General features: G+C 40.1%; 5 protein-coding genes across 7 annotated transcripts in view; 2 read left to right on the forward strand and 3 right to left on the reverse strand.

Annotated features, from left to right (window-relative positions):
* Positions 1-50,841: 50,841 nt before the first annotated feature.
* e2f3 (E2F transcription factor 3) lies at positions 50,842-55,440 on the reverse strand. Its single transcript, XM_072448400.1, has 8 exons — positions 55,099-55,440; positions 54,917-55,027; positions 54,722-54,842; positions 54,425-54,635; positions 54,183-54,342; positions 53,750-53,869; positions 53,506-53,662; positions 50,842-51,424 (listed from the first exon to the last, which is right to left on the reverse strand). The coding sequence occupies exons 1-8, from the start codon at positions 55,438-55,440 to the stop codon at positions 51,144-51,146; spliced, it is 1,503 nt and encodes a 500-aa protein (XP_072304501.1). The 3' UTR covers positions 50,842-51,143.
* A 1,790-nt stretch (positions 55,441-57,230) lies between these two features.
* On the reverse strand, positions 57,231-60,230 carry srfbp1 (serum response factor binding protein 1). Of its 2 annotated transcripts, none has more exons than XM_072447712.1 (3): positions 60,106-60,230; positions 58,761-59,405; positions 57,231-58,640 (listed from the first exon to the last, which is right to left on the reverse strand). In XM_072447712.1, the coding sequence occupies exons 2-3, from the start codon at positions 59,403-59,405 to the stop codon at positions 57,270-57,272; spliced, it is 2,016 nt and encodes a 671-aa protein (XP_072303813.1). In that variant the 5' UTR covers positions 60,106-60,230; the 3' UTR covers positions 57,231-57,269. The 2 variants fall into 2 exon arrangements, with proteins under 2 accessions (XP_072303813.1, XP_072303812.1); XM_072447711.1 differs by having other exon boundaries at positions 60,149-60,227.
* A 56-nt stretch (positions 60,231-60,286) lies between these two features.
* On the forward strand, positions 60,287-70,065 carry maco1a (macoilin 1a). The gene is made up of 11 exons (XM_072447710.1): positions 60,287-60,528; positions 61,789-61,930; positions 62,023-62,149; positions 62,236-62,359; positions 62,498-62,676; positions 63,239-63,782; positions 63,857-64,015; positions 64,877-65,059; positions 65,244-65,364; positions 66,162-66,336; positions 67,915-70,065. The coding sequence occupies exons 1-11, from the start codon at positions 60,449-60,451 to the stop codon at positions 68,115-68,117; spliced, it is 2,037 nt and encodes a 678-aa protein (XP_072303811.1). The 5' UTR covers positions 60,287-60,448; the 3' UTR covers positions 68,118-70,065.
* Positions 70,066-71,961: 1,896 nt separating this feature from the next.
* Positions 71,962-93,439, forward strand: ldlrap1a (low density lipoprotein receptor adaptor protein 1a). Of its 2 annotated transcripts, XM_072447714.1 has the most exons (10): positions 71,962-72,167; positions 83,676-83,818; positions 85,802-85,914; positions 86,040-86,154; positions 86,938-87,010; positions 89,213-89,308; positions 89,378-89,502; positions 90,816-90,850; positions 91,072-91,103; positions 92,692-93,439. In XM_072447714.1, the coding sequence occupies exons 1-10, from the start codon at positions 72,083-72,085 to the stop codon at positions 92,736-92,738; spliced, it is 864 nt and encodes a 287-aa protein (XP_072303815.1). In that variant the 5' UTR covers positions 71,962-72,082; the 3' UTR covers positions 92,739-93,439. The 2 variants fall into 2 exon arrangements, with proteins under 2 accessions (XP_072303815.1, XP_072303814.1); XM_072447713.1 differs by lacking the exon at positions 91,072-91,103.
* A 25,490-nt stretch (positions 93,440-118,929) lies between these two features.
* The window catches only part of fndc5b (fibronectin type III domain containing 5b), a 29,554-nt gene continuing 4,304 nt past the window's right edge, over positions 118,930-144,179 (reverse strand). Inside the window, exons 2-6 of the mRNA XM_072447131.1 lie at positions 138,421-138,539; positions 134,328-134,526; positions 127,646-127,726; positions 121,692-121,884; positions 118,930-119,024 (exon numbers count right to left, since the gene is read on the reverse strand). Of these exons, the coding sequence (XP_072303232.1) occupies positions 121,745-121,884; positions 127,646-127,726; positions 134,328-134,526; positions 138,421-138,539 (539 nt within the window). The 3' untranslated portion in view covers positions 118,930-119,024; positions 121,692-121,744. The remainder of the gene's footprint in view (positions 119,025-121,691; positions 121,885-127,645; positions 127,727-134,327; positions 134,527-138,420; positions 138,540-144,179) is intronic.

Here is a 144,179-nt window from a genome sequence, read left to right on the forward strand (position 1 = left end):
GCATGTGGGTGGGGATATGGGCATGTGGGGGGATACGGGCATGTGGGGGGGATATGGGCATGGGGGGGGATATGGGCATGTGGGGGGATATGGCATGTGGGGGGGATATGGGCATGTGGGGGGGATATGGGCATGTGGGGGGATATGGCATGTGGGGGGGATATGGGCATGTGGGGGGATATGGGCATGTGGGGGGATATGGGCATGTGGGGGGGATATGGGCATGTGGGGGGATATGGGCATGTGTGGGGGGGTATGGGCATGTGGGTGGGATATGGGCATGTGGGGGGGGGTATGGGCATGTGGGTGGGGATATGGGCATGTGGGGGGATATGGGCATGTGGGGGGATACGGGCATGTGGGGGGATACGGGCATGTGGGGGGGGATATGGGCATGTGGGGGGGTATGGCATGAGGGGGGGATATGGGCATGTGGGGGGGATATGGGCATGTGGGGGGGATATGGGCATGTGGGGGGGATATGGCATGTGGGGGGGATTGGGCATGTGGGGGGGATTGGGCATGTGGGGGGGATATGGGCATGTGGGGGGGATATGGCATGTGGGGGGATATGGGCATGTGGGGGGATATGGGCATGTGGGTGGGGATATGGGCATGTGGGGGGGATATGGGCACGTGGGGGGATATGGGCACGTGGGGGGGATATGGGCATGTGGGTGGGATATGGGCATGTGGGTGGGATATGGGCATGTGGGGGGGGATATGGGCATGTGGGTGGGGATATGGGCATGTGGGGGGATATGGGCATGTGGGGGGATACGGGCATGTGGGGGGGGATATGGGCATGTGGGGGGGTATGGGCATGTGGGGGGGTATGGCATGAGGGGGGGATATGGGCATGTGGGGGGATATGGGTATGTGGGGGGGGATATGGCATGTGGGGGGGATATGGGCATGTGGGGGGGATATGGGCATGTGGGGGGGATATGGGCATGTGGGGGGGATATGGCATGTGGGGGGGATTGGGCATGTGGGGGGGATTGGGCATGTGTGGGGGATATGGGCATGTGGGGGGGATATGGGCATGTGGGGGGGATATGGCATGTGGGGGGATATGGGCATGTGGGGGGATATGGGCATGTGGGTGGGGATATGGGCATGTGGGGGGGATATGGGCATGTGGGGTGATATGGCATGTGGGGGGGATATGGGCATGTGGGGGGATTGGGCATGTGGGGGGGATATGGGCATGTGGGGGGGATATGGCATGTGGGGGGGATATGGGCATGTGGGGGGGATATGGGCATGTGGGGGGATATGGCATGTGGGGGGATATGGGCATGTGGGGGGATATGGGCATGTGGGGGGGGGTATGGGCATGTGGGGGGATATGGGCATGTGGGGGGGATATGGGCATGTGGGGGGATATGGGCATGTGGGGGGATATGGGTATGTGGGGGGGTATGGCATGTGGGGGGGATATGGGTATGTGGGGGGGATATGGCATGTGGGGGGGATATGGGCATGTGGGGGGGATATGGGCATGTGGGGGGGATATGGGCATGTGGGGGGATATGGGCATGTGGGGGGGGATATGGGCATGTGGGGGGATATGGGCATGTGGGGGGGGATATGGGCATGTGGGGGGATATGGGCATGTGGGGGGGGGAATATGGGCATGTGGGGGGATATGGGCATGTGGGGGGGGATATGGGCATGTGGGGGGATATGGGCATGTGGGGGGGGATATGGGCATGTGGGGGGATATGGGCATGTGGGGGGGGATATGGGCATGTGGGGGGGATATGGGCATGTGGGGGGGAATATGGGCATGTGGGGGGATATGGGCATGTGGGGGGGGATATGGGCATGTGGGGGGATATGGGCATGTGGGGGGGGATATGGGCATGTGGGGGGGATATGGGCATGTGGGGGGGAATATGGGCATGTGGGGGGATATGGGCATGTGGGGGGGGGGATATGGGCATGTGGGGGGGGGGATATGGGCATGTGGGGGGGATATGGGCATGTGGGGGGGATATGGGCATGTGGGGGGGATATGGGCATGTGGGGGGGGGATATGGCATGTGGGGGGGATACGGGCATGTGGGGCGGGATACATGCACATAATGGGGGGGATTTGTATGCACGGTTTGTGTTGATTTTGTTTTAATTTTCTAATATTGGTAGAGTTTGACTAACAAAGGCATGAATATGTTTGTTTAATACAACTTAAATTATTGTGTCATTAAAATATCACAAGAATATCCATGTCACAGTACTTTAGAGTCACAATAATGTCTACAAATGTGCAGTCCTTGTTATTATTCACTTTTATTCAGGTTGTATTTGTATTATTATTCAATTATTTATTATTATTATTAGGGCCAACGTTTGTTCCCCGGGCCATAGTTTGGACACCCCTGGTCTGATTATTCCTCTATGTGACCTGCTTTATGAAATCTAACTTTCTGAATGATGCTGAATTAAGATGAAGCAACATAAAAAAAAAAACTATGACGTTTACGTATTTGACTAGAAATTAATAGAAATATTGAATTCTTAGCTTATTATCGTTTATGTCTTATATTGAGGCACTAAATAATCACAAAAATCTTGACATCTCCTCTGGAAATATTGTAAAATGAGTGTTCTCCCTCACATTCTGTTATAACGATCAATTATCCTATAGAAATGAGCCATGCAAAACATCAATATGCACTAATATTGATAGAAAAACATAAAAGCCATAATTTGCAATCACAAGGAAAACTCTGAAAATGACCAGCACTCTTTTCATTACATAGTATATAATAATCTGTGTGCAGTATACATTTTCTATCTTAAATTATACACCAACTATGATTTACTTTAAAAATGCATCTTCCATAACTCCTTATCACATTATATACTTTGTACCCCACTACGCATAATGATAGTTTTTATTAGATGTATGTGCATACTACAGGCATAACATATTCATGATCAAGCGTGCATAATGTATGTATATATATTATATATATGCGTGCCAGTGAGTATTATATACAGAAATGCATTTACATATGGCATGTGTATGTAAATTCAAGAATGTTTTTTTCTCCAAGGAAAAACTGCTATTTATTTATTATAGACAAAGAGATGTTTGCTCATACTGTATTTTTGATGCATGATTTAAATGCTATTTTGCAATTATTTTTATAGACTATAGGCCGCTTTGCGATTAGAGTAAATATCACTATATGCTGTTTGTGTTTTATCTCGGAAACATCTCTTAGTGCTTATGTTATGTTAAAATACAGCAATTCAAAGAAGGTTATGACTGTGTTGTTAGAATATATTATGCAGAAATACATTTACTTCAATAACTTCTGGATAAGATAAAATACAAATAAATCAAAAGTAACCAAAAAAAAAGACTTCTTGGGGTAGTTTTTAAATCATAATTTAGTTTATATTTTATGGAGTAACAAGCAAATGTGGTGCAGTCTTAAGTCTCAAATGAATAGCCCATAAGTGAAGTCCAAGTCTTGTGCTTCTAATCTTAAAAATCAACCAAATTAAAAAATCTTGTTTAGATTTTATTTTAATTTTAGGATTTTTATTCTTAATAAATGGTTTGTCTTAAAACAAAAGGAAAAAGGGCTCCAAGTCCAAATCCAAGAGTCCTAAATCTTAATCCATTTTATCAAGTCAAGTGACTCAAAACAGACATGAGTTCATTTCATGACGTCAAGTCCAAAACTCTGTGTAACATTGCTCTTGAGTAAAAGTGTTGTTCCTGATCCACTCTACTGTGAGTAATGAGAGACAAAAGCTTTATGTTAACAACATTAATCAGTTTGAACATTTGTGTTTCTTGCCTGGCTCGCTCAAATGTCTCTCTTTTTTGTGGTCTGTCCGGTCCTGAAAACACCATATTCGTCATTTCTTTACATAAACCTGATGTTATGTCCAGACGGTTACTCTCAGTTACTCTTACTTGCCTGGTAAAACTACTACTTTGTACTTCTACTTGAGTAATATTATTTTCGAAGTAACAATCCTTTTACTTAAGTACAACCCTTTGTTCCTCATGCTGCCGTTCTGGAAGAGCTCGCCATCCTCCACATTACATCCTCTCACCGTGTGGGACTGAGCAGAGGAGAGCAACATATTAAAGATGCAGACATGTAAATAATGCACCTGGAAGCTAATGGCCTTTTTACACAGCAGAGTAAACAAAGTATGGATATTCACAAGGAGTCAAGGTGGTCAGTGAGATGGAACGTTCATCTATTCATCGTCTAGGCTTTTTTCCACGCTTATCTAAAAGTATTGATGCAGCTTAGTGCCTGGGCTGAGCTAAAAGCTTGGACATGCCCATGAGTTAAATGATATGTCAGCGCTCAGTAAAAACGTTCAGTAAATAACCATTCTGCCACAGGTGAGGTCCGCTATCACACTACTTAAAAAAAAAACGGTTTTATTCTGTGTTACAGTATGATGATGGATGGATTCTTAATGTACTGTCGTAAATGGAAATGTGTCCTCTGCATTTGACCCATCCTTCAAACAAACAACAGATATGACCGCAGCGTCCAGGAACTAACAGGCTCGTGTTTACTTTACCAAGATGGAGGCTTAAAAGGCCCGTACCTGACTCTGACCTCAGCAATTGTGTTGTATAAGCAGCGATTTGTGGAATAAAATGAGACTTTTAAAATTAGCATTCTGCAAAGGCTTTTTGTTGGATGAGAACCATATGGATGCAACAGTTAGGCTCGGTTTATGCTTGAAGCGTCCGCGAGATCTGCCATTTTCCACATTGGCATCAGGGTAAATTGTCCGCACGGAAATGAGCAGGATTTCCTTGCAGTTGGCTCCGATTTCTACCGTCTACATCCGCATGACCCGCACAGACCATACTGCCAACATCTTCTCTGCTGCACTCTGTGAGTCTCAGTTACGTGCGGAATTGACATGCGGGAAGTATGATGGAAGCTTCCGGAAGACTCGACTTATTCACCTTATTCCGCCCACTTTTGCTTCTTTTTCTCCCTTCCTCTGATCCGAAGGTCAGCGGTTCGAATCCTGCAACACAAACAGCATTGGTAAAGATCAGATCCACTGGCCTCAGGCTGGCAGTTCGATCGCAGCTCCAGCAGATGAATACTGCAGTTGTGTCCTTGGACAAGACACTTAACCTGCCTCGCCCAAGTGTCTGAAGGTCCTTGAAGGTAGAAAAGCTTTACAAATACAAACCATTTACTATTGAATTGGCAATTTTTTAAAAACATAATAGTCACATAATTTTTTTGAGAAGAAACAATAAAATGTATTCAATAAACCTGTGGCAGAAACTGTATTATTTTTTATTTTATCTGTATTTAATTAAAAAAAAATCACCAGTATCATCCAACGCTATTCCTCACTCAAGGGATAAAATCAGGTACGACGCCTCTAATACAGGTTTTGAGTTAATGATGACACAAATGAATACTATTCCCTACCAGTCCACAAAACTCCCTGCAATTTAAATCCATAAACTCTCTAACATCCCCTCGCATCTTTGCTCACATACACAGGTGGCCAATCAAAAGTAGACTGCAAGCTTTTTGGATCCGTGCGCGTCTCTCGCTCTTGCTGGCGCGCACCGGTTTTTACAGCCAGCCTGCGATATCTCGGCCCACACCAGATGACCAACTGTTCCGCTGCCTCTCGTCGGGCCAGGGATCACAACAAGGCTCCCAGACATTAAAATGAGTCAGCCCTCTCTGTCTCGCCTGCATGCGCGTGTTACTGTAGAGACCAACACGTGTACTTTATCATTGCGAAGGGGATGGGGGGATGAAGTCATGCACGGCTCAAGTGGGAGATAGAGGAGCGCATAAAGCCGATATCGTTTGAAGATGATGAAAGGCGTAAAGGTTGCGTCTGGGTCCCGCTGACCTCAAAGCCCGGGGTTCATTTGCATATCAGAAGCTACAACCGCACTAATGGCTTTTCTATTTTAAACCAATGGGAAATATGTGCCACACTATATTCGTTGTACTATTGAGAGGAGAGGATCTATACAGTATTCTTTGTCTGGCATAATGATACTTGAATCTATATAAAGATTAAAGTAGTGTGCACATCTGTATATAAGTTTGTAATGGAATAGTGGATATTAGTAACAAATATTAAAATAAAAGGTTTTGAGTTATTGTTTTATGGCAGACTTTGTAGTAAATACAATTTTTTATGTATTTTTATTTTATTCATATACTATATTTATTTGTATTTGTTTTTTAGAATGGATGCAGCCTCACAACTACTGAATGACTGAACAATTCATTGCACAATATATTTTAAAAATACTGTTATTGTAATTGTGGGGCGTCCAATATCTGTTCATAATAATAAAGTATTAATTGGTCGTTTGTTGTATGCTTGGGAATGTTTTTACTTTTGACCCATCAGACGCGACCTTAAATGCCCGCCCCCAAATGCTATTGGCTAGAGCGAGCACATAGACTCTTAGCAGTAGAGAAAGCACAACACTTATAGCTTGAGGCAAAGAGTTGGAAAGACGGGCGACTCCAAATCAACACGGATCTTACAAAGCATTGCACATCTGAAACATAATTTTAGACAAGAGCGTGTTGTACAAAGGAGACAAAAAAAGACAAAAGAGGAAGAGTGCTACGTTGCGGTGAACAATGGAGAGGGATACAATCAGACACTCGCTATAATGTTAATGCAAGAAAGGCCAGAGAGCCCAGTCTAATCAAAGGGACAAACGTTTTGGATATAAAATAATATGCTTTTTCCTTTGCTTGTGTATGTGCAGCAGAGGGATAAAAGGAGAGCTCACACGGCAATGCTTTGAATTCAGCGTTATCAAATTAAACTGTGCAAATCACGTGACTGCACCACATCCGCGCATCGCCATCCTTTCCACTGATGTGAGCGCACGTGTGTACATGCGGACTGTTCACTGGGCTTTACAGATATCAGAGGGAGCTCTTTCCGTAAGTGTGTGAAGACCGTGTTTTTGGTCTCTCGGTCTTTGTGTTTTCAGTCGCGGTGCTGAATCAAAGAGTAGCGTGTAGTTGAGCATTGCAGTATTCGCGCCGGGTTGACGTTCATACATAATAATGGTAGTGTTTGGTGTCTACTGACCACTGCTAGTAAACTCGGACTGACTACCGTATTTTCCGGACTATAAGTCGCATCGGAGTATAAGTCCAACCAGCCAAAATATGCATAATAGAGAAGAAAAAACACATATAAGTCGCACTGGAGTATAAGTGGCATTTTTGGTGGAAATGTATTTGATAAAATCCAAGACCAAGAACAGACATTTCATCTTGAAATGCAATTTAAAATAATGGCATATTAAAGAACATGATGAATAGGTGTACGTATGCTAACGCTAACAACTTCAGCTACATGACGTATGCTAACGCTAACACCTTCAGCTACATGAGGCACAGACAGAACTGTGGTAAGTGTCTGGTATGTTAACGTAACATATGAACAGTTATTCAGATAACTATAGCATAAAGAACATGCTAACACGTTTACCAAAGCATCAGTATTGCACCAAATCACTAAATCCATTGAATTCTTCTTCCTCTGTGTCACTTCTAAACAACTCCACAAACTCCAGAGGAAGAGGAAGTGCAGATTCTTCTTCTTCTTCGCTTAGAGCCTAGAGCGCCCTCTTCTGGTTGTCAGTGTGAAAATAATGAATAATATCACATATAAGTCGCTCTGGAGTATAAGTCGCACCCGGCCAAAAATATGAAAAAACTTTTAGTCCGGAAAATACGGTATATGTACGGGACAACTTGGGACATGATACTGACAATACGTTCTGCCGTTGTGTCCTTGGGCAAGGGACTAAAACAGCCTTGCAAAACTGAATGTGCCATTTGTCATCATTCTGCATTCATATATTTGAAGACATAACTAACTTCCTTTAAAACAGCGACCGAATTCATGACATAACTACAACGCTGCCTCCACCACGCCAAACTTCCTTGAAATTTGTTAAAAAAAAATTACCTTTCGTAGCAAGCGCAACACATTTGCATAGATCTGACTTGGCCGCTAACAAAACTGATGAAATGTTTCCCCATTGTTATTTCAATACATTACACTATTCTTTGGCATCTGTTAATTAAAAAAATAAAACGCTTGCACACAAATGCGATTAATTGTATGGTTTTTTTTTGAATAAATGAAGTGTTACTTTTCTCAATTATAGATCCCAGATGCCATAAAAGTTTACAGTTTTTTTTCCCCTGTTACTTTAAATTGGCAGATGCAGTGATAATAAATGTGTAATATTGGCTGAAAGATTTACTACAGGGGAAAGAGAAAGTTGTACAAGAACTCGCAGTGAACCGTAAAGTTGAGCTGCGAAAACAGGTGCACATCTTGTCTCTTCTCCCGGCTTGAAAAGTTCGATAAAAATAAAATAAAATACAGGAGCGATGTTTACACTGAGCATATATTCCACTAATAAGCAGCTCAAAGAGAAGGCAGGTCGGATCAGAAGGAATCTCTGATCAGGTTCAAAGGGTGGCCAAAACGCCATTCGATACTTCGCAAAGGCGTAAACACTTGAGTTTCTCCACGCCATAATGAATCCATACAAAACACGAAAGGCAAAACTGAAAGTTAACTTAAAGGTTCAGTTAATGGATTAATGGTTGGGATGTGGTTGGAAATCATTTGAGAGCCGTTAGAAAGAAGAAAACATTTTTGAATCGTAGCGTAAAGTCGTTCTCGATTGTCCAAACTCGAGATCTGGAGGAGGATCGGTGGTTGCACACAAATACTAGAGAGCAAATTTTACTACAGGGATAGTAAAAGCTGCGTTTGAATGTCCTCCCTAGTTCCTAACCCCTCATTTACTACATAGCCCTGCACTATTTAGCACACAGGAAAAAAGTCTGCAAAACAATAAATATAATAGATAAAAATGGATTTCTGTAATAAATGTGTACCGTATTTTCCGGACTACAAGTCGCACCTTTTTTCATAGTTTTGGCCAGGGAGCGACTTGTACTTATATTTATACTTATATACTTATACTCCAGAGTGACTTATATGTGATATTATTTGTTATTTTCACACTTGCAACCGCATTTCATACTATGTTTTTTTCTTCTCTATTATGCATTTTTTGGCTGGTGCGACTTATACTCCAGTGCGACTTATAGTCCGGAACAAACTAAGTTACTTTCCACCACTGGTATTAAGCTTCCGGGCATTATCTTTGTATGTTAATCTAAAAGGTAAAACGCTGTATATTCTTTTGACTATAGTGTGAAGTATTGGTGTGGAACCTCATAAGATTTTCAGATGGATAAGTGAGTTTGGTAATGGGTCTGGTGTGGGCTGTGTCTGTCTTAAATAGAAGAGAAGAGAAGCCTGAAGTTACAGCATGATTATATATCTACAACAACAAGCTCTCTGTAGCTAATGCGTTAGTTATGCAAGGTGTGTTCTAATTGTCTAAACCTGTTATAAGACATGTTCATTCAAATACCAGGCCAGTTCACTCTCTGTCCTGGACCGACACCAGTAAGTGCATGAAAACAAGTCGATCTTAAAAAGAATTAGGAGAATTCATTAAGAGCATTAGCCCCATATCCACCGTTCCGCCAAAATGACAATAAATTCTTAAGTCGTCTAGGAGCTGATGTGCTCGGACATTTGTGAAATTATCCCTCCGCACCACTTTGAGCTTGAAACGTCCTGTCCCTGCTGCGTGCTTTCACTCGATTAGGCATCCTCAATGTCAGATCACACCCTTGCCAAGACTTTGCAGAACATTTGAATAAGAAGCACTCTAAAAATTGAGATTAAAGCCTTAAATCCATTACATACTGACAAAAATTTGCCGAAAATGTCAACCGAACGCCCGCCTTTGTAGTTTATAAAGCCGGGGCGAAATGCGGCGTGAATTGATTAGATGTAAATTTTAGCAGACAGTGAGATAGAAGGACTAGTAAAAAACAAAATGTCGTCCGAACTAGCAAGTTAAATTGAAGCTGATTGTATTCTCGGCGCGCTCGTCCCTAAGCTCTGTCTAAATATTGAAGGAGAGCGCGGTGAAAGGAGTCGGCTATCCAGAGAATTCAACCCAATCTGCATATTCATCACAATTAATTAGAATTCCTCTCTCTGTCTCTCTTGCTCTCCGCCATTTTTAAATTTTTTTTTTTTTTTTTTAATCTTTCCTGCTTTATTTCTCAAGAGGTAACTATAAGACAATGCACGAAGTGATCGGAATCAGAAATCAGGTATGGCACAACCACACACACAACCACACACACAACAACCACACACACACACACACAACCACACACACACACTAGCACGCACAAGCACACTAACACACACAAGCACACTTACACACACACGCACACTAACGCACACACGCACACTAACACACACACGCACACTAACACACACACGCACACTAACACACACAAGCACACTAACACACACAAGCACACTAACACACACACGCACACTAACACACACACACACACACAACCACACACAACCACACACACACACACTAGCACGCACAAGCACACTAACACACACAAGCACACTTACACACACACGCACACTAACGCACACACGCACACTAACACACACACGCACACTAACACACACACGCACACTAACACACACAAGCACACTAACACACACAAGCACACTAACACACACACGCACACTAACACACACACACGCACACTAACACACACACGCACACTAACACACACAAGCACACTAACACACACACACGCACACTAACACACACACGCACACTAACACACACACACGCACACTAACACACACACACACTAGCACGCACAAGCACACTAACACACACACGCACACTAACACACGCACACTAACACACACAAGCACACTAACACACACACACACTAGCACACACAAGCACACTAACACACACACGCACACTAACACACGCACACTAACACACACAAGCACACTAACACACACACACACTAGCACGCACAAGCACACTAACACACACAAGCACACTAACACACACACGCACACTAACACAAGCACACTAACACACACAAGCACACTAACACACACAAGCACACTAACACACACAAGCACACTAACACACACAAGCACGCTAACACACACACACACACACACACACACACACACACGTACACACACAAAAACCCACAGAGCTTAACTTTTGAATCTTTGACTAGTGAATGCAAGTGTCTGCATCAGATAGCATTAAAAGGGGACTTCGATGCTAACGTGTGCTTACTTTTGTCTTGGTGCCATTGTCTGAACTCAACTAAAGCGCCTCAATATTGTATGGATGCAAAATAACTGGGATACGAAAGAAGCTATAGAAGACTTGGACAGTTAATGACGTTTTTTCTCACACACATTTTAGAGGATAAAGAGTGAACACATTTTGTCACTCATCTAAATCGCTTCTTCAGTTCATCTGGCAGGGTTCTGGTGACTGGCTCAAATATCTGTCAGAAGGGAAGAGCTAACTACGATGAAACTAAGACGCCCTATAGTTGTTTACAGTACGTCATATCCATTGTTGGTTGGGTTAATTGAATTGATTGAAGGCGTTCTTGGGGACTGTACCTCACATGAAGCGGGTGCTGAGCGGTGTTCACAGGCTTTGATGAGACCACGTGCTCATGTGATAACCGATCATCCAATGTAAAGGATCCGGAGCACAGCAGCGCCTCCGCAGTCGCCGACACTGCGCGGCGTGCAGTCCAAGCTCCTCTAATTACCTTTAATTATACGAAATGCCCGTGGCCACTGCACCGACGCTGCAGTGCAAGGCGTGAACTGTCATCCGAGTCATATTTGGTATAATCATTCATGCTCCTAATGTGTCATCCTACTCCTATTAGCATACTCTGATTAGCCCTGCTGTTTTGTTTGTTTTGGTTTATTTCTGAGGATGAGTTTAGAATATGGAATTAAAAAAAAATAATCACACCATGACATTTGCTAAACAAAATCAAAACTGGACAGCTAATTAAGGTATGAAAATGTGAAAACATACTTTATTTTGAACAGTGTGCAGCAGTGTGCAGCAGCAACGAGTTTATCAGAACATTTCACAACTTTCAGAGACCAGACCTGCTTCGTGGAGGATAAAAGACTGTATATTTAAAAGCAGTCAGCACACAGCAGTCTAATTCTGACCCAAAAAGCTGCTTTTATGTTAAGTCTGTACTGGGGCAAAACCATTTTTACTTTATTACATGAATATGTCGGTGTAATCCGTCATTGAACACAGACTAAAACCAGTTTCTGCTCAGGACATACACTGCACCCAAAAAAGTAAAAAAAAAAAACACTCAACATATGATTTTCTTTAAACATTAATTCAATGGTAAATTTTCACCACAAAAAATGATAAGTTATTTAAAAAACGATTTAATGTCTCAATTTCTCCCCTAAAGACATTAGCAGTGACATTACTTAATACTCCATTCAGGTAAAATGGGAAACGTGCTGTTGTGAAACTAATGCGTCCCACAAAAGACTTATGCCTAAATAAGCACGCTAATTAAATCAACATACAAACCCAAACAGCCTATTAACTACAAAATGAGCAAAAAAGACAGACGAGTTCTCCGTGTGCGTCCCTAAAAAGCACAGCAAGATACAAAGACGCACGACTCGTCAACAAAGGAGGAGGCAGAACCATTTCCCACTTTCATCTTGGAAAAAAGCAAAATTGAAGAGATGAATAGAAGTTAGAGTGATGGGTACATGGCAAAAATACAATAAAAACATGGTTATTCAAAGGTTTTGCACAAAGAACTCCCTAGCAGATTACTCATTCTGCATTTGTCATTTTCACGATTTGAATAACGTTTTTACCATGCTGATTAAATATTGTTAATCTTAACCAATCTGTCTAAAAATTAAAGTTGGCGCGGTTTCACATGCCCTTAAGTGTATTGTTGTTGCTTTTTAGTACTGGATTAAACGATGAGTGCCCAAAATCCAAAATTAATCAGATTGTAACATGTATGCAAACCATGTGGCGTGACAAGATTATGTAAAAAAAAAAGCAATTTTTAAGTGGTTGTTCTCATGGGCCAAGAGCCAATGTGACTGAGAATGTGTTAAAACATAACCCGGGATGACCTCCTTATCTAAGAATGATTCTGTTTTGTACACTCAAATTAAATACATATCTGACCCAGTTTCTGATCACATAACATTGAATTATACCAGTACGCCTGTTACTGGTGCACAGAGGACTGAAGTTAAAATTAGGCTAAATAAAATACAGTGAATAAGATGAGTGAAGGTGAATGCCCAGTAAAAAAAAACTGTGCTTCCATAGCAACCCTAATCGAAATGAGGTCAAAGTTGGTCATTTTTAGAGCTGGGTTGAAATAATACATTTTCCGTTTTTTAATCGATTCGCATATTAATGACCGATTATCGATTCGTACGTCCAAAGATCGTTTTTTTTTTTTTTTTTTTTTAAATTATTATTTTTTTCTAATTAAAATTATTTTCTACATTTCCCTCAGTGAACTTCAATCTACCTTCAAGAAAGATAATTCAGGACTCCTGGATTATCTTTCTTGAAGGTAGATTGACCCTTAACCTTTTCATCAGTCTTCCATCAGTAACTACCAATACTTGTAAGATTTGCTGTTTAATATTGATATAATACTAGTTTTAATATGTTGCTTCTCTACACAGTCATGAAGTGAAGGAAACGGTTCAAATACATTTTTCATTTTTAATAACATTAACCCCCCGGATCGAATCAAAATCGGATCGAATCCGAAATCAGATCGAAATCGGAGCGAATCGGATGGGATCTGAGAAATCGGAAAAAAACGATTTTGAAACGAAAAAATCGGAATTGAATCAATTCTTGAAATTTGAATCAAAACCCAGCTCTAGTCATTTTGAACTGTTTGATTTGTAAAAAAGTTACATTTACACACCGGTTGGTTAAGCCTTTACCCCTGCATATACTCTTCATATATTTACCAAAGAAAATCTAGGGTAATATTTGAAATCCGATTCTCTTCTTTGCAGAGCTCGTTTGTACAGATCTCTTTTGGTTAATTAATTGATGCTGAGGGCGTGTTTTTAGTCGACTACACCCCTACTACACATTCTACCAAGAAAGTGTGTGCTTCTGCTGGTGGAAATAGACTCAATACATCCCAAACACATCTCCATTCCTTGTTCAGTTCATTTATATGTAAAATACCCTATTGTACCAGCACTAATGCTTTGAACATCTTATTGTCATCTCGTCAAACCTCCTTTCTTTCCCTCACAATTATTTCCCAATATAATTCCAACGTCTTCCGTCCGTCCACTTCCCCTTATCTCAAATTAGCCTGTTGTCTTTCTATCACGGAAAAAAAAAAAAGACCTGGTGAAAACGGGTCCATTTTGGCACCCTACCGTGACCAGTCCTTAAAAGATCACGCCCAAACGGAGCGGCGTGCCAGACGGGTGACAGGAGTTGTCCATTAAGCGACGCCGTGCAAGTCCTGGTGTGAATATTGCATTTCCGTGTTTACCGCAATTACAGGCCTGTTGAGCGGCGCACCTCCTGCAGCGGCTCAAAGATGGAGAGAGGGAGAGTGCCCTGTGGGATGATGGGTGAAAAGAAAAAAAGAAGCAAAAAGTGCACCCAGATTCTCCTCCAACCGCATTCGAATCTGACACCGTCACATTCCGCTGCCCTACCTCTTGATCCAAGCACACGGCAAAGTATTTTAAGTTCAGCGGTTCATGTCCCGGGTTTGATGCTGTTGTTTAATTTATGTGCGCTGAGGCTGGGTTTGAGAGAGTGGAACTGACGCCGCTGACAAAACACTGCAGCTCGTGGGGCAGGGGATTTGTTTCAGTCACCAGTGGGAATGTCAAAACTCTGATGCTAAAATATTACAGAAGACATGTATCAATTCTAATACAACATCTCTAGTCTTTTGGGTAGAGTTAAATATTACGAGATTTTGGGAGTTACAGGAATCTTCAAGTTCAGGAGTAAATGTGACAAGAGAGAGTTTAAAAATGGAGCTGAATCTGGAATGTAACCGTCTGATCTGTTAACCTGGTTTATGATTCATATCTCTGTAATGACTCAGTCTTTACATGTGAAACAAAAACTGGCACAAAGTTCAATGTCCTCACTGTCTGCACAATACCGGTCGATGCAATAGATGATAAAAGTCAATGTTTATTCCAGATTCAAGGTCAGTTTTTACACCCGCCAAACACAAGTACAATCTATCCATCTGCATTTTATATTCGTGAGTGACAATCATTTTTTGAACATATTCTGCCTACAAATGTATCAAGGGTGATTTGTCTTGGGTACGAAGTCATAAGACAAACTGCACCCTTTGCACTACGGCCCTGGTCACTAGCCGTGCAGCACCCAGGAACCGTAAATAAAACTGTACATATGAGTTTGCAGTAGAGCTTGTAGAGGTTTTCTCTATAGCACACAACAAGCATCTATGCAGACTGGCTTTAGACAAAAAAGGAAATTACAGCTTCAGACAGTGGTGCATTATTTTACCCCAACAACATTTTTATTGTCTGTGGAAAGGATTTAAAGCCATAAGATTAATATGGTACATTTGTGGAGCCAATACACCACAAATAATAATAACGTTCAACATTTGTGGATTTTCAGTTGAATCATTTATATCAAAAAACAGTAAATCGCCATTAGAGTTTCCCGATTAAGCCATCCCTGATTGTTTTAGACCCCAAACAAAACACTTCACAGCCTATTATGTGTTTAACATGAATTAGGCTGGGCGACATGATGATATCGCCTGATCATGACTCATTTATTTTCTGTTTAACGCCGCTCTTCATACTCTGAGTGAGTGACAGGTGGATTTAACCAATCCCAGTGAAGTCTGAACCCTCAGATGCCGCAGATGAAGATAGAAAAGGTACATTTCAAGTGTTTGCAATACAATAATAAAGTGAAATGTATCCCTACAATATGCACACTGATAACGAAGCTAATACAATCTACAGAATCCTTTAAATTGACTTCAATGCCAGATAAGTAAGGCCCTTCTTCCTGGACTCAAGTGTGGCTCTGTAGATACATAATGACATTTAAAAACATAATGATGATGATAATGAGAGTGATAAAGCACTACTCAAGTGTTGTTCTCGTTTGAGTCGGACTTTTAAGAGTGCTGTTTCTTAAAAGCCTCTTTAAACTAAGAGTTCAAGCTAGGTTTCAGGTGCCATGGAAATGTATGTCACAGTACTCGATGTGAACACGCAGGTACTCACCAAATCAGAGTTAAACTGCAGATAAACGTCATCGTCATAGAAGATGGTTGGCATTTGAAACGACATAAATATTATCCCTAACTATAATGTATCGTCTGTGGATAAGGTGGGATTTACTTTACGCAAAGAAAACAAGCATTCTTATCCACTTGCCAACTTGAATTTCCATAAAAGTTACAAGCGTGATCAATCAATTACCCCAACCCTGGAAAAATGTGCATCTCTGAGTCAATACAGATGTTTTTTTCCGATTGATTACATTGTATTTTGTCATAAAATATCCAAAAGGTAAATTCACAAGCGTTGAACCGGATCATTTACCGGTATATCAGTGACCAAGCCCTAGAACTCAATATATATTAACAAAAACATAACAATATTTATTCTAACTGCCAATAAACATTGTGATGTCATGAAACCCAGCAATACCCAAAACAACATTGATCTGTGAGACCTTTCCTCTGGATTTTCACCATGTCTAAATGGCTGTTGATGCCTCAGGTAGAATTCACGATTGTTGACCTGGTTTTATGGTTCATATCTGTGTAATTACTTGATGTGTCCAAATGAAACAAAAACTGGCAACAAGTTCAATGTCTTTTCTTTCTTTTCAAAGATCGTCTGGCCCGTAGGCTATTAGGCAGGAGAGGGCAGTTTGAAATGGGGGATGAGAGAGAGGTGAGGACGTGCAGTAAATTGTCAGAATCGGGAATCAAACTCAGCACACTGCGGCTGGCTGCACTTGGAGCTTAACCACTGGACCACCGGGCAGCACATGTCTTCTCTGTCATCTTTTTTTTTGTCACGGTAGCTTCAGAAAGTAGTGCAAAGACGTGATTGTTGTCAGCTGAAAGATCTAACCACACGATGAATGTGACACATTTGTAGAACCAATGCCAAGGTTCATCATTTGTAGATTTCTATTTTGTATATTTCCTTCAGTAAATCTACAGGCCCTTTGCCCACCATCTGAGATCATGACATCATCCAGTTCTACAACGTTAAGGCGATCTATTGATTACATGATTCCACATCAAATGTTGAACCTGATCATTTGTATTACTGTCTAGACCCTAGAACTTTCCATCTTAGCAAAAATGCTGTGATCTGAAACTCTGCATTTGTAAGTGAGTAAGTTTTGCTAAATGTATAAATGTATTAGTCAACGATTACACTGTCTTTGCAAGCTCTTGTTTACAGCTGGGAATCTCATCGATTCATTTTGTTGCAACTTTCCCACCCTGAAGGGCAGATACCTCAGCTGAACCGAAAGCTTTGCACTTCATGAGACATTTTATTCCCAATGCCTTTTACTTGCTCTTTTGGAGTCTGGACTTAATTACTCAAAAGCCTAAATGACAAATAGCCTGTATGAAAACAGATATTTTAAGGTGTCCCCATTTGGACTGTTGAAACTGGATCGCCCTTACCGTCTGCGATCTGAAATTGTACACATGGCTCGCCCGAGTAGGAATGAGTTGGTGATTACATTAGCAAACATCTGGTACATACAGTCTCGCTTGTTATGTTGTTAAGCTCGACAATGAGAGGTCCTCTGCAAAACCCACACATTACATCAAGAACAAAAGTCACATTCAGCACAATTGATTCCATTTCGGTGCAGCTGGTCAGTTAATGACAAGTGCGCGGCATCTGTTAGCAATCAGAAATGGAAAAAAATATATATTTGTGCATTGTAAATAGAGCATTAGTTAAATTACGACGTTCGAGTGGAGACAAAATAGTCAGCTGGTCGAGGAGTCATTGAGATTTATGACTTCCACTCGGAGGCACACGGTCTGTTTGTTGCACCCAAAGGCGCGTTGTGGTCAGAGAGCTCATCATGGCGGCCTCACACAACTTCGTACAGGAAGAACTTCTCAAAGTTAGCCACATCCGCCATGATGCTGCGTTCTAGCCATTAACACCCTGTTGGATCTGCTTCCTTTCACTGTAAAAGCTAGAAAAGAGGGTGATAAAGTTCCTAAACTGTTGAAATGAATGGGATGATTTGAGAAAGTGACGTTTTACAAATGCAAAAAAACGAAATAAATCTGTTTATTTCAATGGTTTACTTTTCAGATTTTAAATGGTGTATGCATCCTGGTGGAAGGTCTGCCACCGGGTTGTCTCCGTGGGGATGTTACTGTTGTGACGCGTCAACACGCACTAAACGCTGCGCATCACAGCTCTTAAAAAGGCATCAAAATCAACTATTTAAATTACAGTTTCATCAGCAGATTACAAAATGGAGATTACAAAATGAGAGCCATAAAGCGAGGCTGTGTGAGGAGTGGAAATGCATTGATTTCAGCAGGTTGTAGTGAGCAACATCCCAATTAAACAAGTTACAATTTGTGGTGCAAACCCATGACGAGAGGGTGGGTTCCATACACACCAAACCAGTACACCACCAGTGATCACACAACAGCATCTTCATGGTCTCTTCAGTCTCCACCACAATCAAATGACATCGACAAGTACATGAAGGGTGTAATGGAATAAAAATGACATTTCAATGCACTGGGCTCATTGATTTTCCTAATTTGTTGCATTCACTTGTTGGGCTCTGCATGGGGTTAATTACACAAGTCGCAACAACATTTCAAACTACTTTTTCTGGTTATAAATCTTTCCGTTCGAATAGCGTCCGGTTGACAGGCATTTGCAAATTGAAAAGAAAACCTAAAAAAATGTTTGTTCACAAATGCGGACTGAACATTTCTATGAGCATGAAAAACGAATAGTTTGTACTGGCCTTGAACATCAGGAGATTAATCCCAATCAATGTGGCAGCTCCAAACAGAAGAGAAGTCTCTCAAAGGAAGGCAGGAATTATAAAAAGTGAAGAAACACAAGCAAGGTTACAGTCGGTAGAAAATGCCATTGAAAAGGAAAATATATTTAAAAGGTTTAAAAGAGTGCCACAAATATTGTACCCACTTCACGGGGAAACTTGGAACTGTCCTTCAATTTTCCATTTCGTGTGACTTCAAAAGGTTAACAAATGCTTTCAGTATGAATAAACCAATGGTATTAAGACGTGCGAGTCACAGAAAGGACAGTGTGATGACCAGGGGGGGGCCATAAGAAACACAGCTCAGAGCGACAACAAACTGGATGAGATACTGACAGCTGGAGGGAGTCGGAATGCTCCGAACTGAGGCTTTAAAGGGTCATCTGACTGAGCCAAGCAGTCCCCACCGGCAAGGAAATGTAGACGACGTCCACTTGCCTGCATAAGTTTAATGAATTACTACTATCACAGTGTAAGGGCTTGTGTAAATGGTCATAGAAAGTGTGTTGCTTTGTTTAGCGTGGCGATGGCGGGAGCTAAGACGTGACCAGATGCCCTTCCTCGATGATCCACCTCTGTAGATCATTCATATTTCAAGATCCACACTGATTAACTCATCTATTTTTGTCTTCTATAAGATTTGTTTTGAGATTTTCTGTGCCAAAGGCTCTATTTGACAGGATTTATTTAACTGTTTATAGCGAGAAATAGGAAGAGAGTTGGCAAATGACTAGGCCGGGAAGAGACCCCATGACGCCATAGTAACCACATATGCTACATTCTAAACCACTACTCTACCGGTGAGCTTGGTCAAGGCTTAAAAGGTGATGTACCCGATTTTGACATGTAGAAAACAGTAAAAACAGAAGTAGTTCATTTTAAACACTTTGCAGTCTCCACCTGTATCGCTCATTCGTCTAATGCATTCCCAGCATTCTAAACATTCACCACAATAAGTTTGAAAGTGCTTTTACTCTGAGACCAAAGCACGTTTTGCCGTGACAGTAAAGCTAACAAATATTAGCATGCCAACGGCGCACTTCCTGCTTTGGAGAGAACAAAGCGTTCTATAACTGGATGCAGAGAAAGAGCCGTGGTCTCATTTTCCCCAAATAGAATCTTATGTAATACATCTATATTGGAGCAAAACATTAGGTAGAGACTATTTAACGCTTTAGCATGCTATACTGCTATTGTCATCCATCTTCAATTAAACCCAAACATATTCAGACCCTGGAAGACTCAAAAAAAATGTCTCAAAGCAATAACTACTATTGATAATAAAGCTGCGCTATGTAACTTTTCTGCTCATCTTCATTGAGACGTTATTGCTTTGCCTGTAATGTTCCACAGCGTGGGATATTTTTTTACTTACCAATCTAGAATTTCTACAGGTCTATTTTATTGCCTCAAAAATGTGAGTGCAGCGCAAATGACAACTTGACGTGGAAATGAGCAGTTTGGTCCTAAGATTACAAAACGTTCTGCATCAGGGCTTTCAGAGATGAGGAAGGATATCCGCGCAGTGAGCAAGTTAGAAGAAGTTTTTGGAAGTTTTGTCCATAACTAAGCCTGATCATTTAATATCTATAGTATTTATTATAGATATTATAGATTTATGACCTGGAATAGACCCGACATGAACCGTAGTATCAAATCAGAACTGGTTAATTAGCATTGGAACATGCCAGCGCCCATGTACTTTGCATCAGTTAGCCACCAAATCACCAGCTAGCTTGCCTAACCGACACAGAATAAACATCATTCATTTTCAGTCCACCCCATACAATATTTGAACTTCCTTATTCGTGGGTCATGTTGGATGTTGTTCTCTTACCACCGCTGAACACCAAATGCCCCTTTGGCACGACTTCAGCCTTGGCATTTTCCTGCGCTCATCTGTGCCATTATTCCAGTCAAACGGGAACTGATGGTGGTGGCATACACGCTGCTTTCCAGTTCACACAAGCCTAGTCACAGCGTTAAAACCACAACCCGCCAACTCTGCCAGGAAGAGGTCAAATTAACGGCCGACTCAACAAGACCAACACGATTTCCATTGACTCTGCCCCGTCTTTCCGTTGCTAGCCCCTACTATCCGACCTTATTTGCATAATAAACTCTTCCCTTATGAAACCAATGACAGATGGCACCACTGGCTTCAGCTGCAGCGCGGAGCCGGAATGTGAGGCGAATGGAGAGGAAGTGTGCTGGTAATATAAACACATACACACAGGAACGCAATAATACCGTAATTATCCTGGGCACTGGCCTTGGCACTAACCTGGGGAAAACCCTGATGTGCCAACTTTACTGCACCCGCTGACCTGTGCAAGCAACGGCTTGGGAGAGGCACCATCATACATACATAAATATATGGACTTACAAGCAGGATTTATGCACAGGCACGCTTGCATACAGAACGCAAATGGAGAAGTAGAATGTTAAAAGTTTGTTTAATCTTACTCCTGATTAGTTTGCCCACCTTTTAGTCAAGGTTGACCAAAGGTTTTAAGATGGATTTAATGTAATGTTCTCCTCAAATTTTGTAAAATTGGCAAATTGATTTTAGTTACAATAATGGAAAGTTAATGTTCATGGCTGTAGTTGCCCAAGTTTTAGAATACAAATGTGATCTAATTGGAGTGGATGGTTGGGTCTAGCTCCTACACACAATAAAGGCCTTTACTTCTGGGTGACAATAGCGTGCTTCTAGAACTTAGCCTATGACTTGTTTGGCTGTGTGCTCATTCAGGCGTGTTTTTTGTTGAAAGCCACGTGGACTATCCAAGATATGGTGCTACATTGGAGAGAAAGGAAGAAGAAACAGTTCAACATTCTTCATCTATGGTTCAAAATTAGGTGCAGGGCCTTTAACGCTGCACCCAGAAAGTGTCAAATTGGACTGCTACATGATTACATCCGCTACCAAAATATTGTCCATTTTCTACCGCCAAAATATTGTATCCACTAAAAATTGTAAGAAAGAACCATGAAGTTTTGGGGTAAGACATGATTGGCTGTTCAAAGTTGGTGCTTCACTTCTAGGCTAGGAACAAATTAGAATATAATAAGAATAAATAAATAAAATCAAAGCGCTCTGAGTGCCATGAAGGTGAAAGAGCGCTATATAAATACACTAATAATAATAATAATGCCTACTTCCTGCTTGGTTGTATGGTCGAAACATACACCGGACTCTGGGGTCGGTGTCTGATTACCAGTTCTGAAGATTTGCTGAGTGTCCTACCTGCTCTCGATCCCATTTCACGCTACTCTGCCCTGTCTAATAAAGCCCACCAGCCAAAAAAAAAAAAAAAAAAAAATGGATTCACTCGTCTAAGTCCTTGCTCAGACTGCACTCGCACAGCTGTGGTGGTCGAAAGCTTTGAGCGCGGCACTCGTGAGACCACAAGCTCACAAGATAAATAATCATCAATGCAGGGAAATAGAGACCTGAACTTTACCGTAGATGGTCGGGTAAAAGACAGAGGAGGCCATCTTAAATATTTGGTTAAATCCTCACTACCACAAGAGGCACACACTATACCATCTAAAATGCACCTCCTAACACAAAGTATAATAGGGGAAATTTGTACCTGATTTTTACCTATAAACAACTGAATAGTAAAGAAACAGAAGTAGTTAATTTTAAACCTAAATATTTACGACAATGAGTTTGAACTCTTTTTACAATCCACCAAGACCAAAGCGAGTTTTGCGGTCACAGTAAAGCTAACAAATATTAGCATGCTAATATATATATATATATATATATATATATATATATATATATATATATATATATAGATTGTTCAAACTACTAGATACAAACAAAACTGTGCTACAATTAATGGTCTATTTCAGTTTTGTTACTTTCACCTCAAACTTGGAACAAACTAAGAAATAAATATTTTCACGGTGCGTTTCAATATCAGAATTGAGCCAATGAAGCTAATTAAGAGGAGGATTGGGTGGTTTTCTGAACTCTATCCATGCTTGTTATAGCACATTTGCTATGGACTGAAACATAATTATTCTTTAGTTCTAGTAAAACTTTAAACAATACAGCTATAATTTCAGCAATACACTTATTAAAATGTCCCATAAATCTACTCCATACTTTCAAATATGACTAATATTCTGATCATAATTAAACTCATCATATCATTACTGCATATGATAGGGATTAGCGTCTTACAGTTCACTGCTTATGACTTAGCTACAGCTTTAGAAATACTTTGAAGAGGGAGAATAATTTTATTGCTTCTTAACTTCATAATCCAATCCATTTTAGGAAACGCCAACCCAGTATTTAAGACAATTTAAGCCTTAGAAAATAGATGCATATTTCAGTGACCCGCGGCAACTCCATATCAATCCTCTCTCTCGGTTTCCCTCTTTCTTTCTCTCTTTCTCGCTCTCTCTCGCTCCCTGGTTGTGTGAAGGGGTGGTGATGGTGGTTAGAGCGTGTCTGTATGTTGAGCTTGAGTTATCCTCGTAAAGCTCTGGGCCTGATTATCCAGCAGTGACTCATCCAGGCAGAGCGAGAGAGGAAGGGAAGGGGGGGAGAGAGGTGAACTCAGTGCACAAGAACCCAACAACCAGGCCAGTGGTAACACGGCTATAAACAGCATGAAGCTAAACTGAACTAGGCCTCTGGAAAAAAAAAAAAAAAAAAACAGGCAAGGCACAGACCTGGGCATGAGACTGGAATGGCATCAGGGTAGTGACAGTGCGAGGTTAAAGTGCTTATGACAGGTTGGATGACTAAAAGGTAGTTCAATTTGATGTAAAAAAATGAAAACATTATTTAAAATGTTATCCCAGAATAGCTAATCTTTTAGGTTTATAATTTCACTTCCTGTTCGTATTGATGACATCACAGCAACCACAGTTGTTTTATTTGACAAATAAAAATATATGAGAGCACCTTTAGTTTAGAATGTCAAAAATGTAGTTTATTTTATGTAATTTATGCATAAACACAACATAAACTGTCTGGAACGATTGTACCTAGTGTGATGTCACATCCTGTAATTTTCTACAGATATTTCAACCTGTCTCCACAAATCGCTACTTGACTGATGTAAAACTATCATGTATATGTATAACTGGTATAAATACACCAAATAAAAGCAAAAATGAGAAAATCGGGTACGCACTTTAAATACAGGTAAGTTGAAATAGGGATATGTGAAATTGAATACCTCAGAATTAAAATAATGTATATACTATATAATGGTATGAGTACTTAATTGTTGGCCATTCAAATTATCAAAAGTACAAAAATGATGCATTTTTTTGTATTTTTTTTGTTTTTTGTATTTCCAAAAACAACAATCAGTAAAAATACCAAAGCGATCCTGCACATTAGACTATCCACAAGCACTGGTGTCCACTCCACACTGTCCCCAGAAGTCTAACTACACTGAAAATATTAAATCCATAAAACAACCAAGTTTGTGCAACAGAGTCACTTCATCACAACATCAGCTGATGGATACAAGCACATGAAGCACATGTCCAGACTGATCTAGCATCTTTAATTAAGGACAAAGACAACAGGAGGAGACACATCAGCTTGTTGTTTTGTATTTCAGTGTTATTAATCAGTGTTATTGTGCAGTGTTATTAGTTTAACACTGCACAGAGCCTGTATTATAACGCACATCACACTGACATCACACTTGGGTCACACTCACCACAGTTGTCTTCACCAGATGAGATGTGTATTCTCTAGTTGTACATGTCAGTATCGTGTGTAATCCAGAGTTCATTCATCCTGTGCTCCGTCAGATCCGGGTGTCATAAATCCTTAGCCTTGTTGATTTTAAGTGCACTTGTGCATGTTTCAGGGTGATTTACATAGCGAACACAAACTGCTCCGCTTTGAAAATGAATGCCATTATTAGTGCAAATGAACGCCACAAATTAATATTCTCTTTATTTCTCTTAAACTCTGCCAGAAGTTAAAAAAAAAATCACAAGCTAGCTGTCAACTAAGTTTCAATGCAAACACGCTGGTGCGCTCTCTAAAGGCCCCTCCAGTCATTACAACAGAGAAGTCGTGGGCGGGACTAGCACTAGAGCTGATTTTAGACTGTCAATCACTCTGAAGGGAGAATCTGATTGGTCAATGCTAACACAGCTTTCTGTCTGAAGGCCAAGCAAATGAGCGGTCAGTTCTGAACACGTGACCTCCAAAATAACACCAAATCTGACAAGACACACTCCAAATTATATGTCTTCTTATTTCCAACATATTTACTATTATTGCCATCATTTTTATTGACATAATTAATCCAATAATTATAATATTAAAGATAAAGGCGCAATGGACGATCTTTCGGCGAATTGAGAACTCAGACGGAAGTGCTCATGCGCACTCCCCCGTGCGGACTGATACAACACACACAAGCGTTGGTTTTTTGACACGACGGATCGCATCGCTCACCTCCTGTAGATTTCCGTCTCTTCTGAGACAGCTCGAACTGTCTTTCTCCGTCTTAATTTTGTCCCGTACACTGAGGGAACTATATTATGATAGATCAATGCGCTTAGACACGCAGAAACGTGCTGCTATCATGGGGACGAGCCGGACGCGGCTGCAGATGAGCGGTAGGTGCGTTTTATGATTGATACGTGGCAGGACTAATCGACAGTCCACGCCACGAGGAAATAAGACTCAGATTTGGGCAAAAAAAAAATCCTCCATTCAACCTTTCAATACTAAAATGTTTCATGACGGTTCCCCTCTGATGCATTATTGGTATTGTTCTTTTTTTTTTTTTCCAAACATGCTCTTGAGTACCTTTACTTTGACATCTCATGTTTTAGGGAGGGAGGGGAATTTTTTTTTTTACAAAAAAACAATTTATTGAGTTTAAACGCCATCTACTGGCAGTAGAGGGAATTACATAGGTGAGTCTTCCTTCGACACGCTAATGTAAGCACACCGTTGTAATGATTGTAATCGCAGAAATGCTCAGAACGAGTCCGGTGATGATTCATGGACAGCATAGAATATTTCAAGTGTTGTAAGGCTCAGAGGGAGAAGACTTTCTAAGCAGGATTCATCAAACAAGCATGAATGAAGCAAAACACAACTCCAAGTATGTTTTGATGAGGAAACAAAGAAATGATGGATACACATAAATGAGTTTTTAAGATGGTAAAAATCAGGAACATCACATTTAATTATTCTTTGTACCAACCAATATCGGAGGGATATAGATCATAGTGGTCATAATATAATGGCTTAATATCCTGATCTATTATAGCCACCTACTTGTTTGCATACAGTGACTTTGAAAACGTATTTGTCATTTATTTTCCATTCAATTTCCATCGCTGACACAATCATTAACTCAATTTGCAGTGGTACAAAAATACCAATGCAGTACATGACAAAGAAAAAATAATATATTCTATTAAATAACAGTTTTTATTGGCTTTTTTTAACTCATCGTTGTTGTTCATAACATGCTTGTCAACACTGTGCCGCTATCCCACATTCTCTCACCAAGCAGTACATGTCAGGTCATATAATTAACTTGCTAATGTAGTCGGTAATCACAGGGGGACGAGGGGCAGAAGAGCAAATAACAAAAACAACATGCTGCCGTGGACAGACCCACAGCCAGCAGGCTTTGTTGACACCAGAGAGCGGCGAGCGGACGCGATAAAGTTGTGTAACATTTCCAGCACAGTGCACATGGGGGGTGACATTTAAGATCGTCCAGACAGGGGGTCCGAAGTGAAGACAAAACACATGTTGACATGATCACACATACACTGTCATGTGCATTAGACAATCCCTCGGCAAGAATTTACATAACATCAACACTCTAAGGGAAGCTACAGTTTAGTTCTAGAGTTAATAATTAAAAATATAAAAGCTATAAGTTAATTTTAAACTAATGCACTTTTTTCCTTGTACTAGGCTTATTTGGTTGGGTGATTAGTCTGTTAGCAGGTAACAGTAAAGTTATAATAAAAAACTGTCATTTTAAGAGCGAATCGAGGACATTGTACAATTGTTTTATTTATTTTTTATTTTATTTTACTCAAATCAGTCAAAATAAATTTATAGAAGGACTAATTATTATTATTTTACCATTTTGTCAGTTTTTCTTTTTCTAATTCAAAAGCATGTACCCTTGAAGTTCAGAGAGGGTGTAATATGAGTTTTTGAGGCATAACCTTGATGTTTCCTTTAGAATAATTTATGTGTAGAAAATCATGACATGTACTTATGAAAAGCACCAGTAGATGGCACTAAACTTGTATCTGGTGACACACTGAAAAGTAAAGCTACAAAACAAAGTCTGAACACCACATTTTCCACAAATGCTTAACAAAAGCACAACAAAATCAGTACATGTTTGGTGAAGATTACAAAAAGACAACGCATCATGTTACATAATCACAGGGAGGCTTTTGAGTAAAAATTCAAGATTACAAAAACCTGAGAAAATACAAGTTTAAAGTAACAGACTTAAGACTTAATAGACAAAACATTCATTTCTATGATTTGAGGTTCCTTTGAGCTTGACCTACAACAGGGGTGGCGAACCCACGGCTCGCGAGCCGCATGCGGCTCTTCGCCTGGTTTCATGCGGCTCTTTTATGTTCATATCAACATTTGTGTTTGTGTTGTACCAGACGGCGCTCTGCGTTTGCGGCAAAACAGCGCGCAGCATGCAAATTTTCACTTGTAAACTGTCATGGCGTGGGCCGAGGCGGACTTTAATCAAACGTTTCCCGGCCCGATTTAATGATAATATTCCCTTTTCTCTGGGATTTATTAATAAAAATGACCCCGTCCTTGCACTCGAAAATGCCTGTCCACATTTCAAAATACCCCGTCCAAAATACGGCCCTCATCTAAAAGAAAACCAGCAATATTGAACTTCAACATGGTATGTAAATGATTTTTGGTTTTGGACTTTGTTGAACTGAGAGTTTGTGTGTGTGAGACACAATGTTCGTTGTTGAAAATGACTGGCTTGTGGTCTTAGTACTGTAGGAGTCAATTTCTGTTATTATCATGGTTGTGTGTGACATGATATTGTTAATAATAATAATGATTTGGCTGAGCAGAGGTGTGTGTGTAAGAGGAAGGGATGGGGTGATGTTCATGTGTGCCACGTGTATGATGTGGCTCTTTGCTGACCTACAATGATCCAAAATTACTAAAAATGCAGTCATATTTCCTGCAATGCATTTAAACCTATTCGAGACATGTAAAAAGACCAAATGCAAAGGGTAAATTCCATAGCAGTCTTCCTTCAAAGAACTTCACTGAAATACAGCATGTGTAGAGAGATTTACCGCGGCTGTAAAACTCTCCATAGGCTGTCAGGTATGAGAATTGAAAACCACTGCAGCAGATTGAGTCATTTACATATTAATTCCTCTATTCAACTAGACCTTTGCCCTATGGATGGAAATAAAGAGGTCCTTCAAACTTTTAAGTCCCCTTAGGTTTTTCTACCATTTATCAATTTGCCAACTTTCTGCATTCTTTATGATTTTTCATGGTAACTAAGATGTGATTCCAGGACATCATTTTAAGTCATGCGAGATACTAACTCTGAGGTGACAGTGACCGAACCTGAGGGGAAAATGGGTATAGTGCCATCTCACAACAACATTTAGTACAGCATTACTTCTTTACTGTCTTCTCAGGGATAGTATTCAGTGTCAACCTACAAAAATACAGCACCAGATTATGCGTCCCACAGATTTCTCTCAAGATTGTTAAAATAGAATAATTAAAATGATAAAAAAGTCAAGTTTGACCAATTTGACGCCAAAAGAAGACACATTAACAATACATAACGTAAGAAAAGAGCTGTTTTTGAACGTATAGTCTTATATAATCACGTCAGAACTTGATTCAGAAACAAAAAATAACTTTCAGATTATTATTCGAAACTGAACTGAATAAAATCCGCTATAAGCCTCATTTACGTAAAGGTGTGAACCATGTAAACCACCCCTGCTAATGCCCAAAATAGTTTGACTTAGAGATCTTATACTCTGCATAATTCTTTTCAAAGTGTATCAAACGCTTCTTTAACGCTTTCTTTTCTAGACTTAGGGCATTTTTCGAAAGTTGCATGCCGCTCCCAACTACTTTTTATTTTAATTGACATGCTCTTGTGTTTCTCTTAAAACCTCATTCCTTCCCCTGCAGCTGTGGGCCTTTCAACCAAAAGTTTTTTAGTCATGTTTGCTCCGCTTGAGTACTCTAGCAGGCTTTTCACTTCTATATGCTACACATACACACACACACACGGACACTTTTCTTTCTTTGAGACTGATTAAACAGGACCGGGCGGCGTTCTCACAGCACAAACTGTCACCATAGCAAGAGGTCACAGAGAAACAGTAACACAGCTTATATAATCAGAATCCGAAACACAGGAAAACATAGGAACTTGTCTCTGCGTTAAGGTGAAACATGAATAAAATGAATAAAGTAATAATAATAGCAATGTCTATAGAGTCAAATATGGCATGCATAAATTAAGAATTGAGTAATAAAATAAGGAAAAAAATAAGCTTGTCTCGGTATGTACACGAATATTTACACACAAATGTACGGATAGTCGGAAATAATGCAGAAAGTGAAGAGTAATGGTTGAATATTTGTTAAAGTGGCAGGTGTTAAGTGTCCGAGAGTCCAACAGGGAAAGAAAACTGACAGAGGGGAAAAAAAAACTGACAGAGGGAAAGAAAGTGTCATAATAACAGAGACAGGGGTGAGTGAGGGCGGCTGTGTGAGGCTGAGGACACGTGGGCAGAGTTGGCAAAAGAAACCGATGGACTTTGGGGGCGCGTTTTTCAATTATGTTCCGTTTTACGACAACGGAGGATTCATGTTTTATGCTTTATGTGTAATTTAGATGTGAATATGGGAGGGAGACAAGATTTTCATTTTCTCTTTGATGGCGCACTGTGCATATACAGCATGTTGATCCTCTTATTACCCGGAGTTTAGATCGTATGAAGAGCGGGTCAATGGGTTTGCCCTGCTTAACCTCTCTGTGTGTCTGGTTTTGTCTGTTTTGTGTGTGTCTCATTTTTTGCAGTAATAAAGTGAAAATGAAAATGAGCAATATTTTGTGTCTTAAATATTGTTGTTGCTTTACATCAAGGAAACATCCAGACTCATACATTGAAACACATGCATTTTAAGATGAAGTTAATGCTAGCTGACTTGGATAATGCAGTTTTTGCAGCACAGACTCAGGGGGGAGTTGACCTTTTGAAGCCAATACCCAATCCGCATGACTAAAATATTATACGGTCTTAAAGTGTAACAGCAACCTGATGTGTATACATGTGCTTATAAAGATATAAGATAAGATAAGATAAGATAATCCTTTATTGTCCACACATGGGGAAATTTCATTGATACAACGCAGGTAGATACAGAGGAAAAGGACAGATCACAGAATATAGGAAGTTTAAAAAAACACTCTCAATAGAAGAACTCTTATAAACAAAAACTCCTATAGACAAAACCTCCCATTTCCCAACAAGGGATGGAGGGGAAAAATTAGGATGTCCGCCGGGATAACGTGACGATCTCCGGGTAAGACGATGGTTTTCCGCAGTTTCATGAGTTCCTCCTTTGTATACACGCACCGGCGCCGATCCATACGGCGGCTGTGGCCGAGGAGCGCGGTGGGGCCGGGGGGGCTAGCTCAGAGCTAGCGCACATCACGACGACACAACGAAAAACACTCAATAATCCAGCCGAACAAAGTCTAAACAAGTTGAATTAAGCGATTCCAGCGCGTGTCCCGATCGTACAACTAAAGTAGAAAAAATATTTACAAAAAGATAAAGCACATAAGTGTGACAAAAGTGTGAAAAAAGAGCGAAGCGTTGCACCGGGCTGCCAGCTGGACCGGCGCCTTTGATGCTGATAAAGATATTCTTCCTCTGTAGCCTCTGTAATGCTCTGAGAGAGTGACAGGTGGATTCAACCAATCACAGTGAAGTGTGAACTTTCTGAAAAAGAGATAAGATAAGATAAGCTATTCCTTTATTGTCCCACATGGGGAAATTTCATTGGTGCAACGCAGGTAGATACAGAGGTAGATACAGAAGAAAAGAACAGATCACTTATAGGAAGTCTGAAAAACACTTTCAGTAGAAGATCTCCTATAAATAAATAAAAACTCTCATAGACAAATAAATAAATAAATACATAAATACCATTGCATGTGATCACGACAGTAATTGCACATGAATATGTGTCACGACAGCACATAGATTGCACATGAATTTCACAGTAATTGCACAGTAATTGCACATGAATTCCAACAGCAATTGCACATATGACAGAATTGCACATCAGTATTAGGTTAGGTCAGTATTGCGGGTGTTCAGTACTAACAGTTTTTGTTATAAAGTCTGACAGCAGCAGGAAGGAAAGACCTACGGAACCTCTCCTTCACACATCGAGGGTGGATCAGTCTCTCACTGAAGCTGCTCTCCAGAGCGGACAGAGTGTCCTGCAGGGGGTGACACTCATGGTCCAGCATAGATGTGAATCTAGCCAGGACCCTCCTGTCCCCCACCTCCTGCACCGAGTCCAGAGCACAGCCCAGGACGGAGCTGGACTTCTTGATGACTCTGTCCAGCCTCTTCCTCTCCCTCTCTGTGATGCTGCTGCTCCAGCAGGCCACACCGTACAGGAGGGCTGATGCCACCACAGAGTCATAGAAGGTCTTCAGGAGTGGCCCTGTCACTCCAAAAGACCTGAGTCTCCTCAGGAGGTAGAGCCGACTCTGGCTCTTCCTCTACAGTGCGTCTGTGTTATGAGTCCAGTCCAGTTTGTGGTTCAGATGAACACCCAGGTACTTGTATGAGTCCACTCTCTCAATGTCCCGTCCCTGGATGTTCACTGGTGAGGGGGCAGTGGGGTGGCGTCTGCGGAAATCCATCACCATCTCCTTGGTCTTCCCCGTGTTGATGAGGAGTTGGTTCCGCTGACACCAGTCCACAAAGTCCTGCTCCAGTCCTCTGTACTCCGCGTCATCGTCGTCCGTGATGAGTCCGATGATGGCAGAGTCGTCAGAGAACTTCTGCAGGACACAGCTGTCCGTGTCATGTCTGAAGTCTGCAGTGTAAAGGGTGAAGAGAAAGGGCGCGAGGACAGTGCCCTGAGAGCGTTTACACCGGGCTGCCAGCTGTACCAGCGCCTTATGACGCCTTATGACGTAAAAAGAAGATGACTTCATGGCAACATAAAGATACAGGACATGAATCAGGATCGAATCTGAATTGTGAGCTGGCTCTAAAGAAATTGTGATATTAACATTTTGCCATATCTCCCAACCCATTTTACTTTTCTTTGATTACTTTATTGAATATAAAATGGTTATTAAACAAATATCTTGGTTTTATAATCATTGGAAAACCGTCTATGTCTAATTTATTAACAAACACATCAATAAATACAATAAAACAGAAGCAAGATTTATAAAGTGTGAATGCAACAACTACTCAGACTTGAACTTTAACAGCCACGTCAAATCAAAACATCAGCAGCTTTTTACCATCGCAAAACATTGCCAAAATCAAAGGTATAGAGTCTAAACCAGACTTGGAGAGACTTATCCATGCGTTTGTCTCCAGTAGATTAGACTACTGTAACGGCCTGCTCACTGGCCTCTCCAAACGGGTTGTAAAACAGCTGCAGTACATCCAGAACGCTGCTGCTCGGTCCTGACTAGAACCAGGAAGTACCATCACATTAATCCTGTTCTCAGGTCTCTGCACTGGCTCCTGCGGCTCAGAGAAGAGACTTTAAAGCAGCTCTGCTTGTGTACAAGTCTCTCCATGGCCTAGCACCAAAGTACATCTCAGACATGTTAGTGCCATATGAACCATCACAGACTCTGAGGACCTCAGGGACCGGCCTCCTGCTGGTGCCCAGAGTCAGGACTAAACATGGACCGGCCTCCTGCTGGTGCCAGAGTCAGGACTAAACATGGACCGGCCTCCTGCTGGTGCCCAGAGTCAGGACTAAACATGGACCGGCCTCCTGCTGGTGCCAGAGTCAGGACTAAACATGGACCGGCCTCCTGCTGGTGCCAGAGTCAGGACTAAACATGGACCGGCCTCCTGCTGGTGCCAGAGTCAGGACTAAACATGGACCGGCCTCCTGCTGGTGCCCAGAGTCAGGACTAAACATGGACCGGCCTCCTGCTGGTGCCAGAGTCAGGACTAAACATGGACCGGCCTCCTGCTGGTGCCAGAGTCAGGACTAAACATGAACCGGCCTCCTGCTGGTGCCCAGAGTCAGGACTAAACATGGACCGGCCTCCTGCTGGTGCCAGAGTCAGGACTAAACATGGACCGGCCTCCTGCTGGAGCCAGAATCAGGACTAAACATGGGGAATCTACACTTTAGTTTTATTGCAGCTAAAATCTGGAACAGTCTTCCTGAAGATGTGAGACAGGCTTCTACTCTGACAATGTTCAAATCAAAGCTAAAAAGAGTTTTGTTTAGCTGTGCATATGACTGAAAGGATTTTCTTGTCACTCTTCTTTTTTGTGATTTATGTCATGTCTGTGTGATTTTAATGCATGTTTTTCCTGTTGGGTGAAGCACTTTGAATTGCCTCGTGTACAAATTGTGCTCTACAAATAAACTTGCCTTGCCTTGTCTACTGTGAAATAAATACAAATTAAAACTTGTAGCACAGGTGTTAAGATTGTGCACACTACAAGGATTTTTGGAGAACTGTGGACACTGTATTATCATGTCACGGCCTAAACAGAGATGACCACAGGAGCAGGTGAAGAGGTGCGGAAAGGAGAGAGGGGGGGCAATTCCTATAAGTAAAAGCTAAACAGGTCAGAGCGCACGTTTCTGGGTCAGAGCGCACTAAACAGGCAAGCGGCGGTAGAGCCGTCATCATCCTCCGAACCCCCATGGCGACGCGGCAACGTGGACAGGCTTCAACCAACTGTGACCACACATTAGGCACATACTGCGAGCCTTACAGACAGTGCTCAGGGCGTCAACACATACACTTGCCCTTTATTGTAATCCTCAGCATATATACGGACCGGCCAAGACCTACATCCAAAGAAGCCAGCGGTGCAGAGAGGGAGAAGAGTGCGTGTTGACTGGCACAAATGCCAACCTTAACTCTCATCTGTAATGGACTTAGGAACAGCGCTCAGGGCGTAAACACTGCTAGGTAACATGTACAGGACATGGTTTGGAATATATATGCGCGCGGTGAAATGATTTGCAAGTCATTGAGTTGTCACCAATGCATGCTCCGTTTTAACTGTTGGCATGATTTAACACGAGGCCGCTCGAAGAACTGGAACGTGGCCATTTAAGCTGATGGAAATGTGCTCATTCTATATATGTGCATGGTGGCATGACAGTCATGCAAGGAGTAGAAGGCAAGATGCATTTTGGGAAATAATTTGTGTTGGATGTGAGGTAAAGTGGTACTGACAGGTAAGTGGTGGCCCACCGGCGACAACTGGTGACTGAGGCCACTGACCATGAAATTACGTGCAATGTTCAATTCCTGGTGGTGCATCTATTACGTTATATTCAAGGGATTTTAAGGATTTATTTGTAAAAGGGAACAGGAGGAAACTGCCTAGAATACAGATATCAATATAGAATTCCAAAATAAAACCCATAAAATGTTACCAAACAAAAAAAGACAACAAACCATTTAAAATGATGGGTACGGCTATAGCTACGCAAAATGAGACGCGAACTTAGTTCGCGTTTCCTTGTGCCTATAAAACATCAATCTACTTATTCCATGCATACATGTTGAGTCATCACAAGCCAAGATGCATTTGCAAGATTAAGTTTGGACATAATGATGTAAAATCTGACAGAATCAATTTCAAAATCACAGAACACCGATCGCAAAACATAACCTCCGGAAGCAATTATAGCCTACTGAGGTCGTAAGGGTCAAAACCCGCTAAACATAAATATAAATAATACAATTGACAAAACATATTATTCAATTAGTTACTGTAGAGTTCTCCCAAGCTGCTGATCCCTGAGTGTACGATTTGTCACTGACAGTGGTTGCAAACAGATTGAGTGTGACTTCATTTCATTAGTCTTGACAAAGCTTCTGTGCAGCCCCAGGGGACGGAGAGCTGATTGATGGCTTACATAACACTAGTCAGGTTTTACTATTTAGCTCCCATTCTTTTCATTTAAGCCATTGTAAAGCCACTGTAAGCGTCGGGATCAGTGGCCAGCCCATGCGAATACCTCAGCACTAACGTTATGACTGGGGCCTTGGTCGAACTCTGACTATGCAAAGTAAACTATGTCTCGTTGGGGCAGAATGTTCAGTTGTATTCGATTTCTTGTTGGTTGATCGTATCCAGACATGCTTGTGAAAGTGTGGCCGTGTACAAAAAGATATAAAACTGCAGCTCAGTGAGTGAATTCTGGAGGTTCTTCTGGGTTCTTATGAGAGAAAACCTGTACAGTGTGTGTCTACGAGATACAGATTCCCAGGTTCAGATGTGATTGTAGTTCCTTTTTTAAACCAGTAAGAGAGCTACATACAAACATTTAAGCGGAATCTAGCTCAAATGCTAATGGTCAAACTGACTGATGTGCTCTTTTACTATTTAATGATAAGATTATTGTATAACGTGATGAAAGTTTGAGCCACGAGAATCTATTGTTAACTCATTTACAGTATTTATTAATATTTGTTCGACCAGGAGAACCTCAAAGTTTAAAAATCTCTTATTTTTTTTAAAGAGTGTCCAAACCAAGAAGCAGCCAAATTCAACATTCAACAAACAGCGAAGCCTTGAGACACTCTGGGCCCCACAGTACACAGTATCTGCACGTATAACATATCTCCGTAGTCTAAAATGGGCCAAAAAGTAGAAGTTACAAGCTTGTTTTTTTGTCGCGAAAGAAAGACTAAGGTTTAATCCTAAAATAAAAACCTAATTTCAGCTGCCGAAAGGAAGATATTAATCAATTAAGAAAACCAGGTTAATTTGAGCCCTGTTTAAGTTGAACCTTGTAAGGTATGTGAGGTTTGAGAATAACATCATTCTTGTCTTCTCTGCGTTTAAAACAAGTTTCAAATGATAAAAGTACTTCTGAAGCGCATTAAAAGCTTGTTGCCAGTATGACCTTCTCTCCTTATAAAAAAAATAGAAAATCAATATTAATTAAATCATGTTCACTTTTCACACCTCTCAAAAGCAGTTGTAATTAACGGAAATGACTTTTTTCAATAATGTCCTTCATGTACCCTTTTTTGGAACACAAATCACATGCAACGTCTTGTGAAAACTTGCCTATCCACCTCCTCGGCTTGTGAAACTTCCCATCAGGAATGACACGTTCATCCGTGAGTATCTCGCTCACTATGTGTCATCCTAACAGCTTTGCACATCAGCACACTGCCCTGGCAAACATGGCCTCCTCAACATTTGTGAATAACTCGCATGACTCAAATCTCTCTCATCTGACATCACATCGTGTTCATTCTGCCGTGATGGAAGCGACAATCCCCATGACTAATAGTGATAGTCAGGTATTTGAGATCAGTTAACTAGGAAGAAACACAAATTGGTGCGAAAATGCCTTTTACTGGATGGAATTAGGGTATTTCAAAGGAGTATTTTTTTTTTTTATTTTGAAAGCAACAAAAAGCAAGCTACAACCCAGTTATTGGACATCAAATCATTCTTCTCAGCTGACATCATAATGTGGTCATTCCGCCACGTTGCATGCTCTAATCCTGATGACTAACTCTGACAGCATTGCAGATCTTTCAACAAACTCATTATGGATAATTGACTACCTCTGACATATTTGTTGACATGGGTTTGTTTGCTGTTTGGTAGCATGCTAGCAAGAAAGGAAAACTTAATTTATGTGGATTACTTTTACTTAATACTATTAGAGGCATTGGAGGCTGATTAAAAAGAGCATTTACTCCTGAATTTGAACACGATATCCTGTACAATGCCCGGTCATATGATGCTATAATTGACATTTCAAGTGACATTGCCTTTAATATTGACCAAAGGGGCAGCAGAAGTTGGTGGTTTATATATTATATAAAAGTACTTTTTGCGAGCGCCCGCACAGTTTGTCCCACCGCCATACTTCAACCTCAGCCCAGCGAGAACACTGTATTCTTTGGCGGAACACTTCATTAACATTAATACAAACCAAACTTGGCTGTCTGAATGTGAAATATGACCGGGGTGGGATGAAAAGCGCTCACAGGTCAAAAAAGTTGCTGATTGTTGTATAAAAGGGGACATTCTACTTTTCTACTTTTTTAGGTATTTATGTTTTTTTTTTCATTGTAAACTGTAATATTGATCTAAAACAGCTTAGTAATAGAAACAGGTCCATTCACTTCCTGTTTCAAACTTCAACACTGGTCAGCCCCACCTCATAGGGACATTTCACCTTAACAAGCAGCGGATTGTCGTTTAAATGGTTTTATGTGACATTTTATAGTCTTTCATGTATCACTCAGAGTCTAGAAATTAAGTGTCTCACAATATGGCATAAAACATGCCAAGTAACATGTAAGATCTGTGGAGAGGCGGCCCCGGTCACAGTAAGAATCTTCTTCAAGGTAACCAATGTCGAATAGATATGTTTAATACCATACAGTGGAACATTGTAGAAACAAAATTACACCTACAATGGGATGATAAAGTGAAAATCCCCTACCAGATAAGTTACAAAGCGCACCTTTAAATATCTTACATAATTTCTTATTCAAATGCTTGGGGAATTGCTTTTGCATTTCCCGGTTACAAGTCCATGTAAGAGCCAATAATCAAATCCTATTCCAACATCATCTCCTTAATAAATAAGTTGCATTCAAATGAGTGCAAAATGAAGATGAAACTACTTTTCTGAAGCATCACAAGATGTTTACGGAGATTCTGCTTTTAATGCAAGGTAATTAAAGCAATATTCAATGCCATTTTGACTCCTCGACGAGCTTCATTCATTAGCCTTTTACGACAAGGCCAAAAGCGCCACATGTTGGGAAGGCATCCGTCTATTGAACCAAACATTCTGCTTTCACCTGCTCAGCCGTGTAAAGTAAGAGCCAATACACAAATTGAGGATGAGAAATAAAAGGAAAGAAGCATAATCACCCAAGGACGAATAATAGACCCTGGTGAACTGAAAACACAGCCGCCATTACGACAAGAGAGAGCAGGAGAAAGAAGCAAATATATTTCCAATTATCAGTCGGCGCGCATGTTCTTAAGAGCTAGCTGAAAGGACAGGTTATTAGGCTTTAATGCATGGCGGCATCAGACCCATCCAAGGCCTTCTCCCTCATTAGACCTAACAAGGGGCTCACGCATGCAGGCTAAGCACCTCACCCAGCACTAAACACTTAAACACTGGTAATGAGAGTGTGAGGGCCCGGCTAGTCCGCTTACATAGGGAATAATTGCAGATTTAGCCAACAAGGGCATTTTTGTTCCTCTGCCATGGATGGGACAAGAAAGAAAGCCACAGTTCCTTGATAAAAGCCATTCAACAGGAAATAGAAATGCTTAGGAGTGAAGTGTGCACGTGAACGCAGTGTAAAATGTTGATGAAATGGAAAAATTGCAATGGATATCCAATGTTCTGGTGGGTTTGAAAGTTATATTTGGAGATTGTCATGTAAATGTATTGAAGCTGTTCTTTGAAGCACTTCCAGCGATGGCACATAGACGTGGGCAATATATCAAAAATGTGTTTTCTTGGTGCCAGATCTGAATCATACGTGAAGATCGCTGGGGGACGGGGGACACAAATGCCCTCCTCCTATTACAGCGCTCAGTTCTCACATCTCTGCTTTTGAAACTGCTTCAACACCACCTGACAATTCAAAAGCAAAATAAGAGGTTAAGTAAAGAGGCAACGAGTTTGAGCCCCACACTGAGAGTGTGCTCTCTGGCTCCTGATCTCTACTCTAAAGTTTACAAAGGGCCCGTTCTGTCTGTGGCCCAAAGGCTGAAGGTTTTTCCCAGCACAAGGAGCAGATTTAACAAAAAGGCATAACGGGTCCGAATAGTGGCGATTGGTCCAGTTTGTGTGCGTCAGTTAGCTCCATGTGCTCTGATCCCGGTCCGTCTCAAAACTCCCAAAGAGCAGTGAGCGGAGGAGTTTGTGGTGAGCAGGGAAAATGGACCCTGCTGTGGTTCAGAACTTTGAACCAAAGTCATGCTGTGGATGTGTGATGGGGGACAGAAGACACACAGTAGGGCTGCACTGTAAAGGAAACAATAGCCTACTTGGAAATGAGAGGCTTATTGGCTAAGCATTCATAACTCTTAACCCAAGTGACTCATTTTAATCCTTGGTGGTAAAGTCAGATGATAAAAAACAAAAACATAAAAGGAAATACTCAAGCAGGTTTGATTGAAAGTGAAAACTGCTCATGTTTTATTTCTAAAGTAAGAACTGTTTTATGGTACTGATAAAAGTTCAAATTCCAGAACGAAATGACCATGCAGTTCAACTGTTGTTGGAGCATTTTGGAAATACATTTTTAGAATACTGACTAAACATAATCATGTGAAAAATTCATGGGGAAAAAACAGGTATTCTTAGTATGAGAAATTCATTTCAAATAAAAGTGGAGAGGTAGAAGTGAAAACTCATAGAGAAACAGAGCTAAGCAACAATTCCTGGTGGAATATAGACCTGATTTCTTCCACTCCAAGCTTTATCTTTTCTCGCCAAACAAACATGAAATGAAATTTCCGTGGATGATATATTGCTTGGGATGATGCCTGTGTATTTTTGTCGAGTGTAGGCTGATACCACAAACAAACCCCGAATTGATTCTCTTTATTGAAATCCACCACATAATAACTGAGGGAATCCATCAGGCCATAAAGCTCCCTGGCCCTCCATAAATAAAAGGATCAGGAGACAGGATAGAGGATGGAAGTGGATGGGAAAAAGCAAAGGTCAACAGCCTCAACTCAAATCCGGGCTGATGTGGCAGGGCATTACCACCACAGGCTCCAGAAGTATGATTATGAAAATCGCCAATCCAATTGACTGAAGATCTGCATTATAAGAAGTGTTTTATAACAAACAGATGTCAATGCTGTATAATATTGTATCCTCTTAAAAAACAAAACAGAAAACTGAAAACACCAGAATTGCTTTTAACATCTTCCCTTTTTAGTTGATGTAAATGAAGCTTTGAAAACAATATATATATTACGTCGTGTGGCTTTTCATTTCTCAGCATTGTTTGAAGTGTAGAAGTGATTTCATAAATCTGTGTTTTAAGTTCCGTGAATGTGACAACGTCTTCTCCCACTTGCTGGTTTTACCGTTTGCAAGATCAATGGGCAGATGCCTTAAAGAAACCTACCGTATTTTCCGGACTATAAGTCGCACCAATCAGAAAAGGCATAATAGAGAAAAAAAAACATATATAAGTCACACTGGAGAATGAAGTATGAAAATAACAAAGACTATCACATATAAGTTGCTCCAGAGTGTAAGTATAAGTATGAAAAAGCTCAATTTGATCTGAAACATTGTAAAATAGAGCAATAGAGATTTAACGTAATTTAACTAGACGTATAAGAGTTGCTATGACATTAAAAAGTACTGACTTCCTGTAGTACTTCCATTGCAGTCAGAATCATTGCAAATTCGTCATAGCGCATCTGGAATCCCGCCACTTCCGAAACTGCTGCACTAATCAACCTGAGAGGAAGCAGAGCAGGGAACCACTTTTCCCCACCCAAATACTTTGTCACTGCTGAGACATTCTACTCAGCCAAGCATCGCCATATGAACACATTAACACGACAACCGCACTGTCAAGCGCCGGGCTTTTGAGTCTGCGGGATCAATGAAGGACTATTGGCTGTGGCACTTCTGCTCACTCAGCCACTAACTCCCCTTCTGTCCTCTCCTTGCTACCATGTGTGCGCAGTGCGGCCCGGGCTCCTGATGAGGACCCATTTCGGCGTAGATGGGATGATTAATGCGCCCGCTCGGAGATGTTGAGTGAGATTGATGCTGCCCACTATCCCCTCCACGCCTAATCTTTCATCCTTACAGTAAATATGACACAATGTCCATATGCACGCAGAAAAAGCGACTGATTACAAACAGCTTGCCAGAAACCTCGTCCGTTTTAATGATTACATCCAACGGCAAAAGGCTCTCTCCCAGTCAAGCGGCTGCTCGCCCTCTCTCGCCGACGTTAATGAAATTAGCCAATCACGCTATGTGCATCGTCTAATACAGGCGAGGGGATGGGGGGGGCTTGCGCAAGGGGTCACTCGGCTAAGTAACCCTCGTTAAGCGACTACAATGCAAATGAGATGCAAATCTGGCTAAAACGGAACACTGGTTAATTTGGCCTCCTGACATTGCAAACAGTCACGGGGGAGGAGGGGGAGAAGAGCGGATGCAAATGACATGTAAATGACAGTTGACGGGTTTTGTCTCGATTGGCCAAAGGGTTAGGAACTGGAGGGGTTGGGGATGGGGGGGCCGCGCTCTGGCAAATATTGATGTAGCCGAGTGGAACTAAAGTAAGTAAATAGCCACTGGAGACAGAAGGGTGGAGTGGTGCGAGCGGGGTTCATGACAGGTCGTGAGGCAAGGAAACAGCTGAGATGTTAAAGCACCAAGGAGCTGGTTCACAGGCGTGGAATGTCTCAAGAAAGAAAGTTCAAGTGTGAAGAGTTCTTTTGCATAAGTGTCATTTTCAAAAGTCATCCGTGGCTCGCAGTTTACGCTTCGTACAGCAGTGTTTTAAGAAGCCAAATGTATTTTACTGCTATAAAAGTAGTATTCCATCCCTCCTTGACATTAAGACAATATCTTCCGTTGATATTATCTGTAGATGACAACAAAATAAAAAATAGCCTAGTTTTTGGAGACAATTCTTATTTTTCATTTTTGTTTTCACAATTAACCTCTTTGTATGTTGGTTAGATGTACAACACATGTTTATACAAGATACCTTTTTACACAGAGCATTTTAAAAGGTGTAGTTTGACCTTTTTATTTACTACATCGGACAAATTTGTCGATCAATTTCATTAATTTGAATTGCCATGGTGTACAATTTCTTTTTTTAAGCTGGATGTCCTGTTACAGTCACCTAACTAACAGTGACTCGACTAAGCAATGTAAAGTATGAGAAGAAATTAGCATATAGAGATAACTACGTTTTTTAGTTGAAAGCACCAATTTGGCGGCTCATTTGAATTTAAAAGAAGCAGTTCCCGTTTTTTTTTCATGCAACAGAAAAAGGTCTGTTTATCCCCAGTACACATGTATTCATGTATTGTTAAACCAGGTCTTTGCGGGTCAAAATGAGACCACCGTGTGCCATCAGCATCTAATCATAAAACGTTTTATTTCCCGTGAAGCAGGAAGTCAACGTCTGTTCGCTTTACCGTGACTCTAAACTCTGCTCTGACCTTTGAAAGTTGTGAAAGGCGCTTATGAACTCATCGCAGTGAATAATTAGGATGCTCAGAAGGCATTAGGTGAGTGAGCCATAACTTTGGATCGCTGCAAACAGTTTCAAATGATCTAGGTTTGTTTTCATGTTTTAAAGACAGTAGAAATCTGGCACATCACCTTCAATCAATCTGTGCAGTTCTTAATTACAATGTTAATAATCAATTTAAAGCTTTGACATTTTTAGATACAATTCTACTGGAATAAACGAAAGCAAGTATAGCTTTCAAACCCTTCCACTACGGCCAGTGCTGGTTCACCAGAGGGCAAAACCTCACCCAAGAGAACAAGTTGCAGAGTAGACATTACATTCTGACCACTGCACCAAAGTCAGGCCACAGCTGTTCTGTCTGCATGTGCGAGACCACATTCTCTGGCTATGCGCCTTCCCCGATACGCACTCCAGAGATCGCGTGAAAAAAAGTATGTGGCAGAAGTCATATTCGCACTTGACAGAGGGCACACGCTTTAAAAAAAAGTCTCCCGTGATGAGGTCAGACCTTTGTATGGACAAGCCCCTAAAGACCCAAAGTGACAGAGGAAAATCACTTTCTCTTATGCCTCCAGTAGTCTATTCAGTGACCGACGGCGTATGGATCGCGGCAGACATGGGCCGTTCGATTGATCCTATCCTCTATGGCCTCATCCGTGTCGTCGAGAGGGAGAGAGAGGGGTGAAGAGGCGAGCGTTATCAGGCACATCCAAGGTCTAAAGAACAAGTCCATATGAGAATGAATGAGGCAATAAATTCCCACTGCGAGCGATTAATCACAATTAGTCATGCAGATTTTTTTTGGGTCGTTGTGGAGGTAAAATGGGTGTTGAGATTGTGATATGAACATGATTATTGGATATGGCCATTTTTTTTGTTATCAGAAAGCTGGTTTGTGCTGAATTGAGATGGATCTGAAAGGTGCGTAGCTCATTTACACAACATGAACCCAACGTGACTATGGAGTAGTGTTATACATCCATGGCATACAATCAAGAGTGTTATTACAGCAATTTAAAAGAAGAATAATTTGATAAAATCTTCCTCTGTTATTAATGGGGTTTTCAAAACATTTGATAAAATACCAAATATCTCAGAAGAGGGAAAAGACAACTTAGATTTTCCTAAGTGAGAATTGGTCCAATGTATACTTTAAACTTGCCTATAATTCCAGATAACTCCTATCGAAAATGTGAAATTTCTAGAATAAAAAGGCGTGTATAAATCAGGTAGCAATCATAAAGTGCTCTTTGACACAGATGACATTTTGGTGTTGATTTAGGAAGGGATGGGAATGAATAAAATAAGACCTATTATATCTGCACGGACTAAAGAATGTTGCTGTATTCTCCTTATTCCAGAAGCCCGTCTGGGCGCCGCCAAATGATGTAATCCTTCTTCCGGTTGTATTAGTTAACACCGGGCTGCTGACCTCCAGAGAAAATAAGATCTATGCAGAATAATAATACTAAACTCGTGGCCACATGAAAATTGGATATTTTACACAAATCAATCTACTTTGTAGCATAGTGTAGCGGCGAGACTTTTCCCTCGTTCTCCATTTAAACCAATGGCGTTCCCGCTGGACTGTAAGTGCGATTACAGTGTCGATGGGGAGAAAAAGAGAGAAAAGTGGGCGGGGCGGAATCAGGTCAACTGGAGTTTGCCCAACCAGTCCACATGTGCTTTGTGGATCTGGAGAAGGCTTTTGACCGTGTCCCTCGTGGTGTCCTTTGGGGGGTGCTCCATGAGTATGAGGTCTTTGCTCAGGGCTGTCAATGACTGGAGCAGGAGCTGTGCTCGCAATGCCGGCAGTAAGTCAGACCTGTTCCCAGTTGGATTCCACCAGGGCTGCCCTTTGTCATCGGCTCTGTTCATTGTTTTTTTGCTTTTTTCTCTCAATTTACCGGTCAATCTACGTTCCTACCCTCACCTAGTGACCGAAAGGACAAGATCACGGATAAAACCGGTCGAAATGAGTTTCGTCCACAGGGTGGCTGGCTGGGCTCTCCCTTAGAGATAGGGTGAGGAGCTCCGTCACACAGGAGGGGCTCGGAGTTGAGCCGCTGCTCCTCCACGTTCAGAGGAGCCAGCTGAGGTGGCTCGGGCATCTGTTCTGGATGCCTCCTGGGCGCCTCCCTGGGGAGGTGTTTCGGGCATTCCCACCGGGAAGAGGCCCCGGGGAAGATAAGTATAAGGGCACACTTCCCAAAAAAAACATATGCAACAGTTTCCAAAGGATGTAGAACATTTATGTAGAAAATGAAGAAAGATTATAGCTAAAGAACACAAGGCATGTGACTTTGACAAGCCACTTGAGATAACTTGTCAAATTCTAATAGGTCAGTGCATATTTCTATTGAATGACATTTTTACTCGGATATGCTTTAATTGTCTGCCATAGAGAGATCGACTGATTAATAGATTCTGTGATAATGATTTTAACTTAACATTTAAACAGCAAGCCTTCCAATTTTCTTGTTATTACTTATTATTAGACATGGTGTGTGTGTGCCCTTTATTCAGTCTACTGCGCTAAGAACCTTTCTGTGGCTAAAAATAATAGTTAAAAAAACCAAGTTAAATATGACTTTAACAAACTAATTTTCTGTCTTGGACATTTCAAAAACTTTCAATTTCCATAGTCTAACTTTTTAAAAACTGCATTGTGTGACAAGCGTCTCGCAAAACAAAAAACGTGTCAATCGAATCTCACTTATCTCTATATCAAGTGTGGAAAAACAAGCAATTAAAGACAAGCTCAACAGCGCTAAAACCTGTCAGGAGAAATCTAGCTGACATGTGAAAGCTCTGCTGGCTACACAGCAAAGACGCCTGCAACAGTTGTTTGATTGGCCGCTACAGCTGTCAATCACCTGCTTCTATAACCCCCGCTTTGGCCAGACGCATCACCAGCACTGCAACGGGTCTACATTTCTTTTTTCTCTTCCATTCTTGTGTTGTCTGCAGCTTTCTTTAGACTCCCGTGGTGACGGTCAGTGGCTTTTTGCAAGGTCACAAGTTGGAAAGTGTTGCTGAGTGATGAATTGTGTGTGACCGGAGAGGTGGTGCACTCTTAAGCCTGCAGTCCTCCCTCTTTGAATGGGAGCAGTCATGTGGACGTTACCTTAAATGACTAGCTCTGACCTTGTTGACGTGTGTACCAACAGGCATGTGCCTCACCTCATGTGCCTCGCCTCCGCACGCACTAAAAACTCGAATAGTGTTAAAGGTGTGTAATCTCAAGACGATACCTCAAGACAAGAAGGCGTTTGCAAAGGTTCCACTTAAATTTTGAATCAATGCAGCTTGATGTGGTAAAAGAAGTTTGCGTTTAAGCGTCGGGTGACCTTACGTAAGGGAAAGTTCAGACCGTTTTAAGTAACTGAGTGATGTCATAAGCCTGGTCACGACTGTCTTGACCTGAAGTGCACTCAGCCACTTGCAGCCCAGTCCATACACTCATTAATTCTCTCTTTTAATCGTTTTAATTATGCAACTATATTACATGGAAATGGGCAAAATCGGAATGATCATTGTGTTTCAGGGCAGTATTGTGTAACAAATAATACAGCTACAAATAGAAGGACAATCCAGCCCACTTTTTCTGCCAGTGCCAAGGCTGGATAATGAAGGGCATCTGCGACTGCAATTCATAGCATAAAGAGAGCCAGTTCATTTCAGATGAAGGAAATAGTTACTTAATGTTTTAAAATATTCGTGGCAGACTGGGTTACATGCTCTACTTGCCATCAAAGGATTCTGGGTTCAGCGACTAAATGCTTGGACAAACCAAATCCAAATGCACTTAACTGAACTTGAAAATGAAGTTAAAATGACATCCAACACACAACGTTTACTTATTATTCCTGTGTCGTGTTTCCTGCTAATTTGCCTAACAGTATGTTAAGAGGAGCGGAGAGAATCAATGCAAATCAAACTGTATTTGCGTTCTTTCCTTTTTTCCAGATGCCAGTAAAAGGTCACTGGGGGTCGAGAGGGTACGCATCGCTCAGAAAACATCAAAGACACGACTCAATTCAAGATAAGAGCAAGAGGAAATTACACAAAAATGAGTAATTTGAAAAAATGAGTAATTGGTTTGGCAGTTGTGTGTTGCATCCTCCTTAAAAGTCAGTTCAAACCAGCATTTCAAGTGACATCATGTTCCTACGATGCCTGTTTTCTGACCTGAAAAGAACTACACTAAAAGCATGCAGCCTCTTTCAAACTTTCAATTACAGCCTTGGCCCACGAAGCATTTTGCCATCAGGTTTTCCTCAGTAAATACCGTTTTCTGGAAGCCATCTATCAGCTCGGGTCTGTACAAGCATAAACAGCGCTTAGCCACGTCTCCTGGATACGAGCGACAGGTAAATGTTTGCCGACGTGTTTCTGTAATTTGCTCTTGTACTTGCGTCATCTGTTGATCGCTCGGCAAACATCTCGGGGCCTCCGAGCGCGGGCCGCCTATCCTTTTCACTCCGCTCGCTCCCTGTGATGAATTTCAAACTACTCGCTACTCCTATCCTCGTTCTCTCTCGCTCCATTCATAAACCCTAAAAATATGACGAAGGCCGCTGATTGGCTGGAAAGTGCCCCGACGCGAGAAGGCGGTGTGCCAGGCAGTAGCCAGTCAGATCGGAGTAGTAGACGCGCCCTCACTCCTCTCTCCTCTCTCTCCCCGCCGCTCTCCTGCTCTCTTTGCTCTCTAAAAAAGGCGGCTTGTAATTTTTGGGCCTGCTCCGTGCACTACTACGGCAGTCACACACAAAAAAAACAGAAGAAATCCGAGCGTACTACCTAGCGTGAATGTTATACAGCGGCGTACGGCTATCGAGATACCCTCTTAAGTGCTCTTCGAGTGGCCCCTAAACATCTCGCGGGTCGCTCTTAAGTGAGTTCTACATTAGGGCCCTTCAAACCTAGCGAGGGTCCGTACACAGCGCCCACCTTGGACCCGTAGAACCGTACGTCATTTCTCCCGCGAGGTGACAAGGAAAAGCACTCCAAAAATGAAACTGCATTGACTAATTGATCGCTTGATTGACAACTATATCGACTGATGTTTAACTTGGGCCCCGTGAGACATCGGTGAGCTGACGTCACACGCCCTCTCATTCGATACGCCCCGATTCGATAGTCGTTGGTGTTTTTTTTTGTTTTTGTTTTTTTTCCTCAAATCTTTTCCTCGCTCGGAAGAGGACGAAAAAAACAACAGCATAGACAAATGAATCAATAGCAGCAGTGATCCAGTGACTGTCAGTGAACTCACAGAGCGCACTTACTGTTTGTGGGGATGTGGGTTGACTGGGTTTAAAGGGTCCCGTTCCGAGGTGCAATACTGCCATCTACGGCCGGGTCGGGGAACGACGGGCTGGCAGTGGATTACATCATCATATTTGAAGGCAGTGGTGTGTTTTTGAAGATGCTCAGACAAAGAGAGGAGAGAGGAGAGAGTTAGAGGAGAAAGGACAAGTTTGATTGCAGTTTGCTTTTATGGGTAAATAAATCTCACTTTGTGGAACTATGTGGAAGTCAACATCTGGTGTATTTCCTCTGAAGTTAGCAGATCTCATTTGGATCAAACACGATAAATCTCACAATAAATGCCATATGGACGCACAATTCCATAAGCACATATTAGCCCGTCACTCGGCCGCAAAATTACATATGTTGCAAATCTGTCACATATATATGCTACATAGTGCTACCATATAATGTGGATTGTATCTATTCTATTCATCTATGAACAGTAATACCTAAGCACAAGAACAATTTTATAACTGTTGAAAAGAGGGGAGAAATGCATTTAAAAATCGCTCAAAGACTTACCATGGTAGGGTTTGGAGACTGGTATCCAAGACACAAGGGGTCGCTGGGGTCAAAGGTTAATCTATCACAAAGACGGTATCTAAAGCCTTGATAATTTTAGGTCAAACTGCAGTAGGGCGGGTAATTCTTCATTTTATAGTAGTTTCAAAACAACAAGCGATGAGGCATTTTGTGGTATCACAGTGCCTCCTAGTGTCTGTGGGTGTACTGCATGGACAGGGTTTGGAATAAAAAATCGGCAGTGTTTTTTATACTTTATTTCAAACAACACAAGCTTAGAGTCTTACTGAGAATTGGATGTGTTGTAAAGCAAATTTGAATTTACACTTTAGATGAAAAAAACTCTAAATATTGAGTATTATTTTCTCCATACATTGATCAGCCATAGCAAGTTAAACGTTGATAGACTCGTATATCTGTTATGCAATATATCAATTTGCTGATATATTGGGTGTATATTAGCTCTTTTTATTGTATTGTAATCGGTCTGAAATTGCCAGCATCTGTGCCGATATTTGGTTTGGGCTGACCAGTGACAAAACTACTCTGCACCATTAAAAGTTAGTTATTATTATACTTTTATTATGCAGAGCAGTGAAAAATATAGCATATTTTTGGGGGGAAATTACACCTGTCCACAAAACAAAAGTCACCACAGGAAAAAAGGGGCACACGCTCTAATATTTGGTCGGGACGGCTTTAGCTGTGATTACAGCACACATTGGCAAGTGGCACAGTTTTAATAAGCTTCTGCAATGTTAAAAGATGTATATCCATCCAGTGCAGAAAAAGGTTCAATTGTAGTCATCTGGACTCAGTTTAGAAAAAGCTAAACAAGAGTGATTGTCAAGAAGCGAATTTCCATCCAGTGTTGCATTATTCTTCACCAGTTGCTCTTGTATTAATGATGTGAGAGTGACCACAGCTCGTCCCAAACACTCTCACTGGGTTCAGATCTGTAGTGGATTAGTCTCTGCTTCTCCTTAAACGTTTTCTCTGCTCGATGCCAATGATCTGACCCTTCTCTTACACACCGACATCTTTTCCATGACCACGGGATTTGTCTTTGCATATGGTTGTTTCAGAAATGAGAAGCCACTCGCTGCATAAGTTGGGTTTAAATACCGTGTTGCAGCTGAAACTTCATCACCCGCAGCAGTTCTCCAGATCGAGGCTTGTACTACTGTATTTGTTAAAGATAAGATAAGATAACCTTTATTATTGGTTGAATCCAAGTGGCGTTTTTATTTATTTTCTGGATATGCATATTGATATCGGTTGAAAAGTATCGGGAAAGCTCTCTTGCTGCTCTGGATTCTAATAAATCATTATCTGCTATGACAAAAAACATATTCCACGGAGAATAAATCCACTGAGGGCTGTTTCAACAGAACTAGGATTGCAGCTCGACCTCTCAGTCAAACACTGGAGCCCAAGTTTAGTATTTGACTTCAGTCTCACTCTGGACCTTCCAAGCCAGTGTCAGCCCAGTTAGACTTAATAAGCCCAGCTCCACGAAGACACACACGTGTTTGAGACATGATGAGAGAAGAGGAATGAAAAGAGTGACTGGGCTAACACGTACCACTCAGCAAATAAGTACTTTACATCACAGTCTCAGGCTCACTGATGTGCTGCTCATGCTGGGTTGTTTATTAACAAGAAAATGAACTAATGATGCCTTTCTGAGTTTAGACTTTATGTCATGAATAAAGGAATATGCTTGTATTGAAAAATATAAGTTTATGAAAAAGCCAACATACAATTCTGGTCAAAAAAGTCACTACTTTGACACTACTTTGACACTACTACTTTAACAAATACAGTAGTACAAGCGTCCTAAAGTAGAAGTGCTGCAGGTGATGAACTTTCAGCTGCAACACAGCATTTAAACCAAACTGATGCAGTCAGTGGCTTCTCATTTCTGAAACAACCATGTGGAAAGAAAAATCCCGTAGAAATCAATCAAGGCTAAAGGCGGTCCAACGAAATATTGTATATATTGAGTGTCAGCAAGAAAGGTTGTCTGTATACAAACCACAATTCTAAAATTTTCATGTATAAAGTAACATTACTCTCATAATAAGATTTATTACATTTTTCAGAGGGAAAAGGAGTTTATTAATATCCCAAAATAAGTGCAGTGTTAATAAAGAATTCAGACTAAACCTGATTAAGACCAAGGTTAAGTTCCCCTTCTAAATTTCCATAGCGACGCAGTGAGACGAACGACAAAATAAGTCAGACGTGGCCATTTGGGCCAAGCTTAGAAAGTAAACCAGTTTCATGTCACAGCCCTTTGATCCCACAACTAACACAAAACACAATGAGACTTCTTAAGATGTACAGTATAAAGTATATTTTAATGGCAAATGACATGGAAATGTAGTATTGCTAGTAGTATATAGTAAGATATTATACACCTTCATTCTTACGTTTACTACAACTAAAATCTCATTATAAAAAGGCACATTATGGTAGGAAATAAAAGCTTCACATTTCTTTTCAAACTAGTAACAGCAATGAAAAGCAAATAGCCTCATCTTAGCACAAATAGTTCAGTATAATTTGGACCCTGTTCCAATAATCCCCATATGCTTCGTAGGCTTTGAGTCCAGAATATCAGAACAAAAATCCTGTCCGTCGCTTCATAAACGTCCCGACGCACCTTGAGAACACTACGATACATCGGTCATGTGCACATCTGTGGTCAACTGGTCAGGCTCGTGTTCAGGGGCATTCATGGGCTCGTCTGGAGTTATGTTCAAATTGGTCATTTCCTCTTTTATACAGATGGCTACCGGGGGGCTGGGGGGAGAAGAGTTCAACTGCTCCTCGAGGCTCGGGGGAACAGGAGTGGATTTGGGGGACGAGACGAGAGGTAGCGATAAGTGCGGCGACGGCTCTGAACTGGAACTGGACGTAGTTTTGCTTTTGCTATTGTCGTGATTAGCATTTTCTAAAAAAAACAACACACAGAGACGAGAGGAACATGAAGTCCTACCAAACTGTATTGCAAATCCATCTTCAGCATGCTTCTTAAATGGTGTCTTTAAACAGATCGCAACAAAAGGAGTTTTCCATTTCAACGATTTACGTCAATTTAGCCAAAAACTGAGACAGAAGTACCACTGTAATATGAGTAGGACATTACATCACATGCCAATCCAAATCCACAGCCTATTACTCAACACATTTCTATTGATTACTAGATGTCCCTGCGCTCAGTTGTCATGTATTTATTAAAAATCTGATTTTTAGAGTTATCCGATTATTGAAATGTTAAAACGTTGCTCTGGCAGTGACAGCGGCTGGGAATTTGGATTGAAACTAACGGTGCAGCAGCAGTTTTATTGGTGTTTCAGAGATTGTGAATTATTTTTGCGCTCCGGGATGGACATATTATCAAGGGCGGAAGAAAGACGGAGCATTTTACAACGCTCCAGATTGACGACAGGAGAGGATCTATGTAACTACACTGGACTAATAGTGAGTCAAGGCACTCATGAATGATGAAAATGCACTTCTGCAATGATTGAAACTCCGGAACATCGGTGAGGCTGTTCGGACTGCCTCATATGAGTAAAAATATAAATGTGTTCAGTTTATACCAGGGGGTTTTGCTGATAAAAAGATGCATAGTGATTAGTGAAAGTGACTTTTAAAACTCTCTTTTGTTGTTCAGTTGCATGTCTGTAAACCCTTCGGGGTTGAATAAAGGTCATTGTGATTACAGGTTTTATTGTTTAAGGATCACCATAGTAAAACTAAACTCCGCTTTTATCCCTTCTTTGGTCTTTATAGTTCTTATTGTTGTCACTCTGGCTCGCAGCAGCAATTGTTTGTTGTGCTATACAAATAAAGTGGATTTGACGTAAACAAGTTATGTCTGATAAGAGTTATCTGTTCACACGGATGCAGGTTTTTACACGGAAAACTATCCAAACAATGTGCCATATGTTGCAGACGAAATAGAAGAGAAAATATTGAAGACTGAGAGAGTAATTTAAAACCATTCACAGTACTTTGTCTTCCAAACACAAGTTACTAGAATAAAATCCATGGAATAACTGACTCATTTCACAAAGAGTTTTGATGAGACTGAGCAAAATAATATGTCTGTTTGCCTTAACCCAACCGACCCTCTATGAAACTAGCAGACTGAAAAAAAAATATCAGCATTTTGTTGAAAAAACGTCAAAATCTTTTATTTTTCAATTATTTCACCGACTCACCGACTGGTCTTTCCTGAACCACCCTCTCAAATATTTTTATCACGCTGGTAAACCTGTCTTTCATCCCAAAGGACTGCTGACGCACTGCACACCGCATGCACGTCTACATTTTCAGTCCTCCACATGCGTCTATAATTAAACAGGCCGCGCGTAGGAGTCGTCACATAGCCCTTTCCTTAGTTAGTTTGCCCTTGTCGGCGCCACTGACATGTCCATAGTAATGTCACTCTCTGTCAGGGTGTGAAATTGGACTTACGCAAATGCATTCTGGGCTTGAAACACGCCCAGCAGCATTATCAGAACAAACATGGCGGCGCCCGTGTCCCGCGCATGTTCCCCCCGCTCGCCTTAGCTACCAAAATAAAGGATAACGGCGTACAAAAGGTCGATTGAAATGTCTTAAAATCGTGAGATTTAGTCTCCCGATCGGGTTGATAGAGACGTTTTCCGTCATTGACTGTTGAAGCCTGACCCCTGGTGGTCACTCCGACTCAAAAAATGGCAAAATTTAGATCTTTATTTTTTGCCTTCAAAGTAAAAAAAATAAGAATTTGCCTACCGTCCGACCCAAATGAAAAATGTTGACTCGGGTTACAGTAAACAGACAATTTATTTGGGGTAACCTGATCAGATTTCTCTTGTGAATCAGAAATTCCACCTGCTCGTCTTTTATTCTAGTCATCTAATTTTTACCAGTTTTTAAAAAAACGATGAAGAATTCACCTTTACAGACGCATCATTTCACTACATCCCTTCATTCGCTCACGATAACAAAGCCTCAGCAAACCACGAGTGCAAAACTTACCTTTGCCGGAAACAGCTGCAGTGGATGAGCCTCGCAGTGGAACATTAGAGTAGTCCCCATCAGCAAACTTTCTTTGCCTCTGGATTGGTGAGACGTCGTCACTGCACACGAGGACTTCCACTGGCCCTTTTGTACTGGTAATGTGAATCTGAAAAGCCTGGTTTAAACAAATAAAAGATGTCACAAAAGCAGAATACGTTAAGCACCTGAAATTCCTTGAGTTTTGTTCTACGACTTCATGTACCTCTTTGGGGTGAGCCACCTCCAGCTTGGTTTCTGGGGGAGCTTTGATCATGAGAACAGCCTGGTCCTCAAACATGGATAGGTTTTGTATATCCTCGTAGGTCAAATAGGCAAGTGTAATTCAAAAGGTCAGGGAAATTATTAGAAAGGTTTGAGAAATGTTCACGTTCTAATCAATAAAAACGTACAGTATTTTCCACAGATTCCGAGAAGACTATGGTGGCAAAAATCTCTCTGATTTTAAGACAAATCATCTTCAGGCAGACTTTTTTTTGCCCGTTACAATTACTCTAGAATGTGTAATTTATCATAATTCAATACAATACATGAAAACAAAGTGTGATTTAGTGATGCCAATCCAGGTTGTTTTAGACTCTTTATTTTTTTTATAACTACAGGAGGCCACCATAGTCTCTCATCTTAAAATTAATCACTGAAACCTCTTTCCTCCAAGCAAAAGGATATCTATTATTTTGAAGACGTTGGTGCATTTCTTCAATTAGTTGTTTAACGTTTCTGATTGAGGCGTCCAGCTTAAACTCCTCAGCGGCCAGACTCTTCATCCCCTTGTCCATGAATTCAGAGGGCCAACCGCTGTAAACCACAGACAAATGCAAGGATTTTAAAACACAGCGTTACCAGAGTAGACATTTCCCCCCTGAAACACAGTACTTACACCCACTCAACCACGTTTTTGGACGTCTTTCTGATCAGACGGATCCCCTGCAAGACGTTGGTGATGTCATAGACTCTCCTCTTTGACATCTTTATCTTCTTGGCAAAGTCATTAAGGTCCAATAATCCGTTGGGAGAAGAGAGTATGGTTTTCATAAAGAGTGTAGTGAACCGTCCAATTGCTGAATCTGCACGTTTGACATGTGTGTTTCCTGTGGGGGAGAAAAAAGGAGTTTTAATTCTATGAACGTAAAAACAACTCTTTTCAATTCTCTATACGCTGCAGGTTGTGCCATACGTGTTACTGCTTCTGGCGACGTCAAATCAGTCTCATCATCATCTTCCTCGTCCTCCTCATCATCCTCCTCCTCGTTCTCCTCTTCTGTTGTCTTTGTCTTTCTTTGCCCAAGTGTGTTTGTCTAGAAGAAAATAAACGGTGTCATAAGGATGGAGCTGATGTTTTGAAGTAAAGATTGTGTAACGTGAACATTACCTTGTCCAGGGGAAGACAAGTCCTGAAAAACATGGAAGGCACAGCTTCAGGTTTTAAATTCCGATGGGTTATACAATCTTTCAAGGCTCCTACAAACCCCAGTGTGTTTGTCTAGAAGAAAATAAACGGCGTCATAAGGAGGAAGCTGTTTTGCAGTAAAGATTGTTTGACGTGAGCATTACCTTGTCCAGGGGAAGAGACGGTCTGACAAATATGGAAGGCACAGCTTCAGGTTTTAAATTCTGATGGGTTATACAATCTTTCAATGTTCCAACAAAACTCTGATCTTCCAAGTAGTCCTCTTTCCTAAAGTGCTTGCTGCAGACAGTTCCCATAGAGCTGGACGGTGGCGCCGCCTCGGTTCCCAAAGCGTCAAGCCAACGCTGTGCCACCTGCGTGACTGGAAAACTGTGAAAGCGTACGTTCCTTGTATTAACATCATTATTCGTGCATCCGGGCACGACGCAGATGAAGTTTACACGCTCCGGTTTGAGGGCTTGGGCTTGGAGTATATTCACCGCCATTGTAGCACTATAATGAGACGAACGGTGCACACGCGCTAGCAGCCGTTAGCATCGGAAGTTAGCAATGCTACAAACCTACTTCCCTGTGTCACGTGCTCTTCCACGCCCCTAAACAAACTAGCGTGTGTTAGCAGCGCTCGGAGCCGAAGCTAAAACACATTTTAACAATGTCTAAAGGCCAAATGTTGAGAGCGTTGGTGGTCAAGCGGCTGACCGAAGCCGCTGAAGAGACGTGTGTGCTGTTTGAAAGAATGATAGCGGAGTATGAGGAGGAAATGTGTCGCCTGAAAGAGGAGAACCAGAGGAAACAGGAGCTCTTGGATTCGTTTATGGGCCCCCGAGTCGTGCTGTTCAGAGCGGGTCTCCAGACAACTTCGGTTATCCCGGGTCCCGAGCTGAACCAGGAAACCACAGCGCAGATCGAAGGAGAGCCAACGGAACTGTGCTTCAAACTGGAGCCAGAGCAGACGCCATTGTCCGCTCCAGAGGCGAGTGCAGTTTGTGTGAAGAGAGAAGAGCCTCCACAAACTGAGCACCCAGAGGAAGAAGCACAAGGGGACCACAGCTTAGAGCCACAGTCACACCTAGAGACACACAGTTCTGACACTGACAATGGTGAAGACTGGAGAGGTCCACTCAGCTGTTCACGGGCACGCATGGAGTCAGCCTGGGCTGGTGAAGACACCCAAGCCCAGATCAGAGACGGAGACATAGCTGCTCTAAACACAAGTGTACCATGTGGTCTGTTCCCCAGGCACAGGTCTGCTCCAGGGACGAGAGCCACTGTAAGGAACAAGGACAAGCCAGAAACTAACAGAGGAGATGAACAGAAGAAACACCAGTGCTTTGTGTGTCATAAGAAATTTAGAAGCAAACAACATTTACAAACACACATCCGAATTCACACTGGGGAACGGCCTTACATCTGTTCAGTTTGCAACAAAAGGTTTGGAGACAGCTCCGCACTCAGAATACATTCAAGAACTCACACAGGAGAGCGACCTTTCAGCTGTTCATTCTGTAAGAAAACATTCGCCCAAAGTTCGAATCTGCATTCACACGTGAGGCTACACACTGGAAACAAACCTTTCAGCTGTTCAACTTGCAATACAACCTTTGCCCGCAGGAGTCAACTCACAGCACATAATATGAAATATCATACAGGAGGACCCTCCAGCTTCTCTATTTGAAATGACTTGGAATGTTATTGTCTCTTTAACACCACTTGAACTTATAAAAAAGAGACCTTACAGGTGTGCAGTTGTTTTGAGGTCTAATCTCAGAGACATTAAGTCAACAGAATAATACTCGGGCTCCAATTGATAATTAAGGAACTGAAATCATTTTTGTCAAATATTGTTGTCAACAGAACACCAGCATTTACAGTTTCTGTGCACTGAGTGAGCACTATGATGGTGTCTCTTTAAGGGAAACTTGGCTCTAGACATGTTTCCAATGAGAAAACATTGTTAAATGATCAGAACAGAAGTTGAAGGTTTTTAAAACGACTGACTCCAAATATTTCATTCATGTTTAAATAAATGTGTGAATACATTAAGAACATTTTTTGAATAATTTACAATAATCTGGTTGCAGTTGTGAAGTAATCTGGTGGTACAAACTATTAACCTTATCCACGGTTTTCAGAGAGTAGAACTTATTTCAATACCTTAATACATTTTTATTGTACACAAAAATGCTATAACTCATACAGAATATCAGAAAGATAAAACAATCTGTACATTTTTTAATCTGAAATAGAATTTTACACAAGTACAGTATAAACAATGTATTATTGTATTGTCACCATTTAACACTACTGTAATATTTTAGTCATCGTCAAACTTAATCTTCTTCCCCTGGAAGGCAAGTATAAGTCCCTGTTGCTCCTTCCTTTTCTTACTAGCCTCCCACGATGGATGCAGTGGTTGCTGTGGTGCTTGATGGGCGGACATACTTCCTCCTCTCTTATCTTTTGGTCTCATATGTTCTTTAGCCTGTCCCCTTCCTCCAAATTGTTTATGCTCTTTTCCAAAAGTCTTCTCTCTAGGATAGGAGTTGCTGTTCTTTGAACCTGAATGTTCAGACGGCTTTTGGAATTTGGTCTGTTTACTAAAATCTTTGTTTCCACTAACACCATCTTTCCGCTTGTCTTGGCCCGCAAATTTTCTGTTGCCTTTTCCGGCACCTTTTCCATTCTTTGATCCACCCAGGGAGGGACAAAACACTGAGTTTAGAGAAGTAACTTTAGATTTCAGTCTGGACTCAAGCTCATTAAGTTCACTCTGGACGTTGTTAGTTTGGAGCATATTTGAGCTCTTTTGAACGGTTTTATTCTCAACAGGTTTTGTTTTCTTCTTCTTGAATTTGTTCACTTTTCCCATAAAGAAATCATCATCACTCTCCTCTGACTCACCCGAGGACTGCTTGTGAAAGCGCTCTTCTGTACTGTCATCAAAGTATTCCTTTTCCTCACTTTCTGACAATTCTACATCACTCTCTGGCTCCATGTTTGGTTTCGGGAGTACTTCTAACAATGTAGAAGCGTTCTTATCTTTCTCAGACTTGTTTAGTGGTTTAGACCGTACATTTTTTACAGAACCTTTTATTTTATTTGTATCAGTTTGGGCTTCTGTCTGCTGAACTTGTGGCTCTTCTTTTTCTTCTGGAAAACTATGAAGAGGCTTTACAGGGCATGCTTTCACAATGTTCGTTTCAAAAATTTTACTTTTAATTGGTGACACAGTTTTGTTCACCACTACACCAGACTCTTTTTCTGGATCACTAGCTGGAGGCTGCTTTTTGGTCTTCTCTGTTTTTTTCTGTATCCTTCCACCAGGCTTTCCTTCTTGTGACCTCTCCTCTTTGAAAGCCTTCACAGCACTTTTGTCTGTTTCACAATTTTTACTTTTAATTGGTGACACAGTTTTGTTCACCACTACATCCGACTCTTTTTCTGGATTGGTAGATGGCGACTGCTTTTTGCTCTTCTCTGTTTTTGTCTGTATCCTTCCACCAGGCTTTCCTTCTTGTAACCTCTCCTCTTTGAAAGCCTTCACAGCAGCTTTGATTGCTTCAATCTTTTTGTTGAACTGCGGGTGGGTGGCAATGCGCGTCATAGCTCGATCAGAAATGGTTGCTTTGGGGTCTTTACACACTTGTTCGAAGTTGAGGGTCTTGTTTAATGCCGTCTTGGTGACCTAAAATACAAAGATGGAAGGTAAAATTAGAGTAAGAAATTGTTTCTTCTATATAGACTCAATAATAATTTCTCATTTATGCTGGACTTCTCCAACTGGTTATGAAAAAAAAATACGTACCAAATCTGGCACAAGGCTCTTGATGGCGTGAATCTCTTCCAGCAGTCTGGCCGCCCTCCTTTGATTCCGCTCAATATCAGCATCTTTGCCTTTCTTTTTCTTCAGCGCACCCATTTGCCTCGTCAGCTTCCGAACAGTCAGGGCGCGCACCCTCTTCACCTCCTTTCTCATCTTTACCACCTCATTGTTGAGATTGAGAATGCTCTTCTGTTTTTCCTGTACGGCCTGTGGAGCCTCACACTGATCTTCTGCAGCGTGAGGCGGAGATTCTTCTGGCTCTAGAATAGTCTCTGGTTCTTCCTCTTTTTCCTGAATGGTCTCTGGTGTTTCTTCCAGTTCCTGAATATTCTCTGGTGCTTCTTCTAGTTCCTGAATAGTCTCTGGCGCTTTCTCTTGTAGTTCCTGAATTGTCTCTGGCGCTTTCTCTTGTTCCTGAATAGTCTCTGGTGTTTCTTCTAGTTCCTGACTAGTCTCTGGCGCTTCTTCTTGTTCCAGAATAGTCTCTGGCACTTCCTCTTGTTTCCTTTCAGCTGTAGTACTTTCTGTTATTACTTCAGTCTTCTTGCACTCCTCAACATCAGTAGCACTCTCCTTTTCTTCCTCCATCTCTTGCGTGTTCTCAAAGGGGAGCTCCATATTCTTCATCTATCATTGATCACAAAAAAATAATTCAATAAATACACTGTAATCACATATTTTAGCAAATTAGCACACTTGATGCCAAATGAAAAATAAATATATACATTTTCACAAGCAGCGTCAATGGTACAGACACACTACACACTATCCTATGCAACGGTGGATCTATTTTGGATGTCCAAAATTATCACTTCTAGGACTGACTCAAGCCAAATTACTGCAAATAATTGATAGTTGAGATTGACAACTAATGTAATTTAGTAATCAACTAATCGTTATCTTGACTACACACATATTGCAGAACTTCCATGAGCAGAATTAAGAGGTTTTATGATAAAAAAAATCAAGAATTATACCAAAACTCCACAGGAAACATGTACATTTTGTGATTTAGATGAAAAACATACTATTTATCAAATAATCTCAAGCAGCAGGACATTAGCTTAATCTAAAATCTTAGTAAAACACCTCATGCAATCTAAACTGTTAATCGGGTTTTTTTCTTTAAATTAGCAACATATTCGTTAGTTTCAGCCCTAAATTCACTTTAGATATAGTAATCACGAATGACAAAGACACATTGAAATGTCGTGAAGTATGGTCTCACACAGCCAAAACAAACGTGGTTGAGTGAAAAATGTCTGTCAAACTTTCGTCTTTGCACACAAACCAACCAAAATAAAACAAAATACAACAACAACATTACCAGACATGTATGCAAAATATCAGAACCGCATCGCGACACTTACCGATGTTTCAGAAGGAAAACTGCCAGCCAGAAAAGTGTCTCGTTTCCCAGCACAGAGCGGCCATGATGTTTCCCTTACGTCCTCCGCGCAGCGTGATGACGTCGCACGCAAGCGCCGACGTAGTGTGTCGTGAAAGGGGGAGGGGCCTTCGGCGGTCTGTTTTTATTTATTTCTTTGTTTCATGTGCATAAAACATCAACAATGGTGGATAATTGAAGAAGCGTGCACAGCAGGATGAACGAATGACGCCTTCTGTCACAGTAACCGGAGCTATATCACATCTGAATCAGCGGGGGGAGGATGAAGCGGCGCAATGCGGACTGCAGCAAACTCCGACGGCCGATAAAACGGAACCGAATCACCGAGGGTATATATAGCAGGTACAAAACGGGGCTGTGTAACAATGGCGCCTCTCTGAATATGTCAAGACAGGCTTCCCTCTCTCTGGTACATCCGTATTTCAATCCGGTCTGATGTATGTGCTTTTAAACAGCTAAATGAGCATGTTTCAATATTGTTACAAAGGCAGGCCTGCTGTGCTGTTACTTTACTGGCGGCAAATGCGTGATTATTTTCTCCCTTTCGCTAGCCAATTATTTTGGAATGCGTTAAAACGTAATTGCATAGACATTTCTGATGGTTTATGTTTGTGCCATCTCGGTTTAGCGCGTTGATGAATGCATCTTGTGTGAAAATGTAGTTTTAGCGTGAAATGACAGCATCAGTGACAGGCGCTTGTTTTGTTGTCTCACCTGCGCTTTGTCTGGACTGTCACTGGTCCAGCATTTACCAGTCGAAAAGAACAATACTGCATGCATGGAATGAAGTAACCTAAGAGGGAATTACAAGCTGTTCTATTTCTGTGTTGTGGTGAGTTGACCGATGTGCAGCATGTGTGCATGTTCAGACATGTACCCTCACCCCTGTCCCCTTTGTTCACCCTGTACTCTACTGTTCTCTGCGTTTTGTCCTGCATGCTGTGTGTAACTTTGTAATATATGCAAATGTTGTTCATTTAACTTTGAAATAACTACACCTTAATTAGCCTTGAGTAATTAGGGATGTCAAAAGGATTTGGTTAATTGATAATCGTGATCATTCAGATTACAATATTGCAAGAACTAAACAATTAACTGTGAGAATTGCAGCCGGCAACAATGAGTATAAACTCGGTTTAATCTTCACTCCAAAATAGTACAAAAAATAATGATATGCGTAAAGTACTATTTATCTTGGTGTCAATGTTATGTGCAATCTTAATTATTTTTCTGTTGAGAAAATTTTGAGCTGTTAGACCTGTAAATGAATGTGATTAATTGTAAAACTGCTGTTTCTTCTCTCAATAATTGTAACACAAACATTTCACATCGTGACATTCCTGTAATGCCTGAATATTTTATTAAGAATTATTCAGGGTTAGAGTTAGGCTTAGTAAGTACTTAATAAATGGCTTAGGGTTGGGTATTAGGCATTAATGCATCACTAAGCCTGATTATTCCTAATAAAAAAAAAAAATTATGAATGAACTCCTTGTTCATGCTTTATCAAGGCTCTTAAAAATATACAGTATGTGTTGCTCTTTCCTAAAGCCTGTAAACCTCATTTGTAAATCTCTGTTCTTGTGTTCATGTCATTTCCAGTACCTTTTTGTACTTGAAGTTCCTGGTGGTGTGGGTACTGGTTCTGCTGGCGGACTTTGTTCTGGAGTTCCGGTTTGAATACTTGTGGCCTTTCTGGTTGTTCATCAGAAGTGTCTACGACTCCTTTAGATACCAGGGGCTGGTAAGAAACACTACCCTTATTTTAGTTTAGAAAAAAAAAATAAAAAATTCAAGGTCATATTCATAAAAACCCTTCTGCATTACCATTTGCAGGCATTCTCTGTCTTCTTTGTATGTGTGGCGTTTACATCAGACATAATCTGCCTGCTCTTTATTCCCGTGCAATGGTTGTTCTTTGCCGCCAGCACCTACGTATGGGTCCAGTATGTCTGGCACACAGGTTAGTTGATTCTTTCTTAATTGTTAACATTTGCTTTTTTTTTTACTCTTTGTACGTGTTAATCATTATGTTTGTATTTTTCAAAGAGAGAGGAGTTTGTTTACCTACTGTATCGCTTTGGATCTTGTTTGTGTACATCGAGGCCGCTATCCGATTTAAAGATCTGAAGAACTTTCATGTAGACCTATGCCGGCCTTTTGCGGCTCATTGGTAGGTTTTTTTCTTCAAATATTCTGCACAAATGTTTTTTACAATGTTGCCAAAGCTTTAGCCTTATACCGAAGAGAAATGTGTGAAAAGCCCACGAGATGCAGATGAAATGACCTCTGTTTGTGTATATTTTCACAGCATCGGCTATCCAGTTGTGACCCTGGGCTTCGGCTTCAAGAGCTATGTAAGCTACAAGATGCGACTGAGGAAACAGAAGGAGGTGCAAAAAGAGAATGAGTTCTACATGCAGCTATTACAGCAGGCTTTACCGCCAGAGCAGCAGATGCCACAGAGACAAGAGAGAGAGGCAGAAGAAGGTATGTCATTCGTGCATCGAACCAAGACTATTCGCTCTTACGAAATTGTTCCAAAAATGCAAAAGCACGATTTTCTGATACGTGCAGCTGAGTCCTTATCAAAATGGAGAAAGGTAAAGCATTTACGTAGATATTTAGGTTATTTACGTTAGATGTTTTAGAGCAGGCTAAAGATATATTAGATTTTAAAGGTATTTTGGGTAAACAGATCACACATATTTGGGATATATGCTTTAAATTGTTTGTCAAAGAAATTTTCAAGTATTTAACGCCTTATTTTATTGGGATAAATAAAATAATAAGAAAGGGTAAGGCATGGAGTGAGCTAGCTTGAGATTTATAAGTGAATTGTTTCTTTTTACAGACAACAACATTGTTTTCTTATTAGTACTTTTCTATATTAACATTATGGCGCCAGACTATGTCACATTGTCTCCTTGCAGTCAACTAATCTCAGCACAGGGCATATCTTTAGTCAACCGAGGATTATGTCAATCGACTACAGCCCTAAATTATACTCTTTTTATGTGTAGCTTCAACCGCTTTGCCTTGTGTCTTTCAGTTGCAATAAGCAAAGGAATCTCAGAGGCGGAACCTGTCGTCATATCACAAAACGGAGGACCTCCCGGAAAGAAAAGCACTTCGGCCACATTACCTGAACTGGAATATAGAGAAAAGGGGAAGGACAGTTCAAAAGAGGGCAAAAAACAGAACACAGTGGGTATCAATAACAACAGTATTATCCACACACTGGACTCCAAACTGCAGGAGGCAGAGTACATTGAACACTACGTTGGGTCCAAAAAACTGAACAACGAGCTGGCAGAAAACACGCTCGTAGACAACACTTCTACCACTACTACACACTCGAAAGAGGATATGGGGGGCACGGGGAAGAACTACAAAAATTCCAGTGGAGGCGGCGGGGGTGCGATTTCTAACTCCCCGCCAAGAAATCATAGTTCCTCAAACGGCAGCGTCCCACAAGGAGGACCCGTGGCCAACAAGAACGAGAAGAAGCAGAAAGGCGCGGGAAAGGGTCAGAAGGATCCTGTGGAGAACTGCATCCCCAACAACCAACTGGGCAAACCGGATGCCTTAGTGCGGTAAGAGAGACGGATCATGTCGTTTTTAAGTCAGGTTGTACTAAAAAAACCTATTGCACATCTTCTGTCTTCAGGTTGGAGCAGGATGTGAAGCGTCTAAAGGCAGATCTGCAGGCCAACAGGCAGCTGGAGTCGGAGTTACGCAGTCAGGTCTCCTCTCTGAGCAGCCAGGACCGCAGCCTCCGCTCGGAACTGAGCCAACTGCGCCAGGACAACGAGCTCCTCCAGAACAAGTGGGTTGTGCAGAAGTCTCAGGCATCGAGGCACTTCCACTAAGTTTACATACGCTGCAGGAAATCCAACGCTCTAGCCTAGTCTGATTTGAAAAACCCTAACCCTTACACATGTGGAGAACTTTCTTTGTACTCAGATAACCGTTTCATGTAACATTCAGTTGCACGGGGCAAGAAACAGCCAGCAAAATATTAGACATGTGTTTGGACATGTACGCACTCCCACCGTGTCTATGACTCAAATGCTCAAGGTAAATGAGTTATCTGCAGTTGCAACAGCGTGACTATATGTCATTATGTAACCGTTTTGACTCATAATTATTTCCACAACGTTTTAACAGAAATTCAAAATGACATAACAACCGGATCAAGATCGTACTAGGATTCATCTGTGCGTGTGAATGTAATTAAGAACAACATGATTTACACTTTATCACATCAGGAGTTACAGTTGCAAAAAAAATCCTATTATTTGGTCTAAGATAGCAATTATTTGTAAGTTTTATTTCGACCCGTCTATGACTGCTTTATCTCACATAAGGTGTAAGGCCTGTTTGTTTACAGCATGCACACAGCACAGATGTGATTTTATATAATGCAACACTAGAGTGGGCTGGCTTCAACAACAGCAACAACAGAAGGAAGGTGTTTTAAACATTTACTTTAAATTAACAAATTTTAGTCTATAGTAAACTTTTGAATGACACGACAGAGTTGTATTTTCTGTAACATAGAACGATAGTGAGTAAGTGATTTTATTTGCAAACACATTTTTAAAAACCCCAAAAGTACCTGCAGATATCGAACTGAATGTCGTCCAAAGCCGCACGTTGACACGTTCTCGTCACGTTCTCGTCACAGGCTCCACAGCGCGGTCCAGGCCAAGCAGAAGGACAAGCAGACCATCTCGCAGCTGGAGAAGAGGCTGAAGTCCGAGCAGGAGGCACGCGCTCTGGCCGAGAAACAGCTGGCCGAGGAGCGGAAGAGGAAGAAGATGGAGGAGGCCACTGCAGCGCGGGCCGTGGCTTTAGCGGCTGCCACCAGGTATTCCGTGTCCACTATTGATATCCCTGTCACCGTGATTACTATATGAGATTGTTCTGCATATGGAAATCACAAGCGGGGACATTTTGAGGTGTTAAAATTGTGACATTGTGATATTGCTGGGAGGTTTAAACACATTGAATTAGCAAAATAATTCTAATTATACTCATTATTTGCGTGACAGGGTGGAGTCTACTGACACTCTGCGTGGTCGTATCAGAGATTTGGAAACAGAGTGCAAGAAGCTCAGCATCGACACTAAAGTAAAGGAGGAGCAGATTCGGGAGCTGGAGGGCAAATGCCAGGTGCGGTGTTACATTCACTCTACTCAAATCATTGTAGTTTATACTATTACCACCAACTATACTTCATAAATGAGTTTTTTTATTAGACCAGTAAGAGCAATTTGCTGTGCTGTGGAAAGTCTGTGTCATGCCGTTATGGCTAGAGTATATTTTCTAGTGATATTTGCAATATTGTGATTCAAAAGTCTCATTATTAAAGGCTTTATCAGACTCGACTCCTAAAATGCATTGATTCTTTGCATTAAATGATAAAAAGCAGGGGGTTATGACTGCAAATATTTCATTTTAATAAGAAAAAATACATATACCGTATTTTCCGCACTTAAAAACCTTACATTTTCTCAAAAAACGACTGCGTGCTTTATAATCCAGTGCGCCTTATATATGGATCATTCTGATTGTGCTTACTGACCTCGAGGCGATTTTGTGCGCTTTATAGTCCTGTGTGCCTTATATATGAAAAATTATTGAAAATAGACCATTCATTGACAGTGCGCCTTATAATCCAGTGCGCCTTATAATCCAGTGCGCCTTATAGTGCGGAAAATACGGTATATATAATAATTAAGCATTTATTAAATACAATGAGCCGCTCCACAATATTTGTTACTTTCTTATTAAGCTCCTTTTCCCCCAGATTGTCATTCACTTTTAAATATTAATCAAATGAAACTACTTTTTTCTTCTGTGACATGCTAATATGATTACCTCTCTTATAAAATGCTGTTGGTGGGTGTTGGTGTGGTTGATTGTACACGTTCCCCTCACTTCAACTCGTCATTGGTCGGTGCCCACAGGAGCTAAGGAAGTATAAGGAGAATGAGAAGGACACAGAGGTGCTGATGTCCGCTCTGTCGGCCATGCAAGAGAAAACCCAGCACCTGGAGAACAGCTTGAGCGCGGAGACCAGGATCAAACTGGATCTCTTCTCTGCTCTGGGGGACGCCAAAAGACAGCTGGAAATAGCACAAGGTAAACTACACGGACAACACCTGTCAGACCAACTAGTTAATGTAATGACACAATCGTTTAGCGACATCGGAGTTTCATATCTTTCTATCATTCTTTCCTTCTTAGAATACGACAGAAGAGGGACATAAACTACTGTATAACTACATGTAAACAGTCCACAGGCTGTGTAAATACGTGTATGGTTTAATGTCAATATTTGGTGGATTAAGAAGGCATTGCGTAGAAAGAATAAACATATACATAATTATTTGAAATATCATTACAGTATACACAGAAACACACAGGAAAGTTTATTTTAATATAGGTTTATATTGTCCACACAGAGATCAGTTACAGTGCATTTACTGGTTTGTGAGGCTTTTGAAGCGGACTAAGTATTTACCTGCTCCTTTTCACGTAACATTAGTACTGTAATCTAGACGGTGAATAGAAATACTTTTAAGAATTTGAATATAATTTAAAACAAATTCTAAGCCAGTATTAAAGGAGTAATGAAAGATTTTTCGCCGATTTGAGAACTCAGGCGGAAGTGCGCAAGCAGACGCACAAAAAAGCAAAGTGCGTTTGTTTATTAGTGCGACGGATCGCATCGCATCTCTCATCTCCCGTAGCTTTCCGTCTCTTCTGAGTCAGCTCGAACTGTCTTTCTCTGTCTTAATTTTTGCCTGTACACTGAGGGAACTATATTATGATAGATCCATGCGCTTAGACACAGGGAAACGTGCTGCTCTCCTGGGGACGAGCCGACGAGGCTGCAGCTGGGCAGAAGGTGTGATTGATACGTGGCAGGACTAATCGACAGTCCACGCCACAAGGAAATAAGACTCAGATTTAATGCCAAAAAATCGTCCATTACACCTTTAAGAAATTGACATTGTGACAATACTAATCCTAATTTAACAACAATTTTAACAACAAGGAATAACAAGAGCAGTTTGGAACAACATACTTTTACTTCTAAGTAAGTCTACAAATAAACAACACTTACTGAAACATTGCCAAAATGTTATGACCTTGCAAAGCTTCTTCAGATTAGATTTTTTCGTTAATATCTGCGTCTATCATTTGAAAACACTAGATTGCATGAATTATTTATTTATTTATTATTTAATGTTGGTCCTTCTTGTCACCTTCACTTCAAATTACAGTATTTTCCATACTATAGGGCTCTCTGGATTATAAGGCGCACTGTCAATGAATGGTCTATTTTTTATCATTTTTTCATATATAAAGGCCCATTAAGGGAAAGAAAACGGTTACCAAACAAAATCGCTTTGAGTTCAGTAAACACAACCAGAATGAATCCATATATATGGCACGTTGGATTATAAAGCGCACATTTTTTTGAGATAATTAAAGGCTTTTAAGTGCGCCTTATAGTGCGGAAAACACGGTACATATCAGACAGACTGTTACTCGCAGTTTCCTCAAATACTGTTTCACTCTTACTTGGGTCATCTCTCGGCCCACTACTTCGCACCACTACTTGAGTACTATTATTTTCATGTACCGGTAAACTGCGGCCACTCTACCCCCGAACATGCACTCACAATCGTCTTTTCCCCCCTCTACTTTTAGGCCAGATCCACCAGAGGGAGCAGGAGATCGCCGAGCTGAAGCAGAAGATCGCCGAGGTGATGGCGGTGATGCCCAGCCTGTCGTACTCAGCAGACGGCAACAGCCTGAGCCCTGTCGCCCCGCACTACTCCTCCAAATTCATGGACAATAGCTCCTCCTCCCTGGACCCCAACGCCTCAGTCTACCAGCCTCTCAAAAAGTGACTCTGAGACAGTCAGACTAATTGGCTGTAAACTTTATTTTGGTAAAACTTCTGGATTGGATTTCCGTGTGTGTTTACAAGTTTATATGTGATTGGACATGCAGCAACGGTTGTTTTTTTAGAATTAGAATGTCATTTATTGGAGTTTTTGGGATCGAGCCATTACTATACAGTGTTGTTTGTTCAAAAAATGGACAAGGGAATATGTTAATTCTAGGTTTACAGTTTACAACTTGACCATTTTTGTTTACATTTTACTTTGAATCAAGACAGAGGAAATGTTTTAATTTTGTATCCATTTGCCTGTACAGTAAAATCCCTTGAGAGATACATGAATGTACTATTATTCATGTTTGATATTTCCAACGACGAAACCAGTGATTGTTTTTTGTTGTTTTTTTTGCAATGTTTTTTTTTCAGTTGTTTTTTTTACTGTAGTGGGCATTCCTAGAAAAGTACAACAGTCAGTAATTGTAATCAGTCCACGTACAATCCCATGCTAGCGCAAATTAGCAAGTCAAGATGTATTTTTTGGTCTTAAAGATAATCGATCGGACCTGGCACTGCCAAAACGTCACATTACAAGTACATTACAAGTACATAACATTACTACTCGCTGCAGACATCTCTCCTCACTCCGTCTGGACCAAATTCAAACCAGTTAAGGCCATAAAGATCTTTGGATTTAATGATGTCCAGGTAACACGCTGTTACCACTACTTGCACTGCAAAAACAGATATCTACATTAATTAGAAAGCACTTGAATTTTGTACTTTTGACTGGTGTAGACTTATTTATAGTTAGTAAGATTTCTGGATTCTATGTTTTCAATCTTTTTTTTAGTTCAATCTATCCATGGAGTAAGATGTTTGACTAATTTAGTTCACAATTTAAATGAAAATGTGTTATACCAATGAGACTTTTTTTAATTTCTTGAACTTACAAAATTTACATTGAAAAAAGTAAGAAAATAAAATGAATTAAGACATTGAATTCCCAAATTAAACAAACTAAACAGATCTAAACTATAATATCAATAAAAACTATAAATGATATTAGTATTCTGAATTCAAGACGTTTTTTAATTACGTAGTGATCATTTTTGGCAGTGTGCAGATGTATAGTGCCTTCTGATTTCTCTTTGTACGACAGTGAAGTCACATCAATCCAAAAGCATCAATCGATAATAAATACACAATTTTTCTATGTACCAGTGTATACCAATAATAAGCATATCCAATTCAGTATTATTAAGGCAAAAATAATTAAATGTCAACTTGTACATTTGACATAACGGATTGTCTCATTCAAACCTCACAGGATTGACATATCAGTTGGTATAAAGTACATTTATTGTGATTTTGCAGTGACACAGTCTTGGTATGCCAAACACTAACCGAGCTGTTTATTTCACTTATTTATGGCCCAAAAGCTGGCACTTAGCTGTTTACGATGTACATTATTACTGAAGAATGTTTTATTTCATTTAATTTCTCCGTTCAAAAGTGTTGGTGTTCATTTTTTTTCCATCTATACATTTGATCAGTGTAGCTAGCCCAATGTTTGCAATAGAGTGCTGTTACTTTTGTCATTTGAACTTGTTTGGATGGTGTCGTGTTTACAAGGTTTCGGGGCTGATCATGATTAGGCAGTAGAATGGTTGTGTTGGCACTTTTATTTATTTGTTCTAGACATTGGATTATTGAGTGGCACATCTTTGGTATTTCCACATTGTATTCAGTTGAGTTCCTTATCTTTTTTGATCAGGAAGGATTCTGTGAATGTTGTGCCGGGAACTCTGGCCCCTTATCGCCATGTTGTGATGTCATTTTGCCTACCTGGAAAAGTAGTTTGTGGATCGCTCTGGCGTTGTGATTTCAGTATTTGAGTTGTTTCTACCAGTTTTTATTAGAAGGAAAAGAAAGTAAAAAGTGCATTGTTCCTCATTGTTCCACTTGGTTTATTTCCTTTGTTTGAAGTGATGGTGACTGTGTCTCCATTCACTTTGTCACATATTAAAGAAAGTTTTGCTGGTGGCAATACAAACTGTTCACTCTACATCTGTTTTATATAAATGTTCGGGAGGGGAAAACACAATTTTTAATTGGTGAATGATAACTTACAATTACTGAAAAGCTACTTGTCTTTTTTAGAATTTTTGGTCAGTTTTAGGTATGTTATAGAACGGTATATGTAAAGATGTATTATGTAACATTTATTGTGGGTGGGGGCTCCACTATCTGATTGTCTCCATGGAGATGTTGATGCTTTAATTAGAATGTTTCACTATGTGGCATTAAACTTAACTATCTTTCATTTATTAAACTACATTGTGGCTCAAAAATACTTTAAAAAACATACATTCTAACTGGTAGTGGGCTCGCCTCTCCACAGATCTGACCTGTATCTTGGGCTGGTGGTGCCACCTGCTTGTCTCCATGGAGATAGATACATTTAATGCCATACTGTGGGATATTCCAGGCAAAGCAATAACATCACGATGGGGACAAGCAGATCCCTCACCATCCATTCACTTTAGTTATAGAGCCCATTATTCACAGAGTATATTCCCAAAAAGCAAATTTTCAACCCAAAATGTTTTAATAATAATTAAAGCCGCGCTTGCGGTGATGATGGCTCTCGCCACCCGCGGGACCGTGTTTTGATCGTGATCGCCCTGACACTGCATTGTCTTATTCTTTAGACTTTATTCTTTAGACTTTATTCTTTAGGCTAAAGTCTAAAGAATAAGACACTGTACCCCCTCCTCCCTGTACCTCCGTTACCTAGCAACAGAGACCTGCCGCTAATGCTAACGCTAATGTTAATACTAAGACCAAATATTATAATATTGAATATTTATTGAATTTCAATGTCTTTAGATGCAAAAAGTGTTGTTTTGAGCTCGATCAGAGAAAAAACCTAGGACAAGTTCGATAAAAAAAAATTAAAACGTCAAACGTGGCGGCGCCTCTTCGATTCAACACGGCTGACTTCCTGTTTATCATACAGCAATAGTGCCAGGTGTGTTTTACTCGTCAAAGGTAGCTCTATCACTGTCCCAAGTGTCATGTGTCTAGGCCAAAGATGAAGCGTTTCATGTTTTTTCTTTTTTGGTGGCGCTGTTGCGACGGGTGTTCTCGCAAGCTCCATTTTATTCTATTTTGGGGCGAGCCGATCGCGTCTATGTCCCCATGCGTGACTTTTCATCGATGTTCAGGGGGTCAAAAATGCCCGAGTTGTGGCAGAAAACCATGAAGAAGAAACCAGGGGAGAACAATGGCTTCTCGCATTCCATTCCATTCCATGGCTCGAGCCAAATACAACGTAAAAGCATAAATAACAATAAAATGCATTTAAAAAGTGCAACCATAGTCAATTTATGGCAAAAAAAATAATAATCTTTGGTGTGGTGGTGGATGAAATGGCTATTAAACAGGCCTTTTTACTATTATTTATCACCTCAACTACTACGGCTAATAGTACTAAAGTACTAAAAGTACAACAAATTCACTGCTACTAATGTATTTGTATGGGATCCTCATCAACATTGACCTTTTTGAGCCACGTGATTACATGTCAAAAGTGACAAAACGTCACCAAAACCTGTTAAACACACATGCAATTTAATGGTAGTAGTTCATTTCATCTCACCCAACATATAAAAACATAGAAAACACTCAAACAGACCAAATAAACACTAAACAAAGTTAGTGAACGTGAAACGTCCGGGGCGCCCTTGAACGCGCCTCCGTGCCGTCTCTCAGCTGGGCTCGCTCACGTGCGGACACAGCTCGTAAATAGCGGAGTTTCCTGAGCGCACGTGAAGGCGCCACAGCAGCACCACAGCAGCGGCGGTGGTTCATCCACAGCTCCATCAACAGTCCAGCCCGACCTCACGACACTCACAACCCGCCTCGGACCCTTCGCCCCACCGGCCTCCCTTTGCACTTTGCTACGCCGACATGGATGCGCTCAGGTCGGCAGGGCGAGCCATCATCCGCAGCCCCAGCATGGCGAAGCAGTCGTGGACATCGGGCAGACACAGAAGTAAGACTGTTTTCAACACGCGGAAACTTTTGTTTTGGTGCACTTTTGCCCGGGTGCTGTGTTAAGCCCGTGCGTGATAAAGCGTGTTGTTTTCAGTGTTTTTAATCTAGTTTGGGTGTTTTTGTAAGTCTTTTACTTTGATCTTTTGTCTTGACTACACAGTTGGACCACCCTCTCTCCCCAGTGAGCGCTCGTTTGGTAGTTATTTTTCGCAGTCTGTTTTGAAATGTGGTTTCCTACTATTCACAGATTTTCCCGGTAGAAATGCTTTTTTTTGCCTGAGCTAAATAAAGATTATGTTCTGTGCAGACATGAGGTTCTGTAAGTTATAACAGCATGAGTTTCAGGCAGGCTCAACTCTCTAGGAATCTTCCTCACAACAACATGGAATATTGATGTTGTAGCTGGGAAGAATATACACAAAAAAGCAAAAACACATAATTATAATCATGAAAAACTTAACTTTATCATGTATTCTTAACACTAATTTGGCCTAAACGATAAGCTGCCATGTCCAAACTCCAAACTTGCCCATGGACACAATGGCAGTAAGCTGGTAGTCTATGAGAATTGAACTCCTGACCTTCTGGTTGGTGGGCGAACAGCTGCCGATCCACTACTTTCTCATTTATTTGTGTTTTTAGACTGATTGACAAAGATATTGTGGTAGAAAAGGTTCAAAGTGTAGTCTTCTGGACACTAGGGCCGTAGTCCTTTAGTCGATTAATCGGTCGAGTGCGTCTTCGTTGATCAACTTTTATGTTCGTCTACACTTTTATTTCTGTTTTAGATTATGAGGATTTATTAGGAACAACAGCGAAAAGGAGAATACCTGAAGACTGAAGAAGATCTTGGAATGAATCATGAGTTCAATCTGCTTTTTTTTACAAATAAATACTCGGTTTCCTTGCACTTTTCTGTATAAATAGTTTAGTTTTTGTTTTTTTTATATATATAAACTCCCAGGCAACTATACCATGTGTAGTTTGGGTCAGGTCCATAGAGATTGCCCTGGACACTGTTTATTGGAATGTTTTCTACTACTACATTTTGTACTTGAGAAGATTAACAGCGGTTCAAGTTGAAAACGACGATACTTCCAGTAGCTTTGTGTGTGGAGAGCGGGGCAGGGGTCTGAGCTCTCCGACTGCTCAGGCCACTCCGACGCTCATTGTGGGACTCGAGGGCCACTTTGTAAAGTAAATCTCACTTGATCCGTCCCATAAAGTTCTGGGGGGGACGACGACGAGGAGCTTAGAGCCAAAAAAGCCTGTAACCAGCTCGAGACAATGGAGGAATGCTGTGGGTCACTCAGTGCGCTGCCCCCACAACTCAAGTTCAGGGCGCTCTGCTGTGGATTCCATTGGCTCATTAGGAGTTGCAGTGTACTTTACTGTAAAAAAAAAAAAAAGGTCTCCCGCTGCTTGTAACTGAGAAGATTAGTTGAAATATTCCACCAATGTGCAGGCGAGGTCAAAGGGAGTGAGCTGTTGGGTCATATGTGATTTGAATCTCCAGATTTACTCGTACGGTTAGTCCAGTTAATGTTCTTTGCACTGACCCACTTTCAACGGATGTTTGTATTTGTAAGCTGCATGTGAGAAACCGACGATGAGCTTTAACCCAAAAAGAGAGTACAGTTCAAAACAATTAATGTACACAAAATTTCAATTTTTCTGTCTTTTTATCGAGGTATTTTTCCAATCCATACAAAATGTAGATTGAATTAGTTGAACACAGCACATCTTTTATATATTTTAGAAGTTATGTATTGGAAATAATTAAGAAATTTAAGGTTGGAAAAAAAACAGTATTTCCCTTACATTTTTAAGATTATGGTGGTCCTCCTTAGTCTTAAAAACAAGCTGAACCCCAAAAAATTATACTTTTGGCTTTTTACATTTTTTTTTTTTTTTTAATCGGTAGAAGACCTTTATACTCCAAAAAGTGTAATACACAATATAACATTTTAGTGTTACAATTATTGTGAGGGGGAATCACAATTATTTTTATTAAATTGTTTTATTATTGAAACAATTATTCGCAATTATTGAGATCAAACAACAGTGAAATCTTTAATTTTATTAAGAGTGTGACTGACTTTACAAAATGGAACTTTCAGAATGCAAAATGTGACAAAAACAACCAGATAAGAAAAGTAATTTATATTTAGATCTATTTTTTGGACATTATATTGGATAAAAAATACTTAATTGCAAAAATATGTAAAAGCAAAATTTCTTTCTTACAATTTATATTGTGACCTGAATATTCACGATTATAGATTTAACCGAATAATCTTTACATCTCTATATAGAAAACAATTTAAATATGGTGCTCTAGCTTTATTAGGAACCTGTGGGAAATACGTTCTTATTTTATTATGTTTTTGTGTTTGTTTGACTTGTTCCATCGACAATTCTTCTCAAAACCTACGTAACATTACTTTTTCTTTCCAGTGAAGTCGCTGTGACCACATTAAGACATGACAATTTACCATCTCCTGTACCACCTCTGTAAAACTGTTTATACTTGGTCTGCACCAAGAATCCCATGTTGACTCGACCCATCAGCATTGCAGTGTAAAAAATATACAGTTTCTTGCATATAACCAGGATGGATGGCTCCGCGGAGGGCCGTATCCAGTTGACAGCATTCATTTATCCATCCCAATAGAGACTGCTCTGTTTTCAAACGGCAAACAGCAGGGTCCTTCTCCCTCTCCCCTCTCTGTCCGACACTGGCCTTGTGCTGGTCGCCCCAGACAACCCGCAGTGGACCAGTGCCAGTATCAAGGACCAGCCAGAGGGACTCGTCTATAGCGGTGCCCTTCAGCAAATGGAGACGTTACAAGCCAAGAGTGTGGAGTAGGGCTACAGTGTACAAGGCTAATAATCGTTTGGGTGTTTTGTGAAGCGCTAAATACCAGCTACTTAGGCTAGTAATTTGTTGGAAAATGTTGCATGTCCTTTTATGTATATAAACAGGAAAAGGAAGCGGCGAGGGGCAAAGTATTTAGGATTATGATTTGAGCTGTATTGGGTGAAGCATTTGTTGAAATTATTCCGGTCATAAACCGAGAGACTTGCTTGTTGTTCCAAATAAAATTGAAATTATTGTTTGAAATGTGTTAGAAATAGAAATTGACAGTTGTTTTAAGGGTTTGAGGAAAAGCAAGCCAAGTGCTGTTATAGATTTGGAATGAAAAAGTGTAATCCTCCAGCTAAATCAAGGCTGTCCAAACCTTTTTCATCAAAGGTTTTTATTTTAGCTGAAGGTTTCAAGTTCATCCACGCTTTAATATAGTCTCAGAACCTTAATATCAGGTCTTTGTTACACCTAAATGTTAGATATGACAGTTATAATGGTAGAGACTTTCAAACTTGCAGAGTAAAGAAAACTGCATTTTGAGGGCCAAGAAAACATTGTCTTAAGGGCTGCATTTGGCCCCCAGGCCGTAGTTTGAACACCTCTGATCTAAGTAGTCCTGACCAAACCTGCCTCAAGATTTTGTAGATTGAATCCTTGAGACTGGTCGCTTGAGCGTTACTGAGGGATAAGATAAGATAAGATATTCCTTTATTGTCCCACATGGGGAAATTTCATTAGTGCAACGCAGGTAGATACAGAGGTAGATACAGAAGAACAGATCACTTATAGGAAGTCTGAAAAACACTTTCAGTAGAAGATCTCCTATAAATAAATAAAAACTCCCATAGACAAATAAATAAATAAATACATAAATACCATTGCATGTGATCACGACAGTAATTGCACATGAATATGTGTCACGACAGCACATAGATTGCACATGAATTTCACAGTAATTGCACAGTAATTGCACATGAATTCCAACAGCAATTGCACATATGACAGAATTGCACATCAGTATTAGGTTAGGTCAGTATTGCGGGTGTTTAGTACTAACAGTTTTTGTTATAAAGTCTGACAGCAGCAGGAAGGAAAGACCTACGGAACCTCTCCTTCACACATCGAGGGTGGATCAGTCTCTCACTGAAGCTGCTCTCCAGAGCGGACAGAGTGTCCTGCAGGGGGTGACACTCATGGTCCAGCATAGATGTGAATCTAGCCAGGACCCTCCTGTCCCCCACCTCCTGCACCGAGTCCAGAGCACAGCCCAGGACGGAGCTGGACTTCTTGATGACTCTGTCCAGCCTCTTCCTCTCCCTCTCTGTGATGCTGCTGGTCCAGCAGGCCACACCATACAGGAGGGCTGATGCCACCACAGAGTCGTAGAAGGTCTTCAGGAGTGGCCCCGTCACTCCAAAAGACCTGAGTCTCCTCAGGAGGTAGAGCCGACTCTGGCTCTTCCTGTACAGTGCGTCTGTGTTATGAGTCCAGTCCAGTTTGTGGTTCAGATGAACACCCAGGTACTTGTATGAGTCCACTCTCTTAATGTCCCGTCCCTGGATGTTCACTGGTGAGGGGGCAGTGGGGTGGCGTCTGCGGAAATCCACCACCATCTCCTTGGTCTTCCCCGCGTTGATGAGGAGGTGGTTCCGCTGACACCAGTCCACAAAGTCCTGCGCCAGTCCTCTGTACTCCGCGTCATCGTCGTCCGTGATGAGTCCGATGATGGCAGAGTCGTCAGAGAACTTCTGCAGGACACAGCTGTCCGTGTCATGTCTGAAGTCTGCAGTGTAAAGGGTGAAGAGAAAGGGCGCGAGGACAGTGCCCTGGGGCGCCCCCACACTGCAGGTCCGAGTGTCAGACACACAGTTCCGGGCTCTCACAAACTGGGGTCGGTCTGTGAGGTAGTCCAGGATCCACTCTGCCAGGTCATACTCCACACCAGCCGTCTCCAGCTTGTCCCTCAGGAGCAGCGGCTGGATGGTGTTGAAGGCGCTGGAGAGCTCGAAGAACAGGATCCTCACAGAGCTGCCAGGCTTTTCCAGGTGAGAGAGAGAGCGGTGCAGCAGGGAGATGACGGCGTCCTCCACTCCGATGCCAGACCGATATGCAAACTGCAGCGGGTCCATGGCTGAGCTCACGGTGGAGCGGAGGTGGTCCAGGACCAGCCGCTCCAGTGTCTTCATCAGGTGGGACGTGAGAGCCACTGGCCTGAAGCTGTTGAGGTCTTTGGGGCGCGGTGTCTTAGGCACAGGTACCAGACAGGAGGTCTTCCAGACCTGTGGTACCACCCTCAGCTTCAGGCTCATGTTGAAGACATGCTCCATCACTCCACACAGTTCATCTGCGCAGGACTTAAGGAGCCTGGGGCTGATGCCATCAGGTCCTGCTGCCTTCCTCACTTTAATCCTCTTCAGCTCACTCCTCACCTGTGCTGCTGTGACAGTCAGTGGTTGGCAGGGGGACCGTGTGCTGGGGGGATGGGTGAGTCCAGGCGAAGAGGGGAGCTGATGGTCCGGGGCAGATAAGCGAAGAGGAACAGATGCAGGGCATTGTCCAGCTGTGGAAGAGGGAGCATGCAGCTGTGCAGGGGGAGGGGCGGGTGACTGATCAAACCTCAAGAAGTGAGCATTTAAATCATTCACCCACTGTAGATCCCCCTCTGTCTGGGCAGGGGGGATTTTGAAGCCCGAGATGGTTTTCAGGCTCCTCCACACTCCCTGAATGTTCTTTTGCTGCAGCTGCTCCTCCATCCTCCTCCTGTAGCCGGCCTCAGCCTGCCTGATCTTCCTCCTCAGCTCCTTCTGCACAGTCCTCAGCTCCTCCTTGTTCCCTGACCTGAAGGCTCTCTTCTTCTCCTTCAGCAGAGCCTTCAGTTCACGGTTAATCCATGGCTTGTTGTTTGGAAAACACCGCACCGTCCGGGAGGGAACAATGTTCTCAAAACAGAAGTTGATGTAGTCCGTGATGCACTCTGTGATGGTGTTGATGTCCTCCCCATGTGGGTCATAAAGCTCAGTCCAGACAGTGGTGCTGAGGCAGTCCCTCAGAGCCTCCTCGCTCTCAGCAGACCACATCCTCACCTCACGGGACACCACAGGCTGCCTGCGCACGATGGGTTCATACACAGGCCTCAGATGTACAAGGTTGTGGTCCGAGCTGCCCAGGGGAGGGAGGGGGGAAGAAGAATAAGCCTCCTTGGTGTTGGCAAAAAACAAGTCCAATGTTCTATTCTCTCTGGTGGGGCAGGTAACATACTGGGTGTATGTTGGTAGAACAGAAGAGGGAGAAGCGTGGTTAAAGTCACCAGAGATGAGGAAGAGAGCCTGTGGATGCTGTGTTTGCAGCCTACAAGTGCAGGAGAGCAGTGCTTCACAAGCATTTTCAGCATTGGCAGACGGGGCCACATAGACTGCGATCAAAATCACATGTGAGAACTCCCGGGGCAGATAATATGGCCTCATGCCAATAGCCAATAGTTCAATATCCTTGTTACATAGCTGCTCCCTCACTGTGCAGTGTTCGGGTTTGGACCAGCTCGTGTTCACATACACCGCCAGACCTCCACCTCTTTTCTTCCCGGATTCTCTCGTTCTGTCCGCCCGCAGCAGATGAAAATTGTCCAAACCTACAATAGAGTCTGGCATTTCTGCTGTTAACCAGGTCTCTGTGAAAATCAAGACGCTGCTGTCCCTATACATCCTCTGGGACCGCATGAGGCTCGCTATTTCCGTCATTTTATTTTGAAGGGACCTCACGTTACCAATGACTACGGCGGGAACCGACTTCCTGTTTCCTCCTCTCTTCTCTCGGAGTTTACGTCCAGCTCGTCTGCCTCGTTGCGTTTTCCTTAGGATGTCCGCCGGGATAACGTGACGATCTCCGGGTAAGACTACTGTTCTCCGCAGTTTCATGAGTTCCTCCTTTGTGTAAACGCGGTACGGCGCCGGGCGGGGCCGGAGCCGGGGGACTCAGAGCCAAGACACATCGCAACGACACGTCGAAAACACTCAATCCAGCCGAACAAAGTCAAAACAAGTTAATTTAAAGCGATTCCAGTGCGTGTCCCGATCGTTCGTTAAGTTCCTCTTTCATATAAACGTGTACCGACGACACGCCGTACTTTAGCGCGGCCGGAGGGCGCGGGGGAGGGCTGGTGGGCTCGCTCGGGGCTAGCTCACGTCACAACAACACAACGAACGCAACGAAAAACGCTCAAATCCAGCCAAAAAGTCAAAAACAGTTGAATTAAAAAACTATTCCAGCGCGTGTCCCTATCGTACAGTAAAATAGAAAAAATATACTAACTATATTTACAAAATAATGGAGATAAAGCACAATAAGTGTGAGAAAGAAGAGAGAGCGTTTACACCGGGCTGCCAGCTGTACCAGCGCCTTATGACGATGATGATCGTCATAAGGCAAAGGACAAATACATTAAAATACATTTGTCCTTTGCATTTGGGTCAAATGCAAAGGACAAATACATTAATTTAAGAGCGTATGACGGGTTTTTACAATTTTCTGATTTTGATAGCTGCTGTTAATAAAAAAATAGCTTTATACAACCAAGTAGTTATTTATGGAGAAAAGTTGAAAAAATCTGTGGAAAATTGCAGAAAGTGACATCACACTGTAGGGACAGTCATTCCATCCAAAGGTAATGCATAATTTACAAGAAACAACTTTTTTGACACATTTTGAAACATTAATTCTACAAAAATAAAGGTGCTGTCCAAATATTTGTGTGTGAGACTGGCCCAGTGGTTGCTGGGTAATGTCCTAGTGTGATGTCATAAATTACAAAAAGGAAGTAAAATGAGCTATTGTAGGATAAATATGAGTATAGTCTTTTGGAAAATATATTAATCTTCAATTATTTATTTTGTTCAATGAGCAATTTAACCTGTCATAGGCACTTTAACCTAAACCTTGCATATCATATTTATCCCGTGGCATTGGATTAGGAACAACTCTACCCCCAATACTTCTTGTGTCTCAAAGGTCAATCCGCTAACAATCCCCAATGGAAAATCTCGGTAGGCTTTTAAGAACATTAAGAACCTCCTGCGGTTGTAATTTGGGTTTGTTTTTAGTTGAAACAGTAGGTGGGATTAGCATTTGTTCTTTTTTGTTAATCGCTATATACAACACAAGCCTTAATCCCTCTGTTCTATTTCTTTAACTTTGCATATCCTCTCCTAAACTTTCCCACTTTGTTTGCCTCTGTGCAGAACCCTGACGTCACCGGCCATAAATTCCCTCGAAACGGCCTTCCTGACTTATCCAGTTCAGCAGAGTGGGAAAAAGTAGTGGCAGTAGCTGTGTGTAAACGGTTATTTGGCTATACAGTTGTCGAGTGAAGTTGTTGGAGGGGAGGTGGCGGTTGCTACGGCGAGGCTGTTTGGTGTAGGAGCATAAATCTGCCTGGATGTGAAGGCTGGTCTCGACAGATGTGTGTCCCATCATGGTGGTTGAAAAGAGGCCTTTGTTAGGGGAAATGTACAGTCGTCCGTCAATGTTAACCTTTAAGGCGCATCATTGTCTAGTACCAAAGACCAAATATATTGTTTTACTATTACCTAAATGATGATATGTGTTGGGTTTTTTTCTAATATTAGTTCATAGCCAAGTTGTTCACATTTTCTTGTTTAGTTGCTGTTGCTAGTGTTCTATTAATTCTTCAACCAATAGTTACACTGTCTTTTTATTAAAGAAAAAAAGCAACAAACTTGAAGGTTCACTTTTTAATGGGGCCGCAAATGACAATTTTGCTAATCAATCAGTCAAGCAATTATTCTTTAAATTTATCAATTGGTTGTTTTAGAACGCAAAAAAAAAAAAAAAATACCCAGATGAAGCTGAAGTGAAGCCGTTTTTAAGATTCTGGTGGAGCGTATTTATGGATAAAAGCATGGTTTCATTAAATACACTACATTGCAGATAATTTTCAGTCATAAATCGTCTTTTCTCAGCTCTTGACATGTTTTGGACCTTGTCCACGATTATTCTATTACCAAATTAGTTGGCGTCCATAATCGATTATTTTGGCCATTCCTGGGATGTTCCATACTATGGAACATCCCATCCTATATAAGAAATGCGAGATAAAACTTTTTAATGCCTTGCCGGAGTTCACCTTTTATATTATATTCAGAAATGGAAATGCGTATTATGTCTCGCTCAATATTAAATTGTCTCTCTTCGTGTATCTTTTAGGCTTTGGAGTCCATATTTCCGCTGCAGTCGGTCTGTGTCACCCGAGACCCTCACCTTGGCTGCCCTCCCTTTTTGAGTCTCAGTAAACGATCGGCCGATGCGCTGCTCTGTGGTCTTGTTTGCACATGCAGCTGTTTCCTTTTCACGTGTCACGAGGAACGACCTTTGCCCCCCGTCCCCCTCCCGTCTCCCTCCTTATGCACTGGTACTAACCCATTATTGTGGTCTTACAGTTTGGTACTAGTACAATCACAACTGAATCCGTGTTGCCAGCGATTTAACCTGCAGACGTAGGACACGCACTGTACAAGTGTTTCTCCGTTTTCTCAGTTAGTGGACAGGTCATTTCTCATGTTCAGCTCGGGAGATTCACCGTTGGTGCAGGTGACAGGCTTTAGGTTGTGACCGCTCGGATCAGAAACTTGACACCCCAAAAGTGAGGGATTCATGTGAGGCTCATTAGATTATCACCTCGAAAACCAAAACACCAAACGGAAACATGGACTGCTTAAGCATCATGTGCACTGTTTTTGTAATCAAGAATAAATCAACATTACGACTGTAATCAGTAAAAGCTATATTTGGTTAATTTGTTTGCCTTATCATCATGTGTTTATGAAATTTGTGTTTGAAATCTTGCGAAACTTTTTTTAATCCAAAATTTGTCAATGCATTTTGTAGAAGAAAATGTTGCCGTGGCCTCATTTACAGTCTACAATTTAAATATCAGACATCTTACATTTATTTTACATATTTTACTCAAGTTCAGTAAGTCAAAATCTGAAAGAAAAAAAAAAACACACACAAAATCATGGAGTTTTACAAAATACTTGGAGTAATTAGCGTGATTTGAGAGTTTTAGGCTTATTGTGGCATATTAGAGGGAGACGAAACCATTTCAACTTTATAATGACCGTAGCCTCCTGTTAAAATTGTAAATAATCTAGATTAAAATACAGGAATCAACTTGCTTTTGATAATTCCACTGCTTTATTGTAGAAACAAAAATGACTCCCATTTGTTTCTCTTTCCCGCTGTTCTTTCCCTCAGTTTAATACAGGTCTGAAATGTGTGTTTGCCTGTGAAATCCCCTGACATGACAAATGGCAGGGCTTCATTTGAAACCTTTGCACGTGAGAGCGAACGTGTGTCTGCTTGAGTGTGAGGTATGCGCTGCATCCCGGAGGAGTACGAGCTTCCAGAGTACATTTCCAAGTATTTCTACACTCCATACCGCCCCTCCCCACCAGCTGAACACTTTTCTTCCATGTAAACACAAGCTATAGGTCAGGGTTGAACTTGATAAAACCTCGAGCTGCCTCTGTGCCCCGGAGTGATCGTTGCTGTGTTCATTCTTTCACACACGCCCTGAAATGCTGCCTTTTACTAATCATGAATCACAGGCATTCAGCATCTGGTTTTGTTTTAGAGCGTGGAGAGTTGTTTGTGCGCACCTTACAATGTCGGTGTTCCTATAATAGCTTGCACAGACAAAAAATAGGCTTTTAATGTTGCTTTGATTGTTGACAGAGGTGAAAAGTTTGGTGAGGGGGGTTTATTTACTTTATCTGAAAAAAAAATGTGCACGTTCCTCTTGTGTAACAACAAGGCATTGTTTTGGATTAATATTTGCCGTACTTGTGTCAAAGTAGTGAAAGGACTGTAGATCTGAGTGGTTTATTGAAATCCCTTATCATTTTCCCTTTAAACATCTGACCAAAAGAAAACACAATTAAAACTGAAGCTGTTTCCTGTCCCTTTGGAGTTTAAACAAATGGCTGGACTCTTGGTGAATCTGAGACGGTGGTTTTGGCTTTTCTGCTGTCTGAGTTGCTCTATAAGTGGTAAAATGTTATACAGATAAACATCAGATTTCAGATTTCTTCACTTTGCCTCCTGGGGAAGTAGTGCTGTTGTTGGAGGAATGACAGTTTGTCTTTTCAGAGCGCTTTATCACTAAAGATTGCATTTAAGGACTTGTTCAGTATAAATTTACTAATGTAGACAAACTAGTTCATTTGGATGTTTTTGCTAAGGTTTTATTGATCCAAATGTGTTGTTGACTTGTACATTCTGATACTGTTTTTTATAAAGTTTGTGTGATCGAAATGATTTCTTCTTTTATACTTTTCCACAGTGTTTTTCCAATGCAGCGCTTTGTACATTTTTGAGTGACTGAAATATCGACTTTACATTGCAGTACTTTTGACCTAGAAAGACTGTTTTTGATTTGTTTTTCGGGAAAGAGGGCTTGAAATTGCGCAATGTGAAGTTCAACTGGGACTTGTTTACATTTCCTCTTCCCCGTATGTTTGAAAGCTCTCCCGAAACACAAATATTGAGCCTTTTTAAAGTTCATAAACTAAACGCACAGGTCGGGCTTCCTGTTTTATTGTCCTAATTTGCTTCTGTTTGCAGAGCTCCCAGAGAACTGGACGGACACGCGGGAGACCATCTTGGAGGGCATGACCTTTAACCTTCGACACCTGGGCATGACCCTAGTCGACCAGCCCAAGGGTCAGGAACTCTCTGCCGCAGCGGTCAAGAGGATTATTGCCACGGTGAGAGCCTTGTGTCATTGGCTTTACTTGTATTACAAAGTCAAATACAATGTGTCGGGTACAAACATTTCCTGACATTGAGTCGTGCGTTCTTCCAATGGTCAGGTCACAATATAACTTAACTGTAATATCTAAAATAATACAATTTTTGACAATCTTAGGCAGCAACAATGACTCATTCCAGTTCAATCTATTCCCCAAAAAGCTAAAACTGCATGTAAAGCACTTTTATGTAACAATATCATTACCTTTTCATCCAGAAAGTTTGATTTCTTTCATCTGTTTGGTCGTGAATCATCGTAAAATCGTGATGTTTCTTCTCACAATAGCAATAATGACACTAAAATCCACAAGTATATTTTACTTCCACAGCTGATTGGCCATTTATCGCTTTTCTATGCAGCTAAGGAGAAAATTCCACAACATTGTATGTATTGTCGTAAAAACGCACAATCCACCTGTTTTTTTAAAACGACAAAGGCAGACCACACTAGGACTACAGCTTTATTCGTGTCCTCAGTGGGGCAAAAAGAGTAAGTACACATAATAAACACAGTACATCTCTACCATTAACAGGGCAAATGAATACTTGTACTGCTACAATGAGCTCATCGTTGTAGTTAATGACATACCCCAGCGTTAAGTCTCTGGCCTTAGGAGAACTACATCCATCATTACACAATTATAGGAAAAAGTGCAACCACGTCTCTGTATTTCATTAGAATTAATTACTCGTGCGTTTTGTTTTTTTGTCAAACTTGGCTATGTCAATATTGGTTCTTCACGCAGCCAAAACACTAAAAGATGTTTTTGTTGCTGGTAATTGAACTGGGAAAGATGTTCACACCGGCATTACATTTTAACTCGGGTCGTGCCATTGACCGGTTCCTGCGGTTCTGGACTTTGCCCTGTTTTGCATGCGTGTCCCCCTTCGTCATAAACGTACGTACTGGCTGCTCAGCTAGGTCACCGTTTGTTTCGCCGGCGAATGGCACAACACGACGGGCACAAACACTGCTCTTGTCGTCCACTCTTTGCCGACCCGTCTCCCTCCTGCTCCGACTGACTCATCCTGATTAATATAAAACCTGCTGTACTTTCCTGGAACTAATTGGCAAAGGTGGATTTTTTTTTTTATCTTTGATTCGTGACGCTGGTGTTTTCCAAAAAAATTAAAAAAAATCGTTAACCTTCAAAACTCTGGACAGGTTCACGTGTTTTTCCGAATTATGACTTTCTTTGGTGGGATGGTCCCTGTGGTAAATATTTAAGTTGCAGTTTGTGAAGAAATGTGAAGAATAAGTCATCAATAAGTGACATTCCATCAAAATTGTACTTACAACAGACACATTGACACACATGACAGTTTAAACACCATTTAATAAAGTATAGGGTGTTATCAGGTATTATCATTTGTCAAATCATAACTATTGTCATTTATATGGATTTGATGATGATGATGATGATCTTCTTCTTCTTCTTTGGTGTTTTATGGCAGTTGATATCCAAGTGTTACATCACCGCCACCTATTCTTTGGACTTTATTCTTTAGACTTTATTCTTGGACTTTATTCTCTAGACTTTTTTTCTTTAGACTCTCCCCCCCTTCTACATCTTATAAAACGCCAAAGAAGAAGAATTATGATAATAATAATGATTTATAATAAAGTCTGGGGAATAAAGTCTGGCGGTAATGCGACACTCGGCTGTCGACTGCCATAAAACAATAACAACAGCAACAACAGTCTAAGGAATAAAGTCTGGCGGTAATGCAACACTCGGATGCCAACCGCCATAAAACAACAACAAGAATTATGATAATAATAATGATTTATAATGATGATAATATAATGATTATTGATGATGATGATGATGATGATGATGATGATGATGATGATGATGATGATGATGATGCTTGATAATGATGAAAATAACACATTTTTACAATTATTTATTTTATTTTCATTTTCTTCTCGTGTACAGGCCAAAGCCAGTGGTAAAAAAACCCAAAAAGTCTCTCTGAAAATCTCCCCAAATGGCATCGCCTTGTACGACAGCGCCGCCGACAAACTCCTGGAGAACGTGTCGATATACAGGTGCGCACGCCGCATTCTTCCACACCATTTGTGCTCACATTCTAAGCCAAACTAGCCGCGGTCATGACCCCAGCTCCGGCTACTTAGCACACTGTGTGTCTGACCTCTGAACTCTTGACCCACAGGATATCCTACTGCACTGTGGACAAGCTGCATGACAAAGTGTTTGCATACATAGCCCAAAACACTCTGAACGGGACGCTGGAATGTCACGCCTACCTCTGCTCCAAAAGAAAAGTGGTACGTTCAGCAGATCCAAAACAAATTCATAAATCATAGATACTACTTGCATTTGTATTTGAGCCGTTTGTTTTTATTTGTGAGCACAAGTCTCCCTTGTATCCGCATTAATCTCTGTGTCCGACAGGCCCTACCCTGGTCTAACCTTCCCTTCCTTCCTTCCTCCAGGAAACTCTAGAAGCCAAACGCTTTTTCTGCTGTTGTATTGCTTAGCGTTGACATCGAGAAGGACATTTTTCTTCTCATCTTACTCGCTCGTCTCGCCTCCTCCTCTGGGATAATATGACCGTGCATTAATTCCCGAAAGTCAGGCGGTTTTAGGACAAAGGTAGCATAGCGCACGGACTAATGGACTAATCTTGTTTAAACTTGGTCCAAAGAAAGTGACAAAACGAGGACGTGACAAAGTCTGAACCAAAATGGAACAGGAAATTATTGAAATGCCACAATCATTTCAGAACCACTTCAAAATATTGAAAGTAGCGGATCCCGTCGTTCTTTTTTGCTTGCAGTTTTTGTACAAAGTGTTTTATTTTAGAACAAATTATCATACAAAATATCAACCATCTGCAAGTAATTGCCAGTAACTGTCACAGAGGGTTTTATTTTTTCGTCTGTTTAAAACGGTCCAAATGAAATGTCAAACTTCAGACCGCTGTCTCGAGTGATGCTCTGACATTTTCTCCTTCAGCGGCTTTAGATGTGCCTCTGAAGTGGTGTTTTGTCCACAGTTGACAGGCTTTTTGAGTTGTTTTTTAGTGCTTTTTGTTCTCTCCGCTCCAGGCCCAGGCGGTTGCTCTGACGGTAGCACAAGCCTTCACTGTAGCGTTTGAACTCTGGCAAGTGGCTAAAGAAGGTAGGCACGGATGTTCCTGGAAAAGTGAAATAACATTATTGGTAATTAATTGTTGTGTTGTTTATCAAATTGGATTGGAAATTTCACAGATGACAGAAACCTACTGAAGCCATGGCTGCAACGAGTAATTGACTAATCGTAGTTGTATGTTGATCATCATCATTATCTGGACTATAAAACACAAATGAAAAGACCTTTTTAGAACAAAAACAGTGGTATTATTAAATCAAACGGCCTTCAGTCATCATATTTCAACCTTTATTTGGTTTATTATGCATTAACAGAAAAAAACCACACACTGTCTTACTTGCAAGTAGAGCTGGGTTTCGATTCAAATTTCAAGAATCGATTCGATTCCGATTTTTACGTTTCAAAATCGTTTTTTTTTCCCCGATTTCTCAGATCCCATCCTATTCGCTCCGATTTCGATCTGATTTCCGATTCAATCCGATTTCGATTCGATCCGGGGGTTAATGTTATTAAAAATGAAAAATGTATTTGAACTGTTTCCTTCACTTCATGACTGTGTAGAGAAGCAACACATTAAAACTAGTATTATATCAATATTAAACAGCAAATCTTACAAGTATTGGTAGTTACTGGTGGCTGGAAGACTGAAAAGGTTAAGGGTCAATCTACCTTCAAGAAAGATAATTCAGGACTCCTGGATTATCTTTCTTGAAGTTCACTGAGTGAAATGTAGAAAAGAATTTTAATTTAAAAAAAATTGGATCTTTGGACGTACGAATCGATAATCGGTCATTAAAGGTGGTATGGACGATTTTTTTTTCAGCAAATTTTTTATCATATTTCCTCGTGGCGTGGATAAATCATTTGTCCTGCCACGTATCAAACATAAAACGCACCTACCGCTCACCTGCAGCCGCGTCAGGCTCGTGCCCACGTTTCCGCGTGCCTAAGCACATGGATCTATCATAATATAGTTCCCTCAGTGTACGGGGCAAAATGAAGACGGAGAAAGACAGTTCGAGCTGACGCAGAAGTGGACAGAAATCTACAGGAGACGAGCGATGTGATCCGTTGCGCTAATAAACAAACGCACGTGTGTGTTGTATCAGTCCGCACGGGGGAGTGCGCATGCGCACTTCCGCCTGCGTTCTCAAATCGCCGAAAAATCGTCCATACCGCCTTTAATATGTGAATCGTTTAAAAATCGGAAAATTGATTATTTCAACCCAGCTCTACTTGCAAGGTGAATTTATTTACTGGTGAAGAGGCAATGTTTCGGCAACTAGGCCTTCATCAGGCAAATGGGTGACAGAGGTTTGAATGGGAGTGGTCTCAGGAATAGGTGTGGCCACTTAAACACACCAAAGCGGATGCTCAGAATACATAATTAAAGAGCAAAGCCTATAACCCTATTATCAAATATATTCTATAATACATGTCAGCGCCCAAATAATGACACACCGTTACACCTAATGTTAATGATATATAATTAATTACAATCCACTTCCGTCAATAATGGTGACCAATACAGTACAGAATTGATAGCTGGGTAAAAGTAAGTGAATTTATTAAAAATGACATGTTTACTGTATATTGTCCTGATCAGAACCAGTCTGTTACAAGTCTGTCAACCCCTTAGGTCTTCATGTTGGTTATGCATTTAAACTTTGACTAGTTGACCATAATAAGTAGTTTTATTTTGATCACTATATATATTCCAAAACACACAAAAAGACCTTAGATGTTAAAAAAAAATGTAATCAAACTGTCATAATCTATAATACACTTTATTTGGAAATATTCTCTTTCTAGAAGCCTCCAGTCATCATATTTCAACCCTTATTTGTGTTTACGAAAATTTCCCCTTGTGTGGATATTAAAGGATTATCTTATCTTATCTTAAAATGTGTCGATGTTCAATAAAAATAATAGTTTGACAAATCAAAACCATAATCAATGACGAGGTGACTGGAATAATCGTTAGTTGCAGCCCTGTTACGACGCCTCATCACTTGTGTTCCCTTTTTATAGCTGATACAACTTTCCCGGTTTATTTTCGTCTGAAAGCGAACACCTCCTCACAATGGAACCCAGCCCCCACACTTTGTAGTAATCACACAGAATGAGTCATACCAACTCAATCTGAAATATGCAGATGGCTTTTGTTTACGCCTTTTTAATTGTAAATCCACACTTAATGCCTGTTCTGTGCATCATCTCCTGTGTCTATAGAGAAAGGGAAGCGCGCCAAGTCTGGTTCAGCCGGCGAGTCCAGTAACAGTTCCCATTCGGAGCGGTCCAACAGCCTGGGCAGCCTGAAGGGAACAGGTGAGTCCACTCCTGGTTCTGGACGGTCGCCAGCGGCGCTCTTGACTTACCCTCGTGTCGCTCCGTCAGACGTGGCCACAGACAACCTGCTGGACTTCGACGACAGTGGGAACGCGCTGGAGACCAATGGGAACGTGGAGGCGGAGCAGCTGGATAACCATCGGCCTCAGGAGAGCAATAACAACCCGGAGTGGGTAAGTGTCGGGGAATAAAGACGCAGCGGTCCCGGCTATTTCCGGATGCGTATCGACGCCGATACTTTGGGATTTGAGCGACTGCAGAATCTGATGCCGATCGATGCGGTGCAGAGTAGTGATGTCAAGATGGTGAGGCGTAGTCGATGAGCGCGGTTATTTAGGTTTCAATCTAATCGTATGGACTAATAAATTATAATCGCAACTATTTTAGAAGCAAAGTTAAATGTTTTTAACTCGTTATTTATTTAGAAGATGCATCTAAATATAACGTTTTTTTTTTTTATCCGTCTGTTGTCACATTTACTGGTCATAAACTTGAGGAATAGTCATGTGTTAGACTATACTTCGCTCTTGTTTCATCACAGTCTGAGGAATTGGGAAAAATCCTGCTGTTTTTTCTCACAATAATTGTATATTTATAAAGTGTGTCATGACAGCCATAGTGCAGAGACATGTTCTATAAATGTACTTTTCTGAGCTTGTAACTATGCTATTATGGTGTTCTTTTACCATAAACGTACCTGCGTTTGTTTGATTCATGCACGTTTGAGTAAGCCAGCATTTACGTGCTCTCAACAATTTCTGATTTCACCTACCCCCTATCCCCACTAAAGTATGTTACAGTTGAATTCTAAATACCCCAAAAAGTAATAATAAGTTGTCTTTATAACAAACTGATCCAAATATGCCAAGAATTTTTTTTTTTTTGTTTTTTGTTGAAACTATATAGAAGCATGTAATCTGTAACTATAAAGCAAAGTGCAAACTTCCTATCTTCAGCATCACCTGGAGTTCAGATCTGTTGTAGATTAGTTTCTGCTTCTGTTTTAGATATTTTCTCTGAGAAGCGTCAAATCATTGGCATCGAGCAAACACACTGACATCTTTTCCATGACCACAGGATTTATCGAGTTGGGTTTAAATACCATGTTGCAGCTGAAAGATATCACCCTTTTCTCTGGGGGGGACATGCAGTGTAAATATATATTATACACAGTTAAACACAATTTCAGAAGATTGAAATTCCACTGTTGAGGAAAACATTCAAGTCTGTGTGCTGGTTTAGGAGTAATTGCTAAATCTTTGAGTCCCAAAGCTCTCGTTCTCCTCTGACCCCTTGTGGCTAATGTTGGTATATTCCATAGTGAAAAAAAAGACAGACTTCCACTTCCAATAGGCACAATAATAAATGTGCAACTTTGCCACCATTTCTGTTTGGTTTTGTCCAAGAAGAACGCGTCCCAATGAAATCCACAAGCCAATATTAATCATAAGTAATAAAAATTAACGTGACATTTCTTTGCTTTCAGGAAATCGAGGATGGTTTGGACGAAGCTTTCTCCAGGTGAGATATTTTAACGACTTCACGTGTGAAAATCCCTGATGATTTACTTTGATTCTTTCACCAAACATTAGCTTAAGCCAAACGTTGTCCTCTAGTGACTTTGACCTCGCTGATTTCATAACTGCAGATTTGCAAACCTGTCTGTGGTGGATAAAAACAGTGTTGCTGAAATCAACAAATCGGCTTCTTTGTGAGCTTTATGTGATGTGTTTTGTTCCTAGCCGTGCTCTGGATAGCTATGGTTCACGCGCAGGTAAAGCTGAGTGCTACTGTTCTTAGCCCTAGTATGGTAGTCCTAATTACTAACCTTAATCCAGCTCATTCCATCCCCTCCAAACCCAATAATACTGTTGTGCAGGTCACCCGCGTTACTCGTGGCTGGGTTCAATAGTGTGAAATAGCTTTCTGTATTCTTTATTGGTTTGCCCAGATGCAATTATTGCCAACTGGGATCTGAAAAAGAAAGCTTATTCAGCGTATTGAATTTCAGTCAGGGTGAAAAATGCCGTGTCCTATCCCATTTAATCATCACCAAAAATTGCTTTTATCTTCTTCCCCGATAACCGTCCCTTGTGTCAATTTGTCTTCTGTGAGCACTCTGTAGCAGTGGAAATAACATTCCGTTTGGGACAAAGACCTGTGTGAGTAGCAGAGTGTACGGCAGTATGTCAAATAACTGGCTAACTTTATTACAAATCGTCTTATTCTTTCCACATTTCCGGGGTTCTAAATGCCCCGGTAAACCCCATCAACCCTCATCCTGGCTTTAAACTTGTGTTCTGCAAATGAGGCCGAGCAGTCGGTGGGTAAACACTGAAAAGGCCACATAGATCCAGAGATATAGTCTCTAAACAAGCATGCCAGGAGAGATTGAGGGGAATAAGAAGGAAGTCAAAAGTAGTTAATGACATTTACGTGCCATTAGACGGCATGGAGTTTGTATTTAGCTCAGTTTTTCTAGCACAAAATGGTGTAATGTACCAACCACGTTTCTGTGTTTATTAAAATGTATTTAATCCTCGTGTCTCTTGAAGTCACATCAAACTAAATCTATCATCAGTGACGTAAAAAGCAGTATTCTACTCTAATCACTTAGTTTGCACAAACCTTGATGCAAATACTGTGTTAATTACATTTTTGATAGCAATGCAATTTTTAACGGGGACATATTATGATACATTTTTTAATCTCTGCAGTCTTCTCATCTTTAGTTTACTCAAAGTTGCATTTCGATTGATTCCTGCATGTGTTTGTAATCCTGTAATGTCCTGCAACTGAGGCTTGATTGCACAGAAAATCCCTGTTTGTGTCTATCACCTATCTCCGCCCACATCCCTGTACTTTATTGCGCTTATTTGAAACGTTTCAACTCCGAGTGATACATTTTGGGTTTCTAAATGTCACGTAGCCACTTTTCAAAAACAAATGCATAAATGACAATCCACTGATTTGTTTTGGTGAAACGTCAATAAAACAGTTTCTATTACGAAGCAGTTTTACTTCAATTTTGCATTTTACAGTGAACATATTAAAAAGTGACAGAATATTTTATGTTTCAATACTTAAAAAAAAAAAAAAAAAATAGTTCTTTAAGGATTTGCAGCTTTAACCGTTTATCGAGTTGTCAATCTTGACCTAAAATGCCTTTTGCACATTGCACTTTGAAAACAACGGCATAATAACCTCTTCTTTGCTCATCTTTGTTAAAAAATCGCTCCCCTTTTTTGTTGTACGTTCTCCACTGGTGACATTAATAAAGTCGTCTGATTGCAAACTTAAAGAAAATTACAATAAAAGATGCAAGCACATCATAAAGACTCCACTGTGTTCCTCGTCCCCAGCCTGGCAGTGTCCCGTAGTAACCCCCAGGTCCTGGACATTGGGGTGACGCCTCAGGACTGGCTCGCTCAGCCCGACTGGGACCACAGCACTAACGCCAACGACCACAACCACTGCACGAGCCCGTTCGGGGACGACGTCTTCGCCTTCTGAGCGCCGCACCGAGCACGTCATCATCCGGAGCGGGAACGACAACCAATCGGCGAGCGTCACTGTGTTTTAAGCGGCTACAGTAAAACCGCGTAGCTCGACTTCCTCCACTCTCGTTGCACTCTTTACATGGACAGTACAGAATTGGCACAAGCGGCTGCCACGCACACCAAAGCAATAATGTTACTACCACATAAGTCTATATCCTTTATTTCATAATCAGTGTTTTCTCCGTTTAGCCATAATGTATAGTTTTATAATTATTTTTAGTTGTATAATTATTTTTATATGAATACAAACAAACGTAGAACTTAATTTAGACTATGTACAGAAAGGCCTTAAGAATAACACGACAATCGGATTTTGCAAAAAGGAAAAGGAAAACATTGGGGACGTCATTGTGAATATCGACAGACGCTAATAGTTGTATTTATATGAATTATTTGTACTAAGGGCTTTCAGATATTCTGTTTATAGGCATTTAGTGCAGAGGCCTATTGTGTTGTGTATGATAAGTGTCTGTTAAGGGCTGCCTGGATCATGCAATGGTCATTTCAATGTAAACTATAGTAAACCAGCAATGTACAGAATTAAAATGAAAAAGATGAGAAAGCAACATGTTTTTTTTATTTATTTTTAACAAAAGAACTTCTGATATCAAACATAGGTACAAGTTATAGAAAGATATTTTATAGGAAAATGACTTGGAAATGAAGAAGAAAAGATGTTATTGGAACGTTGGAAAGGTAAAAGTTGTTTGTTCTGAGACTGCAGGAATTGCCCTGAACTGAACTTGAACAGAACCGTAAAGGACAGCTTTATATGGCCCTTTGGGGAGATTGATGTGCAGAAGTGTGTTACAAGACAGTTCAGCCGTACATCACACACAATAAGGAAGGACAATAAAAGGACCAGGAAAATCACTGCAAGAGATTGGACTTGGTCGACCATCACACTTTCACTGAGAACATTCAAACTGTTTGCAGAGACTGTGACGTGGCAGAGCTTTTTAACAGGTGTGTGCTTTTTAAAACTGCGACGTCAATTCACAATTTTATTCCATTGTCCAAAAGACTAAATGAAAACTATACATTGTCAGATTTATTCTATTAGTCATACTATTTTATGCTTTGCTCAAGATTCAAACTGACCATCTGTAGAGACAACATTGATTTAATTGTTTGTGTATATTCATTTTGATCCTTTATATAACATGCACCGTCCCTGCGACAAGTTGGCCACTGTCCAGGGTGTACCCCGCCTAAGGCCCGAAGTCACTGGGATAGGCTCCAGTCACCCGCGACCCCGAAAGGGAACAAGCGGTAGAAAATGGATGGATGGATAACATGCACATTTATATATATACATAGACATTAAATACAAATGCATTTGAGTATAAGTTTAAAGTTATAAAAATAATATGAAATCAAATTTAGAGCTAATTAAATCATTCAGATTCCATCCGTCCAGTTTCTTCTGCTTTATCGGGAGCGTGACGTGCAGACTTCCCTCCACCCAGACACTTCCTCCAGTGTTTCCAGGGAGCCGCCCAGGAGGCATCCAGAACAGAAGCCCGAGCCACCACAGCTGGCTCCTCTCGACACGGAGGAGCAGCGGCTCTACTCCGAGCTCCTCCGTGTGACTGAGCTCTTCACCCTATCTCTAAGGGAGCGCCCAAACCGGCCTGCCAAGGAAACTCATTTCAACCGCTTGTATCCAACGAGGTCATTACCCAAAGCTCATGACCATAGGTGAGGTCAGGAACGTAGATTGAGCGGTAAATCGAGAGCTTTGTCTTTAGACTCAGATTGTACAATTCATTCGTGTGCGCGTAAGTGTGACGTCACGTAGAACTTGAAATGGCAGTGGCCACTAGAGGCAGCGCGCGCACACTCTTTGACTGTTTTCGATCAAAAATATACCTTATCTTACACTAAAATTCCCCAAAATGACGAGGAACATTAGACCATGCAACTACTAAAACACCATGTCATTTAGTAGCAAAAATAAATAAATGATTGAATGTTTTAGTTTGACTTTAATATTTATTTTTGTCCGGATTCTTCTCAAAATAATACAGCTAAACACCGACTTCTCCATGTTTGACTCTCACACCACACGTTTTAATGCCATAATAGTTTACGCACATTGATAAAAACCTGTCCTGTGTCTTCACGATGAGGACCAGCAGGGGGCACTGTTGCACCGCCCCTCCAGCTGCGGGGCCCCTCACAGCGCCGTCTCCAGGCCCAGACTGAACCCTATTGAATTCTGCTCACATCTCTCTCTCCGAGGGACACTCATTTGTGCTCTCCTTTGTGAGAAGATGATGTTATAAGATGTCGAATAAGTCACCCCACTTCCGGCTGCTCTCCCAAATTTAAGGTGATAAACGAGGTCAGTCAATTTCACTTATATTAGCTCTTTCAAGACACAGATGTGCACACATTTATTTATTTATTTATTTATTTAGTTATGTATTTATTTATTTATTTATTTAAGGATATAGCATTGGACGAACCAGATGCAATGTTTTAAGTGTTATAGCTATATAGTTCTAATTAAAGGTGTGACGTGTCTGATGTTGGGATTCATCTATAATACACCAGTGATCGTGCATAATAAGGTCAGAGGTCGTGTTTATCATCTGCTTTAAACCCGTTTGCGCGTCACGGTTTCACGCACGAGCGCCCGGTTGCGCGCGCGCGTCCTACCGTGAACCGGACTCTGGAGAGCTTGGAATTCCGGCGTCTTGCTCGCTCCTCTTCACTAACAGGCCACAGTCCAGCGAAGCGGGCTTTTTCTCTTCCACACTCACACGTCCTCGCGACAAGCTTACTTAACCACCTGCATTATTTAAGAGTCTCCGCTCAAAGGGAAAGCTGTATCTGAGTTTGGTGAAGGAGCAGGGATAGACACGCACAAAGCCGGGCCTTCACTCAAGTGTAAGCAGACAGAAATAGCAAAAAGGGATGAAGGTAAAATCTGGTCACATCTGGAGGATAAATGTAAGTAGTTTAGAGCAGGGGGTGTTGTAAAAGCAATTTATTTTTGTGATGGCAGAGAATTTGGTCTTGTTAGTTGGTGAGCTTTATTTTATGTACGTATGTATGTATGTATATTTATTTATTTATGTATTTATTTATGTATTTTATTTTATTCTATTTTATTCTATTTTATTTTATTCTATTCTATTCTATTTTATTCTATTTTATTTTATTCTATTCTATTCTATTCTATTTTATTCTATTCTATTTTATTCTATTCTATTTTATTCTATTCTATTCTATTCTATTTTTATTTATTTGACAGGGACAATGCAATCATACATAGTTATAAACAAAGCTTGCAGCCGATGTGATGCACACAAAGTTTATAGCCAGAGCTAATTTTCAACTTCTGTCCCTGGTTGGGCTTTTCTAAATCCCCCCACAGATAAAAGGCATTAAAACACATTTCCATTATTGTAAATACATAAATCAGTGATAAATATACACATCTACGGTACACAACTCATTCTTCTTCACTCATGCATGTCACTCATACACATTCATAACACTTGTATCCAACTGTGGGATTGGGCTGCTCTGTGTTGTTATTTTGATGTGTTTTTTAGAGTATGCGAAAGCTTGGATCAAATCAAAACTTAAATGATCTCATATTTGGTCATAGAAACATTTGTTCAAAAGAGAAATACATGGAACACTTATAATAATAATAACTACACTTTAATTTGTCTTAATGAAGCATAAATAAATAAAAAATGTGCTTGTTAATGTTAATTCTGTACACATAGTTGATAGTTGCCAAATACAAGCAATGGAAATATGAGAGTGCATCAACATTTTTTCTGTTTTGGATCAGATCAACTGAGACTAAACCAGGCTGAAATCTGGTTTAAAGAATGAACCAGTAAAGCAAGACTAATATCATAACAGTAGGATAAACGTCATTGGGAATTGACAATATTGGTTATCAGTTTTAAGCATGATTCAGACTTAGTAACTATTTATATTATACCGACCTCATTAATTTGTGACTAAGCCAGAATCATTCTTAATAAACTATTTGTTTACGCTTTTGTCATGGAATCAGACATACACCAATGCTATTCCTTAACACATTGAGAACACAATTCAACTTAGAATATTAAACGACACAGAAACATCAGACATTTGTGTGGCATGCATGGGAGAAAACGCGGGGACTGTGTCAGCCAGGCCGTTGTAAGGAGCCTGGCTGACCCTCCTGCGTCTCACACCCTTTTTTCCCATGCTGGTTGGTTTTATTAGATATTCTGGAATAGGCGGGTCACATTTCTCATTGGTCAGCCTCACATCAAGGCACTTGGTATTTTTCCGTAGAGATAAAGCCTGCAAGGGGGGTGCAACTCCCCCCCTCGGGCAACATTCTTTGGCCCATCTTTATGATACCTTCACAAACAAATGCAGTTTGTCACACACCTGTTCTTCTCTTAGACTAATGATGCAGATAAAATATCACTATTATGCAGATAAAATACATCACAGAAATATACTCATATATTCACATTTTATCACATTTCCCTCCTGTTTATCAAAGCATTAGTCTTCTGTCTCATAAGCCAAACACATTACTCTTTTCAGTTTTCAACATGTCTTTCATATTGTTGTTAAAATGACACTTTTACACACAAAAAGTTATGCACATTTTTCAACATTGAACACACTCCTTTTCTCTCGGCCCACAACATGTCACTGCATTACTGTCCTAAATTTTGAGTCAGATTGGTTAATCTCTGTAATTTGACAAACAGACCATTTATCTTGTCTATAATTTGTGCGGTGTGATGGGAAATATAGAAGTACAAGCGGAAAGCCCTTAAACCCGCTGCTCTCTGGTCAGTCAGTTTTCGTCAGGGACCTCTCTGGACACCCCAATAGAATCAAATACGTAGTATAAGGTGCTACTGGAACCAGACTGTCCACTAACCTCTCGACCTTGACCCTGCGGTATGGTTCTGGGTGATGCTGATCACAAAAGAGATACATAGGCACAACGTCCTAGTCCTTCCAAGTGCCCTCTCAGCACTGTGTCTTCACACCACCATACGTCCTCGCTTGGTTTCTTAAGAGACCTCCTCCCGCTGCTCGCTTCGGTCACACCTATGACACATATGAACTGGTACATTTCCCATCTCAATTCATAATCTCATTAACATTGCATGTAGTTATGTTGTAGCAGATAAAAAAAAACTCTCTTAGTTAGTGCAAACAACAGTGGCTGTATAATATGCCATTGTGTTTCTTCAGCCTCTGTCATGTCAATTATACATTGTACATTATTACACAACCTTTCTTCAAGTTGATCACTTATTTTCTTCCCTCTATATTCCATTTACCGTTATACACAGTTGTGTATGTTGATCGATTGTCCCGATTGTCCCATTTGTCCCGATTGTCCCGATTGTCCCGTGCATAATACAGGTGTTCAGCACCCATATTATCGTCATCGCTGTGATGATGATAACTGTTGATTCTTTTTCAGCAGAGTATGGTACTCTGCGCACCGTAGCCTCTGGCTCTCGTTCATTGTAGCAGAGTATCGTACTCTACCGTAGACTCTGGACAAAACTCATACAAACGAAGTCCTGCGTCTGCGATGTTATGGATCTGGTGCTGTGTTGTCCAGACTTTTCTCTCACTTTCCCATGAGAGCACCCATGTTCTCGTCCCTCCAATGGTCGGTGTGAGGACGACACGGTGTGGTACACGGTGTCTGTAAACACCACATCTCCAACACGTTCTCTGCGGTGATAAACAAAGTATTTTCGACAATTCAGTGTATTTCAAACAGTTTTCTTGTTTATAATTTTTTTTTTTTTTTTAGTAATTATTGATTCGGAATATTTGTTTACACGTACATCCCTCCTTTTTGAGATATGGAATTCCCATTTCTCAAACTACTACATTTAAACAAAATTCAATAATCCAGATAGTTTACAACGATGTAATCAAGGAAGAGATGGAATTGCGTCTGTCTTCAACTCCGCAATGGCACCTCTTGACCTTTCACAGTTCAGTGGTCACATCCCTGGCTGAGCCCTCCTTCCACGGCCCTGTGTGTCTGTAATCCGTCTATGTGTCTGTTATCCGACACTGCCCTAACCTATCTGTTTTACCACCATTTGTTTCAAACTCCAAATGTTTCAAACTCTAAATGTTTCAAACTCTAAAAGTTTCAAACTCTAAATGTCTCAAACTCTAAATGTTTCGTATCCACGTGTGCACGCGTATGTATGTGTGTGTGTGTGTGTGTGTGCAATACAAATACATCAAACAATAATAATTATCTCAATAATTCCCCGTTGAGCTGGCCATAAGGGTCAGTTCACAACTTAGAATTCTTCACATAATTAACAATTTCACATCTCCTCTGTTTGTGTGGCCTGCATAAAGTCACACATCTAATGTAATATGTGCTAATCTTCTATATGTGCTTCAGGTGAGATTCAAACTCAATCTCTCACACCTGCTCATGTGGTGCTTTACAAACATTGTGCATTAGTTTGTTCTAGCAAGTCTATATGTGTATTAACAAATCAAAATGATCCTAAACCTTCCCCTTGGTTATAAGGCACATCATTTTGTATCAACCCTTTTTTCCCCTTGTCTCTCTCTCTGTCTTCCTTTGTCACGCATCTTCCTCTCTGTCTTCCCCTCTGTCTTTGTCTGTCTTCCCCTCTGTCTTTGTCTGTCTTCCCCTCTGTCTCTCTCTGTCTTCCTCTCGTCACGGAGGAAACACCCATTTCCAAATTTCTAAACCTGCTTTTTCTTTCTCTCTTTCCCTTACTCTTACCCTCACTTGTAACCTGCTTTTACTTTCTCTTTGCTGCTGATATAACAACAGATGCTGCATCCCCTGGGATTCCCCTGTTATCCTTTATAATATCCCTCTCATTCTGCTTCTAAACTCATGCATTGATTACCCATCCCCCTGTTTAGTTTTCACTATCTTCAGGTAATCTGCGGGTCTCATAAAATTTATTCTTCTGCATTACACTCCTCCAGAGTCTTTGCCAGTCAATAGCCCCTTATCTCTGACTATCTTTATGACCCATATCCTCCCATGTCCCCCCACTTCTGCATCAATTGCCTTAGTTAATGACACATTCATGTCTTTTCTGGGAGGGCATTGGACGTCACTATTTAACTTATTCCCTCGCTTACGTCTACATGCAATACAAGTTTTCCTCATAATAATACAAATAAATAAGTTACTGATATAACTTTTACTATCACTTTACTTACTGCCCGTTCTACTCCTATGTCCAAAAACATCAGTAGTCACTCATTTACCCATATTATCACTTCCAGGCCTGTGCCTGTATTTGATCCTAAATTTAAAAACACTTCTGTCTTTTCGTCCTTTACTTTCATCTAGTCATGCATTATGGTTACATAATAAGTCCAAAAAGATAATTTTCGTCAAGTCCAAAAATAAAACAAAACAAAACGTGGCTTTGTTTGGTGCACACAAAAAACACGATACCGTAAAAACACAACTTTTGTCTTCTATGTCGGGGACAGGAAGTGTCCTGTCTGTGATCACATTCCCCAAAAAATTGGCCATCTATGAAAATCTGAATTAATCTTCATCTCTTATCAAGTTTAACAAAATCTTTATAATTGATTGTTGTCAATCAAACAAAACCCTAAATTTGTTGAAATACTAAAATTTAAAACCAGCTGAGTTTAGCTTTACTTATTTCATCAGTTCAGAGCGTCCTCTGAACTGCTTTCCCCTCTCCTGCATTTGACCCCCCTTATCTCCCCCTCTCTGCCACGTCATCTGAGCACGCTGGAAGTCTCCCTCCAAAATCCTCTTATGACTTTTCCTTTGTCTTTTTACAGTTTGGGGTGATAATTTTGGCATTATGTGGTCTCGGTCGTCTGAGAGAAATGCTACTTGCTTTACAGTCACGGTTAATGTCAAGCTTCTAGAGAAAATTCCTTATTAGATTCCTCCGGACATAAACGTGGTGTTTAAGATTCACCCGTGACTGCAAATTTTAGATCTCTCAGAATAACGCCTTGTGACCCTTGTATGATTAATTGTGATTCTCACACTCGTTAGTTAATCACTATTAATCCTCATTCACACATTCATACTTCTCTCTTACTTACTTCGCTCGTGCACAGCGCTTACATTCACACATATTTCCTCAGTAATATTAAACTGGGTATTTCCTCAGTAATACCTAAACTGGGTATTTCCTCAGTAATACCTAAACTGCGTATTTCCTCAGTAATATGAAACTGGGTATTTCCTCAGTAATACCTAACTGCCTTGCTTTATGTGAGAAACTTATCTCGTCCATAAGTCTACAATATTTTTCCAGTAAATATCAAACTAATGCATAAAACGTTTTATGGCTAACTCTTTTTCACACACAAAATTTTTCTGACCTCTTTGTCGTCTGTGTTCTCCTGCTGCTTCAAAACGACGCGCTCTCCTCGCGGAGACTGAGGTGCGATGGGCGGCCACGGGAAAAGTGGACTTCTTTCAGCTGTGCACAGACTTCACCGATTCACCCGTCGATCTCCGCGAAGGGCTGCTTGTCATCCGGCTCGATAGGACCAGAAAATGTCCTGGGATGAGACATTACACCGATGCTATTCCGTAACACATCGAGAACACAATTCAACTTAGAATATGAAACGACACAGAAAGATCAGACATTTGTGTGGCATGCATGGGAGAAAACGCGGGGACTGTGTCAGCCAGGCCGTTGTAAGGAGCCTGGCTGACCCTCCTGCGTCTCACCCCCGCGTCTCACCCTGTTTTTTCCCATGCTGGTTGGTTTTATTAGATATTCTGGAATAGGCGGGTCACATTTCTCATTGGTCAGCCTCTATCAAGGCACTTGGTATTTTTCCGTAGAGATTAAGCCTGCAAGGGGGGGTGCAACTCCCCCCCTCGGGCAACATTCTTTGGCCCATCTTTATGATACCTTCACAAACAAATGCAGTTTGTCACACACCCGTTCTTCTCTTAGACTAATGATGCAGATAAAACATCACTATTATGCAGATAAAATACATCACAGAAATATACTCATATATTCACATTTTATCACAGCTTTATTATGGCTAATAACAGTGTTATAAAGTGATAATGAGCAATATGTTAGATAAAAGATATTTGCAGTGCTACTTGTAATTAGTATCTCCTCTGACATTTTTGTATATATTTTGTATTATATACTGACATATTCTTCAGTGCCCTTGTCCTGGAGCAGTGGGTGATAACAGTGCAGCATCTCCACATCTTAAGCTATCATCAGGATTTGATTACAGAGCTTTATATTTTGGGTTGAGCATAGAAACTGTATTACCCGGACAAAACTCATTTAGACACCATAAGAAGAACGTGCAAACGCTTTACAAAAAGGTTCCGTGAACATACCCTCTCTACCAAAGTGAGGTTTCAAGATTGGACTGTGGGTATCTCGGATCAGGAAAGTTTTTGAAATCAGACTCAGAAAAGGTTTTATTGCCTTTGCCAATGATGGCCGTGTAGAACTGCAGCATCATCTCCGCTGGCGGCTTGGCTTTCCTCAGCTGCTGCAGGAAGTGCATCCTCTGCTGGGCCTTCTGGATGAGGGAGCTGATGGTGAGCTCCCACTTGAGGTCCTGGGTGATGGTGGAGCCGAGGAAGCAGAAGGAGTGTACAATGTGTAGTCCGTAAAGCTGATCAAGTTTAAGTCCAAAAAAAAACCTTTTACGTTGAAGGAATTAATAAGCATTTAATATTGTAATGCATTAATATACCTTTCATTGTTATTGCAGAGTGGACACACACACACTCCACATTCTTTGCTCTGTCTGCTTGTGTCTGTTTCTCCCCCAACTTCTCTGTCTGGGTCAAGGGTCGCATCTCACGACCACCATTAGGAAGTGGAAGGTGGAGTGGAAGGTACAGCCTGGTGCCAAGTGGTGCCAGAGAAGATCCACCTTCTTATGAATATTCATATTCTTTGTCCTGTGTGTTAGAGGCCCCCAGATGAGGAGCAGACGTCTGATGGGAACTTGTGAGGGACAGGACATGCGTTTTTAATCTGTTAGTTTTGTAATCGTAGGGAATAAATACTTTTATTTTAACAACCATAATCTTGTCTTGTTATTCTCAGTAATTAGAACCAACAACGTTCACTTGCACAATCGCCACCTCATCAAAACAGGAACTAAACTCAGACTAGAACCAGGACCAAACCAAGACAAGTGTGAACGTACCCGTAGTGTCTTTTCAGGGACAGCGTACATATTGTCTACGCCATGCAACTGTTTTGTTTCTATCCAAGACTCAAACCACACCAGAACAAAGAAGGAAAATGTATGTCCTTTGTTTCTTTCGGTTGCTTTTAATGTTTTGCTTTTTGGACTTTGGGCTTTTTGCACATGTGCATTATCAAACTACAAATGGTCATTAAACTACGTTAAACTAAATTATCCATGCACGCAAAGTTGTTAAACTGATTAACTGACATTTTTCTATTATAAATCTGCATTTTGCACCCAAAAGTTCAAGATAACCTCTAAAGTGGAATGTGTTGTTATTTACTTGACATGTAGCAGAAAGCACACAGTCCTCCAAAACCTCCCGGTCCAGAGAAAGGACATAAACCTAATAATAAGTGTTCAGTAAAGGGCAGGGAGTGCAGGCAGTGACCTGAACACAGAGTGCTGCGCCATTTTGCCCCCAAACCTCTCGGGAAAACAGAACATAGCGGTGAAATCTGCTGTACCGTGTCGATATCGTACACTCCAACTGCAGCGTTATTGTATGGCCAAAGCGAGGACTGTGGGGCTATTTACAAGATGAATCTGCAGCCGCGCAATTGATGGCATTTCTAATTCATCTCTAAGTTGGGTGCATAATGCGACCTGCCTTGTGTAATGAATTGAGGCAGTTGGATGGTAAAATAGTGGCATTAATTTACCATTGTCCTACAGGTTTGTAAGAGGGCAAGCAGGAAGCATCGATCACTGGGCAGATTATAATAAGAGGAGTTTACATAGAAATTGAAAGTTTGAAGAGGTGTGTCCAGGCAAAATGTAATTAACAAGACGATTTGGTGTTGGGTTCTCAGGAAATCACAAATTCGAGGACAGGTCAGGATTTTATGGTCGATTTTGCCTTTAAATAGTCAAAATGCTATGCAAAATGAGTATTTATATTGCAGATTTGTAAGATATGAGTTTTTCATGGTAAATGCAGATTGTTTAAAATACAGAAATACCAATGGCCGTTAAGTTCTGCCAATGTTTTAGCCCAATTTTGTTTTTATGTGTATTTTTGTATAAGAAGTAGGTTGACTCAAAACACATCGGCCTGTGATGAAAATTTAAGGCAGATAAACAAAACCTTATATAATGGCTTTTCTCCCATTTATATTGTTGTCATTGAAATGACTGAAAAAACATGAAACAAAAAACTGGCATAAATAACCAATCAATATTTTTAGTCTTTCTTTTAAACTGACTTTGGCATTTAGATAATTATTCCTTGTAATTATGATTTGTATAATTATCACTATGTGTGTGATGTAAAAATACCTTAGCACCACATCAACAGAAACATACACCGAGGCACTGAAGGATGGATCTAGACAGAACCAGATTGATTTACTGTAGTCTGATCTTGATTTATGTGCTATGATTATTCTTCACTCTGACAATTTGTAACAAAATAATATTAAGGTGAGATTCTATGGTGACAACTCTTGCTTTTTGGTCAGTTTGCTTTCCCAACATATAAGCTTTTACATGGAAATAACACTATATTTACCCAAATCTGATTATTATCTTATTTCTGGACCTTTAAGATGATTTGAATCAGTGGTTTCCAACCTTTTTCCCCCAGTGACCCCTATGTTGATGACCCCGACATCCTCTCACCTGAGATGCTACTGCCTTATACTGAATATATTATTTTAATACAAATGTAACAGAAGAGTACTGATTATAAAATACTTTAAAGAAGCAATTAACATGCCGCCCCTTCACTAAAGTTCACACAATCTAGTTTGAACCTCATTTCTAAAAACCTTTAGGGACCCCTGAGAATCTTAGGGGACCAAAATGTGGGTCCTGACCCCAAGGTTGGAAATGCTCCATGGCAAGATCAGAAAAAAACCTGATGTTTTTGCTGCATTTAAAACAATTTACCAAAAGGATACTAATCACATTTTTTGTGTTTTTAGCTCTCACCTTCCAATAATGAGATCATGGGTTCGATTCCTGGGCCAGATCCCGTGTTGCCGTGGGTTCTCCGGTTCTCACGTGTGTTAGGTCAATGAGCAAACTGTAAAATTGCCAGTAGTGTGTGCCCCGCTTAAGGCCCAAAGTCACTGGGATAAGCTCCTGTCACCCACGACCCCAAACGGGAACAAGCGGCAGAAAATGAATGAATGAATGAGTTTCAAATTGATATCGTATGATTTTTTTTCAGGCAGTCTTTCCTTAGTTCAGAAATAAAATGGACTTAATATTGAACTTAATATTGCATCACAATGTTGTTTGTCTATGAACTACTTTCTAACTTTAAAACTAGGTCCACGTCGCCGCCGCTGCCAATTCTGCTCCAGCGAAATTCAACTATTTTGGGTCCACATTTATCTCAAGCGTCTAGCTGCAACACCGAGCCCTAGATTTCCAGCTCCATCCGCAAACACATTACACTCCCACTTCTCCTCTTGGCTTTGCAGAGCCATTATCAAGCAGCTCTATTTACCCCATTCATTACAGGGCAGATTTCACATTCACTTGACACAGCAGTTCCATTAGGCGGGTGCATGTGTGTGTGTGTGTGTCCTCCTAGCACCTGCCGCCGCTCTTGTCCTCTCTCATTCGTTCTCCCTCCAAAGTCTGTGTCTAATTTATGATTTTGGTTCCGCCGGATGCCCAGGGCGCGTCCGCTGTTGTGTATGGAGCCGTTATATTGATGATCCCGGCCTTACGAGCAGAGCAGCCTTGGATTTGAAGGGTTCAGGACACATCTGTCACAATCTCACCTCCTCACGGTCCATGTGCTGCGAGTCAACCGCAGCCACCCACGCCCGGCATTAGAATTCACACAGAAAACACTTAGAGGGCATTGTTGCCGTAGGTGTAGGTAAGAGAGGGGGAAAACAACATTCTATTGACATTACAAGCAGCTATTTTGCACAGGTTAGGTTCACTTTATTATGTGGAGTTAAGCATGGTCATTTCAGTCACTTAAATATGTATTATGTATGATTTTTTTATTAGAAACGTTTAGATTAAGAAAAAGGACTAATGGAATAGTAAAAAGGATTGGGTCCAATAGTTTCTTTTGCTTCATATGTGGCCTAATTTATATGGAACCACATTTGATCTGAAAGACATAAAATCATTGCTACTTGACAGCTTTCTGAAAACATAACTTAAAGTGTAATAAAATACTGACTTTGTTAACAATAGTCCTAAACTGGACTGTGGTCATCTATTGCAGTATGTCTAAAAGAAAGACACTGTAGGTGAATAGGGAAAAAGATACATTTTAGAGCAGGAATGTCTAAACTACGGCCCAGGGGCCAAATGCAGCCCTCAGACCATTTTTTGTTGGCCCTCCGGCTTGCCTCTAAGTTGGTAAAAACAACAAGTAGTACTTTTTACAGTAAAATTTAACAAATTCAAGCATTTTGATGTTACACCAACCTAATATTAATATTCCAAGTATTATTAAAGGTGTGGCGTCTCATCCAAACAATGTCAAATGCAAAGTTTTGAAGGATTAACTTTCGAATTCAACATTGACGAGTTGTTTTTGTGTAATACTGAAGCATTTAAGATGTAAAAGTGGCAAAATTGTTCATATTTGGGACAAACTGTAAAATGTTTCATTTTGTTGAACAAGTACTATAGTTGCAAAATAATTGACTGAGGGGGTTAAGGAAGTCTTTATTACAATAAGATGTAGCAAAAACAAGCATTTCATGATTAATTTAATGAACAGGATTGTAAAGGTAAATGAACAGAAACACATACATAAAGAAACCAAAATAATTATTGAAGTGTCTCTAAAACGCTCCAGTCATACTAATCCTACCAAAACAAAGGCCCATGAACAGAATCGAGATGACAACTTAAAAGGAGACACACACAAACAAACAAACAAACAAACAAACAAACAAACAAACTAGACATAAATGAATGGCATAATGACCACAAAGGCCAGCAGCCCTAAATGGGTGATACAGGGGTCCTTCTATAGGCGTGGCTGTTGATTGTCCAGGTGTGGAGTGGCCCCAGCCAATAAGGGACCAGCAGCAGCAGCCAACCAGGAACTGAGATGTTGAGAACCTCCAATCACAGGCACGCACCCAATGCAGCCATGTTGGGAAGGGAGGGGCCGTAACAGTCTTCGTTAGTGTTTGAGTAAACTAAATCGACAAGAAATTTGGCATGAAAAAACACAATTTTGCCTTATTTTTTGGAAGATAAACTTGAATAAACTTGATCTGCCAAAACCGTATTAAGTCTGTAAATTGGTGTGTTATTGTGTGATCTTTATGTCTCTATGAGAAGTTAAAGTTACAATGTCCCATATCCAAAGGCACAAGTTGACTTAATGAAACAATAAAACACCTTTAGGTACAATTCAGTTGTTTCGGGTGAAAGCTTTTATGTTGAGAGAACAAACTGACAAAAAAAGGAGAAATATTATCGAAAATTTAAAAAAGCCTTGCAGTAAATCCATAATGTTGCATTATATTATACTCTGTGTTGCTACATCTGTTGATTGTCACACCCTCATCCAGTTATAAAAAAGTAATAGAACACACAAATAGGTTGCATTGAAAATATTTTATTTCTTTTGTGTGGTAATACATAAGTAGACATTTATATTTCCATAGAAATAGTATATAGAGTGAGAGATCAGTAGCAGAGTCATGCTAGCCCTCATGAACAGGTTTTATCCCATTGAACATCAAAATGGTCCAACACAGACTTGATGAGTGTACAAAAACACTGCAAATCCATGCTGCTTGGTTATTGAGTCCACATAAAGAACACAGAGATTCCATAAGTAACTGGCCCATAGCATTATTAATATCATGTATAGGTGGTTATTGGACAGGTCATTCGTTCAGACAAACACAGTGAGAAACGCAATGCAAAGGGTTTCAAGGCAGGGGATTATGGGGGATGTAGTATCATATATAGCTGAAGTCTATTTGGAGAGGCAAAATAGTACATCCATTATATTTATACAACATAGGAGTAGCACGCTCAAAGGAAATCAGTCATTGAGTTACAAAAACTGATTTTCTTACCATCATTACCATATTTTATACAGTTATTATTCTATTATCAATCAAATTAAATTGAATGGATTTGATAAATGGATAGAATGGAATATGTTGCATTGCTCTAAAAGATATTTGAATTTGGAAAACGCTGGTACATAAAGAGTTAATTGCAATAATAATTACAACTGTGGCTCTTATCTGTTTTTGCAAATGAACTTTTCAATTCTATAAAATAAACAATTGCCTTTTCAGCAGTTTTTCCAAGCTCAATATTCAGCAAAGTTATACATATCATTCTGTAGTTCACATTTTGGCAATTGATTTGAATTGCGGACCTAAAATGTTTCAATTTCAAGAAAGAAAACACAATTAAGCTTTGAAACATTGACATACACAGTTCACATTTGGTCTGAATTTGGACATTGCTACAGTTTTAGGCCTTAAATGCTCGCTGGCCGGTCAAAGGCGTATAATATATTTCTAGAATCTGCAGCAGATACTGGGGAACACGCCTGAACCTCTCACAGAAGTCTTGCTGGTGATGTGTGTGCATCGTGGACAGAAGGGGATTCTTCATTCTGCTACATTCTAGACTGGAGCAAATCAGAAATTCTTAGTCGATATGAATGAAATTAAAACACAAACAGGCAGTAAAAATATTCTTCTTTTATGTTATTGTCGAAGTCTGTGAGGTGAGATTTGGTTGTTTATTATCTTGGGATCTAAATGTGCTTTGTAATAGCACCAAGCCTGGATAAAAAGATAGGACGTATCACTTATAGGCATCAAGAATCAAAAAATATATAAATAAATACATGTAAAAATGGCAGATGTGTTAAAATGCCCGAAAAATTGTAGCACAAATATTTTAAAAATGCAATAAACCAATATATTCTTTGCGAGTAAAAAACATTATGCAAATGCCAACTTAATTTACATAAGAAAAAAATCACTTCATTGATATTTTTCTTTTCATATTGAATTAATTCTTTTTTTTTAGCGAACTGAAGAATCCCATTGACCCTTTCTTTAAATCTCTTGTACATGTATGGGTTATGTTACTTTGGCACATTAACTCATAAATAAACCAACAAATATTAAACAAAAATAAGGGAGCACTTTAAATGAAACTTCATTTTGTGTAAACTGTAGGATATATAGATTTGTAATTGTTTTATGAACCAATAAATACATTTATTACAATCTTGAGCTCAACAATTCCCATGGTTCATCTTGACTAAACCTGTATTTGATCACTTCATGCAATATTTTTTACAGTGCCAGAAAGATCCAATGAATTATTTTGAAGTTGTGTCCATGCATTATTTAGAGAGATATAGATCCACGGATAATCCTTTTTCCAATCCGTAGCAGCCGACTGTTGATTTGAGACAAAGCGGACAGAGCCATTGGTGCACGGTTTGAAAGAAATGGACAAAAAATGGATAAAAGTGTTAAGATTTCAGGTGGAAGTGCAAACATACCAGAGCCAAAACAATACGACAGTTTAAATATATATGGACGTGGCTGGCCAAGCTTTTACACATGTCTGATATGTAGCACTCAAATAGTACAATAGTTTTAACCATGTCCCAGTATTATTTTACTACTATTATGAGCCTCAATTAAGAGCCAAACAGCTTCTGGAGATAAACAAGTTCCCATCAATTTCTCCTACACATAAAATGTAATTTAACATTTTACTTGGGGGTAATCCAATCAAAGTAGCTGTAGCCGGTATATTTTTCATGTAATAAAGTGGTTTCCAACGCTACAAAAAAGCATATTCGAGGTTAAAATGGGAGCACAGCGCTTTCTCTGCCTCTAATTATAAACTCATTGTGGTGGATATTTAGTATTCTAGGAAGGCATTGGGTAAGTGACTGCTGCATACTGTTTAAAATGAACTTGTTCTTCACATTTTAAGACAGTATAAATCATGTACAGTGCCTTTAAAATATTAAACAGACAGTGTAATGTTTTTTAAATGTGATTTGGACTGAAGACAGCTGTGGATTAAAGTTGCCACACATCTGGTTAGCCTTCATTGTGCCTTGAAACACATTTAAAAAAATGTTATATGGGAAAACTAATGCGTAATTCTCTTTTGGAAGTACTATAGTCGGAAAGGTCATCCGGACACTGTTTCCAGAAAACAAGACATTTCGACTTCCATCCGAATGTCATTTTCAATCTGAAGAACATGGTTTGAGAAAGTACCATTTTCTTCAGTCCTTTCTACCTTTGAATCCTTTCCTACCAATGACCAATCCTGGACGAATGAGGGATGACAGCGACTTGAGCTCCATAAATGTCTCACTGAATGTGACATATTTCACATCATTAAAGCTCCACTATGTCACTTTTCTGTCTGTCAAATGCTCGTTTTCATGGAGATACTTTTGCTTTGCCTGGAACATTCCACAATATGACACAATTTAACATATCAATCATCTTCATGGAGACAAGCAGGAGACACCACCAGTTTAGTTACAGGTCAGATCTGTGGAGAGTCGAGCCCACTCACAGTAGGAATGCATTTTTGTCAAGGTGTTTTTTTTTTTTTTTTTACCAACTGTAATCATGTGGATTCCAGGCAAAGTACAAACATCTCCATGGAGACAAGCAAGTAGCAGACCCCTCCCCCATAACAAAAGTTACATAATGCACCTTTAATAATGCATTTGACAGTTCAAGCAAACCGGAAAGATTTCTCTGACTGTAAGAATTTCTTATGACACCAGATGCAAGCCTGGTTCTTTATTGTGTCTTTGTTTTTTACTGCAAATGGAAACGAGAGGCAATATCTGCTTCTTTATGTGTCATTTATGCGCCAGACAGCCAAATCTGACAGCGTTTTTCCTCTAAATGTACTCACAACACGCAAATTCAAAGACCTACACACACACACACACCCGACATCTGTTCATCGAATCTGCAGCAACTACCCACAATGCACAGTTTGCTATAAATTTTTTTTATTGATATAGTTTTGTTGTAATTGTAGCAATGCTTTTTGTAACTAAAGCTTCTCAAGGTCTGTAATACACTAGCATTTTACTTTCCAATCCAAATGTAAACGCACATCTTTTTTTCTCATTTTTCTCGTGTGTACTTCTTCTTTGTCTTTTTTAAATTGTCTTGCAAGATCTTGTGACACGAGATCATGTCCTTTTCTGAGTAATAGACAATAAATTAGAGTTTAAGATCTCTAAATCCAGAACCTTTTGTAGCTATGTTCAGGAGGACGTGGTTCAAAAATGATAAAACTACAGCATAAAGGAAAATGTTGTTTACTGTAGTATACTATATATATTATAATTAGTAAAACAAATGTGTGGTAGAAAATGAAAACTACTCAAGCGAAAGTGAACAATGCATCTTTTTCCATTATTGATGCAGAATATTTGCAGAAAGCACGCAGATATGGGAACAAATCAATCTAAAAGTGATGTGTCCATCCCGGAGACGCCTGTCATGCTGCAATGTCAAATAAATATGGGAAGTGGGAGTGTCTGGAATGCATGCCAATGTGGTCAGATAAATTTGGATTTGGCTAGGTGTTTTTTTTTATTTTATTAGGCCCGAGCGCCACAAGCTGGCGAGAGGCCTATTAGTCTCGTAAGGCCGTGCAAAGCACGGCTGCAAAAGTGCGCACGTAGTGCGCACGAAATCGAGCGCGAAGCGCTCGCCAACTTCCAAACACTCACTAACGCACTCCTCCACCCATGCACGCCCCATGCATACTAATTAGTTGTAGGAAAATGGAACATTACCATTGTAAACGGGCAAAGCCCGTGCAAAAGTGCGCACTAAACGAGCACTTTAAATTTAAAGTGCTCGTTTGCGCTAAGTAGCTCACGAATACGTTCCCCATCTCTTGCATGTTCCGTGCATATAAGCATGTAATGCAAAAATTTAACATCATTACTGTATAGAGGGCCAAAAACACAAAGTGGGCGGAGCCCACTCAAAATTAACGAAAGTACCCGTCAGTGACCAGGGACCCACACCATAAGGTAGGAGCGCTTTCCGAAAATGTATAGTTTATGATATTTGAAAAATGGGAAACATTGTTTTCGCATCGGAATATTATTCTTTCTTCTTCTCGGGACCAACCCCCCTATTTTTCACCCAGTGAACATTGACGAAAAGTCACCAAAATTTGCACACCTCTAAAAATCGTGCCTCTCTACATTCTGGCTATTTCCCTTTTCTAAAATAAAAAAAATTGGCGCGTCAGCGCCACCAAATGTACCAAAAATGCATTGAGAGATAGGAAATGACCCCAAAAAAATCTGATCATAAAATCATGAAATTTGGCGCAGAGGTAGATGGTGACAAGAGAAGTAAAAAATATTATTACGGCAACGCCGTCCGCCCAACCAAATGTCGGCCATATTGCTTCAAAAATGGCTAAGTGTTTTTCCAAACGTCGTACTTTTACGAACTCCTCCCAGGGCGTTGGCCCTAAAAGGCTGAAATTTGGTGAAAATGCTACTGAGGAGTGGGACATCAAAAGTTATTCAAATTACATTGATACCTCTCATGGTCTCTGTGCGGCGAAGCCGCAAACTTTAGCTAGAATTTCAGAAATCTCCCAAATTTAACATTTCTGCCGTTTGCGCAGATAAAGTCCGAATTGCGTCAAATTAGAATCAGTTGTTAAACTCTTTGCCCTAAACCTACTTGAAGTGAAATAAATTAATTTGGCGCCACAGCGCCCCCTACAGATTTTATATGGAGGCTAAATGTTTAGTTTTGCGAAATTATATGAAATTTGACACACAACTCAATTTTAGCATCCCCATCAAAAAAGTCAATGAGACCCATGTCATAATTGTTATGGCGTTGCCGTAGCGATGACTGAAACCTCCCATGTTATTCCAATGGGGAAATTGACAGAACATGTTTACACTTTAGACTTTCACAAACTCCTCCCAGGGCGTCAGCCTTATCAACCTGAAATTTGGTGAGACTCATCTTCAGGGGTGGACCATCAAAAGATATCCACATTTTCATTCAAAGAGTCACGGTGTCTGTGCGGCAAAGCCGCACATTTTGCCAAGAATTCAAAATAAAATAGCTTTTTGATGGTAAAACAAAGGGGAGAAGATGTGACAGCGTCACAGATTCAGCAGTAGGCGTAATAAAAGGACCATTGGACCTCTTGCGGCGTGGCGGCGTAGCGGCGTGGCGAGGGCCGATCATTGCCGCTTGCGGCTATATTTTAGTATTGTTTCTGTAATTTCTTTGTGATTTTAATGCATTTTTCCTGCTGTATGAAGCACTTTGAATTGCCTCGTGTATAAAAAGTGCTCTACAAATAAACTTGCTTTGCCTTGATCCAAGTTCCTTTTCTCTGCCATTGATTCTTCTTCCCTGTTTTGATTATTTGGTCTACAGGGGTGAATACTGCCACGTTCGAGTCCACTTTCCCCATCGTAATGAACAGAATGTGGACATAATGAGGTCCTTGGTGTGACAGTGGAAGACTGCACTGGAAAGTAATGATTGAAGCAGAACATGTGCAGATGGAGCAGGACTGACTCGGGCCGATAAGGAACTCCACACGGGCGTGAACGCTCCTAATGTCAAAATCATGCCGTTTTCTCTATTGCCACGGCCCAGATAATAATGCATTGCAGAAGTTGATTTTGTTTCCACAATTCAAGCTGTTGTTTGACTGCAATTTCTGGTTTGAAATATGCAATACTAAGAAGTGACATCCCCATTTTTTTGGTTCCTTTTTCAACCTCTAATCATTTTTCTAAAACTGTGTAGGTCAAATTAGTCCGGAAATATAACAATGTAAGATGGTTAGAAATTTGCAATATATCAACTTTTACATTTGAAAACAGAGTATATAGTTTTTAGTTAAAGAAAACAATAAGAATGAAAATAAATAAATGTTTAAATCTTAATATTTCTGCACTTTAAGGGTTAAATTGACAGAAATTTCTCATTTGTCTGATATTTAAACCTCAATTAATATATTTAAAGACATATTTCTGTAGGATTTGTATAATATTGTCTGAATATGTTTATAACTGTAATTGTAACTGCCTGCAGGGGGAGTCAAGAGGGAAATCTGCAAAACAAAATATCATGAATGAAATGGCTATAGCTTACGAACAAATGCTCACAAGATTTTTATCCATTTTCAATAAATTTTTCAGACATTTTTTTTCATACCATGAGCCATTTTGTGCGTATAATTCATTGCATTTGTGGATCGCGAGATTAAACGGCGCATTGATCAAACATTATCGATCGTGTCCCTCCAAAACATGGCACAGCTCAAACTGATTTAAGTAGGATAGATACGGGCTGTAGTCAAGTGTGTCAAAAATGGTTTGAATATCAATTTTCAGCGGCGGATAATGAAGATGGGGAAGTAATGACTCTCTCGGGCGCGCAACACTTTCTCTTTGTGCTGTGTGTACGTGCGCCGACTCATTACGTCTAATTCGGCTGCCATTGCTCACTTCAGCGCTTTCCTTTTTTCCCTGTGACCTTTTAGTGAACTCATCTGCCGATTCTCCAGAGGCAGCGGACCGATGTATTTGCGCTGATTTGAAAAACATATCATAATTGTATAGAACGCCCTCAAAGCAGGAAATGAGGAGGCTTCATCCACACTTAGGAGGAGGCAAGAAAAGTGCTGATTAAATGCAAACTGAAGAGGGAGAAATATGTAATGCAGTTCTGGGTTTATTTGGATTTCATGATCGGCGGCGTCATTTATAAAACGTTAAGAAGAATTCTGAGTGAATGTGGACAAAGCACAGACGCCATGAAACTGATCTGAAAGTACACGGGCATGTTCAGAATGTTGGGACTGGGATAGTTTAAAGTGAAGTAGTTTCTTTATAAATCACAAACTTCAAGTGGAAATTGAAGTGGGGAACGTGATGTTGTTGAACAAGCGCGAGCTTTATAAATGAGACCTCGAGACTCCTGAAGACAACGTGGAATTTTGTCACAATTTAGTTTTTACCACACGTGATTAACCGGATATTGAAATAGATTAACACAAGCAGAAAAAACGATATAAAGTAAAGAAGAAGAAGAAGAAGAAGAAGAAGAAGAAGAAGAAGAAGAATAAGAGGAACAAGAAGAGGAAAAGAAGAAGAAGAAGAAGAAGAAGAAGAAGAAGAAGAAGAAGAAGAAGAGGAAAAAGAAGAAGAAGAGGAACAAGAAAAGGAACAAGAAGAAGAAGAAGAAGAAGAAGAGTGAGAAGAAGAAGAGGAACAAGAAGAAGAAGAAGAGTGAGGAGAAGAAGAAGAGGAACAAGAAGAAGAACAAGAAGAAGAAGAAGAAGAAGAGGAACAAGAAGAGGAACAAGAAGAAGAAGAAGAAGCGTGAGAAGAAGAAGAGGAACAAGAAGAAGAAGAAGAAGAAGAAGAAGAGGAACAAGAAGAGGAACAAGAAGAAGAGGAAGAAGAAGAAGAGTGAGGAGAAGAAGAAGAGGAAAAAGATGAAGAAGAAGAAGAAGAGGAACAAGAAGAAGAAGAAGAGGAAGAACAAGAAGAAGAAGAGTGAGAAGAAGAAGAGGAACAAGAAGTAGAAGAGGAACAAGAAGAGGAACAAGAGGAAGAAGAAGAAGAAGAGTGAGAAGAAGAACAAGAATTGCAAGAAGAACGAGAAGAACGAGAAGAACAGGAGACTTGACAATTTTGGTTGCAGAACTCCTAAAAAGTGTAAATGAATTGACATTTTGGAGCCATATTGAATTGCATAAACATTAGAAGTAATTGTGACTCTGAAACTATGATAAACTTTGCCATATGAACAATATGATCATGATATTCTTCTTTGCACTAACAGAGTTCTACAGATTGACACACATTGAATACATAAAGAAACAAACTCGTTGTGAAGAATCCATGCACTGCACTTAACGTCCAGTGATCCACAAAATAAGCATTCGGACGAAGTGTCAAATTGAAAAATCATGTCGTAAATGATTAAACTGAATTCTGCTGGCTAGTTCGACCACCTCTCATATATTATTGAACAGAATTGGCACTGCGCTGTTTGGTGACAATTTCGTTGACCTTTGCAATCAGTAAGAGGCGAGCATAAAGAAAGGGGAATAAAAAAAAAAAGAAATGTACTTCTAATTTTCCGTCTACGCAGCTGGGTGCATCCTTCCGAGTCGACAACATGCTGCTATGAAAATTGGAGAATGGAAACAGTGGCAGACTTGTGACTTCATTATAAGACTCTTTTTCCTTATTCCCTGCACATTCCGCTGCAGCCCACACGAAGCATATGGCCCTGCTGAATATGTAAATACGCACTTGTCACACTTGCCAACCAGTCAAAAAGTTAGCGTCTAAGTTACCGTTAAGTAGTGCTCAAATCCAGTATACGACATTGGTAAGTTGGCACAATGTTGCAGGTTTATTGTTAAAATCGTAAAAAATTAACTTTTCCAGAGAGAGATCCGTCACCTGCTTGTTCCTATACTGCCAAAAGAATGAACAATATATCACGAACGTATCGATATCGTTCTAGCGACAAACTCAATGATATATAGCAATAACACCAAGGTTCTCCGTCGGTCAAAATGTGTGTTTTTAAAAGAAAAAAGCAGATTGTGTGTGTTATTTTTAAATTAGCCGTGATTTAGTCTTAGTTTGTCAATGTTAAGTGTTTGTTTTGACAAAGTCTGAATGGAAGAAGCCTTTTGAGAGAGCAAACATATGTACTCTTTAAACGTTCGTCCAGATGACAGAATTTGGTTTATTTAGCTACCGAGAATGCACATTATAACCGAAAGGAATGTGTCAAAAAAGTATCGTATTTTCCGGACTACAAGTCACACCTTTTTTCATAGTTTTATCCGGGGTGCGACTTATACTTTTATACTTATATACTTTTATACTCCGAAGTGACTTATATGTGATATTATTTGTTATTTTCACACTCGCAACCACATTTCATACTCCAGTGCAACTTATATATGTTTTTTCTTCTCTATTATGCATTTTTTGGCTGATGCGACTTAAATTCCGGTGCAACTTATAGTCTGGAAAATACGGTATATTGAAATGTCTCAGTAATATCGATATTGCAGTGATTTGGCATCAAACCCAAGTATCTCGATGAGGACAGGCCGCGATTCCACAGATTAAGTATAAAAGTATTTTCCAGCACAAGACAAACACGGTTAATGCCATACTATGGGACATTCCAGAAAGAAATTCCAATTTTGAAACGAATTTGTGCCTCCTTAAAGATAAAATGCAGTGTAAATTGCGGTCAATCTTAAATATATAAGCTTGAATATTGTCATCAACACTCTTTACAATTACAGTCATCACATATATTAATAATAGAGTGCATTTCTAATCCAAACATAGATGATTGCTTGGCCAGCCACCGGGTTTTCTTCACTACAAACAATTGCTCTTTGGTAATTCAAGTGTGCTTCCAGGGAGTTATTGGCAAATGGATCAGATTAGAACGCATTTGAAAAGAACAGGTTTAACAAAACATTGTACGTAGTAGTTTAAGAACCGCCACAACACAAAGTGGAAAGGTTTGGAAAATTCTGGTTTATAATAATTAGACCCATAATGTATGTTGTTGCTTTGCCTCCAGGGGCCAGAATGTGCTTTAAATGAATGTAAAGAGGCCCTTCTTTAGTCAAATGAAATACAAATACAAATGTAAGCAGCGAATCATTACTATTTGCATGCATCATTGTGATTGGGAACTGATCAATTAGAACTGGAGCGCGTCCAAACTTATCATTTTGCTAAATTAGAGATTGTGAGATTGGCCTAGATTAGGATTGTCATGGTTATTCAGGTCAAAATATAATCATAATAACCAAAAAATAATAATTGTGACAATATTAGAAGCAAACTGATGTAATTGATAGTCCAAAAAATTGACATAAATGTAAATAAATTCATTTTATCGCTTTTATCTGGCTGTTTTTGTCATATGTAACGCTATTTTGTCTTTCAGAAAGTAAAGTTTCATAAAGCCAGTCACAAACTTATGAAATAGTGACAACAACAGGAATGAAAGAAAATTAAATATTTCACTGTTGCTTGGTCACAGTCTCTATCATCATGAATAATCATTAAATCGTGATGTTTTTTCTCACATTAATCGTAACTTTGAACGTAAACGTGATACTGTGACATCCTCAGTCTAGACAGAAGGACAAGACGTTGCAAGGTCATGGAAACGATGCGGGTCTGATGGACAGTATTTCAAATGATGCCGTAAAATGCATTGTGTGAAGGACGTCGCAGATAGTGAAACATTTACCTATTCAGACTGTGAAACCAGAAAGAATGAAAGGAACGAAGAGGAGAGCACCAGACAGCGATGTGCTTATCAGACAGAGAGAGCGAGGAGGGAGAGACAGGGAGAGCGGTGTGAGGGGGCCGGGCTGCTACTCAAAGAAGTGTTGTATTGACCAAAAAAAAGAGAAAAAGTCCTTGGTCGGGCAATGAGTCATCCCGAGACAAAAGTGGACCAGCTGCTGTTGTCTGTCAAGCTCGCTCTTAATACAAACCTGACAAAACACGGCAAAAAAAGAAAAAGAAAACGTAGGAAAGTCACCCTGGCGTTGAAGTGTGATGATCTTCGTTGCGCTGATGGATATCCGCCGTGTTTGACCTTGGCGTTCCTCTGCCTGTGGACGTCCCCTCCCCCAAAAAAACAGCTATTTCGACAATATAGTTTCAAAGTAGGTTGTGGGTCCTGTTGTTTGGTCGCGGCAAAGTGAATTTTTGTCCGTCACCTTTTGGATAGAAGTCTGCCGTTGGGAAAAAAGGTGATGGAATAGCAGTTCTTCGGGACAATGGTGGGTTGGTGATGGCTTTCGGTTGGTCTCAGGAACTAGGAGACAACATAAGTGATGTTAGCGGTGTACAAGCAGCAGCAGCAGCGTGAGGCATATTCTGTTTTAAAGGATATGTAGTGTTGGTTATATATATATGTAACAGCAGGAGTTTAAAAGGTTTAGTTGTTGACAGATGCGTATGGATAAAATTAAATTGGGTAATAAAGTTGACGAGATGCAACCCATTGGACACCTGCTTCCCTCTTCAATTCTGTAATAAAACAGAACTAAAAGGTCTGAACTTATTTGAGCGTGAAATCGTTCGGTCAACTCCACTTTATCCACACTATATGAAAAAAAAAAAAAAAAAAACTGTTGAAGTTTATAAATTCAGTTAAAAGGCAAAAGGAAAAAAAAAACAAAAAAACGGTGTGATAAATTAGAGCGATCAGAGACAATCTCTAGAGAAAATTATTTCACAAATTGCCATATGCTGACTGCACAAGATTAGTTATTGCTTTCAATAATGTTGTCAACCATTAAAATTTGTATAAATGACTAAGGCTGGAATTTTAATCAAGATCCAGATTTAGTCTGGTCTAATAGTCAATGATCAGCTTGTTTTTTTAAATCCTTAAAACCCAGAAAAAGCAGGGTTCAGACTTTGGAGGAAGAGCTATTTTAGTTTAGTTTAATCTTTATTTGTCAGAGACTATGTATTAATCTTGTACAAGAAGAGTAGCAGAATAGCTCCTGCTACTTTCCATCTGCAGTCCCTGGCAGACAATAGTACACAGGTAATTATCTACAATGTGCTTCCATGTTTACACACTATTTGAGACCGTCTGGAAGTTTATTCCACTGTCTGTTAAATGGCATTGATTTAAAGTCTGTACCGTTTATTACAATGCAATCAATACTGAAAGACAGGTTTATGTTGTTTAATGTTTCATTTTATACATTTTTGCGGTGTCACTTTGCCCTATTAATGACTTGTAATCATGGGATTTTACCGTAAAAGCTTGTGCTCTTGAAAAGTACATTATATTTTATCTATTGACAGAATGTTCTCAAGTGTGAAAACACCTTTACTCTCTGAATCCAAACCACAACAAAGAGAATACTGACCATATTGTATTTGGTGCCAAGTTTACTGCTACTGTTATTGAACAAAATCTTAAAATGTACAGTATTATTTGAATTGTCTGCCCCTGAGTCTCAGCAAATGAGATACAAACCACAAGTTTAGCAAATCAAAAGAAAGTAAAAAATAGACAGTAACAGGAGGATGGTGGGAGTTCAACACATGCTCACTGTTTGTTGTGTTCTTTCAAATGTGCTCGTAGCTGATTGTCCTACTCCATTCTTAGTGAAAAGCTACTTGCCCTGAGGCAGATTCATAGAGTTCTGGCTGCCATTCTACACCTACAGTCTCTTAAAACTCACTCAAATACCCAAATACATACCCATGGTGTGAAGTCTTTTGCCCAAGAAAAAGACAATTGAAAATAGTTTACAGTAAGGAGCCTCTACCGTTCGTTAAAACTAAGTAACATTTTCACCTTATTGAACTTCTAAGATCCTGTGATGGTTAAATATGTATTTCTCGGGGCATTGGAAGTGCCCGTCATCGCCCCCTGCTGTCTATGGGGGAGAACAAGCCTTGCAACATTTGCTAACATCAACCTCAAGACAACTCGTCTGAGAAAACCTGACTCTTTCTTTTATTTTGGACAAAGTGAACTGTCTATTTTGTCTATGTTATTTCACACGAGAGCTGCAGGGGGCGCTCTACCACAAGAGGGACTTTAAAGTGTGTAGAACTAGTCTAAGGTGCAAACTGTCACCTCAGTCAAAATGTATGTTAAACACTCTTATTAGCAATTAGACCAGGCATGTCCAAACTAGGGCCTGGGGGCCAAATGCGGCCCTCAGATCAATTTTTGTTGGCCATCCAGGCATATTGATGTTATACCAACCTATTATTAATGTTCTAAGTCTAATTAAAGGTGCGGAGGCTCATCGCAGTTACATCAAATGCAAAATTTCGAATGATTCACTTTGTCATTCAACAAATTCGACATTGTCAAGTTGTTTGTGGCCCTCTGCCCCGTTTAAGTTTCAAAATGCAGCCCTTGGTGAAAAAAAGTTTGGACACCCCTGAATTAGACTAATAATAACAGTTAGAGTGTGTTAAGATAAGATAAGATAAGCCTTTATTTGTCCACACAATGGGGAAATTTTGGTGTTGCAACGCAAGTAGATACAGCAGTAGAAGAACAGATAACTTATAGGAAGCTTTAAAAAAACACTCTTAATAGACATAGTATAAACAAAACTCTTAAAGACACAACCTCTCAATTCTTAATAAGGAATAGAAAGAAAGAAAAAAGAAAATAACACAAGACAAAAATTATAATAGTGGCAAAAGTAAACACTCTTAAAGCTTCAGTGTGGTTAGCTGCTCTCTACAGACGGATACAAGACAGTGAGAAACAGATTCTGGTCAGAGAAACTAAAGAAACTACTTGGATGAGTGACAAAACATTTTCTTCTTCTATGGAACCAACCTGGGCAACTGAGAAACTACACAGACAAGAACACAAAGTATGATTACAGGAGTTTGAAGTTGCTAAGCTGTAGCGTTTGGACAATATCACACGTGGACAAATAGATGAAATCATAAAACTTCAGAACAATGTTAAATCCTAACTGTTCCTTACCAGTCCTGAGGTTGGAAGAATCGGTTATTGCAGAAGGCGATGCGGGGCTGGTTTCAGACATTGCTGCGGAGTAGCCCCCCCTGTGGGTGCTCTGGAGTACTGCACTCTGAGGAGTTCTTGGCTTTGTCCTTGTTGTTGTTGGGCTCGTTGTCTTTGATGATGTCGTACTGGCGGCAGAACAGGGCGATCACCCCTGGGACGCACAGGCAAAGGCTTAGACATCCCAGCACATCATTACGCACTTTTCAATTCATATATTTGTTTATTATGGAAGTATAACAAGTCACAAAAACATATCCATGGACCAGAGCAGGGTTAAACCAGGACGAGTACATGACCAAAACCAAGTCGATTTGAAGAATAAGCTGTTTCAAAATAGGACAAAACAAAAAAGAATCAAAGAGTAAAAAACCCTTAACATACAGAATAATGAAATAAAAATCTGAATAATTTATTCATCTTAAAATAATGGAACCTGCTGTACAATTAAAGTGAGGGGTTTACAATATTACACAGTGGTAGCCTAAAACTGGGCTATTTCATTACTTACCATATTACTTTAAATAATATTACTCAAGTAGAAATACTCAAGTAAGAGTAAGTATTTGGGGAAACTAACAGCTACACAAAGAAGAGTATTCATCAACGTAACAATTTGGATGCAATGCAATGTTTTATTCATCTTCTGAATTTAACTAGAAGCACAAAACTAAATCTGAAGTGTTTAAATCATTAGCTTTGTAGACTTACTCACAGTTGGATGAGTAATCAAAACCTACTCAAGTAAAAGTACAGTTACCTGTCAAATATAGTACTTCAGGAGGAGTAAAAGGAGTTTTGTGTCTGACTACTCACAAGTAAAACAATATTAAAAAGTAACTGCACCCCTGATTAATTGTATAGTATAAATGTGAAGCCTTTGTTGTTTTCATATTATTAATCATAGTTTTTATAGCACTAATAAAACAACATGACTTGCAGTAAAGTGTAATTAAATTTGATCAATAAGGCTCATTGTAGAAGTTTGTTATTTACAGTTCGGAGCCGCCATAGTCGTTATTGGGATCTAATTGCTAACAAATATGCTGTTGGAATTCAATAAGCAGTTCATCACACCCCCGTCCATATGGAGTGTGTACTTTTGTTCATCGCTGAAAAACTGCACAATCAAAGTGAAGAACAATTAGTCTACATGAAGCGTAATTTGGCTGTTTTGAAGCCGCTGGCGCTTATCTCACGGCGCCATCCGAGAATTTAAGTCAAATAAAGATATGAGCCAGTGAGCCAACTTTGTGACAACAGCCGAAGGAGATGCTCCGGGAGATAGTCAAAGGGAATTTTTCAGCTTATAAGGGGATCTGAGCGCAGTTAAAGCGGCAAAGTGCGTCCAAAAACAAACCTCCACCCTGCGTTCAGTTTGTGGCACGTGATCAGCGACATACACCAAAGGGCATGATGGGTAATCCTGCTGTGATCTTCCCTCTGCGCGTCCCACAGGTTCAATTAAAACTTCATACTATGTTTTTTTTTTACGCAATCTTTTCTTTTTTTTACTCAAAACTGGCTCAGTGTAGAACTATTTGAACCTCTCCTTGCCCTGTCTCCTCCTGGGTAATTGGCAGGGGACATGTAGGCGCTATTATAGAATCTGTAAGCTATATACAGTATCAGGCCATATTTGTATCTCATTAAGCTTTGTAAGTGGGTTAGCAGAAAGGCGTGCAGGCAGGAAAGAAGGTTTGCACGTCTATGTCTATAACGTGTGCGAAAGACGAGGAAAAACGCACTCGCAGTGATCTTGAGCTGACTTTTGACAGTCTTTGCGCCGCGTGGAGCTCGTGTTGTGTGGGAGTTGCGCGCAGTGGGTGTTAAAGGAGGCAGATAGATTTCTTGTGTGCGTTGTGAACGTCTTTGTGTTTATAGATTTGACGCGGTTGGGAAGATGAAGCCATCGCAATCACAATATAATCGTAAAGACTAAAAACGTATATTAGTAACTTTTAAAAATATTCAATAATAGAAAAGTTTCATTCAACATTTTTGGAACCAAGTTAAGTATTTTTTTTTTAGTTCAAATAAAATTAAATGAAATTATATAGATGCTAAATAAAGTAATTTCTGCTCACCCTTTCTTAAAAAAAATAAACTTACCGTATTTTCCGGACTATAAGTATTTTTTCATTGTTTTGGCCGGGTGTGACTTCAGGGTTCAGATTAAGGATTTTCACTTGTATAGCGGTGCTGCTAAACAATCCGTTAATTTCCCCAAATTTGTATTGCAATTTGATAATTGCATAGCAAAACACGAAAGTGACTAACAATCAATATTTTTCATTTATATAACACGATTATATATTTAAAATGTATTTGTAAACATTTTATTTAAAAAAAAAGACTCTTAACAAATTAACTTTTAAACACTTTTTTAATTTAAAAAAAAAAGAAAAGAAAAGAAAACTTTTTTCATTTACATATTAATTGTCTTTATACTCACAAAAAATATGTATTAAGCTTCTGATGGAAAAATAAATGTTGCTGTGACGTCCATCATGGTGTATGTATTGTGTTATTCAAATTGTGCCGCTCTGTTTGACGTTCCATTCCATTTTTCGTTTCGCTATTTGATGACGGTCCCTAAGTACACGTCTCGTCTCTGCTCCGGCTGCACATTTGATGACGGTCCCTAAGCGCTCGTCTCGGCTCCGGCTGCACATTTGATGACGGTCCCTAAGCGCTCGTCTCGGCTCCGGCTGCACATTTGATGACGGTCCCTAAGCGCTCGTCTCGGCTCCGGCTGCACATTAGGATCAGTGTAATTCACTGCGCCCAAAATACGCATCTGATTGTTAAAAACGAGGTTGTGTCACTTGGCAGTGTAAATATGAGTGTTTGGCATGTGAATGATCTGCAAAGACTTTTGTGTTTAGGAGCTATTGACCTCGGAAGTCTGAATCTGTGACACTAACTTTAGCGCACGTGGCTCCTCCCACTTTCAGACTCTGATCTGAGGCAGCAGCGGAAATCGTCATGACAACACAGCGTCCTACATGTGTCATGACGTTATTGACGATCGATTGACGAGTGATCAGTACTTTTAGGCGCTTTGGTTATACAATGTAACACACATTTTTGTATCGCAAAAGCTGCGATACAAAAACACATTTTTCTGACGAATACATCGCATTTGAGAGAAATTGCGTCGCATTTTGCGATGCGATACCGCTTATTCTGAACCCTGGACTTATACTTATATTTATACTTATATACTTATACTCCGGACCGACTTATATGTGATATTATCTGTTATTGTCACACTTGCAACTGCATTTCATACTCCAATGCAACTCATGTTTTTTTCTTCTCTATTATGCATTTTTTGGCTGGTGCGCCTTATAGTCCGGAGAATACGGTAAATGTAAATTATGTTAAGTATAGTAAATAACGTTTTCAGAGAAAGTTTTCAGAAAGTATGATTTCATAAAGCATGTCACATATTGAGGAGCGGTAATGTGTTAAATAATAAGTAGAAAGGAAAGACATTTTTGGATTGTATTGTTGTTTTGGTCATGACAATAATAATCGTAAATCTCAATGTTTATTCTCACAGTAATTAATGGTGACATCCCTAAACGACATATAACACAAATTAAGACATTGTATTTGTAAAGTCTAAAGGCTATAGATACAGTCAAACACCCACTTATAACCCTTTGTGGGGAAGCAATCCATACATTTTAATAGAGAAGAGCTGCCCACTGTTGAACAACAAGAGCAAACACTGACTTTAGGAGTCAAAGAGGAGAATAAAGTGGACCAAACGGCATAAATTTGCAGCCCTACTGTTATCCAAGAATGCTAATGGAAGCTGCGGGCGATCGCTGTTATTGTTTTCTTCAGAGATTTTTGGCTCACGCAGAAAGTGAAGGTCTGTTTAGAATGTTATTTGCTTTTTTATGGAAGATATTTCTGTTGATTTTGTCTCATATAATAAAGCATGTCACCTACACTTTATCTTTGGAACTGTGCCAAAAAAAGATAAAAGAAAAACTTAAAAGTGAGCAAATAAATGGGCCACTTATGATTCCGATGTTAAACGCAGCTCCACATTATCATTATCTATCGCCAGAGCCACTTATTCCACTGACACTGAAGTTAATTTGACTGTCAAAACTTCCCTGAAACTTTCCACAACTTTTACCCGAGCCCGATGTCTTTGCCCACAACCAAAATCAAGAAAACATTAGATAGTTAATGTTTATTGGAATTGATATTTATATGCCGTCTAAAATTGAAATATTGTTGTCCAACTGACATTAGGTACAGCAGAAGACTTAATCACAACTAAATGTATCATAAGGTCTGACCTGTTTTGGACAGAAAGAAGAACACATGGTGAACATTAATCGTCACTGATTGATTGGCTCAAGTGGAAAACATGTTAAGTCAAATGAATGTACTGGTAGCAGCAGGTAAACAGCTTCACTTTAAAATGTCGGTGTAATCCCTCAATCGTCCAGGCGTGTTCCATAGTAGAAAAAGCTTCAGTTGTAGTCATCTGGACTCAATGGGTGGGTCTTACCACAGAACAGTATTAATATCGGAGTTCTCGATCTAAATTCTTTTATTGACAATGACTCTTGGATGAGAGTCGAAACGTCTAATTTTTTTCACACTGAGTCCAGATGACTACAACTGAAGCTTTTTCTACTAAGCTTCACTTTAACTTCTTTTAGGGTCTTATAGGGTCTGCCAGCTGCTTGGAGATTCTATTTCTTTGCCCAGAAAATACAACATTATGGAATGAACCTTTTCAATCTCCATGGAAACAAGTAGGTGATGCAACTAGGCCTAGCAACAGGTCAGATCTCCTTCAGTAAGAATGTCTATTTTCCAAGTTGTTCCAAATGTTGTTTTTTGTACTCAAATAAAGATTAACATTCCATGGAACATTCCAGATAAAGCAATACAAATCCCATGGGAAGAAGCAGGAAAATGATTCATATGAAATTACACATACATTTGAACATCCACCATCTGTCCATGATTTAAGTCAATGAGAAAAATACTAATAATAGCTAAGAATAATTAGATAGAATAATAATAAACTCCCATCACTTTCTATAAATTGCCAGGAAAACAGCTCTCGTGTTCATTTCATGTACATTTTGTCTAAACGTGTAGTACTATGATGGTCCACATGCCACAGCAGCAGAGCCACAGTGCAGAGGGCAGCAACACCACAACCCTCCAACCATTACCTCACGACTTGTTAAATTAGCTCAATAATAATAGTAATAATAATTTGTCATCTCGGTTTCAATATCAATGGTTGTAATGCTCTCCGGTCAGAAACAGATCAGATTATCACCGCTGTGACAGTCATTGCTCTACCTGCAGATTTAAGGAGATTAAGAAACAGCTTTTGATTTTGCTCTCGATATCGCAGCAATGGGCCCTGTTCAGTGATTAATCCTTTTTGTAAATGTCCCAAATTGACCTCAATGATGTAATAACCCATTGCACCACCATCAAATGCCATCATGACGTCGTCCAACCCTCCCTCCACACCACCCTATTAGTTTTAGTATTGATTAGTGTCTGATTTTTCATACTTTTAACAACCCCTGTGCCTATTTATACCTCCAAACTGTCAAACATGTTGTAGTCACGGAATAAGCAATTACAACTGAGAGCTAGAAAACTACAGTAATGCCTTCTAAAGATGATAAAGTAGCTTATATATAGTGGGAAGTTTGAGGTGGCCATTGTAATGTAGCTCTGTCCTCTGTAATCCATCCCGCTCACATTAGACTCATCCCAAACCTGCGAGGCACAACACTGAGAAATGCCCCGGCCTCTGCTGCGAGCCTGTCTCTTAATGGGACCGCCGGCTCAGAGACCGAGCTTGTTACGCTGCGAGAGGTGATAAACGTGCTCTGTAGCGGAGGATTTACCTGCCCACATGACCAGCACCACCACAATGATGATGAGCTCCCCTGCCCGGAGCTGTGTGGCGTGAGCGAACTCCTCCTCACCTGCGGGGGGCACACAACACCGTTAGACCAGGAGAGATGAGTCTGGTCGGGTTGTATTTATGGCTAAGGAAGAAAGAGAGGGAGAGAGAGGTAGAAAGAGAGACGTTTAAGAGAGCTGTACAGCGTTCTCAAATCACAGGAAACACAACTGCAACTGATGATGTGCATTATGAAGTCTAGCACTGATATATGTGTAAATTGTTCTCAAATAATCATAAACTCATTTAGTAACCAAATACATGTTTTCTGGGCTTTAAATAAACTCAAAAACACGAAAAGAGAAGAAGAAAATCTGACAGAGCAGCAGTTAAATCAATATGACACCGTGGACACGTATTATTCACAGTTTTTATGAAAAATTTGCTTCAAAAAGGTGTTAATTGAGTAAAAATTGTAGGTATTTTGCTCTCTACACAAGTGGCTGATTAATTGAAAGCATAATCACCTTAATGTACGTATTCTTTATAATTGTTTTTATTTATAATTGTTTGTTGCAGCCCTAATACATTCTACTTTCACATCTAGTTGGCCAATAGCATGTAACATACATTTCATGGAAGTTAACAAGTTTTTTTTTACATATTTATACAGACCCTCCAATTTCATTCTGTTCAAAGACTAGAACAAAAAACTGGGCATGACGTTAAACAAATAATGCAAAATTCAATTCCAATATACAGTCTCTAACCGAGATTTATATCTGCTATTACACTGACTTATAGTGTCTCTCAATAATACATTTGTTGGACTAGGCAATTTATTTTATTTTCATGTACTACAGGCAACCACCACACAAATCATCTGCCATGTTTACGTCTCAAACCCCAGCAGCTACTTGCTTTAGAAAATTGAACACAGCGAATAAAATTGATTGTCTAAATAATATTGTGACCAGGACTTCGGGGAGTATTGTAATTGTCTTTTACAAGCCACGTTGCAATGCTTTTAACACCGCACTGTAAACCAAACTCTTCTCTTTCGCGTCTCCGTCTGGCACAGAACGCACAGTGCAACCCTATCAAATCCACACAGACATATTTCATCGAGACATTTACGGGCGACTCCATTTGTGCGTTTACTGACAGTACGCCGCATAGTCACTCCCTAATCCAATCATTTGTACCGTAGCGCTCCGTGAGGGCTTCTGTACCTCCCGTTGTCTTTCTCCACCGCTCGGCCTGAACCTTATCTCCTGCAGCAGCTACTCCGCTTTCATCACGCCCGACACAGCCACAAAGCCAAGACCTGCGGCTTTACACGAGGCAAAGCCGAACGCTCATTCACGACAAGCGATCAGTGCAGAACGCACAGAGTATTTTACCCGTCGTGTACAATCAGTGGGAATACCTCTCTTCGTGGGGTTGTTGAGCTTAGAAGGATATATTAAAGATTCACTGCATGACAGTTACACTTTGCATACTAAGATGGCCAGTTGCTATCACTCTCCATGCATTCTAATGTCAGCTATGTACATTCTCCTACTGTTATTGGAGAGTGTATTGGGAAATGTTCTTGCGCGAGTTGCTCAAAGGCCATGGCTTCTGGTTTATTGGAATGACATTAAAATTGAGCGTAATCGATCAGTCTTACTCTATGGCAATCAATGGGTGGCTGAGTCAAGCCGTTTTGCAAATATCTTATAATCGATACCTATAAAAGACTTGTGACGGTCCAACCACAGATGCTACTTTGTCACTGCTCTTTTACCTCACATACATCCGAGTGCTGTTTCTCAGTCCTTCATTACGTAAGCTGCAGAGTTTGTTTGGACACGAGCGGAGCATACGTTACTCTGGTTGGTTAATCCGCTTGTCAGTCACGTCCAGCGGGAAGGAAATCGGAAGGACGTGATATGGTTCCGGACCCACTAAAGTGTTGTGAAAGCGTATGGTCTTGACTGACAAGGTAATAAAATCCAAGGAATCTGGATTATATTACGGTGATGAGGATTTAAATGGGCCTAAACCTGGACATCATCATGACGTAATCACAGTTTATTGGGTGGTACAGTGGCCATCTTCGACTGCACACTAGAGGGTTTTAGAGTCTTCCGCAATCTTAAGACATGTAAAGAAAAACAGGACATTTTACAACAATTCGCTTATCACAAAGACAACAAATCCTCGTCAGCTGCTTTTCCATACGCTCCTATGTAGAGTGAAAATCAAACAAAGCGATGAAACGCGTGTGGATTAAATCTGCTTGTAAAGGCCACAGGACAGTATTCATTGGCAGTTAAGAGTCGGTTCCACTGACTCATTCTAGCCGCGATGAAATGAAAAGGGTTTATACAAACTGTGTGTTGGTTTTGCTTGATATTGTCTATTTTAAGAGTTGTTACCAGGCAACAGAGCTCTGGTGGCTGTTGTAAAGTACTCGCGTAACATGTTGGAACTTACGATTTGACAAATAGTCGTTTCACAGTCGGATTGATCCCACAGACTTAAGGAACGCCAAGACAAATAATCGATTACGAGGATTGCTTCTCGGGTTACGTCTCTCAAATCGGGCCAAAACTCCTCTAGTGTGCAGAGGTCTTTACTGGAAGGTTGACAGATCGAACCCTTTTCAACACAAAATAGTAGTAGTTGTTTGATATTATCATGTGATTGTGATCAAGTCCTGTACGGTAATAAATAAATAAATAAATAAATAAACAAATAAATAAATAAATAAATACTGGGCCAAATTAGACCCCTGCAGGGCCACGTCCCACTTTGGGCACCCCTGGGCTTGAGCCACATTTCTAAACTAAGAAAAAACAAATAAATGACAACAATTGAAGCCAAAAATATAAAGACTACAAAGAAAAAAGACAAATGTGCCACCGCCATGATGCATTGTTTTCCTGTTTCATTGTGACACCAATCAAATTTATTCCAACCTGCTTCAATCACGGCAAAATCTGGAGGCCAAAATTCCATCAAAAATATATTTCAGTTGTTTTGTGGCTAACCTGAGATTGAATGCAACAGAAAAGAAGATTAAACTGGCTGAGGTAAATGGAAGAGGTGCCGTTTGGGAGCAGGATGGGGAGGGCTCTCTTTCTGAGGGACGGCGCCACCTTTAGGGCTATTGAACGGCATGAGTAACAGCCCGAGTCGTGCCCGGCAAACACACAGGCTTATAAACGACATGAATGGAGCCAGCGGTTCAGTCATCATGGACAAACTGATGCTAAATGAGTGTGGAAATGGCACGATAATGAATGCTAATGCATACAAATTAGAGCGGTAATTTATCCAAATAACAAAACTTGTTAAACACCTCAGTAGCATAATAATCTCTACTGGCAACATGCAAATTTGGGATGGCAAAAATAGCTGTATCTTGCATTCATTTTGCAGAGTGTGAATGAAAAGTCAGTCTCAATCTTTCTTTGGTCGTTTGGTGAATTAATTGATTTTTAAAAAGTTTATTAGTCAAATTTTGCAGTTGTTTTATATGAATAACAGTAGAAAAAAGTGTTGCCATGAAGCGAGGTTTTTGGAGTGTTTATTCTTGCTTTTTATTCAGAATCATAAAGGGTTTATTGTCATTGTCAATGAACAAAATTCACAAACATAGGAACTTGTCTTGGTGATTCGGTGCAACATAAAACAATGAACAACGAATAAGTCAAAAGAGGAACAATTGAAATCTACTATGGGATAAGAATAACAATAAGCTATCAGATAAAAAATAAGAATAAATTAATGGAAAATATTCAGACCCTGTTTACTATTAGTTCTATGTATTAGAGATACAGTAGACCAATGTATCCGATATTTGCACTTTTTAGCGTCTCAGCCTCGATATTTTGTTTGGGTCAACCAGCTGCCTAAAGAACATGCATGAAGCTTCATTTGAACACTTTAATAAGGAGAGGGAACTACACAAAATGTGACTACGCCGCTCTCTTTTACAGTTTAAAGCAAAACAGAGTTGACCCGGCCCTGCATATTGGCCCCATAAATAAAACAGCACTGACCATGAAAAAACCCATATTAGTCGATCTCTACTGTGTATGAATAGTTATTATCACGTCCAGTTTGGGTCGAATCATTTGGTTGAATCATAGAAATGCTGAATAGTTTTGAGAGCTCAAAACATGCCCTTTTATTCAACAAAACGATTCAGAGAGAGCTTGTCTTTAGTCGTCTACAGCTCTGTATCACACACACAAACCACTTCAATATGATTTAACACGGCACCAAATCCAACTTTCCTCTTTGAATTACAAGCAAATTCGATTTTCATTACGAGATGCATTCACTTTGACAAAACAAGCTTTATAAATAATCCTCAACCAACGAATTACTGCCACATGCTCAGCTGCTGGATCTGACCATTATAAAACTACAAGATCGTCACAAGATTTCTGTTGTGTTGTTTATTTTTAGATATTTAGGCCGCAGTTATTTTACTACTTGGTTTACGGATTTTTAAATGAAATTATCTTTTGACTCAATACCGCTTTTTACATTTAATTTAATGCTATTTTGCGTTTTCTGCGGTACTTTGTAAAAAAAAATTGATAATAATTAATTTTATTTATATTGTAGAAATCAATAATCTAAGTGCGGCGGATCCGTAAACCAAGTAATAAAATAACTAAGGCCTTATGTGTAAACAAAAAAAAGTAAGAAAAAAGTCAAACAACCTCAATACTCCCGACCTTTCTTCCATAACACATCCATTTGCATCTGTCGCGGCGAATACAGCTCTCGACGTGTGATAAAAGGTGATTTTGACTTTGATGGAAGTTCTCGACGGTTGTTTTACGGGACATTCATTATGTGTGCGATTAGATCTACGTTCCATTACAGCTCTCCTCCTCGTTTTAAGCTCGTATTAATCAGCCTTGACACCATCTACCGGGCCCCGCTTCACGTTAAACCGCTGTGTGCTTCGGTGTGCGTCCGCGCTCACCTGCAGAACCAGGCTCCCTCCCGCATGGCCCTGATCCCTCTGAATCTTTTATGACCTACAGAAGCGTCTCGGAGACTGGAGAAAGCTTCATGGTTTTAGATCCTATCCTTCCTAGCACATATTTCGCTATCACAGGGACTCTTTCCTTACACATTTTTGTCAAGGCAAGGCTGAAGGTAAATGTGCCTCTAATGTGTGTATCTGAGAAAGAATACTGAGAACATTTTCGCTCTATTTACAGTCACAGAAGCATTTTACATGATGTGAAAAGTTATTTGCATTTTGTGTTTTGGTTTTCAAGCAATCAGAAAGCAGAATGACCTCCTCACTTTTGGGTTTTTAACCATTAAAATGAAGTAGGATCTCAGTTAATAGTATTTAATAGTAGTATTGCAGGTTCTTAAGTGATGCATTTGCTGTCTCTAAACCAAATAAAATACTAAGGAACAAAGCAGATATATATGTACTGTATGTGTATGTTATCTCTGAGCGTGAGCTAATATAAACTAAGTAGAGGCAGCCTAGAAATGGAGTGAATGTTGAGACGTTCAGCATGCATAGTTTATGGATGTGATAGACAGATTCAGGGCGATACAGCATCAGGTTTTTGCAGTCATGGAATACAATATTCCAACTTTGCGCAGGGGAATACAGTAAATAGATCGTGAATGTGAATGTGTGTTTTAATGCTTCATTTAAATTGTGTCAAATGTGGTATTACTCCCACAAATAGGGATGTAATGATTATTAGGTTAATCGATCATTGTGATTATTCAGGTCACAATACAAGCAATATATGAACACAAAAATTAAAAATAATAATAATGTGACAATTTTAGAAGCTAAATTTTAGCTTTGTATTTCAGTCTATAGCCCAAAAATAAACTTAAGTCTAAATATAAATTCCTTTTCTCTTTTTTCCAATACAAATATATTTTGTGATTCAGAAAGTTTGATTATTATAGTTTTTTTGTATTTTCTAAAGATGTATTTCCTTTTTTAATCATCTTTTACAACTTCATATAAAGACATTCTCTTGTGTCATTTCAGCTACAATCCTGCTACTAAACTACGGGTGTGCTGTTCACTAATTGTTACTAGTCGACTATAGGAAAAATTCTAGTCATATTTTATCATCATAATTGTTTTCTACATTCTAAAACACGTACGAAAAGACCCTTCATGAGAAAAGGCAGCGAATGTATTAAATCGAAATGTCAAAAAAGACTAAGCGATTACAGATTTTCATTAATAATACACTTTATTCATAAAAGTTATCAAATTTCAATCTTTAGAGAATAAAGCTCACCCAGATCAAAGGTTAATATTAATATCTGCGAAAAATCTAGTTCTCATTGAAATCCTTGAAGGCGGAAAATGTGCTTGAAAACAATGAAAGAAGGTCAGAAAAACTGTGTCTTTTCATTTTACTTTATTCACTGCAATGCATTTCAACACACAGTCTTCATCAGAAACTCCTCCCTCAAAACACTGAATTCCATTGTTTTCTAGTGCATTTCAACCTTTATTTGGTTTAAATGTATCTAAAAAGTCTCAACGTACAATAGAAAGAAGTGTTTGACCAGTCGACTAATCAAAAAACTAGAAAACTACTAAAATAACCGTTAGCTGCGGCACTAAACTAAGCTTTAAACACTATGTAAATGCTGTTGCAGTGTCTTGCCCTCACCTGGACTCTGTGACGCCAGTTTCTCTGACTCTTTGGGCGTCCGGAAGAGCACGGGCTCACTGGGCGGGCTGCTGCCTCCCATACTGATGCTCTGCACGTGGACGATGTACTCGGTGTCCTCGTCCAGGTCCCACAGGGCACAGGAGCGCGTGGTGGTGTTCACCTCCTGGATGAAGCGCAGCATCCGCACATCCTTCTTCTGCACAAACACCACAGCAGACACTTCAGCGAGTTGTAGTCTTAATGCGGAGTGAGTTTGTCAGTTTTTTTTTTTTTCTCCGTTTGGCAGCGTCTCAGCAAACGGGGGTCACAGGTCAGGATCGCACTGATGAATAAAACAAGTGCTCCTTTTATTAAGCCGCTTCTGGGCAGAGGCAGGACAATTTACCGTACATTAAAAGATACACACTTCTGTTTATGATTTTTACCTCTTTAAACAAATTAAATTAAAAGATACATTAAAAGATAAGGGGTGTATCCACTTTTTTAATCAATAAAGTAATATCTGTTTTGCTACAATGCATATATATATATTGTAAAAGTATCTGTTTGGGTCAAAATTTTGAAAATACTTTTAAACTGATGGAGGTGAATAATTTTTAGGATTTAGGTATGTGAGCGATGCATGTGGAAGATTGCAAAGAGTTTAAAATGAACAAGTTTGGGTTTTCACATTTTAAGACACTGATAATAAGCAACAGCATCTTTAAATATGAATTTCACTGATTATTTAGTCATACAGAAATGTTTTAATATGTGAGACATAGAATATATGTCTCACATATTATACATATTACATATTATATTCTCACACATAGAGACATAGAATCTTAATTAAAGCAAAACTGCCTTTGTTTTATCTTTTACACATTCTGGTATTTCCAAAGAATAGACACAAACATGTCATCTCATGTCTGAAGGTGAGATTTAAGAAGAGTGAATGTTCAAATCATTCAGAGTTATTAATATCATGCTTTTGTCACGATAGAATGACTCACATTGGTAAGATTAGCCAAAACTTAAGCACAAAGTAAAAGTACTGTTACTTCCAACTAATTATTACTCAAGTGGGAGTAAAGGTAGGGTGTCAAAAACTACTCTAAAAGTAAAATGTATTCAAAAAGTGTACTACCCAATTCTGCATATTTCACAGTATTTAAAATAAATATTAATAAAATGTGGTGTGGTCATGTATGTTAGGACAGTGTTTCCCAAACTTCTTTGGTTGGAAACCCCAAAATAACCACGCAACTGACTCCGGACCCCCACTGCTAAATAAAAATGACAGAATGTCAGATTCTGTTAAATCAGGTTTAGTTTTTATGTTTGAATAGTTTTTGTCTTATTAGACCATATTTCACTAAAATATACTGTTTCAAAGGCAGTTTCATCACTTTTAAATTATATCTTAAAATCATCTCTTAAAATGTCTTGTGGATAGGGTATATAACATCGGGTATATAACATCGGGTATATAACATCGGGTATATAACATCGGGTATATAACATTTGTCCCATTAAAACTGGGACAAAACTAAGAATTAAGCTCAAATTAATCCTGGACTAAACCAGGGCTAAACCAGAAGTAAACCGGGTTCAAACTGGACCCTAACAAGCACAAATATGTCTTTTACTTGATTTGATTCTTCAGTTTTATTCCAACTTTTATCTGCTTTGATGCACCAGACACACATTCACATTTCCAGCAGACTTGACCTCACTTCATACGACACTCAAGCTGTAAATAGAGTACTTTTTTTAAGAGCTGCAAACCTCTGGTGGAAAAGTGATTGCCCCCTCCCTCTCGTACGATCTTAGAAAAAGTCCTTTGGTTAAGTGCTGGAGAAAAAGTTCAGTAAGCGCACAGTTTTTAGTGCAGTTTAATTATGCTAAAAGAAGCAGTAATTCAGGGGCTGCATAGGGAAGGCTCCAGTGAAAACCTACATTGTTATCGGGCCTAGACTGCTGCCTCAGGTCAATTGGTGCCCATGAGATTTCCCAGGGCCAGCGTTATTTACCGCACAATTAAAGCGAGACCGAGCCTGTTCAAAATGCAAGCCGAGAACATTGTGTACTCCACGCACCACAGTGGGAAAATAGTATGATTTTTTGTGAGCAATTTGTGTGAAAAGTATAAGAACATTTCAAAGTAATTGCAGGTTAACTTGGTTTTGCCTTAAAGAGAGCTGAGAGCAATCAAGGGCCTTAGGGAAGATTTCTATTTTTTCTGTCCTCACCATGGGCTTAATATGAAATACTGAGCATCAAGAAAAGTCATCTTTATTTACGAACTTATAATTTATTGCTACGACAATGGGTAGACTTCTGGGACAAAGGAGAGTAGCTGAAACAGTGTCCTCATTCTCTCAAGTTCTACCGAGGCTGTGCAGTGTAGTGATCAGTGACAACCTAGGTCAAGTCATCTCCCTTTATATTTGCTCATAAAAGTACAGCATTTATCGTTCCAATGTCAGGGAATATAAGTATTTATAAGGTTTTTAAATAGCTCTTCAAAAAATGTGTATCGTTTTTGTCTCATATTTTAATGGCGATCAATAAATGTGTGGAAGCCGAATGGAAAAGTATGTGTTATTTATCTTGGGACAGGTTCTACAAAGTATTACAAGTAAAGACGCATTAAATATATATCCTAAATTCCAGAATTTCAATGATGAATCTCCCTTTCTCTCTTTTAATTTTTTTTATACAGTATAGCGTAAAACACATACTTTGAAGACGTACAACTCCAGTAGGTGGCGGTAAATGCAGCTTTTCAGTTGGAACAACAACAAGAATCAGAATAAGAATGAGAAAGGTCAATGGAATTCTCAAACTAGGAATTTGCTTTGGCAATAAAGGTGCGACGTACAACAATGAATAATAATAGTAGCAAAACATATCCAAAAGGGCATGTATAAAGAGAGAAACTAGGAATGGCTGCAAAATATCATAAAATGTGAAGAATTAAGATGGTTTTGGCCAAAGAAAACCACACAGATGAAACAAAAAACATTAAGAAACATTAAGACAAGTTTATGTTGAAGCAGTATGTATCAGTCCTTCATAATCAGAGGTGTCTGAACTATGGCCTGGGCTTCAAATGTGGTCTTCAAGCTTCCCGCTAAATTGGTCCAAATGACAAAAAGAAGAAGGCCTACATCTTACTGTAATGTATTGGGAAAATGCTGCTGTGAAAACCTAAATCAAAACTTTGAATGATTCACTTAATTGTCATGATGTGGCCACCCCTGCTCATAATAGACAAGAAAACGAACTGACATTACTACACTGGATATGCAAACAAGTAGAATATTGTTAGTGTGCTGCCCGCAGTGTCGTGAGTTCAAATCCCGACTCCGACAATGAACTCCATGTCCTCCCTTCTCTCTCATCCTCCATTTCACGCTTACCTTTCCTGTCTAAGAAAGCCTTCGGGTCAAAAAAGAAAAAAAAATAATGTTGTCGGTAAAAATAGCAATTTGGATTTGGTGTCAGCTAATCATGGAAAATGTGTTATGGCATTTCACTTTTGCCTCCGGTCACTTTCATTCTGGAACTGTGAACGTTCAGACGACATGGCATTTTTGAGAGGTCTATAGTTATTTGTGAGATAATTGGTGACAATCTTTAATAGGTTTCCTTCACATTTAAAAATTTGGTTATGCCCTACTTTCAGCTCTAGGGCAGAGGCCAGCATCACTAACTTTAGATTACATTTTTTCCAAGATATATCCAAACTTATGCACCACAAATATCAAAACATCAGAATCTTGCCATATCAATCTCATGGCAAGTTCAAAATCAATAGCATTTTGGGGTTAAAATCGAAATTTTTTCTGAAGCGATTGCGATTCTTTTTACTTTTATTTATTTGCGCTGACAGAAAACATTTCATTTGTTTCCTGTTTTACTTTTATGTAAAAAGGTTCAGTAATTACAGAGATATTAACCACAAACCAGGACCACAAATCTTTCAATCCGACAGATGACAGCCTTGAACCAGAATTCCCACTCTCTCTGTTTTACAAATGAGTTCCCTCTGGATAGTAATATATTATGTAGCGTTGCCATGAAAAATTCAACTCTCTTTCACCTGTTGTGTTATGGCGAATCCGATGACCGGGTCGCTCTCCAAGATCTCCCATGTGACCACAGCCGAATTCACCTCGATCTCTCTGATGGTGACGTTCAGGGGCGCCGACAGCAGCGTCTCTAATGCAAACACAAACACACACACAAGAACGTATCAGCAGAATCGTTTTACAATGTGGACGGCAGCGAATTTGCAGGATGAACGTGGTATTCTGCAAGCGAAGGCAAAAAGCTCCAAACTTTCAATCCAAGTCCAAACTGAAGACATAGAATTCAGTCACAGATGGCCAAAACCATTTTTTTTTGACATGTATTGCAAATAGATTCTGTTCAAAGTTCACATTTTAAACGTGTCGAGGAGAATTGACGAAAACACTGTAATAGCCCAATTCAATCCAACTGTATTTTTATAGCACATTTTACCAACATAAAGTCTCCAAAGTGCTGCACAGAGTACAAAACAAGCACAAGTAAATTATATGTTAAAAAATAAATAAATACATCAAAAAATAGAAAAATAAATACGTACAAACCAAATTAAAATAAATTAAAAACAGCATAAAATATATAAAATCGAATAAAAACTGTTCAAAAACAACATAAAATATATAAAATAATAATAGACAATTCTCATGCCGGGTTAAATGAGAATTGTGTAGTATTGAGAGTCAAATGTAAGATAAGATAAGCCTGTATTTGTCCCACAATGGGGACATTCGAGTGTTGCAACACAAAGTAGGTACAGAAGTAAAAGAACAGACAACTTATAGAAAACTAAAAAAAAAAAAAAAAAAAAAACTCTTATAAAAACTCTGATAAAAAAACTTATATTCTCAATAAAAAGTAAAAAAAAATAATCCTGTTTGAACACATCTGAACAACAGGGTTTGCAGCTTTTATGCAGAATAAGACCAGATATTTTCATGATTTAGTGAGACATTTGAGACTGCAGTGGCTATGGTGATGTACCTGATGCACCATGTTCTTCTGCCCCGCCTTTCTGGAACACACGCCCAACTAATTGATGCGTTTCATGTCAACTTTCAACTCAGTCTGGAGCAGTGAGTCAGTCCCAGCTGTCACTACACGGGATGAAATCATGCCTGTGCAAATCTCTCGCTACAACATTATCAAGATATTCATTTGGCGCTGCAACATTTACATGGATATTCTGTAAAGGAATTGTTGAAATTATAGTTTTTTTCCTTTTAAAATGCCTTGACAAGAAATTGGTGCGTATCATTGCTGTCATATCACAAGGAATTAAGTTATAAAAGTGCCTAATGACATTTGTTTGTTCACGTTATCTGCACTGAAATGGAGCAAAGGATCATGGTCAATGTAGTTCTCTGCTTTTTAGCTGTTTCTTCCACAAAACAATGCATTTAAGCAAAATGTAATTCCATTTATTGACATTTATCCTGTCTAATTCTGCAAAAAAAAGACCTTCTATGACTCTGTGGTGGCATCAGCCCTCCTGTACGGTGTGGCCTGCTGGAGCAGCAGCATCACAGAGAGGGAGAGGAAGAGGCTGGACAGAGTCATCAAGAAGTCCAGCTCCGTCCTGGGCTGTGCTCTGGACTCGGTGCTGGAGGTGGGGGACAAAAGGGTTGAAAGGGCTGAAATCACATCTATGCTGGACCATGAGTGTCACCCCCTGCAGGACACTCTGTCCGCTCTGGAGAGCAGCTTCAGTGAGAGACTGATCCACCCTCGCTGTGTGAAGGAAAGGTTTTGCAGGTCTTTCCTTCCTGCTGCTGTCAGACTTTATAACAAACACTGTTAGTCCTGAACACTCGCAATACTGACCTAACCATGTGCAATTCCGTCATATGTGCAATTACTGTGAAATTCATGTGCAATCTATGTGCTGTCGTGACACATATTCATGTGCAATTACTGTCGTGATCACTTGCAATGGTATTTATGTATTTATTTATTTATTTGTCTATGGGAGTTTTTATTTATTTATAGGAGATCTTCTACTGAAAGTGTTTTTTCAGACTTCCTATAAGTGATCTGTTCTTCTGTATCTACCTCTGGATCTACCTGCGTGGCACCAATGAAATTTCCCCATGTGGGACAGTAAAGGAATATCTTATCTTATCTTATCTCACTTTAGTTTAGAGCTGTCCAAACATGCTCTGAAATAAGTGCAAGTATTTTAGTTGGTTGACAGGTCATAGGCCTATTTCATGCTTTTGATCAATTTGCATTTAAATGAGAACTTTAAACAGAATCCCATTTCTAAAATATGAATTGCAAATCTAATCGCAATACTTGTGGCTACAGCTGTTATTTACCTCCACGGAGATTAGAAGTGAATGATAAAGCCCCACGGTGGAAATCTGAACAGCGTGTCAAACTAATAAGATCGTAATTCTTTTCCAAAGTGCTGCAAAAACAATGGACTGCACTCTAGCCAACAGTTCAAAATGAAATACAAAAGTAAAACAGTCAGATTTATTGTTACATTCCTCTTAGCGCACTTTGCATCACAGCACGGACTTGTTACTCTGCAAATTTTACCCCTTTGCCCTCCGCCTTCTCGACTTGTCCTCCCTGCCCACAACACAGCTCTCCTTTCATTAATACCAGCCTTAATTAGCCACAAGCCCCTTCTTCTCATCTGTCTCTGTCTTGCTCTTTGTAACTTGCACATACATCTACACCGCGCTTCTCTCCATCGCCCACGCGCTTCTCATTAGACTCGGGCTCCCGAGGTTTCTCCCTCCCGTTTTTCTTTTTTTTTACAGTTAGCCGCACTGTAATGAAAGAAGATAGGAGTTTTGAAGATGGATGCTCCAGAAGCTACAGCTGTGATGTTAATACGCCGTAATTGTGTTTCATTTTCGTTTGTGTAGGTGGATGTGGATGTGGAGGAATTGACGCGTTTGCAATGAGCCGGAAATGTCAAACTTAGACCTTGACGTTCATGATATTGCATCTCATCAGTGCTTATAGCTGTTTTACATTAGGTTTTTAAGTCAAGGGTAATTGTAATGCATGTTAAGTGGTTCATTTGTCTTACCAGTTGGCTTGAAACCCTCCAAAAGTGAACACATTGTGAGCAGAGTTGATAACACAGCATTCACAGAGCAGGAATTAAGTGTCTATATATGTCTGGACTACAAAAGTTTCCTATGAAGTTTAAACTGCTCAACTAATTAAATGTCGGACAGGATGCCTACCCAACAAAACAAAGTAATGTGGTGTATTCAATCCATTGCAGCGCAGACGAAACATTGGAGAAACGAAACTGCAAACAAGACTGTGTGAAGAAGAAGGCACTCAAATGCAGGTTTACAATTGGTTGTCCACGTTCATCTTAAAGCCACAAACCACTCATGTGAAGACGGTGAAGTGCATGTTTTTGTTTGCAACTCTTTATTAAAACTACGGCAGAAATCAAGCCAATCTAAGACTTGGCAGCACAAAGGTTGTTAACGACCCAAGACTTAGCAGGTAATTGAGAAGTGACCAGAGATATAATGACCTGAAAACAGGCCATCAGGTAACAACGGCTTTAACTCCCTTAGGGCAGGGATAATCTTGCTCAGACCAGTACTAATTCTAGCTTCTCAAATCAGTGCTTTTAAATTGAAAATTATGTCCGGATGGCAGTGGAATCGTCTCCATGGAAATAAAAAGGTATCAGACACCAGGAGAAAAGTTATGTGCACCGTTGTACTATGCACCAATGTTTGACTTGTGACTTAGACAGCCAATTTCTAAATAATACCACACAAAATATAAATGATGATTCTCCATTATATTATCTGCACAAAACAAAAGCCAACACTAGTGGGCGACGTTGAGCACTGACAGCAGTTAAACCAGAGGCATTGTTTTAAAGGCGGTATGGACGATTTTTCGGCGATTTGAGAACGCAGGCGGAAGTGCGCATGCGCACTCCCCCGTGCGGACCGATACAACACACACGTGCGTTTGTTCATTAGCGCAACGGAGCGCATCGCATCTCTCGTCTCCTGTAGATTTCTGTCCACTTCTGCGTCAGCTCGAACTGTCTTTCTCCGTCTTCATTTTGCCCTGTACACTGAGGGAACTATATTATGATAGATCCATGCCCTTAGGCACGCGGAAACGTGGGGACGATGCGGCTGCAGGTGAGCGGTAGGTGCGTTTTATGATTGATACGTGGCAGGACAAATGATTTATCCACGCCACGAGGAAATATGATAAAAATTTGCTGAAAAAAATCGTCCATACCACCTTTAAGTGTTTTAGGCCAAATACTCATTTTCAACACCCGTCAAAAGATTACATAGATTTCAAAGCTCATGATATTTTTCACGTCTCTTCATAAATACTGTATATCACATTAACATCGAGGTCCGCAATCTGAAAGAAATGTATTGTATTTAAAATGAAAACCTTCATTTAGTCTTGGTTTTGTCTCTGTTAAATGTGTTTTTTTTTTGACAGATATTGACTAATACATTAAGGCACAAACACGTTTTTAAAAAATATTATGTCAGACAGTATATTACAATATTTCAATGATATAAATGTTGTAATAAACAGTATCCATATTTCAAGCATTTCCGATATCGTGCAGCCATAGACAATACGACTGTATCTTCCTGCACTTATGGCATTTCTTTGGTCACTTGCTTTTGAAGTAGTAATTACATTGTTCCCTGCTTCAGTACAGCAAATACTGCGCGATAAGCTGGCGATTTGTTTGAACTCCCATCATTATATTACTACAGAAAACTGCTCGATTCTAATCCAATCAGCCTCATTCAACACTACCCAGCCTGTGTGAGAAGTGAAAAATACTTTTGAGGAAAAATCTGTCAGCACATATGTGCATAATTCCTCCTTTGTGATCTCTCTTCAAACAGCAACACACGCACAATCAAATGGTAAAAAAGGAACGAGAAAATAGCATATTTGTTATATATATTTGTATACATTATATTTCAAACCCCTGAGGGAAATAGATGATGTGGTTTGTGTGAATTGGGTCTTGAGGTGGAGATGTTTGTTGTATTGTCCTTTTTAGAGTGAATTTACAAATCCTTTGTTTGAAGAAGCGTTTACCCAAATTCCTAACATGTTCTGGTGTAGAGACAACAGCAAGATAAAGTGACAGGAAGCTTAGAAGTGGCAAACCATTTGAGTTGTTTCACATATACTTATATGCGTGTCTGGAGACTGGCCTAAAGAATACTGTTAACTGTGGTTTCTACGCCTATTTATGTTTATGCTCTTTATGCTGGACAATAATCAAATAAATGAATGCTTATGTCTTAGTTATTGACCTCAAATGAATAACAATCACAAAAAATGAAATCACTATTTGAATGATCACAATTAACAAATAACTACGGTCTATGTAGTATGTTTTCAATACAATATCCTGTTTCTATGGGGTCTAATAAACAACTAGGAAAACCTGCAGTTTCTTAGCTTCAATCTTTTCTCAAATGTTAACGCTCTTGGACATGTTCAAACTAACCACTGTGAACGGTTCATTAAAATGTCTTACAAATCTCAATTTTGCAATATTTGCCAAAAGAACGACAATTAGATGTTTATCCAAGACTTTGCCAAAAACCCTGTGCCAAAGCTGAATCCAGCCACACAATTACAGGAGTTAAAAATCCAGCGTGCCCACAATAGGAGGTGAAATAACTCATCTCTCGAGCTGGGGATAAATCACATGATCCTCGTCCTCATAAAGACGGGAGCCGCTCACGGGGATCTGTCATCTGGCCGTTTATAACAAGGCCG

This window comes from Eucyclogobius newberryi, unplaced genomic scaffold (genome assembly GCF_026437365.1).
Source record: "Eucyclogobius newberryi isolate DKJ021-1_F unplaced genomic scaffold, fEucNew1.0.hap1 SCAF_16, whole genome shotgun sequence".
NCBI lineage: Eukaryota > Metazoa > Chordata > Actinopteri > Gobiiformes > Gobiidae > Eucyclogobius > Eucyclogobius newberryi.

Bases quoted from the DNA above. Each gene is read 5' to 3' on its own strand.
- e2f3 (XM_072448400.1), bottom strand. From the start codon at position 55,440: ATGGCGGTGAATATACTCCAAGCCCAAGCCCTCAAACCGGAGCGTGTA. The intron at 55,028-55,098 runs GTAATGCTCACG...ATTTTCTTCTAG, and splicing joins CGTCTCTTCCCCTGGACAAG to ACAAACACACTGGGGTTTGT. The intron at 53,870-54,182 runs GTGATTAATTTT...CTGACCTTTTGA, and splicing joins CTTGGAGGAAAGAGGTTTCA to ATTACACTTGCCTATTTGAC.
- ldlrap1a (XM_072447713.1), top strand. From the start codon at position 72,083: ATGGATGCGCTCAGGTCGGCAGGGCGAGCCATCATCCGCAGCCCCAGC. The intron at 72,168-83,675 runs GTAAGACTGTTT...TTCTGTTTGCAG, and splicing joins GACATCGGGCAGACACAGAA to AGCTCCCAGAGAACTGGACG. The intron at 86,155-86,937 runs GTACGTTCAGCA...TCTCCGCTCCAG, and splicing joins TCTGCTCCAAAAGAAAAGTG to GCCCAGGCGGTTGCTCTGAC.
- srfbp1 (XM_072447712.1), bottom strand. From the start codon at position 59,405: ATGAAGAATATGGAGCTCCCCTTTGAGAACACGCAAGAGATGGAGGAA. The intron at 58,641-58,760 runs GTACGTATTTTT...TTTGTATTTTAG, and splicing joins AGAGCCTTGTGCCAGATTTG to GTCACCAAGACGGCATTAAA.
- maco1a (XM_072447710.1), top strand. From the start codon at position 60,449: ATGAAGCGGCGCAATGCGGACTGCAGCAAACTCCGACGGCCGATAAAA. The intron at 63,783-63,856 runs GTAAGAGAGACG...TTCTGTCTTCAG, and splicing joins AAACCGGATGCCTTAGTGCG to GTTGGAGCAGGATGTGAAGC. The intron at 66,337-67,914 runs GTAAACTACACG...CTCTACTTTTAG, and splicing joins ACAGCTGGAAATAGCACAAG to GCCAGATCCACCAGAGGGAG.